We start from the raw sequence: 144179 nt of genomic DNA on the forward strand, positions 1-144179 counted from the left end.
TTTGGTGGCTGATTCAGCAAGATGGAATCCAAGATGACTTCAGGTGGAAGGTGGAACGCAGCCTCTGAATCTGTAGTCACAGTGTTTTCCACTCCCTTAAACCAAAGGCAGGAAGAGCAGTAATTCCCCTCCTTGCGTCCATCAACATGAGCAGGGTGGGCATGGCACTCTGCTGCATTTGGAATTCCTGGTTTAGCATTCTATCTTCCCTCTCAGGATGCAAGGAGGAGATATGCATTAAGGTTCATTAAACCAGGTAGCCCTTCCCTCCCTCCCTCCCTCCCAACCTCCCTCCCTCCCTCTCTCCCTCTCTCCCTTCTTTTCTTCCTTGGTTCCTCCCTCCCTCCCTCCCTTCTGTCCCTCCCTCCCTCCCTCCCCTCTGTCCCTCCCTCTGTCCCTCCCTCCCTCCCTCCCTCCCTTCCTTACTTCCTTCCTTCCCTCCCTCCCTCCCTTCCTCCCTCCTTTCTTTCTTGTGCTAGTACTGGGGCTTGAACTCAGGGCCTAGATGCTGTCCCTTAACTTTTTCACTCAAGGCTGTTTCCCTACCACGTGAGCCACAGCTCCACTCCCAACTTTTTAGGTGATTCATTGGAAATGTCTTTCTCACAGACTTTCCTGCCCTGGTTGGCATTGAACCATCACCCTCAGATTGAAGCCTCCTGAGTAGCTAGGATTATGAGACACCCGTGCCTGACTACAAGCAGTTCTTGTTCACAACTTCCCATGTGGTCTGAAATGTGGAACACCTTTAAAAAAATCTTGTTCAAAGAATAAGTAAAGGAGCTAAGCGACTAAAGGAAAATCTGGCTTAAACAACCATTTTGATATTGCATTGTATAATCAAGAGATTAACTGTTCCTTGGAAGGTCTGTGAGTTCTTTGTCTTCATAATGTTTTCATGATCTAATGTCCAATAGAATTAGTGGATTCAATGCACTTACCCTTGTTCAGGGGCTCTGTTAACAAGGTGCCAAAGGCCAATGCAATGGCATAGGAAATAGCACCCAGGTCTGACATATGGTTAGAGAAATAGCCCACTCCGTCCAGAGTGCCTTGATCACACTCATAAGACAAGCCACTGCTAGAAAATTCCTTTAAGAATATAACCTAAGTGATTTATTTGTGGAATTTACAAGTGCACTGGACATTAGCTAACATGCCAGGCTCACTGAAGCCTCCCCCAAACTACTTCCCCAGAATCCCCTGGGGCCACATCTGGGACCTCACTGAGAAATCACCATCTTTCTGTTTGCTATCTAAATAAGCTTTACTCTATAAGGATGAGGTGGTGAGACACAGGCCCCTGTGCCCGAGGGCTGAGCCCCCTAACCCCCAGCCCACCCTTCCACATTTTCTTTTTATACTTGCTCTCTTATTTATTTTTTCATTTAACTCTGTTTTTGCTGGCACCTGGGTCTCAACTCAGGACCTTGCACTCACTTGGCTCATGTGCTCAGCTGGTGCCTTACCACTTGAGCCACGCCTCCAGTTAGACTGTTTTTGCTGATTATGGTGGAGATGAAATCTCTCGAGCTTTTCTGCCCAGGCTGACCTCTATTCACCATCCTCCTACTCTTAGCTAGTATTTCAGGTGTGAGCCACAGGCACCCAGTTTGTTCTTTGACTTGCGGCCTACATTTCTCAATGATTGGATCCTTCCTTGGAGCATACAGATGGCATTCTCAGCTCTAGCAAGCTCCAGCACTGAGGGCTGGGAAGGGTGAACCCTCCAGGGACCTGGCCAAGCTCTTACCCCTCTCTTGCCTGCCTGCATTCCCTTCCTTCCTTCCTTCTTTCTTTCTCCTTCCTTCCTTCCTTCCTTCCTTCCTTCCTTCCTTCCTTCCTTCCTTTCTTTCTTTCTTTTTTTCTTTCTCTCTTTCTCTCTTTCGTCAGCCATAGGGCTTGAATACAGAGCCTGTGCATTGTCCTTGATCTCTTTTGCTCAAAGCTAGTGCTCTACCACTCTGGGTCACAGCGTACTTCCAGTTTTCTGGTGGTTAATTGGACCTAAGAGTCTCACAGGCCTTTTCTGCCTGGGCTGGCTTTGAATCTCGATGCTCAGATCTTGGCCTTCTGAGAACCTTGGATTATAGGCATGAGCCACCAGTTCCAGGCTGGTTCTTACCCTTCTTGAACTTACCATTTCCACCATGCACAAATATGAATAGCAATAACCTTACAGAGGTCCCTGAAGGTCACACCAGGTATCAAGAGATACCTAGTGCATAGTAGATGCTCAGTAATTATGATTCTTGTTATTCTAACAAGTGTGAGTACATATATCTCAATTTCCTGTTCAAACACTTATACCACTGCTTTGTAAAGAGCTACAGGCTGCTTTTAGGGAATTGACTTGAAACTGCAAAGCAGGTTAAGTGATTTGGCTTAGACCCTGTGCTTTCTTTTGTGTCGTTTGAAGGGGACCTGATTGGGACTAAAAGCCACTCTTGCTCTTGTCACCCCTGAGAACCACCGTGGGTTCCTGTCATCAGAGTTGGGTCACTGAAGTCTCTCCCTTGCCTTGAATCCCAACAGGCTAAGGAGAGTGCCTCGTGGAATTCCCTTTCTTTGGTGTGAAGATGGTTGGGGCCCATTCATTATTCATTCATTCATTTAAGCAATCACAGAGCTCCTGCATTGCAAGGAATAGAGATGAGATTTGGGACTCACCCCTGGATCCCAGAACCCACGTCCCAGATCCTTTCCACTACCCTAGACAGTGTGACTGAACCCTTCAAGCAGTATGTGGAAGTGTGTGGTGAAGGCACTGTAGGTGGCTACACCTGGAGTCTTAGCTACTCAGGAGGCTGCGATCCGAGGATCATGGCTCCAAGGCAGCCCAAGTAGGAAAGGTCATGAGACTCTTATCTACAATTAACCACCAATAAGCAGTCCTGAAGTGACACGGGGTGAGCTGCACACTCCAGGCCCTCCCCTTTCCCGGTGTGGGTTGGACTGGGTTTCCCTTTATTTCTAATTCCAAGCAGCCCTGCCTTTCCCCGTCCATCCCATTCCCACTTTGGTCCATCCCGACGTCCGTCCATCGAATGTGTCAGTCCATGCAGCACTACCTGTCGGTCGTCACGCACATTCCAGATGATGGCTAAGTGTCTCCACCCGCGGCCCCTTGTCGTGGGAAGAAATACTGCCTGACAGATCGTTTGGGGTCAGCGGGAGAAGGGCCTGGATCCCTCTTGACTTGAGGTGACAGCTGTCAATCAGTGTGACAGACGCGCGGCGCGCCCCTGCCCCCGCGATGCCCTCGGATGCCGCTGGGGGGAGCCCGAGACCGCGGCGCCGCCGTGGCCCGCGCCTGCGCAGTGCGGTCCTGCCCCCGCATCGCCCAGTCCGGTGCTCAGAATAGACTAAAAAAAATAAATGCGCTGGAAAACGAAGTTAGATCACAGAGAGAACGGCCAGCCACGACGCGGGAGAGCAGACCACAGCGCGGCAGAGGAGCAATGCGTTCTGACCCGGACACGTGCATTCGTTTTCCCCTGAAAATTAGTATCTAAGTGAAACTCCAGGTGGGAGCGCAGCGTGTGTCTATTCGGGACTCTGCAACCCGGCCCCCGGGCACCCGGAGCCTGGAGAGGGCGGGGCCTGAGAGGGCGGGGCGTAGATAGGGCGGGGCCTGAGAGGGCGGGGCGAGAGGGTAGGGCTTGAGAGGGCGGGGCCTTGGAGGGCGGGGCCGGAGAGGACGGACAAGGATAGGACCAGGCCGGGGAGGGCGGGGCCTGGGAAGGCGGGGCCGGAGAGGACGGACAAGGAGAGGACCAGGCCGGGGAGGGCGGGGCCTGGGAGGGCGGGGCCGGAGGGGCGGGGCGGAGCGCTGTCAGGACAGGTACAGTTTGCACCCTGTGGACTGGACGGGGAGGCGAGCACTCCGCTCAGCGGACCCCGGTGGTGCCCGGTGAGCGCGGTAGGCCTACCACCTGGCCCGCCCGCGTTGTCTCCCAGGCTGGCTGCTGCACTGTGGCTAGGACGAGCTGATGGGAATCTGCTTTGTTCTACTAACCCCACGTGACGCCCTTCTCAGCCCAGTTCTGTTTATGCACCCGCAGACCCTATATGCAGGACTTGCCTCCCCCCGTTTGCCCCATCGTTTCCGCATCTGAAGATGGAATGTGGCGGACTGACCCCCACCCGATCGTCCCAGGCCACACAGGCGCTGGGCACACTGGTTGGAAGTGCAGGCAGGGCAATCCACCCGAGCCCCGCTGTGAACACCCCACTGCGGGCCCCACTGAAGGCGCACCTCCCCTGACCTGGTGGCTGTTCATTCACCTCTGCCTCCCAGCTCACACCTCATAAAAACCCAGCTCCTGCCCAGCCCTCGGGCACACCCTCCAAACCCGCGTTTGTGCCTGTCCTCCCCTGTCCATGATAGTGTCCAGCCTATTCCTTTTCCGGTTTCTACTGTGCTCCCACGGGCTATAGACACGAGTGATGTCAATCTACCCGCCGTCCTCACTGAACACAGCACTGGGAAGAGACGTTGAGCATCTCCATTGTGTGGCATTTCCACAATAGCCATGCAGGGGAAGAAAATTATCCCTAGAAGAAAATATAGCCAGGTGCTAGTGGCTCACGCTTGTCATCCTAGCTACTCAGGAGGCTGAGATCTGAGGATTGCAGTTCAAAGCCAGCCGGGGGCAGGAAAGTCTGTGAGACTCTTATCTCCAATAAACCACCAGAAAACCATCTCCATAGTCTAGCTTGGTCTCAGCCACACATTTCCTGTCCCTCTGTGCTTTGTTTCTTGTATATCCCTTTGTTCCCTTTCTTCATAGTGGGTACCTTTGAGGTCCTATTTCCTACCAGACCCATGATAACAATTACACGTCCATTCCATCCCACCCAATTTGCCCCCCCTTTTTTTTGTTCCAGTACTGGGGCCTGAATTCAGGGCCTGGTGCTCTTGATTGGCTCTAACACTTGAGCCACACCTCCACATCCAGCTTTTTGCTGGTTAATTGGTGATAAGTTTCTCTCAGATTTGGTTTTGTACTACAGACTCCAGCCTCAGAACTCACACTCCTGAGCAGCATGAGCCACTGGTATCTGTCTTCATGTGAATTATTTGGGGGGTGTAGAACCAAGCATGTGAATGACAGCAAAAGATTCCTCAATCGTACAGTATAATTCCTCCTCTCTTTCTCTGTGTGTGTGTGTGTGTGTGTGTGTGTGTGTGTGTGTGTGTGTGTGTGTGCATGCACGCACCAGTACTGGGGCTTGAACTCAGAACTGTGAGCTCTCACATGGCTATTTTGCTCAAGGCTGGCACTCTACCACCTGAACCACAACTCCACTTCTGGCTTTTTGCTAGTCAACCGGAGATGTGAATCTTACAGACTTCCCTGCCCATGATGGGTGGCCCTCAGATTTCACTCCTGAGTGGGTAGGATTACAGGCTTGAGCTGCTGTGCTGGACTTTGGCTTCATTTGAAGGGTGATGCTTTCAGATGTCTGCCATGGTGCCCCTGTGGCAGCCCTGGGTGGCACTTGGTAACTGATCCACAAATCTGGCCAAGACACGTTGTCAAAACCTGCAATCACTCTTTCCTCTAAGTAATACATGCATGCTTTGGAAACAACTCCAGCTGTTTAGTGCCTGTGGCGAACGGAAAAGCTATCTCAGTAGACTTAGCCTTGGAAGCAGAGGCAGCCACTGGACTTCATTTCTAAAGGTTAAGCTCAGCACCAGTCTTTGCTTTGGAATTACTCATGGTGGAAGCGCTCTGTCACTGTTTCCAGTGAATGTAAACAACAGTTACATTCCTCTCCATTCTCTGCATTTGCTTACATTTACAAGCACATTTCCCCCCCCCCCCCCCCCCCGTCTCCCCCCCTCCTCTCTTGTCCTGAGGCTTGAATTCAGGGCCTGGGTGCTGTTGCTGAGCCTCTTTGTGCTCAAGGCTGGTGCTTTATATATGAGCCACAGTGCCACTTCTAGCTTTTTCTGAGTAGTTTTATTGGAGTTAAGAGTCTCACAGACATATTTAACCTGGGCTAGGTTTGAACTGCAATCCTCAGACCTCAGTTTCCTGAGTAGCTATGATTATAGGTATGAGCCTGTATCTGAGTGGAATGGTACACACCTGTGGAAAACTGAGATTGAGAGGATCAATCTTTGGGCAGAAAAGTCCTCAAGAACTTATCTGCACAGAGGGAAGCTGGATGTAGAAGCATACACCTGCAATCCCAGAGAGGACAGGATGCCTTAATGCAGGGCTGAATGCTGCTCAGGTGCTCACCTGATGGGGAAATGAGACACTCTCCTAAACATGACCAGCAAAAAACAGGGCTGGCCAAGTGGCTTAGTGGTAGAGTACCAGTGTAGCAAGCTCCATGCTCTGGGTTTAAACCCTTTCATCATGATCATCACGACTGAAGGGATGTGTATGGGCATGATAGTTACAAAAAGGTAAGAAGAAAGAATTATAAGTCCAACCAAAACAGGGACAGTGTTTATCTTCAATGTGTTTGGTGACAGAACTCAGTGGCAGGCCTTTTCAAGACTGTGACCCTAAAATATGTGTAGAGAAGTGTAGAGAAGTGTGGGGCAAAGGAAACACAAGTCAGCCAGGCTGACTCCAATTGACTATGGGGGGAAAAAAAGCCCGAAGTGGAGCAGTGGCTCAAATGGTACTGTGCTAGCCTTGAGCAAAACAAGCCCAGGGGCAGCACCCAGGCTCTGAGTTCAAGCTCCAAGTCAGGTAACCCCCCAAAAAGAAAAAATTAAGCCAAGACGGGTGGCAACGTGCTGGGTGAACAGAAGGAAGGGTCAGGCTGTCCCGACCCTGCTTCCTAGGCCAGCAGGAAAGATGGGGCTGGGGCTGAGTGGTGCGGACCCCCTGGCCTGTGGGAGGGGAGCCGGCACGGGAAGCATGGCTGGCGGGGGTGGCTGGAGAGGAACCCGGTGCTCCCCGACGCCAAGCATGCGGCCAGGACGGGGGAGCGCCCGCCCCGGCCCGGACCAGTCCGTCTCAGCTCCATTTACCCCGCCCCCAATGGGATCGGAAGTGGGGAGCTGGGGACCCTGCGCCCCTGCGGACTAGTTGCCCTCTGGGGAGGGGCTGAGCACAGATGCGGGGCTCACCGGGTCACCCTTCCCGGGCAGCCTCCGCAGGGTTTGCCTCCGATGGGGATGAAAGTTGATCAAACTGTGCAGTGGCTTCTCAGGAAATGTCTCCTTTGTTCCCAGACCTCATCCTATCCAGAAAGAAAAGCGACTTTATTACCAAAGTCATGCATGCTGCAAAACTCTCTCTCCAGTACATACGGGTACATAGTAAACCGATGTAGACATGTAGATACATCTCCTTTTAAATCATCTTAGAAATTATGTATGTTTTCATATCTATGCATAGATGTCCCTTTGAATATATATATATTATTTTTAAATCATTTACCTGACACATTTCTCTCTTTTCATTCTTCCTAAGGCTCGCATGATCTATGTCTCATTTATGTACTTATTTATGTATTTAGGCCAGGACTGGGGCTTGAACTTGGAGCCTCATGCTGTTGCTTGTTATTTCTTGCTCAAGACTGGTGCTTTACCGCTTAAGCCACATTCCCACTCCTGGCCCTTTGCTGGTTCATCAGAGAGAAAGGTCGAATGGATTTGACTTTCCCGGCTGGCTTTGAACCATCGCCCTCAGCTCTCAGCTTCCAGTCTAGCTGGTATTGCAGGCGTGAGCCACCGGCGTCCAGCCCATGCTCCCCCATGCTCTCCCCTCGGGAGGCCGGGTTCTCTCCACAGAAACCACAGAAGCCATGAATCTGGTTCTTTCTGGTTCTGCAGCAGACTTGACCAGAACTTGCATTTCACTCAGATTTTGGAAAGCTTGAAGAAACAGTCATTCTTTGACAGCCCTAGGGAGACTGAGGAAGGAAGATTGTGAGTTCAAGGCCAGCCTGAGTGTATAGTGAGAATCCATCTCAAAATACCAACAAAAAAGGTTTATTTGTGATAACAAATGATACAAAAATATAGCTTTTGAATGTAAAAACAAGTGTGAATATTTTCTAGATTTGCATTTTATAAAAATCAGAAGTAATGCTAGATTTTTACTATGCAATATGTCTATAGGAAATTTAGAAAATTCAAAATTCAATATAATACTGAGAAAAGAAAAATGATCTTTAATGTTATAGCTGAGATGTACAATTTCAAATGTTATAGGATTCTCTTCTCAATATATTTGCAGGGGTTTTATATGTTTGCTTGTTGTTTGGGAGGTTAAAGGTAGAGTTATGTTCATGCTAGCTCTCTACCACTGGGCTACATCTTCAGCCATTCATTTCTTTTTTTGGGGGGGGGGTCCAGTCATGGGGCCTGAACTCTGGGTCTGGGCGCTGTCCCTCAGCTCTTCAGCTCAAGGCTAGCACTCTACCACTTGAGCCACAGCGCCACTTCCAGCTTTTTTTTCTTTTTGCTTATGTGTTGCTGAGGAATCGAACCCAGGGCCTCATGCATGCAAGGCAAGCGCTCTACCACTGAGCCACCCTCCCAGCCCTCAGCCATTATTTTCAATATTTATATACAATTAAAATTATAATCTTATGATACACATACTGTAATTTTCATTGTACAGTATTATATTACATGTTCTGCACAAACAGGAATGTTCATAGTTATGTAATAATCCTTCATGTGTTTTATTTATTTTTGAATACTCTCCTACTGATATTTCCAAAGAAGAGCTAGAATATATTATGTTTATGTATCACATCCTGAGAAAAAGTTTTGTGCAATGATGTGGGTAGAAATGTAGGGACATATTAATACTAGAGATATTTATTTCTTACAATAGTATCACAAAAGCTATATCTGGGAAATTTCTTTGTGCAAACATATTACATGAACATTTTATAATATGCAAAGATTTGTTCTATGTACTTTCACACATACCAGTTTTACTGTGAACTGGTGTGTTTTTTGTGTGTGTTCTGGTCCTTGAACTTGAACTCAGGGCACTGTCCCTGAGCTTCTTTGTTCAAGGCTAGCACTCTACCACTGGAGCCATGATTCTACCTGTTTCTTTTTGGTAGTTCACTGGAGATGAGTCTCATGGACTTTCCTGCCTGGCTGGCTTAGAACCTCAATCCTCAGATCTCAGCCTCCTGAGTAGCTAGGATTACAGGTATGAGCCAGTAGCATCTGAATTTGGTTTTTATTATCTGCAGTCCTCATATTCTTCAAAGTCCCCCCTAACTCTTTGTGGTAAACACTCAACTTTGTTCCTCGGGGAAATACAGGATTAAGTTCCTAAATGTCTCTGGCCCTATTTTTTCCCAAGTAAATAGTGGATTCCTTTCTTTTATGTGTGTTTCTGCTAAATAACAACTTACAGCTTATTGCTGGTTTGTTACCTTTGAAATCATAGCCAGCAGGACTAGAGTTCCTGCCCAATGACGCTCAGCTCACACATACTTTCTTCATTAGCCATATCACTGCCTTCTTATTGTAGCAGTTTAGGACAGCACCTTAGAATTGGGGACATTTTAAACATTTAAATTACCAACGATATGGGGGGGAAACTAAATAGACTGGGAATTTTTTCTCATTTACATAGTAAGAATGGGAAGGCAGAATATTGCCTTGTTTAACTTTTACCTCTGTGAACACTCGAATAACCAGGAAAGCTCTAGAAGTACTGATTGTAGGTTTACAAATAAATGTTATTGAGTAGGCAGATTCACAAACATGAAATCTGGGGAAAACAAGGATCAGCTGCTCCAGGAAAAGTAAGTTCCCAGTAGTGAAAGAAAACAGCATGGTAAAATTCTCTGTTATCTGATCAGGCCCATCATTTCTGATACCCTCATAATACAGAGCACACACTTAAAGTTTGCATATTTTCAAATCTCTTTGGTTCAAAGTAGAGAGAAATCTACTCTCCCCTTGTGGGCCAACATTATCAATCTTTATCTTACAGGTGGCCAATAACATCAATTGAACTTGTCTGGCAGGAAGCTTGAGATAGAATCTGGAAGGGGAATTCACTATTCTGGCCAAAATAACCAGAGAAAGCAGCGGTATTTAACTCCAGTGCCTGTTTGTGACTATGTATATTACTTGCAAATCATTTTTCTCATAGTAATATGACAGCCTCAAGGAGAAACAAAGGAGAAGAGCAGCTCCTTTGCTGCAGCTAAAGCAGCGCTGGTGGAAGGTCTGTGCTGGGCCCCGAGCATTGCTCCAGGCAGTGATCATCTCCAGACCCCACCCTCAGTGCAACCAGCAAACAGCCTGGAAAAGCACATTGAGTGACATCTGGAAAATAAACGATAAGCACAGTGTTACTTGGGGAAGGGTGCTGAAGTTATTGATATTATTACTGAAATCATAAGTACTTTACCTCGTAAGAAGTAATCTGAAAATGAAGAAAATGAAATTTTCTTCTTTGGAATGTTAAGAAAGGGATACTTTTAGAAGAAATATTTTCCCCATTATTCCAGAATAAGCACTCATCTTTATTTTATTTATTTCTTTTTGTGTGGAGCTTGAACTCATGGCTCACGACCTGGGCACTGTCTTGAGCTGTTTTCTGCTCAAGGCTAGCCCTCTTCCACTTTGAGCCACAGCTCCACTTCCAATTTTTTTGGTGGTTCATTGGAAATGACAGTCTTACAGACTTTCCTACTAGGACTGGCTTTGAGCCATGATGCTTAGATCTCAGCCTTCTGAGGAGCTAGGTTGACAGGCGTGAGCCATCAGTGTTGCTATTCACACAATGAGACCTGGGAACGCAGTGTCTGGTAGGCAGAGTGGATTACACCATGCAGGTAGAGAGAAAGCTTATTAGGAACACTAAGGACTTATATATGGCATACACACAAAGAAAGTAAATCTTATGGTGAACATGTGGCAGTTTCCCAAGGCCACAGGTTTACAGGAGATATATGTGGCCAAAAGGTTACAGGGGATATGTAAGACCAAAAGGTTACAAGAGACATACAAGGCACAAACGTTTACCTAGGGGAAGTCTAGAGGGATGGCTGATGTGTTTCTGTGTATATGGTGCCACTGAAAGGTGGCGGCAGGGGTAGGGGGTATGAAGAGCACATCTGGTGCCTTCCTCCAAGGTTGTGGCCAGGACTTCCTGACCAGTGCCCAGACTTGGAAGGAGTTTTCTCCTTCCCTGGAGGCAGCAGCTGGGTATCCCGAGCACTGCCAGGACTATGGAGGCGCTTTCTCCTTGTTCACCAGCGCACATAAACCTTACACAGCACATGAATCCTCAGGCGGGGGTCATGCGAGTCTGCATTTCAGACACACCAATGCCTGGATGCATTAATCATTAAAAAAATGATTTGAAGGGCTACTTTTCCCAATGTATTTGTGTGTCTTCACCTTGACTTGAATGAATGTATGACAGTCCCAAAAGTGTGTGTCTCTCTTGGCAAAACCCATTGTCTTCCTCCAAGCCACAACAACATGCGAACTCAGGGTAGATAGCGGCGCTGTCACCAGCCCCAAGACTCTGAAAGAATGATTGCTTTCCACGGTCAGCTTCCCAACTGCACTTGATATGCTGGTACTTACAACAAGAAATAAAAGATGCTGGAGTTCTTTTCACATTGTAACGTACGTGCACACGTTTAACATCATATTTTCCAATAAGGCTCTTACTAAGTTTTCTACTACAAGAAGAAAAGAGTAGGTGCAGGAAACCAGCAGTGTCCTGGGAGCAGGAACACCGTGCAAATACTTACTTGTTGCTGGTGGACAGGGAAGGAGAAGGCTCAGAGGAGGGGCAGCCCTTGGGACCAGTCAGACTTTTCAGCCCAAGACAGAAAACCTATTTCTGACTGGGGCTGGTCCACAGGACAAACCAAAACTCAGGAGCTGGCTTCAAACACGGGTGGCATTGGCATGCCATCCCTCCATCCCCAACAGGCTTATTAGCAGCTCCAGTTTTGTTCCATCTCTTAGTTTTCCTGCTCAGTGATGACTCACATCTATGGTGCAGCCCAAGCAGCTTCTAGGCATGAGCTGACTGCTGGTTTCATAGTGGAAATGCGCCTGCTATCTCTCCCTTACCTGGCCTTGCAAAGATGTTTGTGGGTGTGTCTTCCTGGTGCCCTTGGGTTTGCTGCTGCAACCTGGGAACAGCTCAGGTCAGAAAGGGTTGCACAGGCATCAGGAGACCAAAGCTGCAAGACAGGACATCGGGCCAGATGGAGGGAAAGACAGACATCGGGCCGGATGGAGGGAAGGACAAGCTCCGGCCATGCCACCTGGAACAAAGCTGTGTAAAATCTTAGGATTCCTCTCTCAGCCTTCTCTCTTCATGGACAAAAATGCCCAGTTCATAGTGCTGTGATGATTAAAGAAGATAGCACATATGCAATTCTGATCAGAATGGTAGATTGCTTCTTCGTTCTTTCTCTTTCCTTTTTTTTCTTTTTTCTTTCTTCCTTCCCTCCCTCCATTCCTTCCTCCCTCCCTCTCTTTTTTCTTTTTTTTTCTGACAGTCCTGGGGCTAGAGGTTTTTTCTTTTCTTTTCTTTTCTTTTCTTTTGCTCTAGGCTAGCACTCTACCACTTAGCCACAGTGCTACTTTCGACTTTTTCTGCGTATGTGGTATTGAGGAACAGAGCCCAGAGCTTCATACATGCAAGGCAAGCACTCTAACCACTCAGCCACATTCCTACCCTGGGATAGATTCTTAATGAGTTTTAAAGAGAAATTAATTCTGAGGTTTTTCCCATTCTGGCCTTTCTGCATAAACAGCAGTGACCACCAGGAACCACGAGGTGGCAGTGGTGTCCCGGCAGGTAATGGACAGAGGAAATGAAAAACTACTGGACAGACACATCTGGCAGTGGCAGGAAAGCATGGGGGACCAGGAGTCCAATTCCTGCTGTACAGAAACCAGGCCTTGGGACCTTGATCAAGGTCTGCATTGATCTGTGGCCTTAATTTTTTTAAGCAATCCTGGAGGCAGATTCCCCATTTGGCCTTTTCTTTTCTATAAAAATGAGAATCTTCTGTATTCTAGTCACTGTGACTATAATCTCACAAACCAAAGACTACCCAACAGCCTTGGTTGTTAATATATACTGTTTTAAAACAAGGTTTTATGAGGCATAATTCATTCATTTATTCCTAAATGGTAGGGGGAGGGGGCTGAAAGAGTTCATGTCATTTTGTCAGGTGACTGATGGGCTATTCAGTTACACACAGCTCAAAAAATCATCCTTTGAAGCATGCAATTTTGGAAACCTCACTATTAAAGAAAAGTCCTACTGAGCAAGCTTTAACAGTATATCTCCATCATGTAATTATATTTTAATGTCAAGTTCTTAAAATGACTTAAAAGCAGCAGTTCAGGAGGAAAAAAAATCTCAGGTGTGAAATGAGTTAGAATATTTGGGGTAGGAAGAAGACTGGACAGGAAGTGGTGGTATTTAATTGGGTTTAAGGATAAACAGGATGGCTCTCCACTTTTGCAAGAGACCCATTGAAGTTCTAAGGGGTCATCACAAATTTCTTCATTCTGTGATGATGTCTGAATCCTTGACCTTTAATTCTCAGCATGCTTTCTGTCTGTCTGTCTGTCTCTGTATCTTTTTGTCATCCCAGGGTGAAGCCTACTGAATTCTTAAACCTGGAATGTGGACCGGAGGATTTTCTGGGAGCTGTAGAGCAGATGAGTTTCTCAGGTTTCCTTCATCTTTCCTAAATCCATACTGTGCTCTCAACAGTACCCGATGAAAGGGAAGAATAATTCACCAAGGCATTTTACTTTCATTTCTTCTGGAGAGGGACTGAATAATAATAATGAACAGTTTTGGTTTTTCCTCTGTATTATCCTTCCCTCATTTCAAAGAGGCAGCCAGGTGAACGAGGGAGCTCCTTTACCTCTGGGTCTGGGCAGTTGGTCGTGAAGTGACAGCAGAAAGCCCACATTCCATGAAGAGCCTTGGAGGGCTGAGCCACAGGACTGCTCTCCCCACCCCAGCCCCACCCCCAGGAGTGGAGTCAGACTCACATCCCGTTGCTGTGAGTGATGCCACAGGGCCCAGGAGCCGCCCGCCACAGGGCAGCTGTTCCCGACACCTGGAAACCTCCCTGGTCTTCAGGGAGCCTCAAAGCCAGTGTGTGGGAAGGAGAGCGGGTGCATTTGTTTATGGAATGGGGAAGCTGTTGAAATGGAAGAAGTTCCCACAGTGAGAATGGATGTGACCAGAAGTGCTGGGCCCACAGCTCCCTCCTCAGATCACACCTGTAGGCCTGCACGCCTGACACCTGCACACCTGACACCTACACACCTGCACACCTGACACCTGCACGCCTGCAGCCTGACACCTGCACACCTGACACCTGCATGCCTGCACACCTGACATCTGAACACCTGACACCTGCACACCTGACATCTGAACACCTGACACTCTGCACACATGACACCTGAACACCTGACACTCTGCACACCTGACACCTGCACACCTGACACCTGCACGCCTGACACCTGCACACATGCTTACCTGACACCTGACATCTGCACACCTGACACCTGCACACCTGACATCTGCACACCTGCACACCTGCCACCTGCACACCTGCCACCTGCACACCTGACACCTGCATGCCTGCACACCTGACACCTGAACGCCTGACACCTGCACACCTGACACCTGCACGCCTGACACCTGAACGCCTGACACCTGCACACCTGACACCTGAACGCCTGACACCTGCACACCTGCATACCTGACACCTGCACACCTGCCACCTGCCACCTGCACACCTGCATGCCTGCACACCTGACACCTGCACACCTGACACCTGCACACCTGACACCTGAACGCCTGACACCTGCACACCTGACACCTGAACGCCTGACACCTGCACACCTGACACCTGCACACCTGCACACCTGACACCTGCACACCTGACACCTGCACACCTGACACCTGCATGCCTGACACCTGCACACCTGCATGTCTGCACACCTGACACCTGCACACCTGACACCTGCATGCCTGCACACCTGACACCTGCACACCTGCACACCTGCATGCCTGCACACATGCTTACCTGACACCTGCACACCTGCATGCCTGCACACCTGACACCTGCATACCTGCATGCCTGCACACCTGATACTTGCTGGCCTTTGGCTCACTGCAGGATGTGCTTATCTCTAGGCCCAATATGGCCAATCTTCCAGATTTTGTTCCTAATAAATGACAAGAACACCATTTAATCGATGTCAAGCAATATGTTTTAATTGGAGGTTTGATTGGGTACGCCTTATCAACTAGCCATAAGATTAATTAATAAGCATTTAAAGAAATGCAGATAAAATACCAACTCTTGCCCCTCATCAGAATATATGATTGGCATCAGAAATCCAACCATGAGCAAAAACAGCCAGTTCAAATAGCTTCTCTTAGTATTCTAAAGTTCCAACCTCTAGGCTTTCCTTCTTCTGGACAAGTGCTGTCACTTTTCATTCAACAGTGCTTACTTGTTGGCTGGTGGGCCCAGTATTGCTTCTTCAAGACCAGCCATATCCCACACATTCCTTTGCAGCTGAACAGTGAACTAAAAATAGCTGAAAGGAAACCAGGGCATTTCAACAGAAAATTATCTGCCTTACCCAGTAGGGCAGAATCCCCAAGTCTCAAACACTTCGATCAAAGGCTACTTGAACCCTGGTCCTGAAAGTCTCTCTGGTATGGGGATAAGTTCAAATCTTAAAAGAACTTGTTAAAATTTCCAAAGTATGCTGTTACCTTGGAAACATAATAGGGTTGAAAAATCTTTCTCTACTGAGATGCAATTTCTTCAATGGCTTGTCATCTGGTATGAAGCCTTAACACTCAACCACTGAGATACTAAAAATGTATTAGAGTAAGGACAGGAATCACACAGGAGTCGCAGCAAGGGGACAATCCACACAAACAAAAAGGCATCTGAGACCAGCCTGAGGTGCTCGCAGTGCTGCAGGTGAGCAGCTTCAGAGATGAGATTGAGAGTGAGTGGTGTGAACTGTGGGTACTTGCAGAGGAATGAGTCACCACTGTCATTCCTGAGCAGCTCAGCCTTGCCTCCCAGGACAGGGACTGCGTCCTAGTCCATAAAGTAAGGGTCCAGACTCCCCACCACAGATTTGCTCCGTTCAATTCCACTGGACAGTCAATGAGAAAAGAACAGTTAGCTCAGTGAAAATCTGAACAATAATCAATAGGGGTAAAAGTAGAAAATGAAAGTGACTTTCAGGGAAGTTAAACTGCCCATAGAGCTGGTATAAGAGGTAAATTCACAAATGCAAAACCATGTTAGAGATATCTCTATTTTTGGTTTCATTCAAAAGAGCCCCTGGTATTCTCTCAAACTAGCGATGTGGGTCAATATGATCTACTTTTTAATTGTACTGTAACTTAGCTACAAAAATCATTCCACAATAAGAAAGTTTTAATAGTAAAAGTCTAGAGGTTTATAATACTGTATTAAAATACTTTAATATTTACAATTGAAACAAATATATAATTCGTCATCTCAGTGTTACTTCTTCAATTTCATCTTCTACATAATCAAATGCTTTCAGCGTTGTCTTATTATTTGCATGTTTCAATCGGTGTCTATTTCTATTAAAATTTCTTCCTTCACCAAGGAGGAAGTCTTCATCTTCATCCTGTTCTCTAACCCTGCTGTTTTTCTCCCCTGGGCAAAAATTCAGAGGGTCACAGTCACCTCTGCTGGTAGGCAGAGAGCCTGGGTTGCTGCCCCTTGCAGAAATGGAGCTGCTGAGAGTAGTGCCAAATAGTTGCTCCATCAGGTTAGCTTTTCTCTCCTTTCTTGTGATTAAGTCCACACTGCCTTTACTGGAGTTATCTATATTGGTTTCTGGCAAATCTACAAAGCTACTTTTTTGGCTATATGGGGTGCCAAATAGTTGCTCCATCAAGTTAGTTTTTCTTTCCTTTCTTGCGATTAAGTCCACATCACCTTTACTGGAGTTATCTGTGTTGTCTTTTGGGAAATCTACAAGGCTACTTTTTTGGTTACACGGGGCGCCAAATAGTTGCTCCATCAGATGAGCTTTTCTCTCTTTTCTTGTGATTAAGTCCATACTGCCTTTACTGGAGTTATCCATACTGTCTTTTGGCAAATCTACAAGGCTACTTTTTTGGCTACACAGATTGGACTTCCCTGACATTTTTACAAATGAAGGCACGTAACTCCCAAATGAAAAGTCATTTGGAGATGCTGGACTTCTAATGTTTCCTGAATTCAGAGCATCTCCTTTTGGTGTTGCAAAGCCGATGTCCTGCAACTGATATCCATTGAACGATCTCTCAGAGGGTTCAGGGGACATGTTTGTTTTAGTGCTTCTCACCAGGGCGAGCAGTTTTGTTTCCAACTCAGGGAACAAGGGTGCAGAATGATGTCTCCGGGGGGTCTGAGAATATTGGAGTTCTTTGTTGATTTGGTTCATCTTAGCAAGGAACATTTCCCTCTTGACTTCTTCTTCCTTTTCTTCCAATTTGTCAACCTGTTGAAGCTGATATATTTCCATTTGGCACTGTCCAGTTTTCAACTCTGGCTTTTCTTCTGTTTCTAGTAAAGGCATCTTTTCATCTTGTTCTTTGTCAACCTCTTCTCTCTCCCATTCTATATGAAATAAAATTTCAAAGTTGGGATTTTTATAGAACTATTGCCAAAAAGGAAAACTCAATTCCTATCTTTCACAAAGTAATACTTTGAAATGTAACTTGGGTATTATAAGTACAGTGAGGATGTATACTTAATATTTCATTTTTGTACCTCATACTCTGGGATTAGGGAGTAATAGTTAATACATCTTGCATTTAAGAGTCACTTTTACAGGGAAAAACTTATTCTTCAATGGTAGATCGAGTCTCTTATTTTTATTTACTTATTTATTTTTACTGGTCATGGGGCCTAAACTCTGGGCCTAGGCATTGTCCCTCAGCTCAAGGCTAGCTCTCTACCACTTGAACCATAGCACCACTTCCAGCTTTTTCTGCTTATGTAGTGCTGAGGAATCGAACCCAGGGCTTCATGCATGCAAAGCAAGCATTCTACCACTGAGCCACCTTCTTCTCAGCCTCCCCAGGTCTCTTTTTTTTTTTTTTGTTCCTTGTGGTACTTGAACTCAGGGTCTGGGTACTGTCCCTGATCCACTTTCTAGCACTCTACCACTTGAGCCACAGCCCCACATCTGTGCTGTTTTTTTGTTGTTGGTGGTCATGGAGCCTGAACTCTGGGTCTGGGTGCTATCTCTCAGCTCTTCAGCTTAAGGCTAGTGCTCTACCACTTGAGCCATTGCGCCACTGCTAGCTTTTTCTGCTTATGTGGTGCTGAAGAATTGAACCCAGGGCCTCATGCTTGTAAGCAAGCACTCTACCACTGAGCCACATTCTCAGTTCTCTTTTTTTTAACAACAAATATAACACTGGTACATATTCTGATGGGTTGTGAGAGGGATGGATGGATGCATGAATGGATGGATGGCTAAAGACTTTTATACTTAACTCTCTAGATGCTAAATCCTGAGAAAGACATGACATTCTTTATGTAATATTCTGACAGCAGATACAGTAACTAAAATCTAACAGAAAACTTCAAACTCTAAATGCAGAACATATAAATCTCCTAATGTCAGAAACTTGCAAACATTCTCACTGATGTCAGATCATTCTAGACAGTCTCCAAAAACAAAAACAAAAACAAAAAGGTCGGGCCAGGCATTAGTGGTTCATGCCTATGATCCTAGCTACTCAGGAGGCTGAGATCTGAGGGTCATGTTAGAGTGCTAGCCTTGAGCAAAGAAGCCCTGAGGTTAAGCACCAGGACTGGTATGCATGAGCACACACACAGACACACACACACACACACACACACAGATACACAGACACACACACACAGACACACACACACACACACACACACACACACCACAAAAAGTCACTAAGCACAAAGATAAGTGATGGTCTTCTGCTGTTTTATTCCTTTTCCTGTTGCCTAGAAGGAATTGAACATTAATACCAAATTTTATTTATTGTAGTAGTGTAACACATGAAACCATCCTGCTTCACACATTAGCCAAGTGTGATAATGTAAATACATAGCTTCTATTTAAGTTATAATGTATTTAAATATACATGGCCACACACACATACATCTATAAAACAATGGGTCATAATTTTATGTTCCATGAACTTCAGCTCAAAACCATAATAAGCTGGGCGCTGGTGGCTCACACCTGTAATCTTAGCTACCCTGGAGGCTGAGATCTGAGGATGGCAGTTCAAAGCCAGACTGGGAAGGAAAAAAAGTCCATGAGACTCTTTTTTTTGGGGGGGGGCATCTGGCTGTGGGGCCTGAACTCTGGGCCTGGGTGCTGTCCCTCAGCTCTGCAGCTCAAGGCTAGCATGCTATCACTTGAGGATTAGCACCACTTCTGGCTTTTTTCCCCCCTGCTTATGTGGTGCTGAGGAATCGAACCCAGGGCCTCATGCATGCAAGGCAAACGCTCTACCACTGAGCCACCTTCCTAGCCCCATGAAACTCATCTTCAATAAACCACCAGAAAACCGGAAGTGGTATTGTGGTTCAAGTAGTAGAGTGCTTGCATTGAGCTGAAGAGCTCAGGGACTACGCCCGAGTTCAAGCCCCATGACCCACAAAAAGAAACAAATAACAACAAAAGATTTTTCTTTGAGCTGGATGTAGCATAGTTCTATACTACATACATTATATCTTCATACTATATACATTAATTGTACACATGATAACTAACAGTCCTACTCTACTCCCTGGGTAACTAATACAGCGTAGAGTCTGGGATCCTTTGCTCATGCCTATCAGGCATTTTATCCAGACAGAAATGAACTTAGTCCTGAACTTCATTTCCATTATCTACAAACTCTGTGAATTGGCTCACTGAATTTACATTAACTCTGAGCATATTAAAGACTTAGTTTATAAAGTAAAATCAAAGAACAATGATATGAATGTATACAGGACAACATAACTCTCTGATGTTTCAGCTTAAGCTGGTCTGTGGACCACAGCTTCAAGGCCAAGCTCCAAACAGCAGCCGTCCTCCAATTATTTCTTCAAGTTTTACTTAAAACCAAAGCATGTTTTTCCTTTTTATCTAAGTTGTGTCTTTGTGGAATTTATCCGCCTGAACTTGTAATTTTTCTTCTTTCCTTAAAAACTTTGTTCAAATGTTTGTGACTCTTGATACACTGCTTCCTACAACTGCACTTGCCTTTTCTTGTTCTGCACAAACAATTTGCAGTTTAGTGGGAAGACATCAAGGGGCCCTGACCCTTCCTTTATCCAGGGACTCACAGCCCGTGTAAACCAACTCTATTACGTACCACTCTCCAGCTTTTCCTCCTCCTGCTCTACGATGGGCTCTCCTTGATCTTCACCGGACTCTTCTTCCTCTACCGGTGAAGGCAGAACGGTGGGTTCCTTGTGTTCCTCTTGCTCTGGGGACTCCAGATTCTATGGTGAATTTTTAAATGCAAATCCACACATAGGGGAAGAGGAAATATCAAATTAGAAATTAAAGCCAATTTTCAGTGAATAAAGCAACGAATCACATGTTCTGCTGCGAATTGCGCTTCTAGCTAAAAATTTAAGCATTTATGAACTACATCAGAACCACAATAGTGGAATAAAACCAAGAACCTACACAAAATTCTGAAGATAAGTTGCAGAAGAGCTGTTTCTTTAGGCAAAAAAACCCAAATCTGGTTATTAATCAAGTTAACTAGAAATGGCTGAAGAAGAGAAGCTGAAGAAACATGTAACACAGCTGGTGACAGCTGACCTGAGCTGTTCTACATTATGTCCAAAGTCTCCTAATGAGTTTCTATAATATTTAAATCAATAAGAATGCTACATACTTAAAATTCCAGAAGGAATAGCAATTTTACCCTTATTATGGCTCCTTGCAATTATCTCTGTGTGTGATTTTCCTTAATAAAAATAAAGCATGGATTGTTAGTAAAGACTGGATAGTATGTAACTGTCCCCTGGTATCCATTTTCATTTTCTTCCTTTTAGAAACAATCCCCTGTGTGTTAAGCAGGGCAAAAAGCTACTCAGATGGAGACACTGTCGGCCATCTCTGCAGCTAGACAGGACCAGGGTGAGGTGGGTGGAAGTGCAGGTGCAACTCCAGATCACATTTCTAAGCACAGCTTGCCCGCTGCTTCCTCATTCCCTTTGTTCACTGGGAGATGAGACCACTCCAACCACAAACATGAGGGCTACAGTCCCAAATGGAGGATCAGCAAAACAGCTCGCCAGCCCTGGGACTACACACTGATTTTATCCACTACAAGAAGAAGAAGCGTCTTCTCTTATCTCAGCCCCCATATTGGGTGTCTTTCTCATTGCAGCATGAACTGGACTCTGGGCTGCCACTGGCTGAGGACTTTTTCATGCAGGTTTCTGAAGAGCTTTAGAAACATCAAGGTTACTTACCATCCTTTATATGGCACATGAGGAAATTGAGGCTGCAAAAATTAACACCACTGAATGTTAGCACCTGGATTCAATGAAAAAGCAGAGCCAACTCTAAGACCACACTCTTTCCACCTGGGTGCTGGCTCTGAATCTTCTAGTACAAAAACCAAATATTGTTAGCCTTTTAGAGTTAAGAATTACTCTCTGTTATTCTACATGATATCCTTTCAAAGACACAAATCAGCATGATTGGTTTGTTTTACACTGTGTGTGTGTGTGTGTGTGTGTGTGTGTGTGTGTGTGTGCGCACGCGCGCGCATGTGCGCTGGTACTGGGGCTTGAAATCAGAGCTCAGATGCTGTCACTTAGCTTTTTCTGCTCAAGTCTGGTACAATACAACTTGAACCACACATCTAATTCTGGGTTTTTGCTGGTTAATTGTAGATAAGAGTCTCACGGATTTGTCCCTCAGGCTGACTTTGAACCATGATCCTCAGATTTCAGCCTCCTAATAGGCATGAGCCTCTGTACCCACCTGATGATTAAGTTTTAATAACGGTACAGGCAGAAACACAGAAGATAGAACTAATACATCTAAATTATAAAACATAAATTAAATAATAAAAAAGAACCAAATTGTTTCTTTTTATACCATGGGATGGTCACTGAGACACTTGTAAGGTATAAAAATATTAAGCTGGATGCCCAGTGGTTCATGCCTATAATCCTAATACTCAGTAGGCTCAGATCTGAGGATCATGGTTCAAAGCCAGCCCAGACAGGAAAGCCTGCACAACTCTTCTCCAATTAATTACCAAAAATAGTTAGATGTAGAGCCATGGCTCAAGTAGCAGAGTACTACCCTTGAACAAAAATGATCAGGAACAGAATCAAGGCCCTGAGTTCAAAGCCCCAGGACTGACACATAAATATATATGTATATATATATATATATATATATATATATATATATATATATACTTATACTTATGTATATATATACACATATATATATACATATATATATATGAGATGCATTAGGCCCTTGAAATGTTTTCTTTGGAAATTTAAACAGTAAATATTAAAGATAAAACCCTCTTTAGATAACATGAGCTTACAGTGATATGGTATTGAAACTTTTTTCAATAAAGGTACAATACACACCCCTCTGAGTTTTACTCTACTTGAAATGGTACAAATTCAGATTAGCATTCATTTAATCTACAAAATTTAGCATTTATTTAATCAATAAAATTTTTCCTATGTAGAAGGCCAAAAATCTAAATCTGGGCAAATTCTTAAAAAATGATTTGAAAATGATCAGAGTTTCCTATTAAACATAAAACTTTGAGCAATATGTAAGATTTGTCTAGGTGAATAAAAGGTAACCTTTTAAGCAATTCCTGTCTTTTACCTCCAGCCTAGTAGAAAGCATAACCAGTCTCTGAAACATATGAAAAATGCAACATGAACCAAAAGAGTAAATCCCAAAGAATTTAATAAAATACACAGGATATCTGCATACTCAAAGATAAAGCACTACCTCCACTGCTGAAACTATACCAAGTCTGAGACCATTTTAACTTTAAACCTAGAGTTGGGTAGAAGTCATACTGCTGCACTCACCAAAGAAAGATGTTCTGATTCCTCCTCTTTGCTTTTGAAATCCATAATTGCCTGTGTTATAATGGAAAATTCTTCCTGTCCAAAATCTTCACTGGTTTGTACTCCCTTTGTACACAGGTCTGTAAAATCACTCTGGCATGCGGCTACCATGATAATTGAAAAAGAAGTTTTCTAATCTCATTCAACACTTCTAACATTTATTCAACTGGCATATACTTATCATCTAAATGAGATGACAGACATTTGACTCAGCTCAGTAAACTCATTTTTGTGTCTGGGATTTACTAACAGGTATATGATTTGGGAGCAATTCTTCCTGTAAATGGCCCTAAACTTTTACAAAGTTTATGTTTAAAAATTGTGCAATTCCTAGAAGGATTGTACTGTGCTAAAAATAGAGCAAGACTATCTGCATAATATAAAATATTGATGAATGAAATAATACACTCAATTTCCTCAAAAACATACTACCAAAACAAAGAAAAATAGATAAAATTGGCAAAAGAGTATCTGTTAAATCTAGGTAATGTATAAATGGAAGTTCATTACATCCTTCACTCTACTGAGTATGTTTATATATTTTCATAGGGATTTTCAAAATCATAGTAAGCAATTTTTTTAAGTTTTATAAAACATGGTTCTAGTAACCTTTCCTCATGTGTTAAAACTTACAAAAATTGAAAAACATCTAAAAATTATGAAAACTAAAATTAAAAAAGTAATTTATATATTTCTATGAGATTCTGCATTCTACTTTGAAATATTAATAAATAATAGCTATAATAGTTATATTATAACAAAAACTATACTATAGTTATAATATTGGTGTTTTAATAATAGTAGCTACCATACCATTCTTTCTTGGAACAAGTTCTTTTTCTTTCTTTAGAGAGGACTTGGGTGGACGATTAGAATATATATTTTTTATATCCAATTCTGTCTCCTTTTCCTAAAAATAAATCCAATACAATGAAAGCAAGTAAATTCTTGGCTTAAAATAAATCACCTTCATTTAGTCAACTGACTGACAACTTCCTTGCCAAATGGAAATATACTGAGTTCAACTTCCCTATGTAACTACCAAACCCAATACCCTTGGGTTAGGAGAGAGCAATGACTTCTCACTAAAGAAAAGCTACAAGTCCTGCCATTTTGGCAAGGGGGGAAGGAGGGGTGTTTAGAGGAGAGAGAGCAAATAAGAATAGATTTTAGTTTTCCCCACTCCTATCTGATAAAGCTAGGAACTCTGTCACTATCACCCAGGCTTAGAGACAAAGAATGAGTTAGGCTTAATGAGAGTTCTCAGTGATTGAGGATTTAAAAATGAGAGGCTGGGTGAGGTGAGTCACATCTGATTCCAGCCAGTTACAAGAGAAGGCATAGTTGGACTGTAGTCTGAGGCTGGCTTCAGGCACAAAACTGAGACCGTTACTGGAAAAATACCTTAAGCAAAAAGTGATAGATCACTTACTTAAACAAGTATGCCTAACAAGTCTAAGGCCAAACCATAGTTCTATATACACCTCACCCCCAAGGAAAATGGCCATGCCATAAAACATTGGTGTACTTTAGCATTTGGGGGTTATGGCTTTTTCTTTTTTTTTCTTTTTTTTTGGGGTCCGTTCATGGGGCCTGAACTCTGGGCTTGGGCGCTGTCACTCAGCTCTTCAGCTCAAGGCTAGCGCTCTACCACTTGAGCCACAACACCACTTCTGGCTTTTTTTTCATTTTGCTTATGTGGTGGTGAGGAATTGAACCCAGGGCCTCCTGCATGCAAGGCAAGCACTCTACCATTGAGCCACCTTCCCAGCCCCGGTTATGGCTTTTTCTGAGAATTGGATTAACAGAAAGAAATCTATGGAAGACATTGGCCAGGTATAGTGGCATATATCTGTAATCCCAGCTACTGAGGAGATAGAGGATTATAGTTTGTGGGGCATCATAGTTGGCTAGACCCTATCTCATGTCTATAATTGCAACTAGATGGGAGGCTGAAGAAAATGGTTAAAAGCAAAAGTGTGAGACTCTGTCTAAAAAGTTTTTTTTCTTTAAATTTTTTTGGGGGGTCTGGTCGTGGGGCCTGAACTCTGGGCCTGGGCGCTGTACTTCAGCAATTTAGCTCAAGGCTAGCGCTCTACCACTTGAGCCACAGCACCACTTCCGGCTTTTTTTCTTTTTGCTTATGTGGTGCTGGGTAATTGAACCCAGGGCCTCATGCATGCAAGGCAAGCACCCTACCACTGAGCCACCTTCCCAGCCCCTGTCTAAAATGTTTAAAACAAGAAGCTGAGGTATGATTCAAGTATTAAAGTGTTTGCCTAGCCAGATACCAGTGGCTCAGGCCCATAATCCTAGTTATTCAGGAGGCTGAGATCTGAGGATCACAGTTTTGAAGCCAGCCCAGGCAGAAAAAGTCCCCATGAGACTTTTATCTCCAGTAAACTACTCAGAAAAAGCAGAGTCCTAGCCTTGAGCACTGAGTCTCAGGGACAGCCCCAAGACCTGCAAAACAGAGAAAAATGTGCTTGTCTAGAAAGCACATGACCCTGAGTTCAAAATCCCATTCTGCCAAAAAGAAAACTACATAAAGTAGTGTATAACTTTGTATTAATTCTGTATGAAATTTCAACCATCAATGACCTCTAGATAAAATTAAGAATACCTGCCTTAACATAATTAGCTGATATGAATACTTTCTCTAGCAACAATGAAAATGAAGGACATTCTTAAAACAACTTTAAAAATAATCACATCTGAGGAAGAACATCAGATTATTCATTCATCCAATATAAACTCCAGTTCCTTTGAGGTTTTTTTCGGTTTATTTGTTTGCTAGTGCTTGGGCCTGAGTGTGTCTCTGAACTCTTTTGCTCAACCCTAGTGCACTATCATTTCAGCCACACTTCTGCTTCTAGCTATTTGCTGGAAATAAGACTAAGATAGATATAAGAAATAAGAATAAGATGAAAATTTTATGGACTTTCTCACAGAAGCTGGCTTTGAACCATAGTCCTCGGATCTCAGCCTTCTAAGCAGCTAGGATTATAGGTGTGAGCCACTGCCCCCAGATAATTCCTATAATTTCCTGCAGAATTTTCCCTTACATTTGTCTTATTGCTACACTATTACTTTGTAATAGTGATTATATTAACAAATCTTTTCTTCTAAGTACCAAAGATAACATTAGAATTCTGAAAATTGTATTATATAAACTTTTCAAACGTGAATAGCGTTTTAGAATACTGGATTTCTGTGTAACTTACACGGTGGGAAAGCTATGCAATTCATCAAAAGTTTACCTTCAGTTTGTGGTGCAGCCTTTGCAGCTCCTTTTGTAGAACTTTGTTTTCATCGTGAGCCACATACGCCCTTTTCCTCTCAGCAAGCAGCTGACGTTGAAAACTGTTTGTACTCAGCTCAAGGCTTTTTGAAAGTTCCTATATGTACAAAAGACAGAAAAAAGTTAAGCCAATATAAAATATATTAAACAGTGCTAGAAAGATATTTTGGATGATGGTGCACAAGAATTACAATAAAGGCTGAACTTTGTGGTCATGAACTTAAAGCCAGCCAGTAAATATGTTTACCAACCATCTAATAAGACACCAGTTTTTCATATTAGAAATACATTTTTAGGCATTTGTCTGAAACACATCTGTAGCTATTTAAATTGGGCGTCAAAGACAGCAAAAAGAAGAGTACAGACTTTTGGAAATCATGATGTGGGTATAACTTAACAACATGACAGTTAATACTATATAAGCATTCAAGGTACAGATTACATTGAAAAGAACTGCCAGAAAACAATAGCAGAAATTTCCATGGTCCAAGAGGTTTATCAAAGAATTTTAAATACTTTCTTCTAAAATCAGTTGTCAAAGTGCCATTCTTAACTTGTGAACTTACTTGCCTCTTACTTATGAAATATTATCAAATCACAAAGAAAAAATAAAAATAAAAGACAGTTGCAATTTCAGTACTATATGCTCATGACTGCCAACAAGGCCGTGGGTAATTTGAGACTTTCCCATATTTTCTTCAGTCAGCATCATAAATGCCTAAGAAGGTCCAGAGAGAAATGTCACCCAGAACTGGCCTCGTTCTCACACTTGCTTCTCTCCACGGCCTCCCTCCTCCAGCCCAATGATGTCCAAGCACATGCTGCTGAGAAGAATAGGAGGGAGCACTACACTGCGGGTGCTGATTCCTACCCCACTCCTGCTGGGCAGCACCTGGCCCACGCCACCGTCTGCTCACAGGACAAGTGCCCAGGCCTCTCCTGACCTCTCCTGCGGTAGCCAGTGATGGAACCATTACTGGTGAAAGGCTGGTCTCAACAGTGCTGGAAGAAGGCCTCATGACCCCGCAGAAGCCACCACTCCCACTGTACATGTAGTAGTTACTCAAGGTGCACTCCACACGCTCTGCAGTCTACCTCACACCACTTTGAAACACCATGTCCACAACAACACTGGGTCACTTCAACAACAGCACAGTATGCTGTGTCCAGATCTCATTTATCACAGGCAAAGAACCCACAAGGGGATTATACAGTGAAACATACTCAACATGGAAAACAAACCAATATTCCAAGACACATCTTCAGGAGAAATCCACTTACTATAAAGAAATATAGATTCTAGATGATCAAATCTCGACATAGGAGCACAAGAAATATGAGGAAACCATTACTATAGTGCTTCCTAAATATCATAACTCTTCAGTAAAAGGTTCCAAAGACACTGAAGTGGACAAAATGCCTGATAAAGAATTCAACTAAATTAAGTTTATGTTTGTGCCGGTCCTGGGACTTCAAGTTAGGGCCTAAGCACTGTCCCTGAGCTGTTTTTCTCAAGGCTAGCACTCTACCAATCGAACTACAGCTCTACTTCTAGCTTTTTGGTGGTTAATTGGAGATAAGAGTCTCCTGCCTGAGCTGGCTTCAAACTGTGATCCTCAGATCTCAGCCTCCTGAATAGGTGGTGTGTGCTACCGCCACCAACTCAAATAAATTATTTTTAAAATAAGATAAATAGTTGAATTCAGAAGGTAATGCTGGATATGAGTGAGAAAGTTATCAGAGATAGACAAATTTACAAAAAAAATAATCAGATCTCAGAAACTCAGGAAAAAATTATATCAAGTGAAGTAAGCCAGGCCCAAAGAAACATAGGTCCCATGGTTTCCCTTATTTGCAATATCTAGTGTATGTCTGAGTCAAGCAGAAAAAGGTCAGATAAGGTGATGTTAGGGAAATGAACCCTCAGATATGTATTCAAATGCTTTTTATCTTTCATGCAATTGTTTCTAACACATTTATAAGATTATTTCTTTGTTGCTTGTATGTCCCTCCCCATAGTATAACCCCTGCTTTCACTGTATTTGATGTCGGTATAATTTGTGGAGGGGAAGGGAAAAACAAATTGTTTAAATAGGGATACAGGTGGACCCATTGCAACAATGAGATGTACAAGTCGTTATGTTGAAAACGAACCTGACAACTTTTGTGGGGGGGCGGGGAAGAATGGATGTGGGGAGGGAGGAAGGATGGGAAGGGATGGGAAGGGGAAACAAAGGAGGAGGCTACAATGCTTGATAAGAAATGTACTCATTATCTTGCCCATGTAATTGTAACCCCTCTGTACAGTTTTTTCACAATAAAAAAAATCACAAAAAAAGAAATGTACTCATTATCTTGCCCATGTAATTGTAACTCCTCTGTACAGTATTTTCACAATAAAAAAAGAAACTCAGTTGAAAGCCTCAACAATAAACTAGACTATATAGAGGAATGTCTAATAGAGCTTGAGATATATCACACTTTTTTTTTGGGGGGGGGGTCCGGTCGTGGGGCCTGAACTCTGGGCCTGGGCGCTGTCCCTCAGCTCTTCAGCTCAAGGCTAGCGCTCTACCAATTGAGCCACAGCGCCACTTCCTGCTTTTTTTCTTTTTGCTTATGTGGTGCTGGGGAATTGAACCCAGGGCCTCATGCATGCAAGGCAAGCACTCTACCACTGAGCCATCTTCCCAGCCCCATATCACACTTTTGAAATATCACAGATATAGAAAAAAAGAAAAAAAAGGAAGAGTTTACTTATGATTGTTGAGACATTACTAGATGATCCAGTATCCATATAGCTAAAGAGGCGAACAATGAAGTTCAAATGTTACCAATATAATAAACCATCTGTGTATAAATAGATTAAATAAATAGACAAACTATATGTATATAAACAAACTGCTTCAATGAATTAAAAATAGGACACAAAAATACATTGTCCCTGGGCGCGAGTGGCTCACAGCTGTAATTCTTGTTATTCAGGAGGCTGAGATCTGAGGATTGTGGTTCAAAACCAGCCCTGATAGGAAAGTCCATGAGGCTTTTTTTTAGTATATATATTTTTATTGTAAATATACTCTACAGAGGGGTTATAGTTACATGAGTAAGTTAATGAGTGTATTTCCTATTGAGCATTGTTACTTCCTCCATCCCTTCCCTCCGCACCTCCCCAACTACTCCCTTCCCACCTCGAAGTTGTAAAGTTCGTTTTCAACATAGTGTCTTGTACATCTCATTGTTACAATGGGTCAACCTGTATCCTAATTTCAGCTTTTTGTTATTTCCCTTCCCCTCTCCAAATTAGGAAAGTATATAATGTTTCCCTGATTTGCAATAACTAGTATATGTCTAGGACAAGCAGAAAAGGTCAAAAGCCATGTACATATGACCATATAAGCTGATGCTAAGTGAAATGTATCCCAAGATAGGGACACAAGGGTTAATTTGTTCAGTTTTGTTAACAATAAGCAACTTAGCACAATGAAGCAAGAAAAGGAAATACAAGGGACAGCAAAGGAGGACATCAGATTATCCACTTATAGCTGACATGAGTCTATAGCTACAAAAACATGATGATTCCAAAAGCAGACCATTAGAACTGAAAGCAATCAAAACAGAAGCAGTTCTAGCACACTCCTGGTTCTGGGTCAATCCAGTGACTAAATAATAAATATGGAAAGTTGTTTCTAATTCACAGCAACATCAGTTAGATTATAAGGAACAATAGGAAAAAAAGAAAAGAAGAAAACAAAAACATATAAAACTCATGTATAGTTTTCTATAAACACCAATGATTTTGCCAAGAAAGAAATAATAAAAGTATTCACAAGAAACACAGATGGACACACTACCAAGGAACACACTTAACTAGGGAAGTGAAAGGCTGATATAATGAAAATTGCAAAATGTTGATGAAAGAAACTGAAGACACTAAAGGTACGTCTCCTATTCATGTGGACTGGAATGACTGGTTTACTGTTCTATGCCCATAATGCTCAAAGTGATCTAAAGAGTGAATGTAATCTCCATAGAAATTTCAATGACATTCTACACAGAAGCAGAAGGCAACATTAAATTCATATGAAAGCATAAAGGAGTCCAAATAGCCAAAATGACTATAACCAAAAAGAGCAAAACCAGAGCGATCACTAGTTCTGATTTCAAACCATATTAGAATCATAGTAACAAAAATACGATAGTAGACATGAATACAAACCCATAAACCAGTGAGTCAGAAGAGAGAATGTAGAAAAGCCCAGGCATCTACACCTACAGCCAGCTGATTTGTCTCAAAGGTGCTAAAATGTACATGAGGAAAAAGGCAGCCTCATCTACATATGGTGCCAGGAACACTGGATATGCAAATGTGGAAGACTGAAACTTGACCTGTATCTTTCATTCTGTCCAAAAGAAATCAACTCTAAATGACCCAAAACCTTATTATTAGAGATGAAAGTCAAAAATTTCAGAAAATTAGTAGGGAAACACTTCCAGATAGGCAAAGGGAATGATTTTCTTGGTTGGAGGCCAAAGCATAGGAAACAAAAGTAAACACTGACAAATGGAGTGCAAGCATTCTCTTTTCGTTTCCTGGCCGTCACAGTGAGCTGCCATGCTTGCTCTGTTCTGCCCTTCCTACCATGATGGATGAAACTGTGGCCCAGATAAATCCTTCCTCCTTTTAAGGTGCTCCATTTGGTTATTTTGACACAGGGACAAAAAGCTGACATAGAATATTGGGATTAAAGAAGTAAGCAATTGCTTCGAGTAAACCTTGTTGTCTTTAAACCTTTGGAAACTGGTGTTGAGAAAAGTTTGGAGAAGCATGCTGAAAAAGAAAGCCTACCTGTCCATGGAGCTAGCTGGGGGGGGGGGGCTGCCTAGGAGCTCAGAATGCCAGCAGAAACACAATGAAGTGTGTCCATGCAGTGTCAGATGGCAAAGAGGACTGTGTTGGGAATTGTGCTGGGAGCCATTAATGCCACAATAGTAAGTTACTAAACTTATGGAGGCTCTTGGAGAGACTGAATGCATTTTGCCTTGTGAGATGGACATACACCTATTGGGAGCCAGTGGTGAAATTTCCTGGTTGGATTGAGAAATGCCCAGAGAGTCATAAAGCACACACCATGGTGTGTCCGCGAGGACATTCCAGAGAGGATGAACTAAGGGGGAGACCTCCCCTCAAGGTGGGTAGCACCACCCTATTGACTAGGAGCTAAATGGATTAAAGGGGAAAGAAGAAGAAACCCAGCTCAGGTAAGCAATCTCTCTCTGCTGACCTCCAGAGGTGAGCGGCTATGCTTTGCCAAGCCCTCCCTGCTCTGATGGACTGAAGCTCTGAGGAAAATCAATCCTTCCTCTTTTAAAAATATTGACAGATGGGATTTCATCAAACAAAAGTTTCTGCACAGCAAGGAAAAAGAATAAAGAGAGTAAAGAGACCACCAAAGACAGTAAGCCACTCATCTTGGCAGATGATTAAAATCCAAAATATACTTTTTAAAATTCAGAAAACTGTAAACACCAAATAGTTCAGGTAAAAATGGATATGTGATCTGAGTAAGAAGACAACTTCTCAGAAGAAGAAATAGAAATAGCTAACAAATGTAAAAAATATTATCATTATGCACCAAGGAAATGAAAATCAAAACCAAGTATCAGGGCTGGAAATGTGACTTAGTGGTAGAGTGCTTGCCTAGCATGCATGAAGCCCTGGGTTTGATTCCTCAGTACCACATAAACAGAAAAAGCTGGAAGTGGCACTGTGGCTCAAGTGGTAGTGCTTGCCTTGAGCAAAAGAAGCTCAAGGACAGTGCCCAGGCCCTGAGTTCAAGCCCCAGGACTGGCAAAAACAACAACAACCAAAAAAACCCAAATATCATCTTACCCACTTAAAATGATTATTATCAAAGAATCAAAAAGCAATACCTGGGCCCCAGTGGCTTGCGCCTGTAATCCTAGGAACACAAAAGGCGAGGTACACAAGAGGACTATAGTCCAAAGCCAGCCCAGGCAGAAAATCCTGCTAGACTCTTACCTCCAATTAACAAGCTAAATGCCAGACAGAGGGCCATGGCTCATGTGGCAAAGTGCTGTCTGGCCCAGAGTTCAAACCCCAATATCAGCACCCAAAACAAAAATGAATAAACACATCCAGTAACAAACATTGGTAAGTATATGAATAAAAAAATGAACCCCCATGGATACTGTGAAGTGAAATATAAATGCACTCAGCCACTATGAGAAACATACAGAAGATCCTTGAAAAACTAAAATTAGAACAGATGAACCACATATCTGACTCCTGGCTGTATATAAAGTTAGATTACAAGAGTGACACGTATGCTCATGTTTACTGTGCCAATGCTGACAACAGCTGAGACAGGGACTCAGCCTAGCTACCCATGGACAAGTGAGCCGATGAAGGCATTAAGGTACACATACACAATGCAGTGTTACGTAACCCTAAAGAACAACAAAGTCCTACCATTTTCAGGAAATAGAACTGGAGTCCATTATGGCAAGAAAAATAAGCCAGATTCAGAAAGGCAAGGATCACATGTTCTTTCTAATATGTGGAAAGAATAACAACAACAACAACTCTAGCAACCTGAAAGTAGAGAGTAAAACAGTGATTACTAGAGACTGAAAAGCATCTAAAGGAGGGGAGGAGTGGAAGAAGGGTGGATGGATATAATCAATTCATAGTGTAGGCATATACAAAAATATCACAAAGTACAACTAATACGTTAACAAAGTACATTTTCAAAAACTTAATGACAACACATACAAAAATCAGAGGTAACATCAAGCATAAATTACTTCAAGTAACTATAATGAAATGTAAGAATAAGTGTATTTATAACTAGTACATGAAATAAATAAGTAGGATAAACAAAGCCACAACAGCAAAAATCCAAATAAGTATTAAATCCAGGAGTCAGGAGTAAAAATATGACAAATGCTTAGAAAAGAACTCAAAGAATTGACCTTACTGTTATTTATTCTTTATTAACAAAGTAACATTTGACATTTGTTAAAGTTATGTCTATATACCTCAGTCATAGCAATCCCAGCTCAGTGTTGTAACTCAATTCTGAAAACTTGGAGCGGACAGAAATGCGAGGCCTGGACACTATCTCTTACCCGTTATAAGAATGCTTCCCATGGTATTACTAGAAGGTGATGGTTCAGCCTCTATACAAATACTTCTAGGGGCAGGAAGCTTAATTATTCAAAATGTACTTACTGCACTGACAATTTCAGTTACTAGGAAATTCTTCCTTATAAAGGACTAGAAATCAGTTTCTCAGTAATAGTCATTAGGTTTGTATTGCCTCAGAACAACGAAAGCAAATGTATTTCTCCATCAAATAAATGGAGTTAAATTTTCCTTTGAAAATGTCCTGGGCTCCATGTCTATTTAGTTGTTTCTTACATGCCCGTCTATATGACATCCCAGTTGTCCTGTTGGCTAAATGACACTTCATTGCCTGAAATTTTAACCTGTCCATAGATGAGATCTAACCAGTACAATTAGTTGTTATTACGACTGAGGACCAGGGCATGACCCTATTCCATAAACTGTTTTTCCTTCTCTGACTTTTTGAAGCAGCAATATGATTTTAGTATATAAAATTTTATACTTTTTATAACTTTATACTTTTTCAAGCCAAGACTTGAAAATAATTGCTACCCATTAAATACTTTTTTCTTTTAAAGTGAGGACTTAATTTGATTAAATATCTTTTTGCTTGTCTGGGGCCAGATTTTGAGTCTGGGAGATCAATTAAATCTTGCTCTTGTTATCTGTCCATCAAGTTAAGTTGTCCTTCCTATCTTTGAACCTGTCACAAATGCCCCAATTTCACCAATCCGGCCATCCATTCATTCTTCTAAGAAACACTAATTCTGCCAGACACTGATGGTTCACACCTTTAATCCTAGCTACTCATGAGGCTGAGATCTGAGGATCACAGTTCAAAGGCAGGCCCAGCAGGAAGGCTGTAAAACTTTTGCTTTCGATTAACTACTAAAAAAGCTGAAAGTGGAGCAGTGGCTCAAGTGGCAGAGTGCTAGCTCTGAGCTCAGAAGCTCAAGGACAGCACCCAGGCCCAACACACTGAAAAATAAAAATACTGAAAGAAACATTATTTCTATGTCAGATACACTGTCTAGTGTGTTCCTATGAAACATTATTTCTATGTCAGATACACTGTCTAGTGTGTACCTATGTATACAGATACATAGACATATACACATATTTATACATGTATGCATGTTTAGGACATTAATCTTTTATATGACCCTAAATCCCTACCTACATTAAAAAAGGTAAGACTCATCATATTATGTGATGTACTTACACAATATTAGTTGTTTTTTGTTTTTGTTTTTTTTTGGCTTGAACTCAGGACCTGGGTATTGTCACTAAGCTTCTTTGTGCTTGAGGCTAGCACTCTACCACTTGAGCTATAGTGCCATTTCCAGCTTTTTCTAAGTAGTTGGAGATAAAGGTCTCATGGACTTTTCTGCCCAGACTGGCTTCAAACTATGATTCTCAGATCTCAGCTTCCCGAGTAGCTAGGATTACAGATGTGAGCCACTGGCACCCAGCTAATATGCAGGTTTTTAAAAAGCACAAAACTGATTTTGTTTGTTTATAGTGTTTTAGAATGCTATGCACAAAGTGCTGAAACACACTTTTTGGTGAACAAGCAGTGTTTCTAGCAATGTGCACAGTACACTAGCTAACAAATGTTAACTTGCACAGGTAATGGTAATTTCTCACAGTGATGGTCTTCTGGGAAGGGGTCTACAATAGGGAGGGACACTGATATTTCATCACCAGCCCCTCTGTGTTATTTGAATTTCTTTCTTTTTTTTTTTTTTGGGTCTGGTCGTGGGGCCTGAACTCTGGGCCTAGGCGCTGTCCCTCAGCTCTTTTAGCTCAAGGCTAGTGCTCTACCACTTGAGCCACAGCGCCACTTCCGGCTTTTTTTCTTTTTTCTTATGTGGTGCTGGGGAATCGAACCAAGGGCCTCATGCATGCAAGGCAAGCACTCTACCACTGAGCCACCTCCCCAGCCCCTGTTATTTGAATTTCTAAGCTCCTCTTTAGTGCCTGTATTACTTCTTCAACAGAAAAATTACCTGAACGATATTAACACAAAATTGCTTTAACAATTGTTCTGAGTGAGTAGTTTCCAACGTCTCTCCAAATTTAATTTCTAAAATTATTTTAAACTTTCTTATATCACTGATCTCATGATTTTACATGATAGATATACACAGAATAAAAAAAAACAGAGTCAATGCTTGCAATGATAACAATTAGGATATAAGTAAATGATGTTATTTACGAAAACTTTATTTTTTAACACTAGAAAATTTTCATCTCTCTAACATTAGACTAATTTTCTTGTTAGGAAAGGAAATGCAGGTTTACCACTCTAAAAATATTCTGTGTATGTAAAAGGCTTAAAGATGTGTCTTTAGACCTCAGATTTCAGAATGAAAACACATCTCATAAACTATACCATTTACTTCTGCAGAAGAAGCACATGAAACTTGGAGGTTAAAAGACAGGCAGGTTAAAAGTAAGGGCAGGACAGGAGCAGAGCCAGCCTGCTAGTCTAACCTCATTATTCTGTCCTAATTAGCTCTCTAGTTAGAAATAGCACCAAAGTGGCAGATGTAGACCAATACCCTCCTCTAGAGGGAAGCATGGCAGGGAAAGGTGAAAGGAAACTGACTGCCATGCCCATGTGAAAAGGGAGGACAGTGCTCACGGGCATCTTACTTTTGGAAATGTTTACACTGAGGAGAAATGTGATTTTGCTAATAATAAGCACTAAGCACAAACTTGGAAGAAGCTCGTGGAGAATCTGGTTGCTTATAGGGGATCTATAAGAAAAGAAAATTCCACTCAAAATGACTTTCACTGCCCTGATACTGAGTTCTGATAGGTGAACCATTTCCTAAAGTCCTTAAATATTTCTAAAAAAAGGTGAGTCTAAATAATTCATGCGTTTCTGACAAGGTGATTTTGCTGTGTCAATTTAATGTTTAAAAATAGTTGGACACTTTTTTTGGGGGGGTCCGGTCGTGGGGCCTGAACTCTGGGCCTGGGCGCTGTCCCTCAGCTCTTCAGCTCAAGGCTAGCGCTCTACCACTTGAGCCACAGCACCACTTCCGGCTTTTTTTTTTTTTTGCTTATGTGGTACTGAGGAATCGAACACAGGGCCTCATGCATGCAAGGCAAGCATTCTACCACTGACCACTGAGCCACCTTCCCAGCCCAGTTGGACACTTTTATGTACTAAATGTATACTCTATATTTTACTAGAGTTTTTAAAAATAATTATGTAATTATAAAATTCTATTTTTGATCTTTTGCTTGGAGTTTGCAAGGTAATTCCTTTCAATGATTATGAATTCTTATAATTATGATTCATTGCTTTAGGACCCACAGCTGGTCATAGCTCTGATGAACCTGCCACTCTCTCTACAGCAGGAAGACGGCTCCAGTCAGTTCCAAGGTTCACACAGAAATGAAGCCTTTTCCTGGAGCTCTGTTTAAGATGAGCACCAGGCCCAGGCAGAAATGGTGCAGGGGGTGTAGTCACTAAAAGAAGCTGCATATTGCAGCAAAAGCTAATGAAGCTCTAATTTACAGCAAAACAGGAGTTCCCAAAGAACAGTGGGAGGAACAGTAAATATCTCCAGAACACTCTGGGGTGTGTCTGGGTGAGAACTATTTTAGAAGCACACTATCTGCTGTTTTCACTACTGTGCTGTCTGTCTGGATACAGTCTGAATCACAGGTGATATGCTACAGGGACACCAACATTTGGGAAATTTGCACAGTTTAATTGGTATTTTCCAAATGAAGAATGCATGATGTTACAAAATCATGCTTAGAACATTCATTCAAAGGAGATGAAAGCACTGCCTTGTTACTGAATATATAAAGTTAATTTATGTGATTTGATTCCATTTTGTAACTTAACTGTTGAGATATATAACTCAAGTGTTAACATAATAGCAATGAACACTCAGTTCTTTGAAAAGACTATTTAAAAACTCCGCTATTTTTAAACTACTGTATGCATCTGTGAGGTTCAATTTCTAGCCTGTTTATCAACCACAACAGGCTGCAGCACATGACATAGAAGCAGATCCCAGGCTCTCACTGTCCTCCATTAACCCAGGCACCAAGGAAAGTTACAAGTGTATTAATTAGCCATTCCTGTCTGGATCTATTTTTGGTTTGGAAAATGCAGGTATTTTTCTTTCATGAAGGGTTTTATAACTTTTAATGAGTTGTTTGTAAACAAATATTTGTTAAATATTTTCAGATGTTCTGAATCTTAATTTCTAGTGTGATAAACATATAAACCCACAAGCAAAATCTTTGTATGAGGAGGGTTCTCAATAATTTTTTTTATTGTGAAAATACCATACAGAGGGGTTACAATTACATGGAGAAAGTAATGAGTACATTTCTTATCAAGCATTGATGCCTCCTCCTTTGTTTCCCCTTCCTATTCCCCCCCCCCCCGCCCCAGCCAAAGTTGTAAACTTTGTACATCTCATTGTTGCAATGGGTCAACCTGTATCCCTATTTAAATGATTTGTTTTTTCCCTTCTCCACAAATTATACCAACATCAAATACAATGAAAGCAGGTTATACCGTGGGGGAGGGACATACAAAGCAACAAAGAAATCATCTTATAAATATGTTAGAAACAATCGCAAGAAAGAAAAAACTTATCTTGGGGTTCATTCACCTAACATCAACTTATCTGACCTTTTCTGCTTGTCTCAGACATATACTTTAAGGATATAAATGAATCTTGAAACCCCCAATGCATTATATATAACTAAAAAAAAAAACCAGCTCATGTCTGTAATCCCAGCTACTTGGCATGTGGAAATCAGAAAGATTTTAGTTTGATGCCAACCAAGGAAAAAAGTAAACAAGCCCATATAAATGGATAGTCCTAGCTCAATAGGTAATGTGAGTAGAGGATCACATCCAGGCTGCCTGAGCAAAAACCATAAAGCTCTATCTGATAGACAGCGAAAAGGGAAAAGGGCTGAGTGAATGGCTCAAGTTCCTAACAAGTACAAGAGCCTGAGTTAAACTCTAGTACTCCTTTTACAGTTAGTTTGTCCCATTTTGAGGTTTTAAGTACTAAATACTGAGCTAATAACACATGAAATACTAATATTAAAATAAATATATTAAAATGGGACTCCTTTGACAGAACTCAAATTTGTTGAAGTGTACTATTATGCAATAGGGTAACCATAGCTAATAATAATATACTGTGTATTTCAAACCACATGAAGACTTTCAGACTTTTCACCATAAAAATATTTGAAAAAAATATTTGTTTAATCTCATTTAAATATCAAGCAATATATGCATGTACTGAAATGTATGATCATACCTCATTAACATATATACTTTTATGTTATATATATCCCTTAATAAATTTTTAGAAATAAAAACTAAAATAAATAAAGCACCATTTTATTAGGAAAAATAATAAAGTTGTTGGGGGTAAAAGCCAAAATGAAGGTATAACATCAACTCTTAAAAGGAAACATGTAATCTGACAGCTGCCTGCCCTTCCTACAGAGCCCAGCAAGTCTGACCTTGTCAGGCAGCGCTCTATTCCCAGTACACATCTGGGATCTAGGTGAGCCCTGTCACACGGGCAGCGTCAGGATGGGCAGGTCCTGAAGAAGGACATTGCTGTCAGGGTGCTTGTCTCATTCATAGCTAGGGTTGTTTATGTCTTTTACACTACATCCATTTCTAAGGCATCATTACCCTAAATTGCTAAAATCCTTTGCATCCTGTCATTTGCATAAAGTAACAAAATGGGTTGGTACCCTACCTCTTATATGTGAGTGTTGACAGGATAAGTTTTTTTACCACACAACTAATGAAAGATAGCCTTGAAGAACACCTCCCTCAAACCTCCTAGGAAAGAAATGCAACTTACAGGAAGAAGGAGGCTTGCTGCAATATTTCATAAACAAAACTGCCTGCCCCAAGTTCTAGCATAAGGAGCAACTCTTAATATATAACAAAATTTTCTCCAAGGGAAACAAGTGAAAAGACCCCCAAAGCCCAACATGCACACAGCATCCTGAGAAAACACAGTAGGAAACTAAAGAAAGAACTAATAGAATGTTCTTGAAAGTCAAGGAAATAATCGAGACTTTCATTTGAAGTAAAACACTACCATCAACTGCCTTTCTCCCTCAACCAAATAGTGCTATTGGCTCTGACCTCCTGAATTAGAAGAAAAAAAGTAAAAATTTGGATGAAATAAAATTTGAAAAATGGCACAAGTCACAAAACACAAAAGCTAAATTTCTCAGTAAAATAACAAATTCAATAGTAAATATTTCCAATTTTGGATTGATTACAGAGCTTGTGAAGGATACAATTTCATGTAGTAGTTACAAACATCTTTTGCTTAGGAAGAATGAGAGGAAGGCTAAAGAGCCCAGAATACTTAGCCTAAATTGGGGAACACAGCTCTCCATTGGAGGGCACTAGCAGGGTGTGGCATGGCATCACTGATGTAAGAAAAGCGGGTTCATAACTGCACATTTATGTTGATTCCAATACAATTTCAATTACAGCAGCAAGGAAGCAGTTTAGATCTATAAATAAAATTTTGAGGCATGGAGTCTATGATATCCAATATTCTTCATTTTTAAAAATCAGTACTTATTATAATTTGCCTTGTGAAGGTTAAAATGCACTTGTGACTTCAACTAAGTATCACTATTCCACAATCCTGTGAAATTTATGTAATCACCTATCTCAACTCAAAAAAAAAGTGGGAGAAGGGAAGGGTTAGGAGGGATGGGTGGCAACGTTGTCAGACACCTTGTATTCATATACTGTTTTGTAGAATGGGAACTTCTTTGTACAACTACTTAAATAATAAAAAAAAATGTTAAAAAATCAGCACATATTAATTGTACAGAGGTTTCACTGTGATAGTTCTATATGCGCATATAACGGATTTTGATGACATTTGTTGGCCTCTGTTACTATCTTATCCCCTCTCCTTCTGTAATAATTTTAAGAACCTAGATGGCAATTCATTCTCAAAATAAAATAGCTTTCATGGCCTTCAATCTTCCACCTTCACATATGCATATAATAAGTTCTGATTACATTCACTACCCTCCACATTATTGCCTTCATATAAACCCAGTGTTCTTAAAACCTGAGAGTAAATGTCTAAAACTAATTCTAAAACTAATTTTAGAAGTAAAAAAAATTGAAAACAAAAGTTTAAAAGTAATCCTTTTTTTTTTTTTAAAGTAATCCTTTAGCCTAGAAAGAAGTGAGATCATTTTGAAATCAAAGAAGATGTAAGCAAATGGGAAACTACATACTGGGTATGAGCACTGTTGGCTCATACCTTTAATTCATCTACTTAGGAGGCTGACATCTGACAATCATGACTGGAAGCCAGGCCAGGCAGGAAAGTCAATGAGATTCGTATCTCCAACAAAATGCCAGAAATGGAGCTGTGGCTCAAGTGGTAGAATGCTAACCCTGAGTTTAAAAGCTAAGTAAGAGTATGAGACCTTGAATTCAGGCCCAAGTACCACCTTTAAAAAAATAAAAGGTCAGATAATGTGATGTTAGGAAAATGAACCCTTAGATATGTATTTAAATGTTTTTTTTCTTAATGTTTTTTTTCATGCATTTGTTTTTAATGCATTTATAAGATTATTTCTTTGTTGCTTTGTATGTCCGTCCCCCACAGTATAACCCCTGCTTTCACTATATTTGATGTCGGTATGATTTGTGGAGAAGGGGAAAAACAAGTCGTTTAAGGATACAGGTGGACCCGTTGCAACAATGAGAAGTACAAGTTGTCATGTCGAAAACAAACTTTACAACTTTGGTGGGGGGTGGGGAGGCTTGGGTGGAGGGGTGGGGGGAGGCTGGGAAGAGATGTGAAGGGTAAACAAAGGAGGAGGCTGCAATGCTTGATAAGAAATGTACTCATTATCTTGCCCATGTAATTGTAACCCCTCTGTACAGTATGTTCACAATAAAAAAATAAAAATAAAAAAGTAAGAAAGAGAAGGGGAGAGGGAGATAGGGAAGGGAAGGAAGTGAGGGGGAGGGGAGAAAGGAAGGTAGGAAGAAAAGAAAGAAGGAAGGAACAAACTAGAAAACCACACTGTGAAGAACTGGAACTTTAACATCATAAAAATGTCAATTCTCTATGATTTAGTTTTAAGGTAATCTCTATAAAAATTCCAGGAAGGAAAGTGGTGCTGTGGCTCAAGTGGTAGAGTGCTAGCCTTGAGCTGAAGAGCTGAGGGACAGCACCCAGGCCCAGAGTTCAAGTCCCATGACCGACAAAAAAAAAATTCCAGGAAGTTGTTTGTATAAATGGACAAGCTTATTCTAAAATTTATACAGCAAAGTAGAGGACACAAAGTAGCTCAAATTTACCTAGTGTTAAGTTCTATCTGTGGAGCCTAGAATCAAGAGTGCATAGTTATGATGGGGAGACAGATCACCCGGCCAGAACAGACTCCAGAAATCTGATCACAAACATTCCTAATATTGGCTTTGCATGTGGACATAGATGAAAATGAACTAAGCAACCCAAAGTCAGTGAAGGGGAAGGAGGAATGAGAGGGAAAGAGGGAACAGCTTACACTAAGCAAAAGGATAGACATGTAAATATCACCTGATATGGAAGAAATAATTGTATTGTCAAAGTTCATAGAATTCACAAACTTTATAGACCATGATAATGACAATTTACCTTGTGAAGGTTCAAATGTGTTTGTGACTTTTAACTAAGTATCACTATTTCACAATACTGTGAAATATGTGAAATTTATGTAATCACCTACTTTCAATTAAAAAGTGAGAGAAGGGTTGGATTAGGAGCGATGGGTGGCAGTGCTGTCAGACACTTTGTATTCACATACTGTTTTGTAAAATGGGAACTTCTTTGTACAATTATTTAAAGATGATAAAAAATTAAAAAATGGAAAAAAATGGCTTTGCACTTAAAAGTTGATCAGTAGCAGAACCTCTATAACATGATTGTCTTTGTGCTGAAATAAAGGACAATGATAGAAAATTGCAGAGAATAAACCAGGCAGTTTTTCTGACCACTGGTATATAGTGTGTTTAATAAAGTCACAGCCCCTGAGCATGGGTTAGTTACTCTACAGAGTAAACACTTATTTACACTTCTGAACTTCCTTTGGGCCGAGTCTTAGAGCAGGCATTATTTCCACAATTTTTGGCTACTTTTGCTTTCCAAACTACTCATCAATTCTGAAGCACTAGAACCAAACTCAAGCTTATGTTTAATACCAAGTATCACCTAGGGCTCCTTTCCTTTCTTTCTCTATAGAAACAAGTAATTTTTCAATTGTACTGTTCTCAGACAAGTTACTAGTCTTAACCACTCTCCTATCAGCTTTTATTTTAGGAGGAGGAACACTCTCCAAAACCAAAGCACAGATGCTAACATCTATAATCCTAGCTATTCAGGAGACTGAGATCTGAGAATCAAGATTTAAAACCTGCTAGACTCTTATCTCCAATTAACCAGAAAAAAGATGAAAGTGGAGGTATGGCTCAAGTGGTAAAGCACCAGCCATGAGTGAACAAGAGAAATGACAGGAAATGGTCCAGAATACAAGCCCCAGTTCTTGTGCATATCACATGCACACACAGCATTATTCACAAGGAGTTTTTTACACAGGCCCCCAAAAGTCAATGTTATGGGTTATGACAGCTTCATTTTCAATTTTGGAGGAAGAAAAAACCAGGTAAAGTAATTCCCAAATGCCTAAAATCTGGAATTAAACAATCATCAGTCAACATGTGGCTTATCAGTGTATACATTCCTTGGCATCTTGCTCTCATATGTGCAACTTTAAATTTTTCCTACTTTCTCTCTCAGGAAAATAGTAATGCCAAATGCCAAACTGCAACATGTTATTTAATTAGAGCACATGACATGCCCACAAAAACAAAATTAGAAGCCATGGTCTTTACCTTAATTCTTCTCTCGGTGTCATCTAGTTTTAACTCAGCTGACACTAGCTTCTTCGCCAAATCATCTCGTTCAGGCAGGTGTCTGGCTTCTGAGATCTTTTTCAGTTTTTGTAAAGAAAACTTTGTCCTAAACAGTTCACCTTCAGTGTCCTTCACTTTCTTTTCTGTGTCCCGTTCTTTCTCTTGAGATTTTCTTAAGCATTCCTTGAGCACTGTAATCTCATTGTTATGACGAAGTATAAGTTGAGCAATTTCATTTTCATCTTCAAACTTATTCAGGGCTTTCTCCTGTCTATACTGAAGCCTTTTCAACGCCTTATTTTCTTTTAGCAGCTCAGCTATCTTGACCTGGAGTTGACATACTTCATTCTGCAACGCACTGATTTTTAGCAGACTTGCAGAGAGAATGCGTTTTGTAACAAGATCAGGATCTTTCCGCAGTGGCTCTCTATTGAGATTCTGGGAGCAAAATCCCATTCGGCAGCCCTTTTTGTTTGGTACAGCTTTAGGGCTTAGTTTCCTAGGAGCTAAAACAGAAACACTAATAGTGCAAAATGAGAGATATACTAAATGTAATAAGAAAACAATAATGATGCAAAATAATAGCTACATCAAGAATACTCAGTTATTCATCTAACACACTTGGGTTCATAACATTTTTTAGTTATTTTTGCTCTGAAAAGACAACATTTAAATAATGGCTGTTATTTAATGTCTTTCTATTAAGAATAACCTGGTACCTTCTAAGAAAAGATGAGAATATTCTGGCACCTCAAGGATGGCATCCCAATAGTTTATATAGAATTATTCTACCCTGTCCTAGAATATGACAGTATCATACTCTAGGATGGCAAGTCAGATTCAAATATGAGCATCATCAGTATTAGTGCAGTGTAAGATAAACACTAGATCAAATGCAGTATCTAAGTCTTCTGTGCCCAGACAATTGGGATTGTTGTTTGGTTAAATGTGAAAATGTTTCCTCTAAATCAACTAGAATTGCTTTTCCTTATTTGGGGAAATAGGAAAACAGCATATCAATTAGTAAGAAGATCTGATAATCTGATTTGCCACTTCATAATTATCAGTACAATTCAATTAAACCATTCCACGTCATTTTCTTGACCCATAGAATGAAGACATCATCACCTCAATAGGAAGCCATGGGAGTAAATGAAGTATGCACAGAAAAAAAAGAAATCTCTGCAGCGCATTCTGTAGAATACTTATTCACTGCACACTATGTGGAAAATGAACTACACAACCTTTGGGTGTGGACAGAAAGGAATAAGGCAAGGGATAACATTGAATACAGAATACAGAAATGTATTCTTTACCTGACTTATGTAACTCTAACCTCTCTGCATATCACCTTTATAATAATAATTTAAAATTAAAAATATTTATTATATAATTAAGAACTTATATCTTATTATCAGTCCTGAAAACCAGGAGTACAAGTATGCTTCTAAATACCTCCTTGGGGAATTTTTGTGTGATGTTCAAATTAAAACATATGACATAGTTTGAAAGAAAAAAATTGCATTCTAAATAATAAGTATATAAAATCTCTAAAGAGTACATATGAACTTGTAAGATTTCTTACAAATTTAGAAGAATTTGAAGCTTCAAAATACAACCATCAGTTCTTTAATACAGTGATCTGAATGTGCCCAAGGTAAGAACAATGAACTGTAATCACCAAGGTGACTTGAGGATTATTTGGGTTTCCAGGAGGAAATTCATTCAGAATAAAAATGAAATGAAGGAAAACTAGAAAATCTAACTTTCCCTCCAGGTGGCACCAACCATGGATACCTGATTCATTATGTAACCAAGAAATAGTAAAAACCCATTTCTACAATTTAACACCTTATGTTTCATTAAAAAGAAAATTTTACAGAGCTGTTATGAAAAACAGACTAGAAATTTCAGTTCTCAATCTTATTTCTACGCATGCTAACAAATCTGTGATGTATAAGATTACACTACTCAGACAAGAATTCATACAAATAGGAACTTATGTCATTAAAACCTCTCATTAAAACAAGACTTGAGATAAAAATTCCTAATATGAGATCCAAAAGTATTATTTAACATAAAATTTTCAAAATATAGCCTACTGAAAAATCAGCCTACTTTCATGTATTTTACCAAAAAACCCACTAATGGAATAGTTTCATTTCTATGAGTCTTACTTAAGTCCTCCTAAATGTCTTGTACACCCAAAGGACTCTTACATAATACTTACCTCGCTGATGCATTTGGTTATCTGATACTTGTTTTTTAGTAGTTGTTTCCCTAGAATCTGTTCGTAAAGTACTGGCAAGAGAGGTCTGGCCAGAAGACTGTGGTGTAGTGCCAAAATCAGATGAATAGCTAGAGTGATGGTGTTTGCCACTTTTTATTTCTTGCTCAGTATCTGAACTTTTGTCTCTTTGCTCCATTGTTTGGAAAAATGGTCTTGTTTCATGTAACTTTACAGATTCGTGATAATACTGAAGAACAGATTCATGGTATGCATATCTTGACAATAATATCTACATCTGTACAATTTTTCCCCACAATATATCTGCAATTCCACAATTCACATCACTAACCAACTGAGGAAGGAAAAGGAAAATTCATCAAGAAATTATAGAACTCTGTAATTAATTACAGTGAAAAATATGAAAAGCAACATAATATACAGATTATTATTCACTGATTTATTTGCTGGTACCAGGACTTAAACCCATGGCCTCACCCTCTCACAGGGCTTGCTTGCTCCCGGCTGGCACTCTACCATTGGGTCATACCTACAGTCACAGCCTTAAAGGCAGCAGGACTAAACTGAGATTTGTTCTTGCACACTTTTACCTTCTCTTGGTTTCACTCACCAGTGCTGTTGTGGACTAAATTAAGGAAAAAACAAATGTGGTTAAAGCAATGTTACTAGTACTTAATAGCTTCTTCCCTCCACCTCCTTTTTTTTCCGGGGGGGGGGGAAGTCTGGTCCTGGGGCCTGAACTCTGGGCCTGGGCGCTGTCCCTCAGCTCTTCAGCTCAAGGCTAGCGCTCTACCGCTTGAGCCACAGCGCCACTTCCGGCTTTTTTCTTTTGCTTATGTGGTGCTGAGGAATCAAACCCAGGGCCTCAGGCATGCAAGGCAAGCGCTCTACCACTGAGCCACCTTCCCAGCCCTCCACCTCCTTTTTTACTACCAGAATTATTTTTAAAATAAAGTTGGCATTCTGCCAGAATTGATATTAGTAAAATTTGATAATCATTTGATTATACATGTTTATATGGTATATTCCTTGTTTTCTGGTAACATGAACATACCTTGATTTTTCTGAGGGAGTATATACCTAATTTACCTTTCTACATTTTAAAAATGGAATCATATTTCATTTTAAATAGTGTGATTAAGAATCTTTTCACTCACTTTTATGTGGACCCAATAAGGAATAGCTGAAAATAGTATTACAATAGCCAACTACCTTTCTTTTATTAGTCCTACATTTCATCTTAATAATTTTAAAACATGAAAGTGAAAATGCTAAGTGAAATCTAGGAGTTCAGGTTAATGATCAATACTAATGGAATGTGCTAAAAATGTTCAGACTTTAGAAGTAAAAAGTATGATTGTGAAAAACATTTTGATATAATAAAAACAACAAAGAAAAGCCTCGTATCCACATCTTGGGGTTCATTTCACTTAGCATCATCTTATATGGTCATATGTACATAGCTTTTCAGTTTTTCTTTTTCATCTGATAACATTAACATTAGATGTATACTAATTACATCAAATAAGGGAAACCATGGGACCTATATTTCTTTGGGTCTGGCTTACTTCACTTAATACGATTTTTTCCCAAGTCTTTCCATTTCCTTAACAAATGTCATTCTTTCTGATGGAAGCATAGAATTCCATTGTGTGTGTGTGTGTGTGTGTGTGTGTGTGTGTGTGTGTGTGTGTGTGTGTGTGTGTGTGTGTGTGTGTGTGTGTGTGTGTGTGTGTGTGTGTGTGTGTGTGTGTGTGTACCACAATTTCTTGGTACATTCATCTACTGAGGGTATCTGGTTTGGTTACATATCTTAGCTATGGTGAATAATGCTGTGATAACATAATTGTGCTGGTAGCCTTAATATGGCCTTGTTTGTGATCTCTGGTGCAAATGCCCAGAAGTGGGATTGCTGGGTCACAGGGAAGCACTATACTATGTAATTTTTTGTTTCTTTTGTATTTTCTTCCTCCTATGGTATATCCCCTGTTATCAAATATGATTTTGGTACCCTGCATCTTGTACATACATTTATCTAATTTGGGGAGGGGAAGGGGAAAAACAAAATGCTAAAGCAAGGACACAGGATGACCCACTGCAACAATAATACTCACAAGACACTATGTTGGAAATGAACTTTACAACTTTGGGTGTGGGGGGGGTGGATGGGAGGTAGAGAGGGAAGGGAAAGTAGGAGAAAAACAGAGGGGGTAACAATGCTCAACAAGAAATGTACTCATTACCTTACTCATCTAACTTTAACCCCTCTGTACAGCATCTTTACAAGAAAATAAAATTTAAAAAAAATTTTTGGTGAAATAAGGTATTCGGAATTTTTATCTTGAGTCTTGTTTTAATGAGGCTTTACAATCAGATCAAACAAGTTTCTATTTATATGAAATTTTGTCTGAGCAGTGTAATCTTATACAAAGATTTCTCAGCATGCTTAGTACCCTAGGTTCAAACTCCACATAAAATAGAACAAGATTTAGAATGACTGTCTGAAAACAAAAAGGCAACACCAGTAAGACACGTATCCTATACCAATTGTACCACATATTCTATTCATCTCAGATACCACTATGGCCATCACATTATCAAAGAATTTTCAGCACTAACACTTAATGCTGCCAGAACTACCCTGAGGAGACGATTCATGGAGTTTCTAGAACAAGGGCTGGCAAAATGGATTAAGACGTCATGCTTGTAATCTTTGACTACTAACTCCATTCCTGGACTTCAAGAAGTACCTCTATGGGCTGGGAAGGTGGCTCAGTGGTAGAGTGCTTGCCTTGCATTCATAAGGCTCTGCATTCGATTTCCCAGCACCACATAAACAAAAATGGCGGAAGTGGTGTTGTGGCTCAAGTGGTAGAGTGCTAGCATTGAGCTGAAGAGCTGAGGGACCAAGCCCAGACCCAGAGTTAAGGCCCCACAACCAGCAAAAAAAAAAAAAAAAAAAAGGAAGCATCTCTAAAAATTGGGCAAAGTTGTATGCAAATGTCCGAGGCAGTAAAATGCAATTTTTAACAAACAGAAGCAACTTAAGTATCTAATCATCACAGATTAAGAAATGTACTGGAGGCTGGGCACTAGTGGTTCACACAATCCTTGCTACTCTGGAAGCTGGAGGCTGAGATCTGAAGTTTGAAATTAAGCCAGCTAAGGCAGACAAATTAACCACTAAAAACCTGGAAGAAGAGGTTTGACTTAAGTGGCAGAGCAATGAGCAAAAAGGGCAAGCAAGAGTACAAGGCCCTGAATTCAAGAGTCAATACTTGCAAAAAAAAAAAAAAAAGGAGAAGAGGAGGAAGAGGAGAAGTAGAAGAGAAAGGTGAGGAGGAAGAAAGAAGGAAGGAGGAAGGATGCAGTTTAGATATGTAAAAAGAAGCTATGCTTCATCTAATAGAAAAAAATGAAAGTTCTTGACTTAATGAAGAAAGAAAAATATCTTATATAGAGGTTCATACCTAAAAGACATTTTGAGAAGGGTACATTTGTTTTGTTTTATTACAGTATACTGTAATTATCATACTTTAATTTTACCAGTATAATCTCTTACTGTGTCTGACTTGCTGTAGGTAGGTATGTGCAAAAAAACAGAGCAGTTGTGGGACTCCCTGCTGCCTACAATTTCTGGGGTCTACAGAGGCCCTAGAACATTCCCCAGCAGATAAAAGAGAACTACTGTTTGAATCTTGGACAATGAAAGATTGGTATTTAGATTTTATTTTAGATGACTGCAGCAAGCAACTATATTTTGGTTACACAGGTTTTCTTCTTTAAAAATTTTCAATCATCTTTTTTTTTTGCCTTTTAATCCCTGAACTGGGGCTTAAAAACTTGACTAAGGCATTGTACCTGAGATATTGTGCTCAAGGCTAGCACTCTATCACTTGAGCCACAACTCCACTTCCAGCTTTTTGGTGGTTAGAGATAAGAATCTCATGGACTGAGATCCTCAGATCTCAGCTTCCAGAGTAGCTAGGATTACAGGTCTAAACCTCATTTCTTCCTCTTATGATATCAATACTTACCAGGTTCTTTCTTGTATCAATGGTTTGAAACCTATTATATTCCTCTTAAAGACACTGTTCCTAATTTTCCTATTGGGGTAATTTCCAATTACTTTCTAGGCCTATTGTGTTATTCTGGACTTACTAGGCCCAACTGGTGTATCATTTCTTTTCAGCTATGTCATACTCTTTCTTAGTTTTCATGATCACATCCTTAAATAATTTTTTCCATAAAGGACACATGATTCAGGAAGCAAATGCTCTTAATTCCTTGCATTTTGGTGTTCCACTTGACAGTTTCTCTCAGAACTTTGAAGACACTACTCCATTGTCTTTTAAACTCTCAATATTTTTTTCTCAGACATTTCTCATAGTCATTTTTTATTAAAATGTTTTTGAGCTCTTAGTATATAATAGTTCTGAATAAGAAAATATGAATGCGTGAAAATAACATAATAAAACCTGTTAACACTATTCTTTTAAAGGAGGAGGAAAATAAGAAAGGACAATTGAGAGAACAGGATCATAGAACATTACATCCACATACCACACTGAAGCCACTCTATGCAAGTAATACATGCTAGTAAAAAATGTGTGGAGAGGGGTAATGTATTTCATTTAGCTCTCAACTCAATGGTGATCAAAACATTAACTAGCTAAGAGGAAAAAGAAAAGTTAAGTCTTGCCAATTTCAATCCCTAAAAATTGTTTCTTTTTCTAAAATGACCAAGAGTACCAATGGATCAACACTAGAAAACTATCATGTCTGATACTTAACATTTTTCATCCAAAAATAAATGCTGAATAAAATCCCAAACAGTATAAGTGATGTATAACAGGTCAGAAAAAGAGGCTACCATTGTGCTACAGTTTCCTTGATATTCAGTAGCAAATGAGTTAGAAAGTAAGTGGTCAGTGATGGAGTCCACAATCATAGTCTAATTCATGTGAATGTAAGAAAGGCTTTTAGTTTTAACACTATTTTCTTTTCTTGTTTTGCCAGTCATGGGGCCTTAACTCTGGGCCTGGGTGCTGTCCCTCAGCTCTTCAGCTCAAGGCTAGCGCTCTACCACTTGAGCCACAGCACCACTTCCGGCTTTCTGCTTATGTGGTGCTGAGGAATTGAACCCAGGGCCATATTCATGAAAGGCAAGCACTCTTCCACTGAGCCACCATCCCAGCCCCCTAAATATGGAAACCATCTCCCCAGAAAGGAAATGAAACATTTAAGGTAAGCTCAACATTAAAAACAAAAGGATCCTATACTGCTGCAATATGACTACAACTGTTACTTCAACAATGACCAAAGATTAATAAAAATAAAAACCAAGCTGTTACATGTTTCTGCACAATCCTAAGCATTTCAAATATGATTACTGCTTTTATTTGCACCACACCTACTCTTTTTTTAAATCAAGCCACATTTGTTTTTGTTTTTTTAAATTACACCTATGCCTGGATTTTAGGCTTGGATTTCAAATATGATCAGTCAGATCACTGTAAATGTTATCTTAAAACATGATTAACTTCTTTTAAACAGCATATTGAAACAATGGCCTCAATAAAAGCTATTTAAGAAAAGCAGTATGTACTCTCAAAGTTAGTCAAATGCAGCACAGAAAGTTCCCTCTTTCACTCAAAAGACATTTACTGAACAACTATTAAGTGTCAGACATGGAACCATGATTAGAGCTGAAAATATAATAAGCTGGGTGCCTGTGATCATGCTTACAAACCCTAGCTACTCAGGAGGATGAAATCTGAGGATTCTGATTTGAAACCAGTCCATGCAGGAAAGTCTGTGTGACTACTTATCTCCAAAGAACTGGCAAAAAAAAACAAAACAAAACAAAAGTTAAGTTGTGATTCAAGTGGTAGAATGCCAGCCTTGAGAGAGAAAAAAAAGGACAGCACCCAGACCTTGAGTTCAAGTCCAGTATTGGTACTCGTGCACATGTGCACATATACACTATGCACAAGGGGAGCCTTCAGATGGAATAGTTGGCAGGGAAGATGATTAAGTACATTATCAGACATAATGGGTTTGCCATATCTAAGGGGAATCCACGAATAAATACCAAAACCTAGCTACTTTAATACTTCAAAAGTTTGGGGATGTTAATAAAATAAAGTCAGTGCAAACCAAGGGAAAGAATGAACTCAGCTCGGAAAAGTTCACAGAATACTTGTTTTGAAGAAAAGCAATAAATGTTGGGCAGGGGCAAAGGATCCCACAAAGGAGTTACTGACAGCAAGAAAACTCAGAGAGTTTTGAGTTTTGAGTGAATTACAGTTTCCCATGTTGAAGAGAAAAGATGTGACTTTGGCCAAAGAGAAATCTCTTTTCCAAGGGCACATATGGCCTTTTGTATTTGAATGACACTTGATCATCTTAAGAGAACCAAAACAAGCTACAACTTCCTTTTAGACCCTTGGATAATATATGTACTATTCAACAGGCAATAGATCTCAAAGTGAAATGTGTAAAACAATAATGTAAAATCTGAATGTAGAACTACAAATGGGAAAAACACTGACTGAAGTAACAACCATAAAAAGACAGGAAATTTTCATCTATTTACCTTTTCCACAATGCAAGAACCCCTTCTCTGCAAAAGGAATCAAATGATGATCTTTGCGCTGAAGAGATCTAACCCTAAGGGTAATGGTTGGGCATAAATGCACATATGACTAAGTATACTTTTCTACAGAGAGAAGATTAGGAGGAGAAGGGTTTGCCCATATCAAATCACTTAAATATATTTTTCCACTTACTCACGTGCAGGTACATGACAAATCTACTTTTCCTATTCTCAAAATAGCAACTTGTTAGTGACTAACATCAGTGCTTTGTTCAAGGCAACCCAGGGATGAAGAGGATTTCTAAATTCAAAGGAACTGCTATGCACCCAACAAGAATCACTGGGTAGCCCCAATACCCACTTTCCCAACTCTCTTGGGCCAATAGGACAGATTTTTGTTGTCAGAACCTTTATTCCTCATTTGATCCCTACAGAATGTGTAATAAAAGAGGGTGACCAAAAGTTTCTCTTCTGCTCTAACCACAATCCAGTCGTAATAAATGCCTAATTATCCTTCCTCTCCCCCTCTCAGAATTCCCGCCTAGGCTGCTGTGCCGAGCACGCATATAGCATCACGCTTAGACTAATAGGTTTCATTCAATTTATTCAAACCCTTCAAATATAATCCACACCAATAACTAATTCGTATGCCTCATTCTACTAAACGTGTCCCACACCCAGGGAGCTCACGTGGCATGTCACTTGGTCCAGAGGTCCAGGGGAGTCCACAGAGGGTGTCCTCCCAGCTGCTCTGAGTCACTGGAGTGTGGTGGCCGCATTGCGGGGCTGAGTGCTCCAGTGGAGGGCCGGTCTGGTCAAACGTGGAGTCACCTCGCTTTGGGAGGCCCTTTCACTGAGTCTCTGCTGCTCTGGGTTTTTATATGTTTTCGGCTGGGCGGCTTCACTTCTGCCACTGTCTGGTTATTGTTCCGGCTGGGGATGCCTTGCTTTGGCCGAGCCACCTTCTCCTTGGGGGCTGGTTGCCTTGGTGACGGTTCTGTAGGCTCCCTGGGTGTGTTCTTATCTCTATATTCCATAGTTCGAACTTCTAACTCCTAATTTTATAGCTTAATATTCCATACTATTTCACAGCACACATACAGTCAATACATTCCTATTCAGTAACTTACCAAGTTAGTATTCGATAACACGCCATATCAGTATTCAATTAACACACTACGTCAGTATTCCATAATATTCACTAGAGGTGACAAGGTCCCGTTGGTTCTGGGCGACTTCCATCGCTGCTCCCCTGCACCCTAGATCTGCCCCCATCTCCCGACCCTCGCCCCCAACAGCCCAGCCCCGACTTGCTCTCCGGTGACCCTCATCCCGAGCCCCAGGTCCTTCCTCCTCCCTAATCCGCTCCCGCCCCAGTCCACCCGCAAGCACCAGGCGGTGCCACCGGCCTCCCGCCCCGCATCCTCCACGCCCACCCGACGCCCCAAGGCCCGCCCCCGGGCCGCCCCGGGCCGCCCCGGCCCACCGAGCCAGCGCGGCGCCGCCTTCTTGCCTTCGCTGCCTGTGCTCGACGTCCAGCCGCCGGGTCGATGCCGCGCGGGAGAATGCGGTTGGGCGCGGAGCGACTGAGGTGGGCGCGCACAGCCTGGACGCGGGAAGCAAGGCGGGGGCGGGGGGGCGGGAGTCGGCGCACAGAGTCTAGACCTGGGGATGGCACGGGGGCGGGACCGGACGGCGACGGCTGCGACCAGGACTCCAGGGTAACGGGTAGAGGCCCACACTGCACCGCGGATCCCGTGGCCAATCATGTCTCTCCCCGCCTTCCTATTGGCCGGTCTCTCCAAGTCGCCCTTGCTATTGGCGTTGGTGGAACCGGAAGGCGGGACGATGGGTACGAGGGAAGGCGGCCATTGGCCTGTTGTGTGGGCTGCGGGCCATAGCGGAAAGGACCAGGCCAATGGCCGGAGCTGCGGGCGAGGTGGGAACGCCTGAACCACGGGGCGGCAATCGGACTGTGAGAATGACCAGTGTCTGAGACACCGATCCTGGCCTCGGGTCTGGTCCGACTGCTCAGTTTAAACGCCGCACCGGGGTGCCCCGCCTCGGCGCCCTCCCCGTCCGCAGCGCAGCGCAGAGCGGCCCGCACGCGGCCTGAGGCGGTCGGAGGTCGGGGAGCCGTCCGGGCACGCGAAGCTGTTTAAAGGCGCCCGCGCGCCGCGCTCCCCTGGAACGGTGGCGAGAGCCTGGCTGGGGACTCGCACCTGCTACCCGGCTACTCAGGAGGCTGAGATCTGAGGCTCCGGGTTCGAAGCAGCCCTGACAGGAAAGTCCCTGAGACTCTACGTCTAACGCACACCAGAAGGCCGGAAGTGGAGCCCTGGCCTTGAGTGAGAAAGCTCGGGGCAGCGGCCAGGCCCCGAGTTCAAGCCCCCGTCCTGGCACTCCCACACGAAAAAGGCGATGGTTTAGGAACAGCGCTTACCAGAATCAGGGACTTCTTTCTGGCTGGCGAGGAGCGGACAGCCACGACTGTCCGTCAGCACCCAGGAGGCTCCGCAGTGCCATCCACCTTCGCGTAAGACCGTGGGCGACAGCTGACAGCCATTGGTTACACCTGAGGACACAAATTCGGAGCGCAGAGAATTTGCCAGGTGATTCCATAGTAGCCAACGGTAATTCCAAGACACAAGCTAAGCCTTATTCTAGTCCTGCGGGGGCAGGGTCGGCTTTAGCCCCTTCAGTACATAGTTCACCCACAGGTGGATAGTTACTGTTAAGCAAGAAAATGAAACAGCAGCAGTCTCCAAAAATTGTCTAATTGCATACCCTATTTTCAAGGTCCTCAGAATGTGCAGTTTTATTCATCCTGTCATATTTAAAATTACAGTCACTATTTGACTTTTTTTTTCTTCCGGTCCTAGGGCTTGAACTCCTCGAGGTCTGGGTACTGTGCTCAAGACGAGCATTCTACCACTTGAGCCACAGCGCCACTTTAGGCTTTTTCTGAGTAATTTATTGGAGATAACAGTTTCACGGACTTTTCTGCTAGGGTTGGCTTCAAACCGTGATCCTCAGATCTCAGCCTCCTGAGAAGCTAGGATTACAGGTGTGAGCCACTGGCACCTGCCAGTATTTGACTTTAAAAAAAATCAAAAGAATTTATAAACTACTAGAAGTAAAGACAAATTTATTGAATTAACGTTTTGAAAGTTGGTGCACTGTACGTGATAATTTCAGAAGGTTTGCACAATATTGTCTGGTTTTGATAGAAGTCATTTTTGTTAGGGCTAGAATTTTCTCAGATTAAAACATTTGCCATTTCATTTCATAGTATACTACCAAACAGTCATCCTTTCTGAAAAAAAAAAAAATGAAGCTACATTTTTGTTGTTGTTGGTGGTGGTTGGTCATGGGACCTGAACTCGGCCTGGGTGCTGTCCCTCAGCTCTTCAGCTCATGGCTAGCGCTCTACCACCTGAGCCACAGAGCCATTTCCTGCTTATGTGGTGCTGAGAAATTGAACCCAGGGCTTCATGCATGCAAGGCAAGCACTCTACCACTGAGCCACCTTCCCAGCCTGAAGCTACATTTTTTTTATATTTCTACCAATTGAAAGGTTTTTTTTAACAGTTACTGGTTTTTAAAGTTCACACTAATACAATATTCTAGTAATGACAAGTAATTTGGAGTTTTATTTCTAATGACCTGGGCTTCTATTGCAATTGCAACAACTCTAGATTTGCTATGTTGCTAACTGAATTCATTTTCTGCCTTCCCAGTGTTGTCTTTATGCCAATGAGAGAATATTAAAATTCTTCTATAAATGTTTATTAAAAGGATTATTCTCATTTTCCTCATGAAGAACTAAAGAAACCGATTTGTTTAGAAATTTCCCAACATTAACATAGGCAGGGTGATAAATACTCTTCCACCAATTTCTAGATTGGCTAATCTAGAAATTACAATGACCTTAGATCAAAGCCTCTTGAGTAGCTAGGATTATAGGCGTGAACCACTAGCACTTTGCAACATTAACTGTTGAACTTTAATAGTATTTGTTTTATATTGTTGGTGCTGGTCCTGGGACTTGAACTCAAGGCCTAGGTGCTGTCCCTGAGCTTTTCTGCTCAAAGGTAGTCCTTTACCACTTGAGCCCCAGCTCCACTTCAAGCTTTGTTTTGGTGGTAACTGGAGGTAAGAGTTTCATAGACTTTCCTGCTCAGGCTGGCTTTGAACTACAATTCTCAGATCTCAACCTCCTGATTAACTAGGATTAAAGACATGAATCATGTGTGCCTGATTCTAATAGGTAAAAAGCAAGTGAGTACCTTAGGAAAATTTGGGTTGGCTATAAGATGTAGTACAATGAAAATTTGTGGCTCTTATGCAAACTTAGTCTATTCTAATTATTGTTGCTTGCCTTTGAAGTACAGAAAGCTAGAATTTTTTCATTATTGCTCTGTATAAAGGATGGTATTTTGTAGGCTTGGTGGAATTAGTTAATTATTTTGGTAGTGAAAAGAGAAGTTATACCATTGAGCTTTTTACTAGTAATTTTCGTATATTTTTTAAATTGCGGATGAGTCATTAACAGGAGCTGAATTTCATGGAATGGATTTTAATTTCTAGTACTTCTGCTTTTGTGTCACATCCAAAGAATTGAACTTGAAACTGGTTTAAGTTATTTTTAAATACAAGTTATCAGATTTCATTACTGTACAATTACATCTTTAACTTTTTTTTCCCAAGGGTCAATGGGACAGAAACAGCATTAAGGAATATAAACTATAGCATGTCTGTATGAAGTTGTTTTAGGCCTGAAAGGGAGAATGTCAATATGATTTTCTTAGGACACAACTGCTTATTCTCAAATAGAAATAATCCACAGAAAATTGTTAAATTGACAACAAACATGCTACATAAAGGAAAGAGAGATTTTAATTATTTTGGTTTTGGCATGCTAAAATTGCCAGCATTTCCTTTTATAACAGGAAGATAGCATAAAAAATTTGCAAAGGAAAATTACTACATTAGAGACTTTCGCTCACTCATTAAAAACATACTGAGCAGCTATTTAGCATCCTTTGTAGACTAGAAAGATGAAAAGTAGAGACTTTCATCTCCTTATCCTCCGACTGTTGACTAAAGAACAAGGAAGAGAAATGAAGCTCTGACTGTAAGAACTGTGTAATAATAAGAGTGATTATTAAGGTGTCCTTAAGTTGCCAAGGGACTTGGAAGAGAAAGACAGCTTACCCAGGTAGTCCAGGTAAGTTTTCTCAGAAGAAAACTTTGGGGGGATGTATGCTATGGGAGAGCTAGTCAGAAAGAGATGAAATATATGAGCTAGGTAGAGAAAATCACTTAGTCAGACATAATGGGGAAAGACAGTGGGTGGAACAGGATCCCAGAAGTGAGCAGTTTATGGCTTTCAGAGAGCCAGATGCTGGATATCTGCCTTTTTATGAAACTTGTTTAATCCCCGATACCATAGCATAGATAAGACTAATGAGTTTCTTTAAATAGAGTCCTGATAAAGATTGGGTCTGCAATTTAGAAAGATGATCTCAGTGGTGCCATGCAAAGACCAGAGGCACAAAGAACCTCCCGAAGCTTTAGAAAGGGCTCTGCACCATGGGAAGGACCTGGGGAGGACCTGGATGGACACATGGGGGCTGAGCATGACCTGCTCCTGGCCCACAGTTCCTCATCTTCCGAACTCATTTCAGTCCTTACTACAGCTCCTTGTCTTAGTACAACTCAGGATGTTGTGTTTTTGTTACAAGTGAAGCCTGGGGCTGTGCACATTTACAGTTAGGAAACTAAAAAAGTGGAGGACTTAAATTCTTGTCCAAATCCAAGACCTGAGGTTGTAAATCATTATGAATCATCAAATCAATTTGCAGTCAATGACCATGTGGATATAGAACAAAATTTCAGAGTATATTGCATACATTAAGGATAACTAAATTTTCTGAAACTTCTTCGTCTTGGTAGTATTGGTGTTTGAACTTGGGGCCTCACACTTGCTAAGGCAAGTTCTGTCACTTGAGCCATGCACAATGCCTTTTATTTTTCAGATATAGTCTAATGCTTTTCCTTGCACTAGGATCCTCTTATCTCTACACTCTCTGCAGCTGGGATTATAGGCATATGCCACCAGGCCTATCTCTATTATTTTTATGTTCATTTGATATGCAGTTCTCGAAAGTTTTAAAAGCATTTGAAAATGACCACACTATGTTATCCAGCTGTCCTGGTGTGGAGAGAAAGTGGATGTCCACTACCTGTGTTATAAGACTAGGTAGATGACAGGAGGTATATGTGAGAGGGTGATTGGAGAAGAAGGAGCCTAGGTTGGTATTAAATGTCTAAGAAACTTGACAGTGTCCCCCAAGGTAGTGAGTACAGAAAACATGTAAAGTAAGTGACAGTAATGAGCAGTTAGGAGTCCAAGTTTGAGATACTTATGAGACTGGCAGATGAAACACAGATGGCAAGATTCTTAGGAAGTCAAACATACATTTCTAGTATGACTTAGTAACGTACACAGAATAAAAGCATGTATTAATACTTTATCAATGATGATCATAGCAGCTTTATATTATGCAAAATAGGAAGCACAGTGAGAATGCATTGTTAAAATAATACCATTACAATACAGTTAGGCATCCATGCCTCACACCTGTAAATCCTAACAACTCAGGAAGCTGAGATCTGAGGATCAAGGGTCAAAGCCAGCCTGGGCAGTTAAGTCCTAGAGACACTTATCTCCAATTAACTACTAAAAAGTTGGAAATGTCACTGTGGCTCAGAGTGGTAGATCACTAGCCTTGAGCACAGTGTGTAGGCCCTAAATTCAAGCCCCAGGAACAGCACACGCGCGCACTCGCGCGCACACACTCACACACACATACATACAAACCCTTACAATGTAATGCTGATTGTCAGTATATACTGATAAACATGGATAAATTTCAAAGCTATGATAAAATCAGACAGCAAAATGCAGTCCATATAAAATATTATACTCTGTCCCAGATATATGTGCAATCGTGATGTTGTAATTTTTAGAGTATGCTTCATTATGTTACTACATGGTTTAAAAAGTGGCAAAATTGCCAGGCACTGGTGGCTCAAGCCTGTAATCCTACCTACTCAGGAGGCTGAGAGCTGAGGTTTATGGATTAAAGCCAGTCCTGGAAGAAAAGTCCATGAGACTTTTATGTCCAATTAACTACCAGAAAAGCAAAAGTGGCACTGTGGCTCAAGTGTTAGAGCACTAGCGCTGAGCTGAGGAGCTCAGGGACAGTGCTCAGGCCCAGAGTTCAAGCCCTATGATGGACCAAAAAAAAAAAAAAAAGTGGACAACATTTATCTAGACTAATAAAACTCACAACTGCCAGTAGGATTGAAAGTTACTTTTGTGGGTGTTATCACTATGCCATAATGTAAGTTAATCTTTATCAAAATATTCATATTTTGCCACAAGTGAACTTTTGCAGTTTTTAATATATTTATATGTATATAATAAAAATATGTAGAAACAAACAAGATCCATGAATAATCAAGTTAATCTAACTGCCTTATATCATTAAAATTTTCGTATTCTCTTTATCACTTAGACGTGCTTCCCTATTTCTTTTTAGTAGTATGGCCACTAAAGTTCCAAACTTAAATTCTTTTCACCTAAGGATATAAATGGACAACAAATAGATTGGTCCTGTGGTAATTTTGACATTAACCCAGTCCATATCTAAACATGAATTATTGTAGCCAAGTGGTTTCCTGGTCTGGAGAAGTGGTTTTCCAAAGGAATGCTCTTACTAGAAGTAATACTGAACCAAACTAAATGTATGTCTCAAAAAAGGGGGGATAATAATTTTATTCTAACATATGCATAGTCCAGTTTTGTGTGCTTGTCTTTAATACATGTAATTTGAAGACCGTCTCCTCAATCTGTGAGTATAAGCCAGCCAAATCTTGTCATCTTCTGACTGCCTTTGCTTATTAATACTCTTCCCGCAAAAGTTTCTACATCCATCATTTCTACAACTTCTCAGAAAATGTCTCAGACTTATGGACAAGTCTGCCTTCTCCATGAACAGCAAGGCTCTGTCAGGCAAGTCTTTCTCTCTCCCTCTTCCTTCTAGAAGCCAATAGTTTACACTGATGGCTGTCACTGAGTGCCACCACTTAGATCAGTTCCAAGACAGCTGGAATTGTACCTCCAGTTTCTCAGACCCTAGCACTTTTCTATATTCTGTTTCATGATACTGGAGCTAAGATTGAGCAAACCACAGTTCCCAGACTTTCTTGCTAGTTGGCTCATAGTTGGGGCTGCCAAAAGCAAGCACTAAAGGAGGGAATGGAAGAGAAGTTTCTTGAGGGATCTGCTGTATCCAGCAGCAGCTGGTAGTAGTCTAACATTTCTTTTGCTCATAGTATATTTAAATGAGATCAAACTTCATGCTCCTTACATCAAAAACATAGATATAAATATAATATGTACATATTCAGATATATAGATATAGATATAGCTATTCACACACCCAAAAGCAAAACCTCACAAATTTTATACTACCATGTAGGAACAGCTATCACAGTGGGTGAGCAAGTGAGCATTAAGCAAATGTGATCTCACATTTGTATAACACTCTGCAGAGCGCTTTCACAAAGATGGTATCATATGATTGTTAACAACCCAGAGAAATGGGAAGGTCAGGTATCTTCCATTGTTAATCAATAAAGATACTGATCTGAGGTTAAAGCAGACTTATCTAATGGAAATAGAATGTGAACCACATGTCAAATTGCATATTTTGTGATAGTCACACCAAATTTTTCAAAAGTTAGCTATTCTATTCTATTTTAAATATCTAGAGTATTGTTTTAAGTTGTAATCAGTATTTTTTGATGACCAAGGAGAAATACTTCACATTGTTTTTAATAAAAATATCAACACCCAGTATTTCTTTGACAGTTACAGCACCTGTCAGTTCAGATCAGCCACATCTGAAGTGTTCACTGGTCACAAGTGGGTCATAGTGCCTCATGGGACAGCTCAAGTGTGTACCCAGGGGTACAGAGCAGGTTGCCAGCCTCTGCAAAGAAAAATAATGTTGAGTTGGAAATCTACAGCCTTAATTCCACACACAATTTTGTCTCTTACTACTTGTGAGACAGTTGGATAAGGCATTCTTTAAAGCTTCATTTCTGCTTCTCTTTAAAAGAAAAATGAGATCAATTAGTGCCCCTCCATTCTTGCATAATCCCTTTTTTGAAACAAAATCTTTATTAAAAGAGATCTACAAGCCAGGCATCAGTGCCTCACACCTGTAATCCTAGCTTCTCAGGAGACTGAGATCTGAGAATCATAGTTTGAAGCCACCCTAGGAAGAAAAGTCCTCATGAGACTCTTCAATTAACCACTCAAAAACCAAAAGTGGCAATATTGCTAAAAGTGGTAGAATTCTAGCCTTGAGCAAAAGTGCTTAGGGACAGTGTCCAGGCTCAGAGTTCAAACCCTATGACCAGGAGAGAGAGACAGAGAAAGACAGAGAGAGAGACAGACAGACAGACAGAGACCGACCTACATTCAAAGAAGAGGAGGCTGATTTCAAAGGAACTTCTTGGTTGACCGAGTATGAGGGATAAACTGGCTGTAAACTACTTACACACACACACACACACACACACACACACACACACACACACACACACACACACACACACACACACACACACACACACACCAAGTATGAGGGACAAACTGGCTGTAAACTACTTACACACACACACACATATACACACAAGTGATCTTTGGAGGAATTTCTGATGAATCCTTTGAGCATATCTGACATCCTCTGATGAAATCTCTTAACACTCTTCCCATTGTAAACAGTTCATGATTCTGGGAATACAATTTGACCTAGATGTAGTTGTCTCTTTTAGCCTGTATTTAAGATTCAATCAAGAATGTGAAAGCATTATAGTAAGTGCACAGAAATCAGAACATTGGTATTGGATCAGTAATTTTAGTTTCACAGCATCAGTTTATAAATGCAAGTGGACACTTTAGATAAACTACCCAAGCAGTTTTCTAATGTTACTGTTTTCTGTTTTTAATTTTATTTTATTGTAACAATGCTGTACAGAGGGGTTACAGTTACATGAGTAAGGTAACATCTTCTCAAGATGTTACTGTTTTCTTTTTTTTTTCTTTTTTTTTTTTTTTTTTTTTTTTCCGGTCATGGGGCCTGAATTCTGGGTCTGGGCGCTGTCCCTCAGCTCTTCAGCTCAAGGCTAGCACTCTACCACTGGAGCCACAGCGCCACTTCCGGCTTTTTCTGTTTATGTGGTGCTGAGGAATCGAACCCAGGGCCTCATGCTTGCAAGGCATGCACTCTACCACTGAGCTACCTTCCCAGCCCCGTTACTGTTTTCTTAGTACTAGACCTTTCACTTCAATCAATACCTGCATAGATATAAGGTGCCCTGAGTTAGAAATCAGGAGTGCCCTTCATTGAAATGGATGTGAGGATGTAAAACCCCAACAATTTAGCTTCTTTCAAAAATCCATTTCCATAAGTGGTCCCCAACAATCATCTCTTGCTTTTCTTAGAGAAAAGCAAATGCACCATTTTGCAACTAAAGTTATGCCCAGCTCCCAACCTCCTTCCTCAGAAGAGGGAATTCAAACTCAGAATTCCACCTTTAGTTGGTGCCAGTACTGTACTTTGACATTTGCTGAAATTTTGGAAGCCAACTGGTGTTACACTAGCCTAACTAAGGGGGAGAGTATGAGTACAAGAATCATCTTCTCCCAGAGGCAGTTGTTAAACCATGTTTGTGCCAACAAGTCAAAGAAAGGCTGGATACATGGGCTTGTATTGAACTGCAGAGCTTCTGCATGGTAAAGGACATAGATAGCAAGGTAAGTAGAAAGTCCACAGATTGGGAGAAGATGCTATGCAACAGACCTCATATCAAAAATACACTTAGAACAAAAAAAAATAAACCCTCACAAAACAAATCCTCAAAGAAATAACCATCTCATTAATAAGTGGGCTAAAGTATCAAAAAGGAGACTTCTCTGGAGGGGAAATAAGAATGACCAATAGACACATGAAGCAATGTTTGATATCTCTTGCCATTGAAAAATGCAAATCACAACTACATTGGGATCCCACTGCGCCCCAGTTAGAATGCCTATTATCAAGAAAACCAGTAATAACAGATGCTGTTAGAGATGTGGCCAAAAGGTAACACTACTACACTGTTGGTGGTAATGTAAACTGCTTCAACCACTCTGGAAAGCAGTATGGAGGTTCCTTAAAAGACTAAACATAGAGCTCCCCTCTGATCCAGCAATCCTACTCCTGGGCATTTACCCAAATGATCACAAACAAGGCCACAATAAAACTACCAGCAGAATTATATTCATTACAACATTATTTACCATAGCTAAGATATAGAATGAAACCAGATGTCCTTCAGTAGATGAATGGATTAAGAAAATGTGATATATGCCGGGTGCCCGTGGCTCACGCCTGTAATCCTAACTACTCAGGAGGCTGAGATCTGAGGATCATGTTCAAAGCCAGCCCAGGCAGGAAAGTCTGTAAGACTCTTATCTCCAATAAACCAAAAGAAAACCAGAAGTGGTGCTGTGGCTCAAGCAGTAGAGTGCTCGCCTTGAGCTGATGAGCTGAGGGACAGTGCCCAAGCCCAGATTCAAGCCCCACAAACGACTAAAAAAAAGGCGATGTATGTGTGTGTGTGTGTGTGTGTGTGTGTGTGTGTGTGTGTGTGTATATATATATATATATATATATATATATGTTATATGCTTTCATCAGAAAGAATGATATTGCCCAGTTCAAAAGGAAATGGGAAGACTTGGAAAAAATAGTAAGTCAGACCCAAAGAAACATAGGCTCCATGGTTTCCCTCATTTGTAATCATTAGTGTATATCTAATGTCCTAGCTGAGGATCACAGCAACCCAATAGCTATGTATGGATGAACACATAAAATGATGCTAATTGAAATGATTTCCACAACATGGAAACGAGGTTGTTTTTTTTTAAATTGTTTTAATGTGCTGTTTGCAGTTATTTCTTTTGCCTTTCATTTTTTTCTCCTCTGGTTTATTCCCTGTGGTCACTTTCAGTATCCTTCCTCTTGTCTCATTTGGGGAAGGGAAGGAGAATCACAGAAATGGTGGGATAAGGGGTGAATCTATGTAACAAATACTTTCGGCTACTGTGTTGGAAATGAACTTTACAACTTGGGGGGAGGGGAATAGGAGGGAGGGAAAGTGGTAGAAAATGAGGGAGGGGCTACCACTGTTCAAAAAGAAATATACTCATTGCTCATGCAACTGTAACCCCTTTGTGCATCACTTTTACAATAAAAATAAAATTTTTTAAAAAGTGTGTGTGTGTGTGTGTGTGTGTGTGTGTGTGCTGATTCTGAGGCTTGAACTCAGGGCCAGGGTGCTGTCCCTGGGCTTTTGTTCTCTAGGCTAGAGCCTTTACCACTTGAGCCACAGGTCCACCTCTGGCTTTTTTTGGGTGCTTAACTGGAGCTAAGGGTCTCATGGACTTTCCTGCCAGGGCCGGCTTCCAACTGTCATGCTCAGATCTCAGCCTTCTGAGTAGCCAGGGATTACAGGTGAGAGCCACCAGCGTCCACAGGCTGCTGGCTCTTATCCCTGCACCTGGCGATGCAGGCTCCTGACTTTTCACAGTGCACTTGGTACCCTGAGGATGCGCTGCCTTGTGACAGACAAAACCAAGGTGAACACAAATAAACCCACGTGGACATTGTGTGTGTGTGTGTGTGAATTAGAGCCTGAAGTAGCTTTCCTCAGCACATTCCACCTCTGCGGGGTGGGTGGGTGGGTGACTCGGGCGTTATCTGGAAGGTTCCAGTACATGGGGGGGGGGGGGCTGCTTTTTAACACACGAGCCCGGCACGTAAAAGCTCGTTGTCTTTGTGCTTGGGTCTATGTGTGATTGCACCTCGATCGCTAGTGTCCTGCGGTCGTTTTCTAACGGTCTGCCAGTGCAGCCGTTTCCGGTCATTCACACGGAATCCGAGCCTACGACCGGGAACCGTCCGCGCTGCCGCGGGAGCGGCCCACGGCCTCTACCTTCTCTCCGCCTCGCCTTGCTCTAATTCCGGGTGAGGTCACGGAGGGTGGCGGGAGGGCCACCCGCTGAAGCCTCTCCGCGGCGTCGCGTCTCGCGTCGCCCGTCTTCAACCTCCAGTGAACGGCCGGCCGCGCCGCAGGACGGCGGGGCCCATCCGGGCTCCTCTGCCACTATGGCGGCTCTGGGGGAGGCTGCGCCGCAGGCCAGGCCTGCGGGGCGTGCCTGTGACGTCACCGGCCTGCGCCTGCATCCGCGTAGTCATGGTGACGGGTGGGCGGGGCCCCTGGTCGCCATGGTGACGGGCCTGCGGCGAGCTGCTTAGCAGGCATCTCCACTTTAATCTGCTCAAGGATGCCAGCCCAGTTCTTAGGTGATTTCCTGCCAAGCTGACAGAAATCTTCGACTGATGAGGAAGAATTAACCTATTTTCTTCCCTTTGCTTTTCTTCTTTTTAAAACCCATTATTTTGCCTTGTTTAATCTTTAGTGTCCTAAACTATCTTAATAACTAATTCAGTAGGAAAACACATTTCAGAAGTAGGATTCCAAAGGAAAATTAACTATAAAAGGTCCTGTTGGCCAGACATCCGTGGCTCATGCCTGTAATTCTAGCTACTCAGGAGGCTGAGACCAGAGGATCGTAGTTCAAAGCCAGCCCGAGCAGACTAATCCAAGACACTCCCATCTCTAATTAGCTAGCAAAAAGCTAGAAGTGGAGTCGTGCCTCAAGTGGTAGAGCACTAGCCTGAGCACAAAAGTTCTGGGGCAGCTCCCAAGACCCTTGAGTTGAAGCCCCAGGATGGACACCAAAAAACTAAAGCCCCCTCTTGGTACATATACATAACTGTGAAACTAAGTAAAACTCAGAGGATCTACTTAATACAAGGCAAAATAGGACCAGAGATGTTTACAGGGTAGTATTGCCCAAGATGTTGGTTTCTTACCAATAGAAGTACTTGATGCTGTTTTGGTTCAAAAGGCTGCAAATACAATATTAAGTAACTCTGGCTTCAGATCTTTCTGTATTTAGGAGACAGAAAATCTGGGCCTGGTGGTAGCAACTTGTTCATATGTACTAATCACTATTTTAAAAATGGAAAACGGGCAAGCTTTTTGCAGATGATGTCATATATCATTACATTTAAAAATCATGTAATACATAGCAGAAAGAAAAGGTGGAGCTGGAGATATGGCTCCTGGAACAAGTACCTGGGCAAGAAGAAAAGACTGGCAATTGTACATGCCTTGATACAACTCATAGCAGTATTATAATTGGTAATAGAAGCGAGGTAGAGCTTGATTCTGACACTACCCAAGATACTGAGAAAACTCTATAAAAGCTGGATGAATTAAGAACTTTCTCCCATCACAGATACCAATTAAATAATATAGATGGTTAAAATTAATTTTCCTTGTTGTTCTTATTAGTGTATATTAATTGCAAAAATTATTTTACTCTTTTTAGCTATACATGTATGCAATAAACCCCATCGAATCCTCTTTCTTATCCTTGCCACACTTTAAAGCAATTTTAACTGGTTTAATCATTCTATTTTATACATGCATCTGAAAATCTTAGTTACCTTTTTCCCCACTCTCCTCTTTTGCTCTCACATCTTTCATTGGCTCCTACTCCCCAAACTGCCCCCTTCATCTTGTACCCAGTGTCATTGAGTGAGGTATTTTTTTGTTTTTTGTTTTGAGGTCTCAATCCCTCATATGACAGAGAAGATGAATCATTTTGTTTTTCTCCTTCTGTTTGTTTTTTTTTTTTACTTAGCATGAGGTTTTGCCTGCTCCATCTATCTCCCTGCAAAGAACATAATTTCAATCTTCTAAATGGCCGAATAAAACTTTTCCATATATTCATCAATTGTTGCTCATTTAGGCTTAATCAATAGTTTGACTATTGTGAAGAATGCTGCTGTAAACATCTCAATTGTATGTAGGCTTATTCTTCAGACTGAGACTCAGGAGGAGTTTAGCTGAGTCATGAGCCAGTTGTACCTTCAGTTTATCAAGGAACCTCCAGACTGATATCCATAGTGTCTGCATAACTTTACATTGTAGTGTGGTAAAAGTTACTAAGATCGAAAGTGCTCCATTCTTTGCCTTCTACTTGCTGGGATGATGGAAAGCTGAGTCATTAATCAGTAAGATTCAATACTTCCTACAAGGTTTAGTTTACAATCCATCTTAGTAGCATCGACTATCTCCTAAGGATATCCTCTTCAGAAAGAAACATTTCTGGAGAGGGTTTTTTTCCTTTTCTAAAGCCTAGTTTGTCAATGAGAAGAGAAAAACCAAGAGAATGATTCAAGGTATAGGTAGGTAGGGCTTCTTGAAGACAGGGCGGTTGGCATCTCACTCCAGGATGGCTGCTATTTATCACTGCAGCTTTGTTGTTTAGTAGCTTCATGTGGCTATTGGAAAGAAGCACCTAAGGGAGCTCTTGGGAGAGTTTCCCAAGGTGCCCAGGGCATCCCTAGAGACTCATGTACATTTCTAGTCTGCAGACTTCTTAAGGTGGGTGTGGAAAAGCACAGTGAGTAAGGTGGAAGATACAGTGTCCCTCAGAAGATGGGAGCTTTGCCCCCAGTTTAATTCTCCTCAATGGTGAAGGTGGCAATGCCCCTAGCAAGTTTCATGATTCTATGGGGGGGGGGAAGGGTCTTCCCCTGGGGGGCTTGTGATAGCAGCTGTACAACCCAGAGAAGAATCTGGAAGGGTGGGGGAAATGTCACTACCTCACAGTGGGAGAAGGTACCTTGGTAATGCTGGATGTAGCATCCAGGAATCCTGGTGGTTCTGCTTGGAGGCCATTGCAGCCCAGAGGACTCCACGGGACCAGACCCAGTGACGCCTCCTCATACTCCCACCCCCACCCCCCGAGGGTCACTCATGTGGGAAACCCAGACCTTCCCTCCCCACCAGGGCCAGCAGCATCTCCTCCCACAGTGGCAGGAGTCTTCAAGCTTCTTGGCTCTGCCTGCAGGGAGAGGAAAAGAGACTGGATGTAAAATGAGACTAATGTTTCAATATTGGACTGTGTCTCAGAAGCTGAAAGAACCAGAATATTACTGAATTTGTCCAAAATATTATGATAGGAATTGAAATGCAATAAAGCATCACTGAGAGTAGAAATGGGAGGGAGGATGATTCAACTTTTATCAAACCCACCTGAAAATTCTCAGTTAATGCATGTATAGATCCCCACCATGTGCATAATTTTATATTATGAATCATCATTTAATATATAACCAGTTTGTCGTCACCTTAAAAATCAGTATACCCTTTGTAATAGTTTCACATTTCCATTTTATTATATTGCCAGTTTTTTAAACCATTAATAAGTTGAAAGGGAACTGGTGTTGTTTTTAAATGTTATGTTTTCAATTTTAATAATAAAAACCAATATTATTAGTACCAACTGATCTTTGGATAAAGATTCTATTTGATATTCCATTAAATGAGAGTTTGGGGAGGTCAGATGCTGGTGGCTCATGCCTGTAATCTAGCTACCGGAGAAGCAGAAGTCAGGAGGATTGCAATTACAGACCAGACCAGGCAAAAAAAAAAAAAAGTTGGCAACACCCTATCCCAGCAGAAAAATCTGGGCATAGTAGGCCTTGCCTGTTATCCAAGCAACAGTAGGAAGCATAAACAGGAGGATCTTGGTCCAGGCCAACTCAGGCAAAAAGTGAGACTCTTATCTTAAAAATAAGTATAGTAAAAAGGGCTGAGAGTATGGTTCAAGTGGTAGAATGCCTGACCAACAAGTATGAAGGCCTGAGTTCAAACCTCAGTAGCACAAACACCAAATAGTCCATTTGAGTAAGAGATTGGAATAGAGATCATCAAGCTGGGATTTTGATGATGTTTAGTGGGTTGGGTCATTTATCACTTTAGTCTTTGCTGGTTTATGAGAGCTGATAGCTGTGGTTCAGTAGGAAATAACCTGCTCCTACTTTCTAGAGTACAGGCACCATGAGGACAGCAGTTTCCCCTTTCACTGTTTGCAGTAGGCTTATTGCCTAGAAAAGGGCCTTGAACAAGGAAGAAAGTAAACAAACCAATGCCATTGCCATATTGGGATTGAACTTGGGCCCTCCTGCTGGCTAGGCAAGGGCTCTCTGATTCGAGTCACATTTTTAGTACTTTAGCTTTTAATTTGTTTTTCAGAAAGGGTCTCACATTTTTCTGAGTTGGCCTCAGACCATAGTCCCCTTTGCCTTCTGAATATCTGACACATCACACCACACTAGACTGGTTTTGTTGAGATGAGTTCTCTCCAACATTTTGGGCCAGGCTAGCCTTGTCATATGACACGTTTCTCAGTCATTACTAGACTATTCCTATGGAAAAATTGCATCATCTACATAATCTGAGGTTGAGAGGAAAGACAGCATTCTTGGTTGATGTGAGTCAAAGAACAGCTCTGGATTTACAAGTCATCTCACCTGTCATGGCCTCTCAGTCCCCAGGTTACCATGACTCAAAGAGCAGAATGTAAAGGTACTAGAAGAATGTTTTGTCACACGTGGAAATACTTGGCAAGGCTGGATTTCAATGAACCTCTTCAAATCCACAACAAAGATACACAGTTGTGCAAAGAAGCTGAATGCAGGAGAACACATCACCTTGTGAAGCTCATCCATGCTGTGCCCATGAAGAAGAGAGACCCAGCTTCAGCATGTGTTTGGTTTGGGTCTATTTATTTTATTTCCATACATGAGCATGCAAGCATGATGCAGTACTATAAGAAAAATGATTCTTGCAGCCACCAGAACACTCAGATCCTCAGTTGCCTTGTATGACATCCATTTTCATCTTTTTCCTGCAAAGTATAATTGTTAAGCTAAAGTTTCCTGAGAAAATTATATGGTCCAATCTGTTTTTCAGAGGACTCTTCATCTTAAAATAGTACTACATGTATTACATTTATTACACATAACATCATAGTGTAAGATAGGGTATAGCATCCTATCATATCATATGTCATATGTCATGTCTCTACCCACTACTTGATTATGTTTTCAGTTACACAGTCAATGATATTGATTCCATATTGTGCTTTTGTGTAGCCATATCATGTTCCATAGCCATGACACTGAGGAGCTCAAGCTCAATTCATAATGGCCATGGGAATGCAAAAGACCCATCTTTCATTCTAAAAATCCTGTTGTGACATACTTTAATACCATAGCATTATGATGATGGTCTAATGTATAACAAAAGATTAAGTTGGAATTTGTAGAAGTTTCTGGAAACTTTTTATTAGAATAAATTGGAGAGGGAGACAATTTCTAAGTCACTAAGTTGGTGCTACAGGACATAATGTATGGAAAATATTAATAGAGCTTTTCTAATCTTCTCTTGACAAATTTGAGAGTCATTTGAGAGTTCTTGTTTCTGAAGAAGTCTTTGAAATTCAATAGAAGATTTACTGAGAAGTCTGCAAGAGGAAATAAAGAATGCTGACTTGAAATTTGTAATTCAAATGTGCTTTTCTCTAAATCCTAAAGTTCAGTCAAAAATATAAGTCAAAAATATAAAATTCAATAGTTCTCACATTTTGGATTGGTGTGGCTGAGGGCATAGAATTCAGATATAAGTCAGAGAAAACAGGTCTTTAACTCACAAGCTGCAAATTGGTGGAAGTTTCTAGTTCTCTAAGTTTTACTTCTTCTCTTTGTAAAATGGAAAACATAGTATCTCCTTCTTCAGACTATTTTGAACATTAAGTAATTTGCTTAGTAAATTCCAAGGCTAATGAATGTTGGTATTATCTCCTTAGAGAGCATTCAATAAAGATATTAGAGTGTGGACAAATATTATTACTACTGATATTGTTCCTTATATCTAGCACTATCTATGTAGGTAATGTAAAATAAAAGGTATTTCTTTGGTTATAGTCATAATTTATGACCTACATAATCTAAAAATATCTCACATTCCTAGAAGGGAAAACTGAATAATTTGAAGGTGTCAAGTCTTCTGAAATTGATTTACAGTCTAATTAACATTACAAAAAACTCAATAAATTTTTCAAAATCATTTTTAGAGTATTTTGAATTTAATTATATATCATAAAATATTTAACTATATTACTATTCATGGTCTTTACTTTTTTGCTTTACACATTATTTTAATTGTAACTTTTCAAAAAGAATTCTAAAAGTGGAATTGCTGGGCAATACACAATACCCTTAAGACTCTGTGACCTATTAGTAACAAATATTGATTTCAAACCAATATCCCAAAGACTATGAGAATTATTGTCTTAGTATGTCTTTACCAGCACTCAGTATTTTATCCTGGAAATTTAAAGTGGGGAAATAAAAGATAAATCCATTTGTATCTAATAATTTAATTTTGCTTTTTTACCTATCTGAAAATCATGCAAAGTAACAACTGTCAACCTGTGTTTCTTCTCTGATCACAGGCACAAATAACAGATGGCCAAATATAATAATGCTACACACATTTCAATGTAAAACCTTTTGAGATATAACAACAGGTTAAAGAATATTTAACTTTTGTTGTTGTTCCAGTACTGGAACTCAAGACCTCTCCCTCTGGTTATCATTTTAGCTCACAGCTGGCCATCTACCACTTGCATCAAACCTCCTGTTCTAGCTTTTTGCTAATCACTTGTGGATAAGAGTCACAGATTTGTCTGTCCAGCATCTTTCTGTCCAAAATAATTTTTGATTAGAGTCTGGAACTTGTCTGTCCAAGATCCTGAGATGCCAACCATTTGAGCAACAGGTGTTATAGACCTAAGCCACTGGTGACAAGCTTAAGGCTCCTCCCACCCCCTCCCACTCTTCTTCTGAAATAGGGGCTTCAACTCAGGGCCTTATTCTTTCACTCAAGGCTAATGCTTTTCCACTTAAACCACCCCTCCAGACCTTTCATTTCTAATTTTTATAGCACTTCGTAGATCATATGAAAAACATGATAAATACGAATGATTGGAGAAAACATAGAATTACAATTATGGGTTGCATTGTAATTTGTATGAAAATCATTACCTATCTGTAATATTACCTTTATTTTTTTGGCCTGTTTTGAGGCTTGATCTCTGGGCCTGGGTACTGTCCTTTAGCTCTTTTGCTCAAAGCTAGCACTCTATCACTTTGGGCCATAGTACCACTTCTTATTTTCTGGTGGTTAATTGGAAATGAGAGTCTCACAGTGTTTCCTGCCCATTCTGGCTTTGAATTGAGACCCCTCAGATCTCAGTCTCTTGAGTAGCTAGGATTACAGGTGTGAGCCACCAGCACCTAGTTCTTTTTACCTTTTTATTTTATGATAACATGAATGGTTTATAACATGAAAAAGTAATTTGTGGGGCTGGGAAGGTGGCTCAGTGGTAGAGTGTTTGCCTTGCATGCATGAGGCCCTGGGTTCAATTCTTCAGCCCCACATAAGCAGAAAAAGCTGGAAGTGGTGCTGTGGCTCAAGTGGTAGAGCTCTAGCCTTGAGCTGAAGAGCACAGGGACAGTGCCACACCCAGAGTTCACAACCAACAACAAAAAAAAAAAAAAAAGAAAAAGAAAAAGAAAAAGTAATTTGTGGCTGTGAACATGTTGGGTTTTTTTTCCCAGATTATTAAAATATAAAAGAATTTAATTCTTATAGAACAATGAAAAATATCCAACATAACTATTTAAAGAACATTTATAATGTGAAAAAATTGTGGGGCACTATTATTAGAGGAATGGGAAGACTGGAGCTACTCCACTGGGAATGGTATGGATCACAGCAGCCATTAACAAGGAGTGGCCTTCAGGGATAATTATATTTGGGATATTTGCATTTGGACCTCACATGAGCCTTAAAAGAAAGTGCACTATATTTAGTAGTGGCTAAGCTTGCGAGGACACAATCTTACTTCAGCCAGCAAGCATTAACATGTCCAAAGAATGTCCTTTCCTTAAGTAAATTTTTTAATATTTTACAAGACAGTTATGGGTTTGTGTGTCTCATTTAGCATGCAAAACTTATCTCAGCATGCTTTTCCAGGAGAAAAGTTACTCTAATTCAAGCAAGTTTGGAATTAATCAGACTGGAAGAGACAAGCTATTATGGTTTATTATTTTGAACCTTGCTGATTTAATGACTTATGATCACTCAAATCTGACTGGGCTATTGTTTCCCTTGGAACTGTCAAGGAAGAAAATGTTTACTATGCAAATTAATGTCATAAATGAGAATCTCCTAAGAGAGAAGACCAATTTGAACATTTCAGCACATTGTGTTGCTGTCAGAGTCAAGTAAGTTTCACTGGAACAAGCAATACACACAGGGAGGAGAGGAGGACATAGCCATGGGGAATGAATGGCAGGTTGGGTAAGATGGTATATGCACAGAATCCACTGCTAGAACTCAACTACTCAACTGCACATGTGTAGTGTGGGATGGCACAGAGTGGGCACAAGTCATCTATACCCAGAAAAGCAAGCTACCATAAAACAAATGTGCTTAACATGTTGCATACATGAGGATAGCCACTAGACCTTGGTATTAAAACCAGCTTTGCTTGCTTACTTCATAGACATGTATCTTGTACAATCCTCTTTCAAAGGCAGGATTTTTTTGTTTTGTTTTGTTTTGTTTTTGGTTGTGGGCTTGAACTCTAGGCCTGAGCACTGTCCCTCATCTCTTCAGCTCAAAGCTAGCACTCTACCACTTGAGCCACAGCACCATTTCCAGTTTCCTGAGTAGTTTATTGGAGATAAGAGTCTCACGGACTTTTCCTGCCCAGGCTGGCTTTGAACTCTGATTCTCAGATCTCAGCCTCCTGAGTAGCTAGGATTACAGGTGTGAGTCACTGGCACCTGGATTGAAAGGCAGGTTTTTAAATCACAGGGTCCATTCACTAAATATTGTCATGTCTTTATTCAGAACAAATAAAGTCTCCACATGAATTCGCTGTGAAATATGTACCACAAGACTGGCCCTAATTGGCCTTCAAGCCACTGGTGAGACAGCTAGTGTTCATGAATATATTCTGGAGATAAACTGAAGTGAACCTATGGGGTGCATTTTTTGACATTTAAGGTTTTAGGAGAAGTTAGGGCAAAAATCATAGGTGGTCTGAATTAGGATTCTGCAGCTTTCAGTGAAGACCAGATTCTGTCAATGGCAGATCATAGACAGTAGATCATAGGAAGCAGAAGATGTGAGAAGGAAAAAGGAAGGTATTACAGAAATCGAGCAGAGGTTAAAGAAAAGCTAGACAACACTCTCTTGTTTCTTGGTCACTTCCTGTGAATCCTGTCAGTAGTTTTAGTCTCTATTTTACACAGTCCTAATGCAGTAAAGATTTTACAATAAGATTCTGTGCCTTGTCACAGACTCTTAGGTGAGAAAATTGTATATGTTTTAGAAATACTTGTAAAAACAGGGTGCAGCCATTTTAATATAATCATCCATAAAATGTATTATATGCCCTAATCCTGTAGTAATGTTTAAGTATCTGAAATCACTGTGAAATGATCAGAGGTACAGGTTAGGTAAAATTCTTTAGCTCTCTGGGCACTGGTAAAATGAAAAATTGAACTGGATTTTCAGTCTCCAATTCAATTCTGATATTTTAACATTAGCCTTTTCCATGCCCCTGCCAAAAAGAAAATATTAATTGTTATTTTGCAGGCCTTCAGATAGGAGAGATTATTAATTCATTATTTTTTAAATCAGTACTGGAGCTTGAGCTAGGAGCCTTGCATGCTCTCTTAGCATTTTCCTCAAGATTGGTGCTCTACTGCTTCAGTCACATCTCTGCTTCTATTTTGCTGGTTACCTCAGAAATTTTTCTGTCCAGGGGCTGGCTTCAGTTCTTAATCCTCATATCTCAGCCTGTGAGTCACTCATGCCTGGTTTAATCTGCTTTCAAGTGTATGGTACTCAGAATTTTTTCATTGTAAAAATTTTCTCTGTCCACTTCTCAGATAGTCCCATCCCCCACAGACTCTCCACTAAGCCAAGTAATTCATTTGAAAAAAGAAAATATGTACATATACATACATACATACACATATAAATAGAAACTAAAAATGGTCACATATTTAAACTTTCTCTTGCTGCTTTTGAATCTCAGCAACTGCCAGTAGATACAACAATGAAAAAAAGATTGCTGGAGACACATATGCATTGTCACGAGACACAAGGGAGAAGACTGGGCAGATCCCAAAAGAGAACTCCCAAGCTTCTACCATTCCCTGCTTCTAATTGATGGGAGAATACTTGGTGGCTTGGGGCTATTTGGGCTCACAGGTCAAAGGGCACCCTCCAGACCAAGCAGATAACAGGAAATCTGCATGTAACAAAGACCAGACACACAAAGGAGCAGACACACATCAGGTCTTTGGATAACTGCATAATGTGAAGCACTCAGAATCCTGTGTCTTTGCAGAGAAGAGATGGCAAACACAAGCCAGCAGTTTCCAGCAGCATCAGGTTTTCTCTACACACTTCCTGCATCTAGTCATAGCCCTAACCAAGGCCCTAGGATCCCCATGAGAAACCACATGAAGATGTCCAGGCCATTGTTCAGTAAAGTCATCTAGTAATGAATTGCGGATTCTCCTTACTAGCTATGTGAGGGAGGCCATTCCTAAACAATCATGCCCCAGGGCCATGCTGCTGAATGAGTGTACATAAGACCAAGAGAAGAGTTTGTGCCTGTCTAACCAAAATTGTCAGTCTACAGAATTGTGACCTTTGCAGAGATTGGCATTAGCATAGCTTGTTGTAAACAAAACTAGCAGTTATGAAATATGTATCTCTACAGAGGGATGTTACCACAAGAAATAATCCATGATGTGCAACACTGGCTTTAAGACAAGATAGTCAGAACTAAAGCTGGCCAAGCTGGGAACTGAGGTTGTTAACCAAAGACAAGAAGAACAGCAAGAAAACTGTCAGCAAAGACTGGAGACAATGTTGAGCCAGCTCTTAGTGCAGGTGCTGGCTACAGAAAGAGAATTACTAAAGCAGCTATGGAAAAGGTAAGACATTATATAATAGTGAAACAATTGGTAAAGCTTGTCCCCTGGGGTACCTTAGAAAATAGAAAATGCAGCTAATAAGATTGTAGAGCTTAGTAAAGAATTTATAGGTAATGTTAACTGTTTTCTGCTAGCAGTGTAACTAGGTACTTGCAAGACACATATGAGCTTTAAAAAGGAATTATTCCATTTGCAAATAGAATTTCAGAGGAATGACCTTCATGTCTGGCAGAAGAATTCCAAGAACAGAAGATGCCTACAGGTTTTTATTCAATGTTTCTATGTTTTGGATTCAATATTGTCTGTATTTTACTGGGAATTTGCAAATGCTATGTCTAATACTCTTCCTACCTCTGGCTTTTTGGTGATTAGAGATAAGAGTCTCATGAATTTTTCTGCCCAAGTTGGCTTTGAACTTTGATCCTCAGATCTCAGCCTCCTGAATAGCTAGGATTGCACACATGAGCCATGGGCACTAAGCTTGTCATGATATTTTATTAGGAAAAAAATCAATGCTAATCTCGGAGACCACCAATGAGGCATGCAAACCTAAGAAATCTGCCTAGTCACACAAGCTGTGAAAACCAAATTCTATCCTGAGCTTTGTGGCTTCCAAGTTAGCATTCTTAACAGAATGCCTTTTTCTTTCCTCTATTCCAAATTCTTTCAACAAGAGCTTTCTAATTTACAATAAATGATTTAAAGTGTATGCTATGCATTCATTTTCACACAGTGTAACATTCAAGAGGGATAGTAGAATGGTAGATCATATGAGAGGTCTAGAATTTGGTTGTGTGTGTGTGTGTGTGTGTGTGTGTGTGTGTGAGAGAGAGAGAGAGAGAGAGAGAGAGAGAGAGAGAGAGAGAGAGAGAGAGAGAGAGAGAGAGTTAGATTGAATTCACTGGAGCCCAGGCACTGTGCCTGAGCTCTTTTGCTCAAGGCTAGTGTGCTACCAATGAAAGCCGCAGCATCACTTCCAGTTTTCTGGTGGTTAATTATAGGTAAGAGTTTCACAGACTTTCTTGCCCAGGATGGGTTTGAAATGCAGTCCTAGGGTCTCAGCCTCCTTAGTAGCTAGGATTATAGGTGTGAGCCACCAGCACCTGGCTAGAATTTGTTTTCTGTGAAATTGAAACAGAATAGAGAGCTGGGAGGGCTGTAGTGTGTGCAGAGGGCATGAAACAGGAAGACTGGAAAGATACCATGAAAAGAGAGCTACAGAGCCAACCACACATGTACAAACACACACACACACACACACACACACACACACACACACACACACACACACACACACGAGTAAATAGCATTCAAAGTATGAACATTCCACTTCCTTCAGCTAAGCTGGCCTGACAGGAAAAATTTTTAAGTGGAAGCTGAAGAGACAGGAGTTCTTTTTCAGAGACATTTTCAGTGAGCTGACTTTGCATGCAAATGAGAAAGGGGCAGCTCTCAGGACATCTGGGCAAGTAGGGGAAGTCAGCCACAGAACTATGCTAAAACTCAGTGAAGACAGCTCTCAACTACTCTTCTCCAGGCTGGCAATCCTAACACCCAACACTCCCCAGTGAGAAATGGAGGCCCATTAGCATATCAGCCCACAGGTGTCAAAGAATGCGGATCTACAGAAAGCAGGCATGGTGTTCCACAAGGATGGGACCAGAGTGGCAAAGAGGCAGTCTTCTGAGGACCAAGCATGGTCCCCAGGAGGAACTACAGCATGGGACGTGACATCAGCAGGGCTCTGGCATTGACATCTGTCACCCTCTTCTCAATGTATCTTCCCCACTCCACCCCAAGGAGCAGACAGCTTCTTCTCTGTGTAAATGCTCTTTTTTTATTGTGAAAATACTGTACAGAGGGGTTACAATTACATGGGCAAGATAATGAGTACATTTCTTACCAAGCATTGTAGCCTCCTCCTTTGTTTCCCCTTCCTGTCCCTTCGCATCATCCCCCTCCCCATCTTCTCGCATCATCCCCCTCCCTGTCCCCCCCACCAAAGTTGTAAAGTTCGTTTTTCCACATAAGGACTTGTACATCTCATTGTTGCAATGGGTCCTCCTGTATCCCTGTTTTAACGATTTGTTTTTTCCCTTCCCCTCTACATATACCAGCATCATATATAGTGAAAGCAGGGGTTATACCATGGGGGAGAGACATACAAAGCAACAAAGACATAATCTTATAAATATGTTAGAAACAATCGCATGAAAGATCTCTCTCTCTCTTTTGTTTTTTGGGTTTTTTTTGGCAGTCGTGGGGCTTGAGCTCTAGGCCTGGGAACTGTCCCTGAGCAATTCAGCTCAAGGCTCATGCTCTACCACTTGAGCCATAGCGCAACTTCTAGTTTTCTGGTGTTTGTTTGTTTTTTATTGTGATTAAGTGATTACATAAAATTTCCCAAATTTCACAGTATTTTTGGATAGTGATGCTCATTTAAAGTCACAAAGTCATTCTAACTTTCCTGGAGCAAATTGTCTATCACGGTTTATAACATGTAATGGTGTACACATATACACCATACATGTGATCAGCAGCATGGGGTTATTTAGTAGTGATTTGACCAGATGAGTGGAAGTTCTTTGTTTCTTAAATCCTGTTAATTTTGTCCTATCACCTAAAATTTTGGATTTAACATCCACTTATCAGGGAGACCATGTACCGTTTGTCTCTTTGTTCTTGGCTTACCTCGCTCGACATGATTTCTTCTAGCTCCATCCATTTCCCTGCAAATGCCATTATTTTGTCATTTCTAATGGCTGCATAATATTCCATTGTGTATAGATACCACAATTTTTGGATCCATTCATCTGTGATGGGGCATCTGGGTTTGTTTCAATATCCTAGCTATTGTGAACAGTGCTGCAATAAACATGGAGGTGCACGTGTCCTTGTATATTGGTTCCTGTTGTTCAGGGTAGATGCCTAGAAGTGGTATGACTGGGTCATAAGGGAGGTCAATGTTTAGCTTTCTAAGGACCCTCCAGACTGCTTTCCAAAGTGGTTGTATAAGTGTACATTCCCACCAGCAGTGTAATAGGGTTCCTCTTTCTCCACATCCCCTCCAGCATTTGTCGTTGACTGACTTGTGGATGTGGGACATTCTGACTGGGGTAAGGTGGTATCTCAGGGTTGTCTTTATTTACATTTCTTTCACAACCAGGGATGGTGAACATTTCTTCATGTGTTTCTTTGCCATTTTTATTTCTTCATCTGAGAAGTCTCTCTTTAGTTTCCTTGCCCATTTAGTAATTGGTTTGTTAGGTTTGGGAGGGATTAGTTTCTTGAGGTCCCTGTATATACTGGATATTAACCCCTTGTCTGATATATTGCTGGTAAATATTTTTTCCCAATTAGTTGGTTGTCTTTCTAGCTTGGTTGCGATAGCTTTAGCTGTGCAGAAGTTTTTTATTTTAAGGTGGTCCCATTTGTCGAGTCTCTCTCCAATTTGTTATGACCCTGGGACTGTTCAGGAAATTCTTTCCTGTGCCTATAAGTTCAAGTGTCTCTCCTACTCTGTCCTGCAGTAGTTTCAGAGATTCAGGTTTAATGTCAAGGTCTTTAATCCATTTTGAGTTCATGTTGGTACATGGTGATAAGTTGGGGTCCACTTTTAGTCTTCTGCATGTGGCTGCCCAGTTTTCCCAGCACCAGTGGTTAAAGAGGCTGTATTTCTTCCATTGTATGTCTTTGGCTCCTTTGTCAAATATCAGCTGACTGTAGGCCTGTGGATTTATTTCTGGATCTTCTATTCTGTTCCATTGGTCTTCGGGTCTGTTTTTGTGCCAGTACCATGCTGTCTTTGTTATTATAGCTCTGTAGTAGAGTTTGAAGTTCAGCATGGATATCCCTCCCATGTTGTCTTTATTCCCTAGAATTGTTTTGGCTATTCTAGTCTTTTGTTGTTCCATATGAATTTTTGGACTGTTTTCTGTATTTCAGTGATGAACGTTATTGGGATTTTAATTGGAATTGCATTGAATTTGTATATTAATTTTGGCAGTATTGCCATTTTCACTATATTGTCTGCCTATCCAAGAGCATGGGAGGTCTTTCCATTTCCTAGTGTCTTCTGCAATTTCTTTAACTTTTTATAGTTTTCATTAAAGAGTTCTTTTACATCTTTGGTTAGGTTAATTCCTAAATATTTTATTTTTGGGGAGGTTATTGTGAATGGGGTTGCTCCCTTTATTTCCCTTTCTGCTTGTACATTGTCAGTGTACAGGAAGGCAACTGATTTTTGTGAGTTGATTTTGTATCCTGCTACTTTGCCGAAGTGATTTATGATTTCTAAGAGTTTGGGGATGGAGGTTTTGGGATTGTGAAGGTATAGTATCATGTCATCTGCAAAAAGGGATAGTTTAACTTCCTCTTTCCCTATGCGGATCCCTTTAATGTCTTTTTCTAGCCTTATTACCCTGGCTAAGGGTTCCAGGACTATATTGAAGAGGAGTGGAGACAGTGGGCATCCTTGCCTTGTTCCTGATTTTAGGAGAATTGGTTGTAGCTTTTCCCCATTAAGTATAATATTGGCTATTGGTCTGTCGTAAATTGCTTTTATTGTTTTAAGAAATGTTCCTTCTATTCCTATTTTCTCCAGAGCTTTCAGCATGAATGAATGTTGAATTTTATCAAAGGCCTTTTCTGCATCTGTGGAGATAATCATGTGATTCTTGACCGTGGCTCTGTTGATGTGTTGGATTACATTTATTGACTTATGTATGTTAAACCATCCCTGCATCTCTGGGATGAAGCCTACCTAGTCATAATGTATGATTTTTTTATGTGTTTCTGGATTCTGTTAGCTAGAATCTTGTTAAGGATCTTTGCATCTGTGTTCATCAAGGAAATTGGCCTGTAATTCTCTTTTTTGGTTGGGTCTTTGCCTGGTTTGGGGATGAGTGTGATATTGGCTTCGTAGAATGAGTTTGGGATAGCTCTCTTCTTCTCTGTTTCTCTGAAGAGCTTGAGGAGTATGGGTATTAGTTCTTCTTTAAAGGTCTTATAGAATTTTGTTGTGAATCCATCTGGTCCTGGGCTTTTTTTGTTGGAAAACTTCAGATTGCTTCCTGTATCGCATTGTAGGATATTGGCTTATTTAATTGACTTACTTCTTCTTTGCTCAGTTTGGGCAACTTGTATTTCTCTAAAAATGCATCCATTTCTGCCAGGTTTCCTTCCTTTAGAGAGTATAACTTTTGAAAGTAGTCCGTTAAGATTGTTTGGATATCTTGGGTACGTGTTGTGATTTTTCCTGTGGCATCCCTAATCCTGTTAATATGGGTTTCCTCTCTTCTTTTTTAAATTAATCTTGCTAATGGTCCATCAATTTTATTTTTTCAAAGAACCAGCTTTTTGTTTGGTTAATTTTGGCTATGGTTCTCCGATTCTCTAACTGATTAATCTCTGCTCTTAGTTTGGTTATCTGGCTCCATCTAGTAACTTTAGGTTCCATTTTTTCATGTTTTTCTAGCTGTTTTAATTGCAAAATGAGATTATTTATTTGGTCTGTCTCTATTTTCTTGATGTGGGCACTGAGGGCAATAAATTTGCCCCTTAGGACTGCTTTTGCTGTGTCCCACAAGTTTCTTTGCGAGGTGTTTTCATTTTCATTGAGTTGTAGGAAATGTTTTATTTCTTCTCTGATCTCTTCCATTAACCAGGCATTGCTAAGAAGTGTGCTGTTCAATTTCCATGTATTAGAGTAATTTCTGTGGTATGCTTTGTTATTGAGAACTAGCTTGATTCCACTGTGGTCAGATAGGATACAGGGAATTATGTCAATCCCTTTGTATTTGCTTAAGTTCCTTGCATGAACTATGATATGGTCTATTTTGGAGAACGTTCCATGAACTGCTGAGAAGAATGTGTACTATGTTGTTTTAGGGTTAAATACTTGGTAGATGTCATTTAACTTGTTTGAAGTATGACCTCAATTCCATAGCTTCTTTGCCAATCCTCTGGTTGGTAGATCTGTCCTTTGGTGAGAGTGGGGTGTTAAAGTCTCCTAGTATTATCATTGTAAATGCTCTTTCTATATGATCCCATCCCTCACTCTAAGGTAGGTTAATTCACCCATCACAGCCTATCATCCTGACTGGAGATTGTGAATGTATCTGATGTCATGAACACATCAGATCCAAATTGGACAAACAAGACTGAAACAGATCTTGTTAAGATGATGGGAAAAGCCATTTCTTCTCTTTTCTATAGAGACAACCAGAGAAGAAGTCTCCACTCTAGGATCTGGTTCTCTCTACATCTCTGGGTCTGTTAAAAAAAAAAGAATTTCAGGATTCCTCTGGCACCTACCACAACTGAAATAGGAGGGCTTTCTTGGGGTGGGTGGGGTGTCCGGTCATGGGGCCTGAACTCTGGGCCTGGGCACTGTCCCTCAGTTCTTCAGCCTAAGGCTAGCGCTCTACCACTTGAGCCATAGCACCACTTCTGGCTTTTTTTCTGCTTATGTGGTGCTGAGGAATCGAACCCAGGGCCTCATGCATGCAAGGCAAGCACTCTACCACTGAGCCATCTTCCCAGCCCCTAGGAGGGCTTTCTTTAGGCAGAGGTTAAGAGCTCTTATAGACCAGACCACAGCTATTCCTCAGGAGAGATGCACGTGGGCAGGATATGCCCCCTTTGCCTGGGCTCTGCCAATACAGAACCCCTGAACCTAGGGAGGCTGCAAGGAACAATGCCCCAGGAAAAAGATGTCGCCCCTATTCACTCATTCAGCACATCACAGAATGCTAGCAATGGAGCAATAATCATATTTTACAGATGGAGAAAGAAAGGCTCAGAGACAGAGATACATACACAGCAAATTAATGGCAGAGCTGAGCATAGAGCCCTGGCCTCCTGAACCTGATGCTGGGGACAGGATAGGAACACAGGACAGAGATTCCCTGAGAGAAAAGTACACACAAGACAGTAAATTTGTGGGAGAAAAGAGAACATTGGCTATGAGGGATTAAATTCAGGGTTTAGGAAACTTTTCTCAGTTTCTGAACAGTAACAATCTACCATAGAGGTGAAGCTGACTCTTCTTGAATGGTTTGCAATAACAAACTAGAGTAATTGTTAAGCTCCAATTGATGAATTCTGTGGCAAAGAGCCCTCTGTGCTCAGGATACCAGAATGCCCAGACAGCATCCAGAAACTGGGAGGAGAATGCAAAACCATCCACCTCAAACAGTCAGATCCACAGGCAGAAGCTTTTGACAAGAGTCTCAGGGGCACAGCAGATAGAAAGGGACTTGACAAATGGGACTACATCAAACTAAGAAGTTTCTGCACAGCAAAGAACATTTTTACTAAACTAGAAAGTCAGCCAGCAGACCGGGAGACGATCTTTGCCAGAATTATAGCTGACAAAGGTCTAATATCCAAAATATACAAAAGCAGCTCAGGAAACTACCCCTCCCCACAAAAAGCTAATAAACCAATCATTAAATGGGCAAGGAAACTATGTACAGAAAAAGAGGTAAGAATGGCAAAGAAGCACATAAGGAAATTCTCATCATGCCTGGCCATAAAGAAATGCAAATCAAAACAACTCTGAGATTCTCACTGCCAACACTGGCCAACATTTTTTATTATGGTCAGTTGTGGGGCCTGAACTCTGGGCGTGGGCACTGTCCCTCAGCTCTTCAGCTCAAGGCTAGTACTCTACCACTTGAGCCACAGTGCCACTTCAGGCTTTTTCTGCTTATGTGGTACTGAGGAATTGAACCCAGGGCCTCATGCATGCAAGGCAAGCACTCTACCGCTGAGCCACCTTCCAAGCCTCCCAACATTGTTAATATGAACAACAAGAAATTTTGGCAGGGGTGTGGGCAAAAAGCAACCCGACTGCACTGTGTCTGGGATGGTAAACTAGTACAACCACTCTGGAGAGCAATCTGGAGATAAACTAAAAAAAACCATGTGTGTTGCATAATAGACAATGCAATATATGAAAGGGTCAGGGAATCACAGAAACAACCCAACAATGGATGAACCACAGCAACATTGATACTCACTTGACACTATGTTGGATATGAACATTACAACTTGGGGGGAGAAGAAGGGGCAAGTGGGAGATAAAGAGGGGTAGGATAATACTGATTACAAACAAATGTACTTATTGCCTTACCTATGTAAATGTAGCCCCCAGCTACAGAGACTCTTCCATGATCCAGCCATACTACTACTGGTTATCTACCCTGAACATCATGGGCCAGGATACGATAAAGACACCTGCACATCCATGTTCATTGTCACACTATTCAAAGAGGCCAAGATATGGAAACAGCCGAGATGCACCACAATGGAGGAGCAGATCCAAAAAATGCCAAAAAATATATTGTCATATTAAGCATATATTGGCCTGATTTAAAAAAAAATACCAAACGGCACATGCCTTTTTGTGTGTATGATATTGGAGACTGCACTCAGGGAACTGTGCTCTCAACTGGTGTCCTTCCATTTGAGGAAGTCTTTCAACTCTGCTGAGGTTTCAGATGGAGTCTTGCAAACTTTTCTGCCCAGGCTGTCCTCAAACCATGATCCTTCCACTCAGCCTCCCAGTAGCTAGAATTCTAGGTATGAGCCACCGGAATTCAGATAAAAATGCCTTTTTATAGCAATGGGTTTGTTTTTTTTGGGGGGGTCAGTCGTGGGGCTTGAACTCTGGGCCTGGATGCTGTCCCTCAGCTCTTCAGCTCAAGCTAACTCTCTCCTGAGGAATATCTGTGGCCTGGTTTATAAGAGCTCTTAACCTCTGCCTAAAGAAATCCCTCCTATTTCAGTTGTGGCAGGTGCCAGAGGAATCCTGAAATTCTTTTTTGTAAAATAGATCCAGAGATGTAGAGAGAACCAGATCCTAGAGTGGAGACTTCATCTCTGGTTGTCTCTATAGAAAAGAGAAGAAATGGCCTTTCCCATCATCTTCACAAGATCTGTTTCAGTCCTGTTTGTCCAATTTGGATCTGATGTGTTCATGACATCAGATACATTAGCAATCACCAGTCAGGATGATGGGCTGTGATGGGTGAATTAACCGACCTTAGAGTGAGGGGTGGGATCCTATAGAAAGAGCATTTACACAGAGAAGAAGCTGTCTGCTCCTTGGGGTGGGGTAGGGAAGATACATTGAGAAGAGGGTGACAGATGTCAATGCCAGAGCCCTGCTGACGTCACGTCCCATGCTGTAGTTCCTCCTGGGGACCATGCTTGGTCCTCAGAAGACTGCCTCTTTGCCACTCTGGCCCCATCCTTGTGGAACACCAAGCCTGCTTTCAGCACCCTTTGACACCTGTGGGATGATATGCTAATGGGCCTCAGTTTCTCACTGGGGAGTGCTGGGTGTTAGTATTGCCAGCCTGGAGAAGAGTAGTTGAGAGCTGTCTTCAGTGAGTATTAGCATAGTTCTGTGGCTGCCTTCCCCTACCTGCCCAGATGTCCTGAGAGCTGCCCCTTTCTCATCTGCATCTGCATGCAAAGTCAGCTCACTGAAAATGTCTCTGAAAAAGAACTCCTGTCTCTTCAGCTTCCACTTAAAAATTTTTCCTGTCAGGCCAGCTTAGCTGGAGGAGGTGGAATGTTCATACTTTGGAAGCTAGAAGAGCTTGCCCATAGGAGCACTGTCCTCTGGGATCCAGAACCCTTCATATGATTCCATCATGCAGCACACAATGATTTCTAATCTTCCCAGAGTCCACTTCTTTTGTGCCAGTACTGGAGTTGAACTCAGGACTTGATTGCTGTCCTTTAGCTTTTTTTTTTTTTTTGCTCAAGGGTAGCACTTTGACAATTGAGTCAGAGGTGCACTTCCAACTTTTTTGTTGTTAGACTTGGGGCTTGAACTTGGGGCCTGGATGTTGTCCCTTAGCTCTTTTGCTAAGGCTAGTGCTCTACCAGTTTGAGCCACAGCATTACTTTCAGTTTTCTTTTGGTTAATTGGAGAAAACAATCTCATGGCCTTTTCCTGCCTAGGCTGGTGTTGAACTGCAGTCCTCAGATCTCAGCGTCCTGTGTAGCTAGGATGACAGGCATGAACTACCAGCACCTTGTCTGCATGTGTTCTTTTGTTTCATTTTGTTTTGTTTTGTCAGTCATAGGCCTGAACTCTGGGCCTGGGTGCTGTCCCTCAGCTCTTCAGCTCAAGGCTTGTGCTCTACCACTTGAGCCACAGCGCCACTTCCAGCTTTTTCTGCTTATGTGGCGCTGAGGAATGGAACACAGGGCCTCATGCATGCAATGCAAGCACTCTACCACTGAGCCACCTTCCCAGCCCCTGCATGTGTTCTCTAACTAAAGCCACTCTTCTGATGGAAGAATCTGCACCAGTAACCTTGAATATCAATGCATGGACACCGGGTACATGTCATCTATTACCTGACTGCAGTGTCTCATTTTGATCTGAGTTCCAACTATACTGACTTCAACAATTTTGTTCTGGATCCAAACTAAATCTGGGGGAGTACTGGGTGGTAGGTACAAAAAAAAAACCTTCCAGTCTCGTGGGAAACACAGATAAGTGCACAGTGCTGTAGCATGCAAGGTAGGATATAGAGTAATTCTCACTGGGAGAGGAGACCAGCCATGTGTTATAACAAGAAGAGATCTACTGTGGAGATCTGAAAGGGCTTCTGCATGTGATGAGGTCCCTTTTTGTTTGTTTTGTTTTTGTTGCCAATACTGAGGCTTGAACTCAAGGCCTCGATGCTGTTCCCTAGATTTTTGCTTAAGACTGGTGTTCTACTACTTGAGCCAGCTCCACTTCTAGCTCTTTGGTGATTCGGTGGAGATAAGAACCTCACAGACTTTCCTTCCCCAACTTGCTTCAAAATGCAATCCTCAGATCTCAGCCTCCTGAGTAGGTAGGATTACAGGCATGAGCCACTGTTGCCTGAATAAAATGGTAAGTTTTGAGGTGGTCCTGAGGAAGATCAGAGTTGCAGCCATGTGTATGCAGTTCACTGTAAGTCCTGTTAATGTCTGCTAGAGGGTAATTGTACCATTTGCTGAGGGTCTGGTCATGGTGCTCTGATGGCTGGGCTGTAGAGGCTGGACTTCAGGAGGCAGGGAGGCTGTGGGTAGTTATAAGCAGAGGATGACCAAAGCACAGCTGCGTTTCAGGACATAACTGTGGCCATGAAGGAGGCACTGGAACCAGGGAGACTGGCTGCTGATATGGAAGGAGAATGGATCTTTTCATTCAGCCACTGTGGCTACCTGCAGGGGTCCAGATGCTATATAATCTGCAACTTCTGACCTCAGGACATTGAGAACCATCTGGACTGCTGCCGTTCAGATAATTCCAGGCATGACCTTAAGAGCTCAGTATAGGTCATGGGAGTACTTTTTAGACTGCCTTCCTTACTCTGCCTCTCTCCTTGCCTCATCCTGCCTTAATCCCAACCTTTTAAGACTTCAGTTTTGTCTGGAGTTTGATGCAGGCTTTGCTCTCTCCTAGCTATGTGAGTTTAGGGTTCTGGTTTTGTTTTGGTACTAGTTCTAGGTTTGAACTAAGGGCCTGGACACTCTTCCTAAACTGTGTGATCAAGTCTAGTGTGTTTCCACTTGAGTCATGGCTCTACTTCTGGCTCTTCTAGTGATTAATTGGAGATAAGAGTTTCACGGACTTTCCTGCCCTGATGCTCAGCTCTGCCCCTCCTCAATAAAGTGGACATGATTATAGTATTTATGACTTCATGGGATGATTTTTATATTACATGAGGAGTTCACACACATGCACGTGCATACACACACACACAGCACTTGGGAATAGTGTCTGGCACTTAATAAGTGTGACAGACATGCCATTGCTATGCCCAGTGTTGGCTCTCTTAACTCAGACCCTCTGCAGTGGACACAGTTTAAGATTCAGTGAGTTAGGGCTCAGCCAGGTTAACATAGAGGATTAACTACACAACAGATTACACTAATGAATGATTTGTAAATTAGGAGTACAAGGAGCCTGTGGCTTGTGTCTAATCCTAGCTACTTAGTGGGCTGAGATCTGCAGATGGCATTTGCTTTGTTTTGTTTTGTTTTTGGGTCCAGTCGTGGGACCTGAACTCTGGGCCTGGGTGCTGTCCCTCAGCTCTTTAGCTCAAGGCTAGCGCTCTACCACTTGAGCCACAGCACCACTTCCGGCTTTTTTCTTTTTGCTTATGTGGTGCTGAGGAATCGAACCCAGGGCCTCAGGCATGCAAGGCAAGCGCTCTACCACTGAGCCACCTTCCCAGCCCTGCAGATGGCATTTGGTAGCCAGTCTGAGCAGGAAAGGCTGTGAGACTCTTACATCCAATGAATCAACAAAAAGCTCAATGTAGAGATGTGGCTCAAGTGGTAGAGTGCCAGCCTTGAGTGAAAGACCTAAAGGATAGTGCCCAGACCAGCAAAAATTAAATGTGTGTGTGTGTGTGTGTGTGTGTGTGTGTGTGTGTGTGTGTGTGTGTGCAAGACATAAGAATATCAGATGTAGTGGCAGCCAATACCTAAAGGGTGTGCTTAGTGGCTAGGGTGCACCCCATTCCAGGGCTGAGGAAGTGGTTCCAAACACCTTGTGTTCAGGGCTGAATAGAGTTGCCAAGAAAGTGGCCCAGTGGGCCTTGGAGAGGGCAGAGCCATGCTATTAACCCAGTGGCACAGAAATTACTGGAAGCACTGCTAGGGTGTAGGGATGGACCCTGGTGATGAAATGTCTCAGTGAATGCAGAGGACCAGGTGCTGGTACTAGATATGTGTTGATTGCTGCCCTGTGCACAGCTAGACAGAGAGATAGTATGTCCTGCCAGGAGCTGGACCTGGGGTAGGGAGTGCCTGGCTGTCACTCTCCTCCTACAGGGTCTCGCCAGCACCTGATTCCTACAGCTGTGTTAGGCAGAAGTGAAACAGCTGAAATGGCTGGATTTCATTCTGTATGGTGGGCAGTGACGGTTCTTTGGGAGCTGAGTAATGGGTGGTCCTTGTCAGTGTGGACTGCTAGACCAGAATACCATAGAACAAGGGATGTAATCCTTTATTTCTCATGTGGTGGAATATGAATGTCTGAGCTCAGGGCCAGCAGGGCCAAGGCCATGGACAAGTTGCTAATTTACAGCTAGTTGATTTCTTACTGGGTCTTCATGGAGTAGTGACTGTACTGAGGGAGAGCTCCTGTGTTTCTTCTTATAAGTGCACTGATTCCTTTTTAGGGGCTCTACATCATGACCTAATCACCTCCAGCACTAGCACATTGGTGCTTAGGTTTTTACCCTCTGAGTTTGGAAGCAGGCACCCACGCATTCGGTCTTTTTAAACCTAGGAGTGTTAGTGATGTGCATAGACTCTGTATTAAGGAATAGCCCTGGTGGGATCTACAGTAGTTCCCTGTAAACAAACACATCCTCCCCCCCCATCTCATGCCCCATGACAACAAATGTACTCTGACAACACACTAAGTGGATAAAGACTATTAATAGACTCGTGTCTCTTTAGGTCAGGCTTTCTCACTAAGAATTATTTTAAAGGCTTACTAGTGTGGCTAGAGGATGGCTGTGGCTAAAGGATGGTTGACATAGGCTATTTTCATGACTTTCTCTACTCTGCAGTCACAGGAATCTCTGGAAATGTAAATAATGCTCCTGGCTCTCCTGGAGGAAATGACACCTAGTCCCTCCTTTCACTGTGTTCCCCTGCCTCTGGCCCCAGCCACACTGACCACGTGAAAGCCACCTGCCTTTTAATGCAAAGAATGCTTGATCTCTTGGTGTCTGTGTTTCTCTCTCTCAGTGTCTCTGTGTGTCTCTCTTTCACCTACACACAAACTTATAATTTGTGTCTTCAACTTTCAAGAGGTTCAAAAAATTAAATGGAGATAGATGGAGGGGAAAATGATAGAATGAACGTGGAGAATGGTCACCACAGTGTATAGGAAGGATATGAAATTATTTCCCAATACAAGATTAAAAATGCATTGCATAGAACAAATAAAAGGGAAAATGGATGCTAGAAGGAGGAAGAGAACCTCTCCATGCCCCCCTTCTCCATCCCCCCCCACACTGAAATAAAAAAAGACAAGGCAAAGAGGGCAGGAAGGGCTTAGTCCCTGGAGGGCTGTGTGGTTCCAAGGAGCTTTGGGGCTGGGAAAGGAAGAGCAAGAGGTGAATCCAGAGCCTCTGGCGGCGTTGGCTGGAGCAGAGCAGAGTGTGACGGTGCTGGTTCAATCGGTGGAGGTCTCCATTTTTCTTTTGCGATCTAGTGACTTTGATGGCATGAACCCAAATCTTCATTCTGGTTTTACCCTCATGAGTTTGTTAATCTTCCTGCCCTAACACCATGATTTCCCTGTTGTCTGCTTGCTATAAAACACACCATATGTTCCCTATTTTTTTTTAATCCAGCACTGTGGCTTGAATTCAGGTTTTTTTGCTCAAGGCTGATGCTCTACTACTTAAGGCATACCTCCACTTATTGCTACTTGCTGGTTAATTCAAATAAAAGTCTCACAGATTTCTTCCTGGGCTGCTTTCAAATCTTGATTTTCAGATCTCAGACTTGCAAGCAGCTAGGATTGTATGTGTGGATTGCTATGACCCAGGAGCAATACAATCCACGGAGGCACAGTTAAAGACGACAAAAAGAATTTTATTTACACTAGAAAGGGCCCAGTGATTACCTTGTCCTGGGATAGCTACCCAGAACCAAGAGCAGGCTTGACCTCCAAACCTCCCAAGGACAGCCCTGACCTCTATTTGTGAACCTGCTATTAGTCGGTGTGCAAACCTCCAAACCTCCAAAGGGGCAACCTTGATCTTTATTCCTCCCTTTCTCCTGTGTAGGCCTCCAGGCTTCTCACCTTCCTGCAGGCCTCTCTGTAGGTCTCAGGCCTCTCTGAAGGCTTCTCGCCTTCCTGCAGGTCTCTTACTGCTTCTCTCTCTTCTATCTTAGCCCAAGTCTGTCTTCTGCAGTCTTACCCACTACCACCACCACCCCTTTTCTTTGGAGCAGGCAGCCTATAGATAGGCTGTGCCCCTGCCCCCACTCCAATGGCTATTCCTCCCATTGTTCCTGCCCCATGCTGCCCACTGCCCAACCGCTCTTCTCATTGGTCCTGCTTCAAGCTGCCCCAAGCCCGACCACTCCTAGATCAGGGGCAGCCTGGCCCGCAGGGCAATGATGTCACCCTGATGCTTAATTCTTTACTATCTCATTTACTTCTTTGAATTGCCTTATGGAGTCACTATCATTCCCCCATTATACAGATAGTGAAAGAAAGGCTAGAGAAATTAAGAAACATATGCAAGATGGCACAGATAGTTGGGACCACAGCACCCTCTCTCAACAGACCTGTTGATTTAAATTCCAGCTCTTCTACTTCAGAGTTTAGAGCTGTAGGCCATCTGTATCTCAGTTTCCTCATCTGTAATGTACACATAAAACTGTGATGGTTCTGGGCATGGGGCCTGGCGTATAGTGAGCATAAGCCATATTGTTGCTGTCAGTTTAGTCAGACAGCCCTGTTGGCATCAAGTTCTTCACATTAATTTGTTATATGAGAGAAGCTGATGCTAAGTGCAGCCCTTCCTGTGCAGGGATTATGAATTGGAAGGGGAGTACTATGTGCCTAGCCCATACATTTCAATAATAAATGACTCAATCTGCCATCCACAGTTTGTGCTTTCTTTTTGTGATGGGCTTGTGTTGAGGGAGGACTGCCTATTCCCTCCTCTGTAGAGGCCCAGAGTGTGGTCCTTCTGAGTGTTAAGAAGCCAAACTTGAGTTGACCTCTTTCTTTGGAAATCCTTTCCCTACTGACAAGCGAGGAGTACTGGCTACATAATTATATGTAAGTCTGTGGTGCATGTGCTTTTCAGCCAATTACCAAACCTTTCTGGGCTTGACAGGCTACATTTGCTAGATGTTTGACAACTCTTCCTCAAAGTTTTCCATCAGAAAGACAACAAAGGATGTGTTTTGGAGGACATACATCTGTAAGGCAGGGTGTTCAGACTTATATTTTTCTCTAGCACTATGAGATGCTTCTTCAAGCCATTGGATCCCTGAGGGGTGTTTGATGAGGGCCAAATTGCTACCCATGCTCTTTCTTTGTTGTTGCTGGCACTGGGGTTGAACTTGGGGACCCTGGGCACTCTCTCTTAGCTTTTTGGCTCAAGGCTGGTGTTCCAATGCTTCAACAACAGCTTTACTTCTGGCTTTTTTGTTTTGGTGGTAAATTAAGAGTTTGGTGGTTGAGTTTCAATGGACTTTCCTTTCTGGGCTGGCTTTGAACCTAGATCCTCAGATCTTAGTCTACTGATTAGCTAGGATGACTGGTGTGAGCCACCAGCAGTTTTAATCTGTATTCTGAAGGTCAAACCACCCCTTCAAACAAACTCAAGAATGAGATGCTTCTTGTTTTGAACATTCAAACCTGATCACCAAGGTAGGGAGCTTATCTCTTTTCTTGTTTGATGAGCTGACATTGTGGCTATGTGCCTATTTGTTATGGAATCTTGTTTGGTGTTTCCCAGTGAGCCTCAGCCCTTGTGGGAATCATAGAGCCTGCTTTGAAACACACAAAACCTGCACCTATTCACACTAAAACACTCACGCATGTGTGTGTGTGTGTGTGTGTGTGTGTGTGTGTGTGTGTGTGTGTGCGTGTGTACGTGTATGTTACTTTCACTGTTCCTGGGTTTGAAGTTAGGGCCCAGGTGCTGTCAGTGAGCTGCTTTTGCTCAAGGCTAGCACTCTACCACATGAGGTATGGATCTACTCCCAGCTTTTTTCATGGTTAATTGGAGAAAAGGATTTTGTGGACGTTTTGTAATGGCTGTGGGGACATTAAGATAATAATGATTTCTTTTGTCATGGTTGCTGGGCTTGAACTCAAGGCCTGAGCACTGCCTCTCAGGTTTTCTGCTCAAGACTAGTACTCTACCACTTGAGCCTCAGCTCCAGTTCTGGTTTCAGGTGATTTGTTAGGGATGAGTATTACAGACTTTACTGCCTAGGCTGACTTTGAACTGTGATCCTCAGATCTCAGCCTCTTGAGTAGCTAGGGTTAAAAGTATTGACCACCAGCACTCTGCTGTCCTTGAGCTTTTGTTCTCAAGGCTAGCACGCTATCATTGGAGCTATAGCTCCACTTTCAGCTATTTTGGAAGTTAATTGGAGTTGAAGCTGTCACTGCCAGTCCTCCTTTGATTGGCATCGAACTGCCATTCTCTGGTCTCACAATCTCCTAAGTAGCTATGATTACAGGCATGAGCTATTGGTACCCAGCAAAATATTGACCTTTTGTTTTGTTGCTGGTCCTGGAGCTTGAACTTTGAGTCTGGGCATTGTCTCTAAGCTTTTATGGAAAAAGCTAATACTTGACCACTTGAGCCACAGCTCTACTTCTGACTTTTTGTGGTTAATTGGAGATACGAGTCTCACAGACTCTCCTGCCTGGGCTGGCTTTGAACTGCGACCCTCAGATCTCAGCCTCCTGAATAGCTAAGATAACTGATGCTCAGCAAAATAAAGTTTTTAAAGCCTCAGTTTCTTCCTTTGTAAAATGGAGATAATCATTGCCAGCTTCACAGATTCATGCTGATGAAGGTGAATTGGGAGACTATATAGACAGCCGTAAGCCGCAGGTGCCCAGCATGCCCTTCTCCTTTGAGAAGGACTGGTGATGTAATGTATTATTGGCAGCTTGCTGTGGAACTGGAATAGAGTTTAGTAGCAGGGCTATGAAGACTTGCAAGACATGGTCTCTATCCAGGTATCCCAATTCTGGACTGCATCCCAGCTATGTGCACCAAATGTGTGCATCAGCACACTCAGTGCTCTGGGGACTGTGAAGAGAGGCCACAGGGGCTCAAAGGAAGTTGGTTACCTGACCAGGCTTTCTGATTTTCTGATTTTGTGTTTCAAGTGAATTTCTCTAATTCTCTTCCATTTTCTTCAATTATAACATCTTTTTTTTTTTTTGGTTGGTCATGGGGCCTGAACTCTGGGCCTGGGCGCTGTCCCTCAGCTCTTCAGCTCAAAGTGAGTGCTCTACCACTTGAGCCACAGCACCACTCCTGGTTTTCTGGTGGTTAATTGGAAATAAGAGCCTCATGGTCTTTCCTGCCTGGGCTGACTTTGAACTACAATCCTCAGGTCTCAGCCTCCTGAGTATCTAGGATTACAGGCATGAGCCACCAGCACCCAGTCAACTATAACATTTTAAGTGTTACAAAGAGAGAGAGAGAGAGAGAGAGAGAGAGAGAGAGAGAGAGAGAGAGAGAGAGAGAGAGAGAGAGAGAGAGAGAGATTAAAGATGCTAGTATATTTCTAGACATCCTCAGAGAGTCTGTTATTATTTTTAAGCATTCACCTAGCATTTTTTATGTTGAAAGCACTTTTTAGTCATTAATTGGTAAACCGTATTAATATGCAGCCAGATTAATCTATTTCAGGCAAAAGCTTGTCTTGAGGAAACAATATAGCTTAAATGTTATTCCTCTCATCTTTTCCCCCCTCACCCCCTTTACTTTTCCACCCTGATCATTATTCGGATAATTGCTGTAAACTTAAACCCTGATTGATCACCACAGGTGTCTGTGGAGATTCTAAGAACATTGGGAGAGGGCTGTGTTCCCAGTCATTGGACTCCAGGCTGGTAGGGATTCATTAACACTCAAAACTGAACTTGGTGTCATAAATACTCATCTTCAGGAAACAATTGACTCTTCTACTATTTTTTTCTACCTGGTCTTAAACTCAGGGCCTGGGTCTGAGTTTGTTTTCAAGTTTTTTTTTTCTTTTTCCTCAAGTAGAGCCACAGATCCCCTTTTGGCTTTAAAATTTTTTTAAATCTTATTGTTGAGGTGTGATGTACAGAGGGGTTACACTTACATATATAAGATAGTGAGCAAACTTGTTATCCCTCCCTCAATTTTTCTCCCATTTTCTTTACCCTAATACCCCCACCATGTTGTACAGATCATTTCCAACATCGTGTCTTGTGAGTATCACTGTCACATTGGTTCTCCCTTTGTCCTTTGTCTCACCATGTTCCCTTCCCTAATTAATATAAACATATATATATATATATATATAAAATACCCAGGGTACCAAAATCAAATACAGTGACAACAGGGGATTAGCCATAGAGGGGGGAAACATAAAAGAAAAAAGAAATCATGTAGTACATTAGAAACAACAGGAAAACTCTCTTATGTCCATGTCTTATAGTTCATTTCATTGGTAACATCTTTGTATGGTCATATGTACATAGCTATTGAGCTTTTCTGCTTATCTGATAAAATTATCCTAGATGTATACTAATTATTACAAACCATGGGACCTATGTTTCTTTGGGTCCAGCTTACTTTGCTTAGTGTAATTTTTTCAAGTCTTTCCATTTCCGTATGAATGGGCAATGTCATTCTTTCTGATGGAAGCACAGAATTCTTTTATGTATATATACTATATTTTCTTGATCCATTCATCTACTGAGGGCATCTGGGTTGGTTCCATGTCTTAGCTATGGTTAATAATGCTGCAATAAACATAGTTGTGTTGGTAACTTTAGTGTGGCCTTGTTTGTGGTAATTTGAGTAAATGCCCAGAAGTGGGATTGCTGGTCATAGGAGAACTCTATGTGGAGTCTTTTGAGGAACCTCCATACTACTTTCCAAAGTGGTTGAACAAGTTTACACTCCCACCAACAGTGTAATAACATTCCTTTTGACCACATCCCCTCCAACATCTGTTGTTAGATTTCTTGATTATAGTCATTCTAACTGGGATGAGGTGGAATCTCCATGTTGTTTTGATTTGCATTTCTTTTATGGCCAGAGATATTGAGCATTTCTTCATGTATCTATTGGGATTCTTATTTCCTCTTCAGAGAAGTCTCTTTAAGTCTTAGGCCATTTATGAAAATGGAGGTTGTTTCTTTGAGGATTTGTTTTCGGGGAATTTAATTTTTTGAGTTCTAAGTATATCTTAGATATGAAGCCCTTGTCTGTTGTATGTCTAGTGAAGATCTTCTCCCAATCTGTGGACTTTCTACTGATCGTGTTAGCTATGTCCTTTGCCATGCAGAAGCTCTACAGTTTAATGCAATCCTTATTTATCCAACCTTTCTTTGGTTTGTTGTGTTTCTGGGTCTTTATTAAAGTATTAGGTAAATTAAATAGGTAGGTTTAATTAGGTAGCTAATAAAGAGAACACCACGTGGTATTCAGGCAGTAAGAGAAGTTAATTTACTGAACTGATCCCCTGTTATGCATGGTGGAGAAGCCCAAGGCCAAAGGGGAGGGCTGAGGTCCTGCCTGGGTTTAAGTAGGGAAGGGGCAGGGAGAAGGTGCTGGGACAGGGAAGGGAAGGTGTGGCACCACTGGATGCAGATGTGACTTCAGGGCCTGGGACCCTCCCTCTGTCCAATGGGAGGCAAGACTGTGGGTGGCCTGGGGTGTGGCCTTGGAGGAGGGGGCGGTGACTGTCTTTAGGTGTGCCAGTTACCTAGGTGACACAGGAGTCTTAGCCAAGAGGAGGGAAGAAGGTGCCTCGCCTTCCCAGGGCAGACCTTACATTAAGAAAACATTGGCCTGTGCCAAGGAGCCCTTGAGTTTCTCCTCTTCCTTCCTGTAATGTTTTCAGGGTGTTTTTTTGTTTTTTGTTTTAACCTCGAGGTCTTTGATCCATTCGGAGTTGATTCTGGTGCAAAGTGACATAGAGGCTCTAACTTTAGTTATCTACAGATGTTTAACCAATTCTGCCAGCACCATTCACTGCAGAGGCTGGTTTTTGATGGTTAATTGGAGTTAGGGTGTCATAGACTTCCCTTTCTGAGCTAGCTTAGCACCTAGAATATCCAGGGAGGCATGGATAAAGGTAACAAAGGAGTTTTATTTACATTAGAAAGTGGCCTGCAACTATCTTGTCCTGGGCTAGCTGCCCGGAACCAAAAGCAGCCTTGACTTCCACATCTCCAAGCCTCCAATGGGCAGTCCTGACCGTTATTAGTTGGTGTGCAAACCTCCAACCCCAGACCTCTAAAACTCCAAAGCTCCAAAGGGGAAGGCTTTTCCTTTCCCTTCCTTCCTCCTCCTCTGCAGGCCTCTCCACAGGCCTGCCCTGCTCTACTCCAGTAAGCACCTCTTGCTGTCTTTCTCCTCCTGCTGTCTCTCCACACACACACACACACACACACACACACACACACACACACAGCCTATATACAGACTGCGCCCCTCCCCAACCCCAACAGCTCCATTGGTTTCAACTGCCACTCATGCCAGAGGACTGGCCAGAAGACTGTGGTGTAGCCCCAAGGTCTGAAGAATAGCTAGAGTGATGATGTTCACCACTTTATATTTCCTGATCAGTAAGTAAACTTTCTCCTCTTTGCTCCATTGTTTGTAAAAAATGGTCTCATTCATGTAACTTTACAGATTCTTTTATGACTTCCAAAGAGCAAGACAATCCATGGAGACATGGTTAAAGGTAACAAAAGAAGTTAATTTACACTATTTACACCGGAAAAGGGGCCTGTGGCTACCTTGTCCTGGGCTAGCTACCCAAAACAAAGAGCAGCCTCGACCACCAAACCTCCAAGCCTCCAGTGGTCAGCCCTGACTTTTATTAGTTGGTCTGAAAACCTCAGTCTGCAAACCTCCAACCCCAGACCTCCAAACCTCCGTAGGGGAAGGCTTTTCCTTTTCCTTCCTTCTTCCTTCTTTGCAGGCCTCTTCACACTCCACCAGCCTGCCCTACTCTGTTCCAGTAGGTGCCTCTCCCACAGGCCTCTTTGCGGGCCTCTCCACAGGCTTGCCCTGCTCTGTTCCATTAGGGGTCTCTTGCTGTCTTTCTCCTCCGGCTGTCTCTCTCTCCATCCCCCCTGCTTGGAACACGCAGCCTATATATAAGCTACATCCCCCACCTCCACTCCAACAGGTCTAATGGTTTCAACCTCTATTCAAACCCCTCCCCCAAGCCGCCCACTGTCCAACCACTTCTTGACAGCTTGACAGCATGTGATGATGTCAGCCTCTCCATGCCCCACCCCCTCCAGCAGGTCAGGCCACTGGGGCTATGATGGGATTATTACATCCCCCACTTGTTTTCATGTCCAATCAAACCATTGATTTTTACATCCTTCTTTTAAGCCAAATCCTAAACTTTCCCCTCGCCCCTGTCTCCCCCCCCCCATCAGACAGGCTTAAAATGCAAATTTAACAGATAACAAGGAGGGGTAACCATAGAAACACACTAATTGACACTAACACTTGGTAAGTCTTATCCTTAAGGCATCCTCTGAGTGTCTCTGAACAGTTCATCTTGCAGCCTTCTCTGGACATTGTTCCACTGCCTGTTTCACTTGAGATTGATAGATCCAGTGCTGTTTTCCCGCAACTTTAATAGCCAATGGTGTAGTTAGCACTACCAAGTAAGGTCCTTGTCACTTGGGTTCCAATTCAGGAGCATGATGTCTTTTTACCCACACCAGCTGTCCAGGTGAGAAAGAGTGGATGTAGTTTTTCTCAGGAGGCCGATAGGCCTTGGCTACCAAAAGATAGGCATGGAAAAGAACATGCTGCAAAGCCTGCAGGGACTGTACAAGATTGTGGTTAGACATTTCTGTTAATATGCTTTCCCCAAGTTTAGGAACCAAAGGGGGCAGTCTGCCATAAATTATTTCAAAGAGAGGGAATCCTCTAACATAAGGGTTGCATCTTGCTCAGAGGAGAGCAAAGGGGAGGAGGCTTACCCAGTCATGGCCAGTCTCTGTAATTAATTTAGTTAAAGTTTCCCTTAAGGTCCTATTCATTCTTTCCACCTTCCCTGAACTCTAAGGTCTATAAATACAATGTAATTTCCAATTTATTCCTAGGGCCTTAGATAATATTTGAGTAACTTGGGCCGAGAAGGCTGGGCCATTGTTGGACCCCACTGCTAAGGGTAAGCCCAAGGAATTACCTGTTACATGAATGGTTTCAGTTTTTGTCGGGAATGCCTCAGCCCAGCCTGAATAAGTGTCCACTTGTACCAATGGTTATGGATACTCATATTTTCCAGGCTTTATTTCCTTGAATTCCACTTCCTCAAATTACCAGGTGAGGTTCTCACACGCATGCCCTCTCCACATGTTCCTGCCTTCCAGCATTTACCTGTTGGCAACTTTCTACAGGCAGGCTGAGGCTCCACTGGTTTACAAGGCAGTTTTAGGCAGTGGCCTAGGGCAATTTACCAGGGTGATAGATAACCAGATGTAAACAGACAGAAGGCTTGAGCCTGTACTCATGTTTTGCAAGTGCACACATGTCACATTTGTACACTTGTTACCACTGTTTTTTATGCCTCTTCCTTTCATCTTAATGACTAGCAGCTCAAGAGGCCCCACTGGTTTTAGGGCAGCCTCCTGAGCTACCTGATCAGGTTGGTTATTTCCCTGAACCTCAGGGGTCTCCAATTTCTTTAATGCCTGTTTAGTCCTCTGAAGCTCAGTCTGGAGCTTGGAGACTTCTTCCATTTTATTTTGGCTTTCCTCCTCCTTGTCTCTCAGGCTCATTTTCATGATCTCAATCTCCTTCTCAAAGGCCTCCTTAACTTGCAAGTGTTCTGCCAGGGGCACAGAAGAGTTGCTTTGACCATCCATCTGCTGCTGTGGCCTGCTCACAGCCCACTGCGCCTCACAGCACCTTTGCTTGCTCTTCATCTCCTCCTTTAAGTTCTCAGTGGTGCTATTGACAGACTTTTTCAGCATCTTCACCTGATCGGTTGGGACATGCTCCTTCTGCGTTCAACTCTGTGTAGCAAGGGTCTCTGCAGTCTGTTTGGCCTTTTCCTCTAGAGCTTCTCTTTTGTTGTTTTTCCTTCAGTGTATTTTTGTGACAAATCTTTCCACTGCTTGTTTAGCTCTTCTGTTTTTATGCCTAATGCTCTTTCCATTTCCCGGGCATTCCCAATCTGAGCACGTGTGTCCTTTAACTGTTTCTGAAGAATGAGATCTCCTTCTTGAGCCTGATGTTTTCCTGCTCACTTTTCTTGGTCTCTTCTTCTCTGACACAGCACTTCTGTGTCTGCTCTGCTAGCTGCTCTTTCAGTTCTTTCTCTGTTGCTTTGAATTTCTGCTCACACTCTTCAAAGCTGATAATGGGTGTGTACTTCAGCCTAATACATTCTTGTATCATATCTAGCTCCTTCTTCTGGGCCTTGATTTCTGTGTGCAGTGTCAGGATCTCCTCCTGGCCTCGCTTGTAGTCAGCAAGGATGGCAGTGTTGGCGTCCTGTGCCTCCTTCAGCCTCTGACCTGTGGCCCCCAGCTTGGCCTCATGCTCACCCAGGCTGATGTACTTGGATTCCATTTGATTCTGAGTGTTTTCTGGGTTCCTCTGAGGATTTCGTTCTCATCTTTGACTTTTATAAGTTCCTGATTTATGTCTTCAAATCTTTTCTTCACTTCTGATAATTCTCTCTTAGTTTTCTCGAGCATGCTGGTTCAATGTGTTTTTAACCTCTTTGTGGGTTTTGACTGGCACATACTGGAGATTCAAGCCAGTATTTTCAGACAGGAGTGTGTGAATTTTTTCTTGGCCACATTTTTTGTTGTTGTTGTTAAGTTCAGGGGGCTCATTTAAGTTGAACAAGGCTGGATTTCAGAGTCCTGAGCTCCTTTCCATGTTTCTCAGGAGATAGGAACACAGTTTCCAGGTGGCTAACGTGCTTACTTAACCTGTCATTTTCCATCGTTCTCCTCCTTGGACATTCCTCTTTCCAATGTCCCTTTCGATGCAATAAGACCACTGATCTAGTCATAGTGATTCCCTACTTCCAGTTGCAAAAGAATTATACTGTCTTCGCCAAGGGTTTCTTGATCCCTGTCTTGGTGCTGCTACCAAAACTCGAACCCCCTTCTTTGACTGTTTTTCTTCCAGGGTATATCTGTTATCAAACACCCACTGGGCAAACACTACCAACTCAGATAACACCTTTCCCTCAAAACCTTATAACTTTCAAAGCTTTCTTCTAATAATATCTGGGGGTGACTGAGTAATCAAGGCCGTATTTAGGACTCTTCAATTCTCTGGGGCTTCAGGATCTATAGGCATATAGGTCCTATAGGCCTCAAAGAAACATTCTAGAAAAGCAGTGGCAGACTCACTGGGGAGTTGCACAGTCTCACTCACCTTAGATAAATTAGTTGGCTTCCTAGCCACTGCCCATATCCCTTCCAACAGTCTGGCGATAATTGATAAGCACCTCTTTACCTCAATGGCTGTTGTAGTCTGAGCTTGGGCAAGTCTGGGGAAAGACTTGCTCCAAATAGACTGGGTCATCAGTGGAGGAACTGACTTCAAGCCACCATATATGATGGGTTCCCTTTCCTCCCAGGTGAACAGCACCTGTAGAAGTTGCTGACAGGGGCTGGGAAGGTGGCTCAGTGGTAGAGCACTTGCCTTGCATGCATGATGCCATGGGTTTGATTCCTCAGCACCACATAAGCAAAAAGAAAAAAGCCAGAAGTGGCGCTGTGGCTCAAGTGGTGGAGCGCTAGCCTTGAGCTGAAGAGCTGAGGGACAGCAGAGTCCAGGCCCCACAACCAGACCCCCTCCCCCCCAAAAAGAAGTTTCTGACAATCATCCCAAGTGAGCTGGTGTGTGAAAAATACTGTCTCCAAAGAGGAACCCTATTGCATTGCTAGTGGGAATGTACACTAATACAACCACTCTGGAAAGCAGTCTGGAGGTACCTCAGAAAGCTAAATATAAACCTCCCCTATGATCCAGCCATACTACCCCTAGGCATCTACCTCAAGCAACAGGAACCCAGGATACAAGGACACATGCACCTCCATGTTCATTGCTGCACTGTTCACAAATAGCCAATATGGAAACAACCCAGATGTTCCACTACTGATGAATGGATCCAAAAATTGTGGTACCTATAGACAATGGAAGATTATGTAGCCATTAGAAAGGACAAAATATCTGGGTGCTGATGGCTCACACTTGTAATCTGAACTACTCAGGAGGCTGAGATCTGAGCAGTTCAAAGCCAACCCAGGCAGGAAAGGCCATGAGATTCTTATCTCTAATAAACCACTCAGAAAACTGGAAGTGGTGCTATGGCTCAAATGGTAGAATGCTAGCCTTGAGCCCAGGTCTAGAATTCAAGCCCCACAACCAACAACAACAACAAGAAAAAGAACAAAATAATGTCATTTCCAGGGAAATGGATGGAACTAGAACAAATCATGTTGAGTGAGGTAAGCCAAGATCAGAGAGACAAATGACACATGGTCTCCCTGATATGTGGATGTTAAATTCAAAATTCAAGGAAATATGACAAAGTAAACAGGACTCAAGAAACAAAGGGCCCCCACTCAATTTGTCGTACCATTTCTAAGTGACTCCATGTTCTTAACCACATACATAGTGTACACACACACACACACACACACACACACACACACACACACACACACATATGAGGGAAGCTAGAAGGAGGGCATAGAGTCAGAGGGAAACAGGGGAAAAAATACAACAGTGGAGCCCATCAGCTGCACTGGACATGGATGAAAATGCACCAAGCAACTCAAGGGCAGTGATGGAAGGGAGAGAATTAGAGGGAAAGAGGGAACAGCTAACACTAATCAAAAGGAAAGAAACGTACCTATCACCGGATGTGGAAGAAATAGTTGTATGGTCAAAGCTTGTAGAATTCACAAACATTATAGACCATGATCATGACAAGTTGCTTGTGAAGGTTAAACTGTGTTTGTGACTTTAAGTATCACTATCCCACAATATTGTGAAATTTGTGAAACTTATGTAATCACAATTTCAATAAAAATGATTTAAAAATTAAAAAACCAGAAATCTCAACCAAAAAAAACAAAACAAAAAAGAAAAGAATATATTGTTTCAAATAATGAGATTGAGCCCCTGGGGTTTTTCAGAAAAGGACGGATTTCGCTGTTTCCAGTTATACAGGTCACTGGTTGCAAAGGGAGCATAAACTAGAAGGGGGTTTGCCCACTGTTTCCCCCAGGCACCTGGCTCAAGGGTAGTCAGGGGACTCTACCACCTTTTGCCTCCTCAGGCGGGTACAAGGCACCACTTCTGGTATGGAGGGACTTAACATGGGATGCACTGATGACACAGAATAAGAGGGAGAATATACCAGTGGGTCTTTCTCTGGGGGGTTCTGTAACACTGAGGGAGATTTTTCAGTTACAGTTTCACTTACAAGAACTTTAGGACATTGTTTTCCCATCCTGGTAAAAAGGAGTAAGCAGAGGTATATACAGAACACAGATAGACCTAGTAAGAAACATACACAGACAAGTAGCCACAGACACTGAACCCCCATGTCTCATATGGCCCAGATGACCTCTTGTGGAGGTCCCAGATGACTTCTGAAAGAAGCCCTAGATCACTGCTCGAGGAGATTCCAGAGTGAGCATACTCAACCTCAAGATCACAATTAGAAATGGGCAGCTTAGCCAGGTGCTGATAGCTCACACCTGTAATCTTAGCTCCTCAGGAAGCTGAAACATAATGATTGAGGTTTGAAGCCAGTCCATGTGACGCTTATCTTCATTTAACCAGCAGAAGGCCGGAACTGGAACTGTGGCTAAAGCGATAAATCACCAGCTTTGAGTAAAATGGTAAAGGACAACATTCAGGCTCTGAATTCAAGCCCTAGGACTGGCACAGGGAGTAGGGGGGGAAGGAGAGAGAACAGGATGGAAAAGGAAGGGAGAGTAGGGACAGAAGAAGAAAAGGAGACAGGAAGAGGGAGGGAGGGAGGAAGGGGAGAAGGGAAAAGGAAGAGGAAGAAAGGAAAGAAATGTGAGGGGTTTTATCATAATTTCCTACCTTCATGTCATGTTCTGATCATATTCACCCCTCTGTTACTCTTTCTTATTTCTCTCCCTTCTTCTGTATCTTTCTCCTTCCATCTCTTTAGCAATAGTCCCCTTTTTACTTCAGTGACCTTGAAAACCACGGTCTTTTTAATGGCTAGCATTAGTTGTCATCTGTAACTGTCAATTCTCTGCAATTAATGTGAGAAAATTATGATGCGTTAGATAAGAAGATTTCAATGAAAACAACCACGACTAAGCCAAGTGCAGGTGCTCATGCCTGTAATCCTAGCTCTTCACAAGGCAAAGATCTAAGAATAGCTATTTGAAGAAAGCCCAGACAGAAAAGTCTGTGAGACCTACTTCCAGGTAATCTGAAAAGAGCAAAAGTGGAGGTGTGGCTCAAATGATAGAGTACCAGCCTTGATCGAAACAGCCAAGTGGGAGTTTCAAAACTCTTCAGTTGCCCAAGATGATTGCTCTCTCTCTCTCTCTCTCTCTCTCTCTCTCTCTCTCTCTCTCTCTCTCTCTCTCTCTCTCTCTCTCTCTCTCTCTCTCTCACACACACACACACACACACACACACACACAAAACTAAATGACTGAGTAGTTCACATGCCATTTCTCCACTATAGCTTATAATTCCCAGTTTTAAAGGAAAATCTGCAGAATGGTAAGAACTAGTCACTGTGGTGTAAATTTGACATGTAAGCATTCATTTTGTTTAAATAACAGGTTTCTTAAATTGTTAGGGTTTTGTAAGTTGGATGAAAAAAAGTGTGTGTGCATGCACAGGCATGTGCATGGGTGGGTATGCATGAATTCTCTGTGCAAGATTCTGTGCTTAATTAAGGTTTAAGAAATATTGAAGTTACCTAAAAGAAATTAATCTATGTATAGGGAATAGTCTAATATGGGTAATTGAGTTGCATATTTGGATTTCTTCTGTGTTTGCTTTCAACATCTGTAAAGCCAGATGCATATAAACACAATTTACACATACATCTCAAAGAAGTGTTTATTGATGAACAAAATCTGTAATGTTTTCATGAGCTTGGGTTTTGTCTGCAGTAGAGGTCTCCATCTGTCTTTCTTTGGCTTCATGAACTTTTCTGAGTATTGGAAAATCAATCACACAAACAAAAAACACTTCATCTTGAACAGACCTGTTTCTCTAGAATCTATTTATCTGGTGCATGAGTATGTGAAATAGTGATGTTTAGTGGTAATCATGTAAATAGCTGTGTGACCAAATATGTACATGAGCATATTTCTGCAGTATGCAAGTTCTAGACAACACATTGCCCCTAGAAAAATGTACATTTGTGGGCCAAGAAAAATGTATTAGAGACCAAGTTTTGCATATATCTATAAAACTGTGATTGCTCCACCATAATTTTGGCCTGGGGACTAGCAATCTCTTAAAGTAATTAATATAGCAAGGTGCTGTTGGATCATGCCTGTAATCCTAGCTACTCAGGAGGCTGAGATCTGAGGATCATGGTTTGAAGCCAGCCCAAACAGGAAAGCACTAAACTAAAACAAAACAGAAGTAGATCTGTGGCTCAAGTGGTAGAGCAGGAGCCTTGAATATAAAGAAACTAAGAGACAGCATCCAAGCCCTGAGTTCAAGCCCAAGGATAGGCACAAAAAATTAATATAGTAGTTCAAATGCCTAGCCCAGAATCACACCTTTATCAATTATTCTTCTCACTCGAACAAACATTCTGTAATAAGTCCTCATTTAGTTATGAAAATTTCACCTCTCTGCTCAATTCCATCTTCAGCTGTGGCTGAATTTTTGTTTCTGTTTTTAAATGTCGTTTTGATTATCTGTAAGGTTTGCTGGAGTCCAGCAGAATAATTAAATCCATGTACCTTGTCAGTTGGGTTTTTCCTTTACTGCTGAGAGGTTGCTAGGATACCCCTAAAGATACAATTCTCTTGATTAACTGCACAAGCCAGATTGCCCAAGACACATTTTTATTCATTCATAGAAATACAGGTCAGGCTTGCATTTAAATTTATAACAAGATGAGTGCCATATATCTCCGGATGCTTTTAGCATTACAGAAATGTATTTAGGTAAGCTTACAAAGAATGTGTTTTGAATGATAATTTAGTGCATAAGAATTAACCATCATTATTTTAAGCAGAGTTTCCCTTTGGGTTGTTCAATGAATGTGGATTTGAGGCTTAAAATTTTTTTGAATTTGAAATCACTATGGGAAGATAGATGTAACTGTGTCCGTAGCTCTGTAGAAATTCTGTTGTGGTTATTAGGATTTATTTTTTATTGGTGTGTCTGATTTCAAAATCTCATGTATATATTGTAGCCATTGTTTCTGGGTTATTGACTCAAAAACAGGAAACTTACAAGTGAAAATAGAACTAACAGAGAAAAACAGAACATCTATAATGGTTTGATTTGATGGAGACAGTTGTTTCAGAGGTTAAGGACTTACCCTAGTGGTGTTTTCCTTAACAATGATTTTATGGCTAATAAGTTGCTGTGTTTGATTCTTATCACTGCCCGTGCTATCCATTTGTTCATTTATCAAGTGTGTACAGAGCTCTTTTTTTATTGTGAAAATACTGTACAGAGGAGTTACAATTACATGGGCAAGATAATGAGCACATTTCTTACCAAGCATTGCAGCCTCCTCCTTTGTTTACCCTTCACATCCCTTCCCATCCTCTCCCCACCTCTCCACCCAACCCTCCTCCCCCACTACCAAAGTTGTAAAGTTCATTTTCAACATATGACTCATCGTTGCAATGCGTTCACCTGTATCCCTGTTTAAACAATTTGCTTTTTCCCTTCCCCTCCACAAATTATAACATCAAATACAGTGAAAGCAGGGGTTATACCGTGGGGGAGGGACAGACAAAGCAACAAAGAAATAATCTTATAAATATGTTAGAAACAATCACATGAAAGAAAAAAACATTTGAATACATATCTTAGGGTTCATTTCCCTAGCATCAACTTATCTGACCTTTCCTGCTTGACTCAGACATATACTAGTTATTGCAAATAAGGGAAACCATGGGACCCATGTTTCTTTGGGCCTGGCTTACTTCATTTAATATAATTTTTTCCACGCCTTTCCATTTCCTAACAAATGGGGCAATGTCATTCTTTCTGATGGAGGCATAGAATTCCATTGTGTATATATACCACATTTTCTTGATCCATTCATCTACTGAGGGGCATCTGGGTTGATTCCATATTTTAGCTATGGTAAATAAGGCTGCAATAAACATAGTCGTGCTGGTAACTTTAGTGTGGTCTTGTTTGTGAACATTTGGGTAAATGCCCAAAAGTGGGATTGCTGGGTCATAGGGGAGCTCTATGTGGAGTCTTTTGAGGAACCTCCATACTACTTTCCAAAGTGGTTGAACAAGTTTACACTCCCACCAACAATGCAGTACGGTTCCCTCCTGTCCACATCCCCTCCAGCATCCGTTGTTATTAGAGTTCTTGATTATAGCCATTCTAACTGGGGTGAGGTGGTGTCTCAATGTTGTTTTGATTTGCATTTCTTTTATGGCTAGGGAGGTTGAACATTTCTTCGTGTGTCTATTGGCCATCCTTCTTTCTTCTTCAGAGAAGTTTCTCTTTAAGTCTTTAGCCCACTTATTATTGGGCAGTTGTTTCTTTGAAGATTTGCCTTTGGGAGATTTAATTTTTTGAGTTCCAGGTATATTTTAGATATGAGACCCTTGTCTGTTGTATGGCTAGTGAAGATCTTCTCCCAATCTGTGGGCTTTCTATTGATCTTGCTAGCTATGTCTTTGCCTGCAGAAGCTCTGCAATTTCATGCAATCCCATCTGTGTTTCTGGGTTTCTATTAAGAAAATTTTGGCTAGTGTCAAGGAGACCTAGAGTTTCTCCTATTCCATCCTGTAATGTTTTCAGAGTGTCTGCTTTGACTCCGAGGTCTTTGATCTATTTGGAGTTGATTCTGGTGCAGGGTGATATATAAGGATCTAGCTTTAGTTTTCTACAAGTAGTTAACCAATTTTGCCAGCACCATTTACTGAAGAAGCTGTCTTTCTTCCATTCTATTTTTTTAGCTCCCTTATCGAAGATTAGATGGCTATAGGTCTGTAGGTTCATTTCTGGGTTTTCAATTCTATTCCTTTGGTCCTGAGGTCTGTTCTTGTGCCAGTACCAAGCTGTTTTGATTACTATGGCTTTGTAGTAGAGTTTGAAATTTGGTCTTGATATTCCTCCATCACTGTTCTTTCTGTTGAGGATCGTTTTTGCTATTCAGGGTCTTTTATTGTTCCATATAAATTTTTGGATTGCCTCTTCTATTTCCTTGACGAATGAGGTTGGAATATTTATAGGTATCACATTGAATTTGTAGATAGCCTTGGGAAGTATTGCCATTTTCACAATGTTCATCTTTCCAATCCAGGAGCATAGGAGTTTTTGCCCCTTTCTAAGTTCTGTTTTGATTTCCTTTTTCAAGTTTTTAAAGTTTTCATCAGAGGTCCTTCACTTCTTTGGTTAATTTAATTCCTAGGTATCTTATTTTTTGTGGGAGTATTACAAATGGAGTTGCTTTCCTAATTTCAGCCACACTTTTCTCATTGTTGGCATACAGAAAAGCCATTGATTTTTGAAGTTTAATTTTATAACTTGCTACTTTGCCAAAGTTTTGAATCAGCTTGAGTAATTTGGGAGTGGAGTCTATGGGATTTTTAAATACAAGATCATGTCATCTGCAAAGATGGAGAGTTTTACTTCTTCTTTCCCTATTTGGATCCCCTTTATGTTTGCATCTTGTCTTATTGCTATAGCTAGAAATTCTAATACTAGATTGAAGAGAAATGGAGAGAGTGGACATCCTTGTCTGTCTTGTTCCTGAGTTAAGAGGAAATGGCTTTAGTTTTTCGCCATTAAGTATAATGCTGGCTGTAGGTTTGTCATATACAGCCTTTATTGTATTGAGGAATGTTCCATGGATTCCTAATTTTTCCAGAACCTTCATCATAAAGGGGTGTTGGATCTTGTCAAATGCTTGTTCTGCATCGATTGAGATAACCATGTGGTTCTTAATCTTGCTCCTGTTGATGTGATGAATCATATTAATTGATTTGTGTGTATTGAACCAACTTTGCATCCCTGAAATGAATCCTGTTTGATCATGGTGTATGATTTTTTGGATGAATTGTTGAGGTTGATTGGCCAGAATTTTGTTGAGAAGTTTTGCATCAATGTTCATCAAAGAAATAGGTCTATAGTTCTCTTTCATTGATGAGTCCCTCCTGGTTTTGGGATGAGGGTTATGATGGCTTCATAGAATGAGTTCGGTAGTGAACTTTCTCTTTCAATTTCATTGAAGAGTGGGAGGAGTATTGGTGTGAGCTCTGCTTTGAAGGCCTTGTAGAATTCCACTGTAAAGCCATCTGGTCCTGGCCTTTTCTTATATGGGAGGTCTCTTATTGCTGTTTCTATTTCAATGCTTGATATGGGCCTGTTAAGATGGTTTAACTCATCTTGGTTTAGTTTCAGCATGTCAATATTTGCTAGCAAAAGGTCCATTTCTGCCAAGTTCCCAAACTTATTAGCATAAAGTTTTGAGATGTATTCCCTTATAATGTTCTGAATCTTGGTTGTTTCTGTGGTGATGTTTCCATTCTCATCTCTGAGTTTATTTATTTGGGTGTGTTCTTTTCTTTTTCTGATAAGATTTGCTAAGGGTCTGTCAATTTAGTTTATTTTTTTGAAGAACCAACTCTTGGTTTTGTTGATTCTTTCTATGGTTTTTTTGGATTCTAATTCATTTAATTTTGATTTAATTTTAATTATTTCTTTCCATCTACTGGATTGGGGTTTATCTTGCTGCTCTTTTTCATGGAGGCTCAGATGTCTCATTAAATTGTTGGTTTCAGATCTCTCCAATTTGTTGAGGTAGGAACTCAGAGCTATAAACTTGCCCCTGAGTACTGCCTTTGCTGTGTCCCAGAGGAGCTGGTAGTTTGTGTGTTCATTTTTGTTGAATAGCATGAACATTTGAATTTCCTTTCTAATCTCTTCCATGACCCACTCATGATTCAGCAGTGTGTTGTTCAGCCTCCATGTGTTACAGGATTTTCTTTGGTGGCTTTGGTGTTGAGTTGTAATTTTATTCCCTTGTGGTGTGAGAGAATGCAAGGTATAACTTAAATGTTTCTGAATTTGGACAAGTTTGCTTTGTGGCCTAAAATGTGGTCTATTTTGGAAAATGTTCCATGTGCTGCTGAGAATAACGTGTATTCTGATGCTACTGGGTGAAATATTCGGTAGATGTCTGTTAAATCTTGTTGATCTATGCAGTTGTTTAGATCTGTGGTTTCTCTGTTGAGTTTTTGCTGAGTTGATCTATCTAGTGGGGAATGTGGTGTGTTAAAGTCCCCAACAATTAATGTGTTTGGATCTATGTAGGATTTGAGAGAAATTAGTGCTTCTTGGATAAATTTGGGTGCTCCGTTGTTTGGTGAATAGATATTTAAAATTGTAATATCCTCCTGAAGGAGAGATCCCTTAATTTGTATGTAGTGACCTTCTTTATCTCTTCTCACTAATTTTAATTTGAAGTCTATTTTATCTGATGTTAGGATTGCAACTCCTGCCTGTGTATGGGGGCCATTTGCTTGGTAAATTTTGTTCCAGCCTTTCACATTGAAAATGTGTTTGTTTTTATGGGAAAGATGTGACTCCTGAAGGCAGCAGATAGAAGCATCTTGCTTTTTAATCCAACTAGGCAGTCTATGTCCCTTAATAGGAGTTAAGTCCGTTAATGTTGAGAGATAGGACTGAGAGGTATTTGGGGGTTCCTGCCATTTTATCCACCTTCTTGGAGGCTGCGGCAACTGGGTTCTTCCTATGGTTCTTGGATTTTCAGTTTGGGTGCAGTTTCTTGGCCTTTATTGTGGTCTTGTTGGTTTTCTATGTGTAGGACATCTTTAAGAAACTTTCGTAGGGCTGGTTTGGTGGAGATATATTGTTTGAATTTTTCTTTGCTATGGAAGGTTTATATTTGACCTTCGGTTATGAAAGAGAGTTTAGCTGGGTACAGAATTCTTGGTTACAATTTCGGTGTGGGGGGGGAGGGGGGTATAATTGGGTGGGGGGAGGGGGGTAAAATTGGGTGGGGGGAGGGGGGAGGCGGGGAAGGGAAGTGAAGGGTAAACAAAGGAGGAGGCTGCAATGCTTGGTAAGAAATGTATGCATTATCCTGCCCATGTAATTGTTGCCCCTCTGTACAGTATGTTCTCAAATAAAATAAAATACAATTAAAAAAAAAAAAAAAAAAAAAGAATTCTTGGTTGATAGTTGTTTGTTTTTAGGGCATGGCATACATCATTCCAGGCTCTTCTTGCTTTGATTGTCTCCGCTGAGAAGTCTGAGGTGATTCTAATTGGTTTCCCTCTATAGGTGATTGATCTTTTCTCCTTGACAGCTTTAAGGATCTTTTCCTTGGTCTGAATTGATCCTGTGTGGATTATAATGTGATGGTGGGATGTCCTATTCTGGTCTGGTCTATTTGGAGTTCTAAAAGCTTCTTGTATCTGAATAGGTCTATCTTTTTGCATGTTTGGGAAGTTCTCTGCGGATCCTGTTAAACAAATTTCCTAGACCATTAACTTCTGTGTCTAGGTGCTCCTCTATACCCATTATCCTCAGATTAGGCCTTCTGATGGTGTCTTCCAAGTGTTGAATATATCTATCATATTTCTTGGATTTGTCTGGGATGGTTGTATGTTCTTTATAATATTTAGGCTGTCTTTAACCCCCGAAATTCGATCTTCTGCATGGTCTAACCTACTATCAAGACTTTCTACTTTGTTTTTTATTTCTTTTTCTTATAGTTGGTCGGGTTTGATGGCTTCACATTCTTTGTTGGAGCTTTGTTTTAGGTGTTGTATCAACTTCTTTACTTCCTTAATTTGGTGTTCAGTGTTTGTTCTCAAATCACTTAGTTGATTGGTTATGGTTTCCTTGGACTACCATTCCTTCTGTTGGGTTCCGTTCAGCATTCCCTTTATGGTCTCCCTGACTTCTTTCAGCTCTCTGTTTATGGATTCCATGAATGCCTTTAGTAATTTTTCTGTATTCTCATCCCGCTCTCTCAATTCCTGTATTACTCTTTGATTAGTTTCTTCATGTTCATGTAGTTCCTGTACTTCTCTGTGAGTATTCTCAGCCTGCTCACGCCATTCCTGACTTTCTCTTTGACTGATCTCAGCCTGATCATACCATTCCTTTATTTCTCTTTGAGTGTTCTCAAGCTGCTCATGCAATTCCTGTATCAATCTTTGAGTAGCTTCCTCACACTCATAATATTCCTGAATTAACCTTTGTTTTGCCTCCTCTCTCTCCCTATCACGCTCATACAGAGTACTTTGCAGGTTTTCAATCTTTTCATTTACCATGTTTACCAGTAGTGTTTGTAGAGCTTTTTGGGAACTCTCCTCTGGATTATTCATTATCTTTTCTGTCCCCTGATTATCATGAGTGGGAATTGAGATACCCGGACTTGCCATTTTTCTTGTATTTTTCTGGGTTGCTCTGCCCATTTGGGGTGAAAGTAACACCAGTTTTGTGCTAGCACACTATTTTAAGGCAAGCATCAACCAAAGTCTGTAGTTGCATAGTCAAAAGTCTGCAGATACAATCTAGTTCAACAGCTATACCTATTCAACATCAAACAACTATGTATTCATGGGCTACAAACTGCAAAGAAGAATTTGACAAACAGAAATTATTAGATTTAGGGAGAGATGTGGGTAAAAATAGGCATAGAGGGATGTGGAAAGGCAGTGGGAGAGTTAACTAAATCCTAATCTCAAAGCGGGAAATAGGTTAGATATAATGATAGTAGAGAGAGAGAATAAAAGAAGAAAGAGAAAGAAAAAAAGACAAGAAAAAATAGAAAAACAAAAATTAAAAATTAAGAAGTGCAACACTTAAAAATTATGCAAATTTGAAAACGTGATATTCAGAGAAGAACATGGATAGAATAAGAGAAGGGGAGGGATAGAAAGGAAATGTGAAAAACTTAAAAATAAAAATGCTTAAAATATATAAGTATAAAGAGTTAGTACTGCTATTAAGAAATTTAAGTTTATGTGGTTTTAAATTGAGTAATAAATTTCTGGATTAAGTGTGTACACAATGGGGCTAAGGTCTAATAATCGACTACGGGTATATCTGAGGATAAGCAGAACAGCAATTAAGTCACACAAAGAAGGATGAAAGAGAAGAAAAAGTGAAAATAATGAGAAGGAAGGGGAAAAAAGGATCAAATGGTCAGTAGAGCTAAACAAAAAAAAATTTTTTTAAGAAAAAAAGAAAAAAAAGTACACACATATATACCACTAAAATAAAAATATAAGAGGAAGAAAAAAGTTAATAGAAAACAAAAACATTTTTAAAGTTAAAAATTAAAAATTAAAAAAAGTTTTAGAAATTTTTTTTTTTTATAAAAGGTACAAAAAAAGTTCTTTGATTTTTTTTTGGGGGGGGGGGAATGGGAAGATCCTGTATCTCCCTTGTGTCCGTAACTGAGGAACCTCCATTTCACTTAAGACCCCCATCTCAGTTCTGCAACTTAACCCTTTACCCACTTCAGTCCCAATTCTAGGAATTAGGACAGAAAACCTTGCACAAACAATTCTTGCAACCACAGATGGTGTTTTCTCAAGGTATCTGAACTTCCAGAGCTGCCCCTCCTGGGGTCTGGTGACCATTATCTAAGCCAGACACCCTGCAGTTTAGCACCTCTTGAGACTCCTCTGTGGTACAAGCCAACCAGTTTAAAGTACGTCAGCCCCCTTGATCTAACCAACAACTTGTTTCTGGTCCTTTCCCGCTTTGTAGTGCGCCAATCATACTATAGAGTTGTTTTATGATTTTCCCGCGGTTTGTAGTCATTTGTTACAAGAAGTTATGATGTATGCAAAGCCCCTGCCTTCCCTAAAAATGTATAAAAAGTGCTGTAACCCTGGGCTCGGGGCCTCTCAGCGTCATGGGATGCTGCCATGTACAAGGGGGACCAAGCTCCAGCTTGCAATAAAGACTCCTTTGCTTTTACATTGGTGATGGTCTCTGGTGGTCTTTTGGATAAGGATTTCCGAATTCGGCTTTACATAACCAGTCTCTTGTTGTAGTCTCTGGTCTGCTTGTGGTGTTTGATTTTCCTGTGGCTTGGTTGGTTTCTTAAGTCAGTTTGTTTGAGCAGGCAGAAAAATGCTCTGCTTTACCCATGATTTTGTTATCCTCCTCCCAAGCTAGTTCAATGGGAGGGAGATCTGCTTTGAGTATCAGAAAAGAGGGAGATGGCTGTTTCCTCTAGTTTGGAGATGCTGTGATGAGGCTAGGTTCTGGGTAGAGTTGAGGCCTTTCAGCAAACAGCAGCTTTTCTCTGAGGAGCTAGCTTCTGAGAAACTCACAGAGCCCAGCCTGGAGTCTTTCTCAGAGTTTATGTTTACTGAATTTCAATTGATTGTCTAGGCTGCTGTAGGGTGGGGCAGCCTCTGGCTTACAAAGCTTTTATTACAGACAGTTGCAATCACTAGAGTCATAAGCAGATTTTTCAATGGCAGTATGACATAGATTCTCATATTGGAATAGTCACCTCCTTACATGGAAGGGGACTGATCCACTCAGGAATGGCAGGTGAGAGATAACGAAAGAGTCAGTGGGATCAAACTATTAGTCTAGCAATGCACATGATGGGATCTCAATGGATAGCAGAGTTATTTATGAGAGAATTGACAGCCCTGGGTAATCAATTCGATGTGGAATTGGTCAGGGAGAGAGCAGAGCTGTTTTAGGGAATAAACACATGGCACAGGCCTGGTGCCGGAGGGCTGAGCCCCCAGCCCTCATCCCACCTTTCCACATTTTCTTTTTATACTTGCTCTCTTATTTATTTTTTCATTTAACTCTATTCTATTTATTTTTGCTGGCACCTGGGTCTCAACTCAGGACCTTGCGCTTACTTGGTTTGTGTGTTCACATATGGTGCCCTACTACTTGAGCCACACCTCCAGTTAGACTCTTTTGCTAACTATTGTAGAGATGAAATCTCTTGAGCTTTTCTGCCCAGGCTGACCTCTATTCACCATCCTCCTACTCTTAGCTAGTATTTTAGGTGTGAGCCACAGGCACCTAGTTTGTTCTTTTTTTTTTTTTTTTTTTTTTTTTTGGCGGTTGTGGGGCTTGAACTCTGGGTCTGGGCGCTTGTCCCTCAGCTCTTCAGCTCAAGGCGAGCGCTCTACCACTTGAGCTACAGCGCCACTTCCGGTTTTCTGGTAGTTTATTGGAGATAGGAGTCTCACGGTCTCTCCTGCCTGGGCTGGCTTTGAACCGAGATCCTCAGATCTCAGCCTCCTGAGTAGCTAGGATTACAGGCGTGAGCCACCGGCGCCCGGCAACAAATTATCTTTTTTTTTTTTTTTTTTGGTTGGTTGTAGGGTTTGAACTCTGGGTCTGGGCACTGTGCGGCCTACATTTCTCAATGATTGGATCCTCTCTTGGAGCATATAGATGGCGTTCTCAGCTCTAGCAAGCTCCAGCACTGAGGGCTGGAAAGGGTGAACCCTCCAGGGACCTGGCCAAGCTCTTACCCCTCTCTTGTCTTGTCTTCCTTCCTTCCTTCCTTCCTTCCTTCCTTCCTTCCTTCCTTCCTTCCTTCCTTCCTTTCTTCCTTCCTTCCTTCCTTTTTCTCTCTTTTTCAATCCTGTCCTTTCCTTTCTTCTTTTGTCTGCCATACAGCTTGAACTCAGGGCCTGTTCATTGTCCTTGATCACTTTTGCTCAAGGCTACTGCTCTACCACTTTGAGCCACAGTGCACTCCCAGTTTTCTGGTGGTTAATTGGACCTAAGAGTCTCACAGGACTTTTCTGCCTGGGCTGGCTTCAAATCTCAATGATCAGATCTCAGCCTTCTGAGAAGCTAGGATTACAGACAAGCGTGAGCCACCAATGCCAGGCTGGTTCTTACCCTACCAGTTTCACCTGTGTACAAATCCAAATAGTAATAACCTTACAGAGGTGCCTGAAGATCATACTAGATGCTCAGTAATTATGATTCTTAGCCTCATGAGTTATTGTAATAATTTTCTGTTTAATTCTCAATTTCCTGTTCAAACATTTGTACCTCTGCTTTGTAAAGAGCTACAAGCTGTTTGTAGGGGATTTGACTTGAAACTGCAAAGCAGGACAAGTGATTTGACTTAGACTCTGTGCTTTCTTTTTTGTGGTTTGAAGGGGACCTGATCGGGACTAAAAGCCAATCTTGTTCTTGTCACCCCTGAGAACCACCGTGGGTTCCTGTCATCAGAGTTGGGTCACTGAAGTCTCTCCCTTGCCTTGAATCCCAACAGGCTAAGGAGAGTGCCTCGTGGAATTCCCTTTCTTTGGTGTGAAGATGGTTGGGGCCCATTCATTCATTCATTATTCATTCATTCATTTAAGCAATCACAGAGCTCCTGCATTGCAAGGAGTAGAGATGAGATTTGGGACTCACCCCTGGATCCCAGAACCCACGTCCCAGATCCTTTCCACTACCCTAGACAGTGTGACTGAACCCTTCAAGCAGTGTGTGGAAGTGTGTGGTGAAGGCACTGTAGGTGGCTACACCTGGAGTCTTAGCTACTCAGGAGGCTGCGATCCGAGGATCATGGCTCCAAGGCAGCCCAAGTAGGAAAGGTCATGAGACTCTTCTCTGCAATTAACCACCAACAAGCAGTCCTGAAGTGACACGGGGTGGGCTGCACACTCCAGGCCCTCCCCTTTCCGGGTGTGGGGTGGACTGGGTTTCCCTTTATTTCTAATTCCAAGCAGCTCTGCCTTTCCCCGTCCATCCCATTCCCACTTTGGTCCATCCCGACGTCTGTCCATCGAATGTGTCAGTCCATTCAGTACGACCTGTCGGTCGTCACGCACATTCCAGATGATGGCTAAGTGTCTCCACCCGCGGCCCCTTGTCGTGGGAAGAAATACTGCCTGACAGATCGTTTGGGGTCAGCGGGAGAAGGGCCTGGATCCCTCTTGACTTGAGGTGACAGCTGTCAATCAGTTTGAGGACGTGCTGAGACGGCGTGCAGGGAGGTCCAGCCCCCGCATCGCCAGGTCCGGGCTCAGAATGGACTCAAAATATTATGGAGCCGGGCACCCGTGGCTCACGCCTGTCATCCTAGCTTCTCAGGAGGCTGAGATCTGAGGATCATGGTTTAAAGCCAGTCTGGGCAGGAAAGTCCGTGAGACTCATCTCCAATAAACCACTAGAAAACTAGAAATGGCGTTGTGGCTCAAGTGGTAGAGCGCTTGCCTTGAGCTGAAGAGCGCAGGGACAGCGCCCAGGCCCAGAGTTCAAGACCCCGTGACCACCACCACCACAACAACAAATATCCTGGAGAACGAAGTCAGATCACAGAGAGAACTGCTAGGAAGAAGCGGGCGAGCAGACCTGAGCATCTATTAGCGCTGTAGCAACCAGAGTCCTGGGCGCCCTGAGCCTGGAGAAGGCTGGGCCTGGAGAGGGCGGGGCCTGGAAAGGGCGGGGCCTGAGAGGATGGGGCGCGGAGTGGGCGGAGCCCGAGAGCAAGGGGCGTTGAGGGGGCGGGGCCTGGAGAGAACGGGGTCTGGAGAGGGCGAGGCCTGAGAGAGGGAGGGGCCTGTGAGGATTAGGTCTGGAGAAGGCGGGGCCTGATAGGACGGGGCTTGGAGAGGGCGGAGCTCGGGTTCGTGGGGCTGGAAGAGGGCCGGGGGCGGAGCGCTGTGTCCTGGGGCTCGTGTTTGCACACCTGTCATAGGAAGGGCACAGTTCGCCCTCAGTGGACGGGACGGGGAGGGGAATCCCCCTGCCGGCGCCGCTGGGTCGCGGCCCAAAGGGTTTTCCTCTCGGAGCCGCTCCAGCGGCCGCGTCGGGAGCCGTTCGCGGGTTTGCGGCGCCCCCAGGCCCTGGCCCTTTGGAGGGGGCCGTTCAACGCCCGACCTTCCAGCCGCCTCCCCTGGGCTCGGCCGACGCAGGTAGTGTGGAATTACATCAGCAGGAGGCACCGTTTCACCGCCGCATTTTGCTGCTTTTTTGATTAGGAAGGGAAACACCTAAGCCATTTCTTTGTTATTGCAAATCATTGTTATTCGCGAATCTAAAGATCACCGAATGACATACAGATTTATCTCCCCCCTCCCACATGGGGGGGGGCTGGGGAATATATTGCCAGCGCCTGGCTGGTTATGTCAGTCTGGCATTGATGCTCCTTTGCTTTTTTTTTGTTTGTTTGTTTGTTTTAATGTTTAAATGAACAGCCATAGGGCGGTGTGTTCAGGATTATAAATCCACGCAGTATGTTAAAAACGATGCCCATATTCATTTAGAGTTTCTCTCTAGAAACTTCCTGTCTGATAATACCTCTCATTTTCTGGGCATCTAGGAACATCATAGAAAGATTTCATTTATTGCTTTGATTATTATAGCAGATACAGATATATCTATATAATATACATTATATGTAGATATATCTATATCATATATAAATATATCTATATTTATAGATATATACTATATATAGAGCCATCTATCTATCTATCTATCTATCTATCTATCTATCTATCTATCTATCTATCTATCTATCTATCTATCTATCTATCTATCTATTTGTATATAGTTACTTAGGAGGCTGAGATCTGAGGATTGCAGTTTGAAGCCAGTCCAGGCAGAAAAGTCCGTAAGGTTCTTATCTTCAATGAACCACCAGAAAACTGGGAGTAGAGCTGTGGCTCAAAGTGGTAGAGCACTAGCCTTGAGCAAAAGTGCTCAGGGCCAGTGCCCAGGTTCAAGCCCCATGACAGACAAAAAAAAAAATCTCTTGGTTTGTTGAGTTCACTCTCTGCCCTTTCTTTATTCTGATACTGTCAATTCTCATTGTACTTACAATAAAAACCCAGTCTACAATAGCCCTGGAGACTTCCACAGAAAGCCATGCCTTAAGACCCTACCTGCAGGTGATGGTGTTTGTAGAAGAGGCTTTCAGCAGTCATTGGATTTAATGAGATTGGGAGGGTGGGGTACAGGCGGGGACCTGGGCCTTGGCCTTCCACCCTCGGCCTCCATTGTGAGCACCAAAAGCCTATTGTCTAGCAGTAGTCTATGGCCTTCTGTCACATGAGCCTGAGCTGGCCAAGAGACGGCTCTCCTGTGATTGTCTCATCAGGATCCAGAAGGAAGGACTCAGATTCTCTCTACCACAGATGTCTCCATCAAAGCACTGTAGCTGAGTCAGTTTTTAATTTGTGCATTGAGATTTTCAATTAGAAAGATGTCAGAAGTCAGTGAGGAGAAATGCCCCTTCATTATTATGTATATTTGTTACCCTTAAAGAAGGCTCAGAAAGGCCTACAGTAGAGTCGTAGAAAAAGCCTTGTTCTGGGCTTTCCATGATTCTTTTCAAAATAAAGAAATGTAGGTACAAAACACATCTAGACTGGGATGTCATTCATTCCAGGTTTGCTTTAGAAGTTTTACAGACTAAAACTTGTTGCTACTGATGACAAAGAATTTGTTGTGTTTCATTATTTTAAATTTTGTGCCAGCACTAAGGCTTGAACTCAGGGAGTTGGGCTCTTACACAGTTTTTCCTGCTCATGGCTGGTGCTCTACCACTTGAGCAACACCTCCAGTTCTAGCTCTTATATGGTAGGCAAGCACTCTACCATTAAGCCACCTTCCCAGCCATCCAGTTCTATCTCTTTACTGGTTAACTGGAGATGAGTCTCTCAGACTTTCCTGCCCAGACTGGCTTCAAACCATGATCCTCAGATCTCAGCCTCCTGGGTAGCTGGGATTATAGGTATGAGCCGCTGGTGCCTGGCTTGGTATAGACTGGAAAACCAGAAGAAATGTAGCTTAGACCACTTTCTAACCTTGCAACACCACATAATTACAACCCCTATCAATTGTATCTGTGTTTAAAGAAGAGTGTTTTAGCCAGGTGTAACAGCATGTAATCCAGCACTGAGGAGATAGAAGTACAAGGATGGTGAATTTGAGACCAGCCTAAGCAGCATGGGAGATCCTGTCTCAAACCTGATGGAGGTAAGTGTCATTATCACCGGATGGGGCCAGTTAATGCAGGAATTGGCTTCTAATGGAAGGACCAGTTCCTTGATCACCTTCCCTTGGGCACATCTACCCTTTTACCTTCTACCATGGGATGAAGCAGTCATGAATTTGCCAGGTGCTGGTGGACTTGCCAGCCTCTGGGATCAGGAGTCAAATCAGTTTCTGTTCTTTATAAGTGTGTGTGTGTGTGTGTGTGTGTGTGTGTGTGTGTGTGTGTGTGTGTGTGTGTGTGTGTGTGTGTGTGTGTGTATACGTGTTTTATGATGTTCCTGGGGCTTGAATTCAGATCCTAGGCACAGTTCCTGAGCCTTAGCTCAAAGCTAGGCTCTACCTCTTGAGCCACACGTCCACTTCTGGCTCTTTGTTGGTTAATTGGAGATAAAAATCTTACAGACTTTCCTGCCTAGGCTGGCTTCAAACCAGAATCCTCAGATCTCCTGCCTAGGCTGGTTTCAAACCAGAATCCTCAGATCTCAGGCTCTTGAGCAACAAGCATTACATATGTGAGCCACCAGCACCTGGCTTATAAACTTCTTTAATATTTTGAAAAGATAAAAAAATTAAGAAATGCTTATTTACCTATTAGAGGGGAAGAAACTTTTATGCAAAATATACACTCTTCATTACAGGCTAGAAAGCAAATCAAAATAGTTACAAGCCAAAATGTTTGCTTAAAATAATAAGAGACATTATCTTTTTGAAATGATAAAAAGCAAACAAAGTGTTAGGGTAAGTCAACTTAAGATCTGTAACAGTTTCTTCTTTTATCTTTAAAGAAATACAACACATGATTACATCAAGTGGGCAGTTTATAATAGTTTTAGTATAAAATAAAGGCAGTTGAGGGAGGCAGAGGAAGAGAGGGAGATTTTAATTGAATCATTGCAAAATTGCATTGCTGTTTCCTCTTCTGTTATCTGCAAGGGCAGTTCATCATTTTTCTACTCTGAATATCGGGTTTTTTTTCTTTTCTTTCTGTAAATTAAAAAAAAGTATTTCAGGGCATACAGGATAAGCTGTGATAACACATTTGATAGCTCTACATAATTCTCTTCTATCAATGTATGCAGTGAGTATTATGTATAGGAAATTCTTTTCATGGGCCCCGAAAGTAACCAATAACTCTAGCTGTCAGCCTTGGATAACTGCACATTTCAATTCACCATGAAGAAATATAGGACTCACGTTAGCAGTTCCAAAAGCAATGAATACAGATGATGAACTCCCTGCTTTCAGGATATAAGACTGCAAATTATAATACAGACATACTTACCTCTAATAATGTCATTTCAATTTACTTCTCTGTTGCCTGATACTAGAAGTATTTGTCCAAGAATTAGAGAATTTAATAATCAGCATCTCAGCACTCTGAGCCAATCTCAGAAAGCATCAGAAAATCTTACTGGCTGCTGGTGCAATATTTCTCATTCCTCCCACTTTCTCTTCCCTCCCTCCCTCTCTCCCTCCCTCCCTCCCTCCCTCCCTTCCTTCCTTCCTTCCTTCCTTCCTTCCTTCCTTCCTTCCTTCCTTCCTTCCTTCCTTCCTTCCTTCCTTCCTTCCTTCCGTTTTGAGACAGATTCTCCCTATCAACACCAAACTGGCTTTGAACTCAGAATCCTCCTGCCTCTGCCCCCGGAGTGCTGGAATTACACATACATATAACCGTGTTCAGCTGTGTTTCCAGATTGCTTGTATTGATGCTCTGATGGGAGTGTGTTGGCCTCTGGGAGTAGCTCTGATATACAGAGTAGAGCAGCCGTTGGAGCCGCTGCTGCTGTATTCTGGCTGAGGCCAGCCATGTGCTCCATGCGTTCCTATACTCAAACGATGTCAATCAACCCAGTGCCCTCACTGAACACAGCACTGGGAAGGGATGTCTACCATCTCCATTGTGTGGAATTTTCACAGTAGAGATACAAGGGAAGAAAATTATCTCCAGAAGAAAATATAGCCAGGTACTAGTGGCTCACGCCTGTCATCCTAGCTACTCAAGAGGCTGAGATCTGAGGATCATGGTTGGAAACCAGCCCAGGCAGGAAAGTCCATGAGACTTTTATCTCCAATTAAGCTCCAGAAAACTGGAAGTGGAGCTGTGGCTCAAGTGGTAGAGCTCTAATGTTGTGTGAAAAAAACAAAAACCAAAACCTCAGGAATAGTGTCTAGGCCCTGAGTTCAAGCCCCAGGACCTGCACCGAAACAAAAATAAAAGCAAACAAAAAACCTTGGAAACAAAAAACCAGTATAGCAACTAGTAAACTGTAGCAACCTATTTTAAGAAGTGGAAGGATTTGAGTATTCATTGCTTCTGTTTTTTGTTTTTTGTTTTTTATGTCGGTCGTGGGGCTTGAACTCTGGGCCTGGGCGCTGTCCCTCAGCTCTTCAGCTCAAGGCGAGCGCTCTACCACTTGAGCCACAGCGCCACTTCCTCATTGCTTCTGTTTTAATACGTAATATATTTGTGGTGATGCCTCTTGGTAACAAGCACTCCCTCTGACTATCCTGGAGGAGTGGCTTCCCCACACCACTGGGGGGGGGCCTTTCCCTTCCAGCCTCTGTTCCAGGCTGGCCTGGAGCCCTGCAGCTGATTCCTCACTAGCATGATAGTGGGGTTTTATGAAAAAAATTATTTTTTCTTGTTATTGTAAAGCTGATGGACAGAGGGGTTACAGTTACCTAAGTCAGGTCATGAGTGCATTTTTTTGAAGTGTCACCCCTTCCCTCACTTTCTCCCAGTTTTTCCCTCCTGCCCCACCCCAAGTTGTGTAGTTCATTTTGAACATAGTGTCTAGTGAGTATCACTGCTGCGCTTGTTTACCCTTTGTCCTCCATTACTGTGCTCCCCCTCCTACCTTCCGCCAAACAGATAAACTAACAAACAAGACCAAAGGTACAGAAAACAAAAACAGCAACAAAGGAGAAAAAAAGAACTATAAAAACAAAAATCTCATTTCTATTTTTTAGAGTTCATTTTGATAAAGATCACTTTATATGATCACATGCACATAGCTATTGAGCCTTTGTGATCCTCTCCTAAGAATATCCTCCTTTGTTCTCATTGTGTGAATGTCTAGAGTTCTGTGTAATTTATCATGACCCAGTGTAATTTTTTGTCATTTACCATCCAGTGTGTTTATTTGTATATTTATGGGTACATTCTAGTTACTGCAAATGAGGAAAACCATGCAAACTACATTTCTTTGGTTCTGGCTTACTTTGCTTAATATAATTTTTCAACATAGTGAGTTGATGAAACACATATGTGTTTTGGTTAGGTGTTGAAAGTTGTGTAAGATAGCAGAGAGAGAGAGAGAGAGAGAGAGAGAGAGAGAGAGAGAGAGAGAGAGGGAGGGAGGGAGGGAGGGAGGGAGGGAGGGAGGGAGGAAGAGGGAAAGAGAGAGAGAGAGAGGGAATGAGAGCGAGCAGAAAAGACCAGCGCACTGTCCAGCTCAGAGCTGTGGTGAAGTCTGGCATCAATCCGATGGTTTGTGTTTGGTAGCCCAGGCCATTTCTGGGCCTCCTGCCTGAATAGTCCAGCCTGGTCTCAGCCATGCATTTTCTGTGCCTCTGTGCTTTGTACCTTGTATGTCCCCTTGTTCCCTTGCTTGATCGTAGGCACCTTTGAGGTCCTGTTTCATACCAGACCCATGATAACAATTTCACATCCATCGCATTCCACTAAACTTGCCCTCCTCTTTTTTTATTGTTGGTTGTGGGGCTTGAACTCTGGGCCTGGGCGCTGTCCCTCAGCTCTTCAGCTCAAGGCTAGTGCTCCACCACTTGAGCTACAAGCCACTTTCAGTTTTCTGGTGGTTTATTGGAGATAAGAGTTTCAGGGACTTTCCTCCCCGGGCTTGCTTTGAACCATGATCCTCAGATCTTAGCCTCCAAGTAGCTAGGATTACAGGTGTGAGCCACTGGCGCCTGGCATTTTTCCTTTTTCTTTTTCAGGACTGGAGCCTGAATTCAGGGCCTGGTTCTCTTGCTTGGCTTTTTTGCTCAAAGCTGGTTCTCTACCACTTGAGCCACACCTCCACGGCCACCTTATTGCTAGTTAATTGGTGATCAATGTCTCTCAGATTTGGCTGCCCAGGCCAACTTTGAACTACAAACTCCATCCTCCGAACAGCCTCCTGAGCAGCGAGGATCACAAGGGTGAGTAACTGGTATCTGTCTTCATATGAATTATTTGGTGGGTGTAGACCAAGCATTTGAGTAGCAACAAGAGATAGGATTCCTGTATCTTAAAGTACAACTCTTCTGTGTGTGTGTGTGTGTGTGTGTGTGTGTGTGTGTATGCATGTGCTCCAGTACTGGGGCTTGAACTCAGAACCTTGAGCTCTCACTTGGCTTTTTGCTCAAGGCTGACACTCTACTACTTGAACCACAACTCCACTTCTGGCTTTTTGCTAGTCAACTGGAGATGTGAATCTTACAGACTTCCCTGCCCACGATGGCTTCAGCCCTCAGATTCCACTCCTGAATAGCTAGGATTACAGGCTTTGGCTTCATTTGAAGGGTGATGCTTTCAGATGTCTGCCATGGTGCCCCGGTGGCAGCCCTGGGTGGCACTTGGTAACTGATCCACAAATCTGGCCAAGACACGTTGTCAAAGCCTGCAATCACTCCTCTTTCCTCTAAGTGATACATGCATGCTATGGAAACAACTCCAGCTGTTTAGTGCCTGTGGCACACGGAAACGCTATCTTGTTAGACTTAACCTTGGAAGCAGAGACAGCCACTGGACTTCTTTTCTAAAGGTTAAGCTCAGCGCCAGTTGTTGCTTTGGAATTCCTCATGGTGGAAGCGCTCTGTCACTGTTTCCAGTGAATGTAAACAATATTTACATTCCTCTCTGTTTTCTGCATTTGCCTACATTTACAAGCATCTCCCCTCTCCCCCTCTCATTTTTTACTGGTCCTGAGGCTTGAACTCAGGGCCTGCTCACTGTTCCTGAGCCTCTTTGTTCTCAAGGCTAGCACTCCACTACTTGAGCCACAGCTCCATTTCTGACTTTCTGGTGGTTAACTGGAGATGAAAGACTCACAGACTTTCCTTCCCTGGCCTGGCCTCAAACCAGGATTTTCAAATCTCAGCCTACTGAGTAGCTAGGATTATAGGTGTGAGTCACTGGTGCCTGGTTTCCCATCATCTTTAGAGCTGAAGACCATGAATCTCAAGCTATGTATAATGGATTGCATAGATTCATCTTCATACTATGCAAGTCGGGGTCATTTCCCTGGCTCTGCTCCTTTGCTGCTTTTCTGTTGGTATGATGATTTATCTGTGAAGAAGGTCATCCACTTCACACATGATGCCAGCATTCCTCTGCTCCCTGGTGCCTGGTGGCTTCAGGCGTCACCACCGCGGGTGCCTTGGGGAGACAGAATCATCGAGATGTTTATCTGCATCAAAATTCCATCTCACTTTAGAACCAAAGAGACATTTTGTGTTACTGCACAGTGTTATGTAGGCTGCTACACATTCTCAGAAGAAAGCAGACTGGACCAGAGCATGCATTTCACCCGGATTTTGGAAAGCTTGAAGAAACAATCATTCTTTGATAGTCCTAGGGAGATTGAGGAAGGAAGGTTGTGAGTTCAAGGCCAGCCTGGGGTGTATAGTGAGACTCCATCTCAAAATAGCAACAATAAAAGGTTAATTATTTGTGATAACAAATGATGCAAAAATGTAGCTTTTGAATGTAAAAGCAAGTGTGAATACTTTCTAGATTTGCATTTTATAAAAATCAGAAGTAAGCTGGGTACCGTGGCTCACACCTGTAATCCTAGCTACTTAGGAAGCTGAGATCTGAGGATCACAGTTCAAAGCCAGCCCAGGCAGGAAAGTCCATGAGACTCTTATTTCCAATAAACCACTAGAAAACCGGAAGTGGTGCTGTAGCTCAAGCAGTAGAGCGCTGGCCTTGAGCTAAAGAGCTGAGGGACAGTGCTCAGGCCCAGAGTTCAAGCCCCACAACCAACAACAACAACAACAAAAAACAGAAGTAATGCTAGATTTTTACCATGCAATATGGTTGTAGGAATTAGAGAAAATTCAATACAAAACAGATGAAATAAACATCTTTAATTTATAGCTGAAATGTACAATTTCAAATGTTATAAGATACTCTTCTCAATATATTTGCAGGGGTTTTATATGTTTGCTTGTTTGGGAGGTTAAAGGTAGAGTTGTGTTCATGCTAGCTCTCTACTATGGGGCTACATCTTCAGCCATTATTTTCAATTTTTATATACAATTAAGATTATAATCTTATGATTCACATACCATAATTTTCATTGTACAGTATTATATTACATGTTCTTCAGAAACATGAATGTTCATAGCTATGTAATAATCCATCATGTGTTTTATTTATTTTTCATTACTCTCCTACTGATATTTCTAAGGAAGAGCTAGAACATATTACATTTGTATATCACATCCTGAGAAAATGTTTTCTGCAATGATGTGGGTAGAAATGTAGGGACATATTATTACTAAAGATATTTCTTTCTTACAATAGTATCACAAAAACTATGTCTGGGAAATTTCTTTGTGCAAACGTATTACCTGAACATTTTATAATATGCCAGGATTTGTTCTATGTACTTTCACACATACCAGTTTTACTGTGAACTAATGTGTTTTTTGTGTGTTCTGGTCCTTGGACTTGAACTCAGGGCCTGGGCGCTGTCCCTGAGCTTGTTTTGTTCAAAGCTAGCACTCTACCACTCAAGCCATGACTCCACTTCTGGCTTTTTGGTGGTTAATTGGAGATAAGAGTCTCATGAACTTTCCTGCCAGGGCTGGCTTAGAACCTCAATCCTCAGATTTCAGCCTCCTGAGTAGCAAGGATTACAGGTGTGAGCCACTGGCATCCAACTTCGATTTTTATTATTTGCAGTCCTGGTGTTCTTTAAAGTCCCTCCAACTCATTGTGGTAAATACTCAACCTTGTTCCTCTGGGAAATACAGGATTAAGTTCCTAAGTTTCTCTGGCCCTATTTTTTCCCAAGTAAATAATGGATTTCATGTGTGTTTCTGCTTAAAGACAATTTACAGCTTATTGCTGGTTTGTTAACTTTGAAATCATAGCCAGCAGGACTAGAGTTCCTGCCCAATGACGCTCAGCTCACACTCACATTCTCTCCATTAGCCATATCCCTGCTTTCTTGTTGTAAAAGTTTAGGACAGCACCATAGAATTGGGGACATTTTAAACACTAAAATTCCCAAAGATATGAGAGAGAGAGAGAGAGAGAGAGAGAGAGAGAGAGAGAGAGAGAGAGAGAGAGAGAGAGAGAGAGAGAGAGAGAGAGAGAGAGAAAGGGAAAACTAAATAGACTGGGAATTTTTTCTCATTTACATAGTAAGAACAGGAAGGCAGAATATTGCCTTGTTTAACTTTTACCTCTGTGAACACTCGAATAACCAGGAAAGCTCTAGAAGTACTGATTGTAGGTTTACAAATAAATGTTATTGAGTAGGCAGATTCACAAACATGAAATCTGGGGAAAACAAGAATCAGCGGCTCCAGGAAAAGTTAAGTTCCCAGTAGTGAAAGAAAACAGCGTGGTAAAATTCTCTGTTATCTGATCAGGTCGATCATTTCTGATACCCTCATAATACAGAGCACACACTTAAAGTTTGCATATTTTCAAATCTCTTTGGCTCAAAGTAGAGAGAAATCTCCTCTCCCCTTGTGGGCCAACATTATCGATCTTTATCTTACAGGTGGCCAATAACATCCATTGAACTTGTCTGGCAGGAAGTTTGAGAGAGAATCTGGAAGGGGAATTCACTATTCTGGCCAAAATAACCAGAGAAAGCAGCGGTATTTAACTCCAGTGCCCGTTTGTGACTGTGTATATTACTTGCAAATCATCTTTTTCCTAGTAATATGACAGCCTCAAGGAGAAACAGAACAGCAGCTCCTTTGCTACAGCGCTGGTGGAAGGTTTGTGCTGGGCCCTGAGCATTGCTCCAGGCAGTGATCATCTCCAGACCCCACCCTCAGTGCAACCAGCAAACAGCCTGGAAAAGCACATTGAGTGACATCTGGAAAATAAACAACAAGCACAGTGTTACTTGGGGAAGGGTGCTGAAGTTACTGATAATATTATTGAAATCCTAAGTACTTTACCTCCTAAGAAGTAATCTGAAAATGTCACAACAACTTTCTTCTTAGGAATGTTAAGAAAGGGATACTTTTAGAAGAAACACATTTTTCCCATCATTCCAGAATAAGCACTCATCTTTATTTTATTTATTTATTTTTGTGTGGAGCTTGAACTCATGGGTCACGACCTGGGCACTGTCTCGAGCTGTTTTCTGCTCAAGGCTAGCACTCTTCTGCTTTGACCCACAGCTCCACTTCCAGTTTCTTTGGTGGTTCATTGGAAATGACAGTCTTATAGACTTTCCTAGTAGGACTGGCTTTGAACCGTGATGCTCAGATCGCAGCCTCCTGGGTAGGTAGGATGACAAGTGTGAGCCACCACCACACTAATAATTTAAAATCAAGATTTGTAGGGCTACTTTACCCAACATATTGATGTGTCTTGACCTTGTCTTGAGTGAATGTATTATATTCCCAAAGGAGTGTGTCTCTTGGCAAAACCCACTGTCTTCCTCCAAGCCATAACAACATGCGAACTGGGGGTAGATAACACCGCAGTCACCAGCCCCAACGCTCTGAAAGAATGATTGCTTTCGATGGTCAGCTTCCCAACTGCACTTGAGAAGCTGGTACTTAACAAAAAGAAATAAAAGATGCTGGAGTTGTCTTCACATTGTATCTTACGTGCACACTTGATTTTAACATCATAAATATTTTCCAATGAGGCTCTTACTAAGTCTTTCACTACAAGAAGAAAAGAGTGGGGCTGGGAAGGTGGCTCAGTGGTAGAGCGCTTGCCTCGTATGCCTGAGGCCCTGGGTTCGATTCCTCAGCACCACATAAGCAGAAAAAAAAAAAGCCAGAAGTGGGGCTGTGGCTCAAATGGTAGAGTGCTAGCCTTGAGCTGAAGAGCTGAGGGACAGCACCCAGGCCCAGAGTTCAGGCCCCACGACCGGACCCCCCCCCCCCCGCCAAAAAAAATAGAAGAAAAGTAGGTGCAGGAAACCCAACTGTGTCTTGGGAGCAAGAACACCGTGCAAATACTTGTTGCTGGTGAACAGGGAAGGAGAAGGCTCAGAGGAGGGGCAGCCCTTGGGACCAGTCAGACTTTTCAGCCCAAGACAGAAAACCTATCTCTGACTGGGGCTGGTCCACAGGACAAACCAAAACTCAGGAGCTGGCTTCAAACACGGGTGGCATTGGCATGCCATCCCTCCATTCCCAACAGGCTTATCAGCAGCTCCAGTTTTGTTCCATCTTTTAGTTTTCCTGCTCAGTGATGACTCACATCTATGGTGCAGCCCAAGCAGCTTCTAGGCATGAGCTGACTGCTGGTTTCATAGTGGAAATGCGCCTGCTGTCTCTCCCTTACCTGGCCTTGCAAAGATGTTTGTGGGTGTGTCTTCCTGGTGCCCTTGGGTTTGCTGCTGCAACCTGGGAACAGCTCAGGTCAGAAAGGGTTGCACAGGCATCAGGAGACCAAAGCTGCAAGACAGGACATCGGGCCGGATGGAGGGAAAGACAGACATCGGGCCGGATGGAGGGAAGGACAGACATCGGGCCGGATGGAGGGAAAGACAGACATCGGGCCGGATGGAGGGAAGGACAGGCTCTGACCATGCCACCTGCAGCAAAGCTGTGTGAATTCCTATGATTTCTCTCTCTCTTTGATCCTCCTTTCTTCATGGGCAAAAATGCCCAGTTCATAGTGCTGTGATGATTAAAGAAGATAGCACAAATGCAATTCCAAGCAGAATGGTAGATTGCTTTTTTTCCTTTTTTCCTTTCCCTCCCTCCCTCCCTCCCTCCCTCTTTCTCTTTCTCTTTCTTTCTTTCTTTCGTTTTCTTTCTTTCTTTTCTTTCTTTCTTTCTTTCTTTCTTTCTTTCTTTCTTTCTTTCTTTCTTTCTTTCTTTCTCTTTCTTTCTTTCTTTCTTTCTTTCTTTCTTTCTTTCTTTCTTTCTTTCTTTCTTTCTTTCTTTCTTTCCTTCTTTCTTTCCTTCTTTCTTTCCTTTCTTTCTTTTTCTGCCAGCCCTGGGGTGTGACCTTCTTTTATCCTCTAGGCTAGCTCTCTACCACTTAGCCATTACCACTTTCGACTTTTTCTGCGTATGTGGTATTGAGGAACGGAGCCCAGAGCTTCATACATGCAAGGCAAGCACTCTAACCACTCAGCCACATTCCTACCCTGGGATAGATTCTTAATGAGTTTTAAAGAGAAATTAATTCTGAGGTTTTTCCCATTCTGGCCTTTCTGCATAAACAGCAGTGACCACCAGGAACCACGAGGTGGCAGTGGTGTCCCGGCAGGTAATGGACAGAGGAAATGAAAAACTACTGGACAGACACATCTGGCAGTGGCAGGAAAGCATGGGGGACCAGGAGTCCAATTCCTGCTGTACAGAAACCAGGCCTTGGGACCTTGATCAAGGTCTGCATTGATCTGTGGCCTTAATTTTTTTAAGCAATCCTGGAGGCAGATTCCCCATTTGGCCTTTTCTTTTCTATAAAAATGAGAATCTTCTGTATTCTAGTCACTGTGACTATAATCTCACAAACCAAAGACTACCCAACAGCCTTGGTTGTTAATATATACTGTTTTAAAATATGGTTGTATGAGGCATAATCCATTCATTTATTCCTAAATGGTAGCTACCCAGGGGAGGGGGATGAAAGAGTTCATGTCATTTTATCAGGTGACTGATGGGCCTGTGGAGATGCTATTCACAGTTACACACAGCTCAGAAAATCATCCTTTGAAGTGTGCAATTTTGGAAACCTCACTATTAAAAAAAATTCCTACTGAGCAAGCTTTAAAAGTATTTCTCCATCATGTAATTATATTTTAATGTCAAGTTCTTAAAATGACTTAGAAGCAGCAGCTCAGGAGGAAAAAACAAATCTCAGGTATGAAATGAGTTAGAATATCTGGGATAGGAAGAAGACTGGACAGGAAGTGGTGGTATTTAATTGGGTTTAAGGACAAACAGGATGGCTCTCCACTTTTGCATGAATCCAACTGGAGAGCAAAGTTGAAACAAGGTGATGTGATAAAAGTGAGCACTTATCTAGGTGTGTGTGTGTGTCTTTGCACAAAATGTTTTAGTGCAACCGAGTCACATGCTGGTTATAGACTACAAAAATCCTCGTACTAAGAGACCCATTGAAATTCTAAGGGGCCATCACACATTTCTTCATTCTGTGGAGATGTCTGAATCCTTGACCTTTAATTCTCAGCATGCTTTCTCTCTCTTTCATGTTCTCTCTCTCTCCCTCTTCTCTCCCTCCTCCCCCCACCCCCTGTCTTTTTCTCACCCCTACTGAATTCTTAAACCTGGAAGGCGGACCGGAGGATTTTCTGGGAGCTGTAGAGCAGATGAGTTTCTCAGGTTTCCTTCATCTTTCCTAAATCCATACTGTGCTCTCAACAGTACCCGATGAAAGGGAAGAATAATTCACCAAGGCATTTTACTTTCATTTCTTCTGGAGAGGAACTGAATAATAATAATGAACAGTTTTGGTTTTTCCTCTGTATTATCCTTCCCTCATTTCAAAGAGGCAGCCAGGTGAACGAGGGAGCTCCTTTACCTCTGGGTCTGGGCAGTTGGTCGTGAAGTGACAGCAGAAAGCCCACATTCCATGAAGAGCCTTGGAGGGCTGAGCCACAGGACTGCTCTCCCCACCCCAGCCCCACCCCCAGGAGTGGAGTCAGACTCACATCCCGTTGCTGTGAGTGATGCCACAGGGCCCAGGAGCCGCCCGCCACAGGGCAGCTGTTCCCGACACCTGGAAACCTCCCTGGTCTTCAGGGAGCCTCAAAGCCAGTGTGTGGGAAGGAGAGCGGGTGCATTTGTTTATGGAATGGGGAAGCTGTTGAAATGGACGGAGAAGTCCCCACAGTGAGAATGGATGTGACCAGAAGTGCTGGGCCCACATCTCCCTCCTCAGATCACACCTGTAGGCCTGCACGCCTGACACCTGCACACCTGACACCTGCACATTTGCACACCTGACACCTGCACGCCTGCAGCCTGACACCTGCACACCTGACACCTGCACACATGCTTACCTGACACCTGCACACATGCTTACCTGACACCTGACATCTGCACACCTGACACCTGCACACCTGACACCTGCACACCTGACACCTGCACACCTGACACCTACACACCTGCACACCTGACACCTGCACACATCACACCTGACACCTGCACACCTGACACCTACACACCTGCACACCTGACACCTGCACACCTGCATACCTACACACCTAACACCTGCACACCTGCACGCCTGCACCCCTGACACATGCACACCTGGCACATGCACACCTGACACCTGCACGCCTGCACATCTGACACCTGCATGCCTGACACTTGCACACCTGAACACTTGTACACTTTCCACCTACATGCCTGCATACCTGACAACTGTATACCTGACACCTGCACACCTGATATCTGCACACCTAACACCTGCACACCTTCATGCCTGACACCTGCACGCCTGACACCTGCATGTCTGACACCTGCACACTTACATGCCTGACACCAGCACATCTGAACACTTGCACGCTTGCCACCTACATGCCTGCACACCTGACAACTGCATACCTGACACCTGCACACCTGACATCTGCATACCTGACACCTGCACACCTGACACCTGCACACCTGCATGCCTGACACTTGCGCGCCTGACACCTACACACCTGCACACCTGCACATCTGACACCTGCACACCTGAACACTTGCATGCCTGACACCTGCATGCCTGACATCTGCATGTCTGATCCCTGCACCCCTGCACCCCTGCACACCTGTCACCTGCACACCTGACACCTGCACACCTGCATGCCTGACACCTGCACACCTGCACACCTGACACCTGCACACCTGCACACCTGACACCTGCACACCTGCACACCTGACACCTGCACACCTGTCACCTGCACACCTGCATGCCTGACATCTGCACACCTGACACCTGCACGCCTGACACCAGCACACCTGAACATTTGCACACTTGCTACCTACACATCTGTACACCTGCACACCTGACAACTGCATACCTGACAGCTGCATACCTGCATGCCTGACACCTGCATACCTGCACACCTGACACTTGCACACCTGCACACCTGTGTGCTTGACCCCTGCTCACCTGCACACCTGCATTCCTGCATGCCTGACACCTGCACTGCCTTTCCTCCTCATTCTTGGGCACCAGGGAGGAGAACATACAGACAATCAAATTGAATTTCTGGCCCATTTAATGCTGTGGAGGATGGTGCTTAACTTGAATAGTATTTGGAGAAAATTAGATATTTCTTGCCTAATTCAGCTGTGAGTGAATGCCGCACCCTTTTCACAATTTCTGGCTAATCAAATGTGAGCCAGTTAACATTTGTGACCACAAAGCAAGTTTCCACCTCCGATGCCCCCTGGGACGGCTTGGCAGGGAAGGTAGCACTTGCAACTGCCCAGTGCCAACCTACCCTGCCCAGCAGTGCTCTGCTGAGGGGCACACCAGGACCAAAAGCAGTCAGCCTGTCATGAGAGCAAGACTTTTTCTCCAGGTTTTGTAATGGTTACACGTGATGTATTTTCTAATGGCTATGTATGGTATGACAGCATAGCAACTCGCTATCTAGGCATTTTCCTGCTGACCTTTATGTGGTTTCTGCTTTTCACTGCCCGAATTCAGAGCCTCATACATTTCTCTTGTAAGTATAGTTTTCCTCACAGAACATTCTGTCAGTTGACTTTGCATGTTACCAACAGTTTCTTGTTCTTTTATAATAAGCAAATACGCCAGGCTCTGGTGGCTCATGCCTGTAATCTTAGCTATTCAGGAGGCTGAGATCTGAGGATCACTGTTTGAAGACAGCAGGAAAGTCTATAAGACTCTGATTTCCAATTAAGCCACAAAAAAAGCCAGAAGTGAAGCTGTGGCTCAAGTGGTAGAGTGCTAGCCTTGGGCAAAAAGTTCAGGGTCAGCACCCAGGCCCCAACTTCAAGCCCCACGACTGGCACCAAAAAGAAAAACAGACTGAAACTGGATAGTGTATTCCACCTCTTTATCCCCAGTAAAACAAAGTAAGGCCTCAGGGCAGCTCTTCTGAAAGCTCAGGAGATACAGTCAGCAACCCTCATCCACCCTGGGTGGTCGATACTAAAGGAAGGGGCACCAGGGCCTGTTATAGGGAACTGTGAAATTCCTGTCCCAGATTTTTTTTTTAGTACTAGAGAAAGCAGGACACAAAATACTAGCTCACCTAGTTCAGGAAGGCCGCCTTTCTCTTTTCATTTCCTTTCAGCCCCATTTGTTTGAGCAGCAGGTGAGACGTCTTTCAAAAGCCTGTCATCGCTGAAGGACGTCCTGTGTTTTCCATTCATTGTCCATTGGACTCCTCAGCCATTCATTCCCGACATTGTGCCAGTGTTCTCCACAGCCTAGAGACGTAGAGCTGTTTTACGACATCTGACTTAATTGCTCTCAGTGCCTGTTCCTTACCTTAAACCAATTCATGCTAACTGGCTTTCCTCCCAAGTCGGACAGCCCAGCCCAGGGGGTCAGCCTGTCTGCTATTCGCTCTCGTTTATTAGGGACCCCTTTGCCTCAAGCTCACCCTGTGAGAACTTCGTATCTCTGTGGTTATGTTCAGGAGAGAACCTGTACACACAATATGCTTTGAATAGACTTAGATTTCCGATCGTGAACATGCTCCGTAATTCACAATTCACTCAGGGAGTGACCATGAGGGGTTTGAATCCCATTTGCTTCTGATGAGTTTAAACACGTAATTTTTAAAATGCATGTGGCACTCTCAACAACAGCTTGGGGACAAATGACTTTGTTGATGGAAAAATTAGGCTCCCGTCCCTGTGAATTACAGCTTGAGGGGTGGCAATCCAATCGTTTAATTAGCACCATAGCTGCCTCAATATAACCCATTTTACCTACCTTTAGCCCCACTGCTGTTGTTCTGGAAACACACACACACACACACACACACACACACACACACACACACACACACACACACACACTCAAATGAAACAGGAAAAAAATCATTAAGAGAACCAATCTTAGAATAGCTTCAAGAAATGTTGTATAAGAACACAGGCAAATGAAGCTACTCTCTGTGACTCCCAAAAGTAGATATCATCAATGCTGTATAAAAGAATTAGAAAAACAATAATTATATTTCTGTTCAAATTGCTACCCTGCTCCTATTTGTCAATAGTCAATTTTAGGTTATATTAATATTAAAATTGATAGAAATTCTTTCACAGTATCATATATTTCTTAGTTCAGATTCTGAATAATGACTATTGGCATTCATTGAATCTATTACATGCCTTAAAATATTTTCTATAGTTCCATTGCAGTGCATATGTATGTATATGTGTGTACATGCGCACACACATGTGTGTGTGCTGGTATTGAGGCTTACGCTCAAGGCCTGGGCACTGTCCTTCAGCTCTTTCACTCACAGTTGGTGCTCTACCACTTGAGTCACAGCTCCACTTCTATGTTTTTACTCATTAATTGGAGATAAGAGTCTCACAGACTTTTCTTCCTGGACTGGCTTGGAACTGTGATCCTCAGATCTCAGCCTCCTGAATTGCTAGGGTTACAGATGGAGATACTGGCATCCAGCCAGTTCTACCCTGACATTGAACCTGTTAATAAATGAGCATGTAATGTAATATGTAATATTACATAATATGTGAGCATCTTTCAATTGTCTCCATTAACTCTACTACTTCTTCTCACCCCTACCACCTCCAAAACACAAATACATCCAGACTAACTTAAATGATAGGATATACTAATATGTAGGGACAGATTATCTTTTTTTCTGGAGATAGGTCTCTCAAGACCCAGTTTAGCCTTGAACTCTCAATACTCTTGATTGCTGGGATTACAGGAATGTCCACCTTGCCCAGCCAAAACCCAATTTTGTGTTCTTTTATTTCCTGAGAACATTATCCTGGGGAAATATCCACTTTTGTCTTGGGCAAGCTATTTCACAACCACAATGGTAAGCTCTTGGAACAGTTGTGGTCTGTCTCCCAGGCCCTCTGCCTCCTTTCCATACCCTTCCTACTCCAGCAGAAGCTGTCCCCAGCCCTCACCCCTCCCTCCCCAAGGGCACACCCCCCCCCACCTCCATCCTTGCAGCACATCCAATGGTCCAGTGGAACCAAGTGTCAGCAAAGGGCATTGCAAGTTTCATTCTCATCTTTGGTCAACATTTTTGAGATGGGACTCTATAGAACTTGGGCTGCCTAATGGGGTGATCCCTCCTTTTCAAATGACAACCCATCTTTTTTTTTGCCAGTCCTGGGGCTTGAACTCAGGGCCTGGGCACTGTCCCTGAGCCTCTTTGTGCTCAAGACTAACACTCTACCACTTGAGCCACAGCACAACATCCAGCTTTTTCTGAGTAGTTTATTGAAGATAAGAGTCTTACTGACTTTCTTGCCTGGGCTGGCTTTGAACCATGATCCTCAGATCTCAGCCTCTTGGGTAGCTAGGATTACAGGTGTGAGCCACTGGCGCCTGACTGGTCTGGCCCTGAGCTCTCCTAATGACTCATGTGTCACAGGAAGAGTGGCCTCAAGCACCTTCCCAGAGGGAAACTCTGTGTTCTCTCTAGCTATAGACGAGTTTCTTTCTCAGAAAATTCCTTCATACTCTGCTCCATCTGTAGGACATGAAACAATTCTGCCAGTGTTTATCTCTGCAGTTTTCATAGAGATGTCTGGGTGCTGGTGGCTTATGCTAATGATCCTAGCTATTCAGGAAGCTGAGATCTGAGGATTGTGATTCAAAGCCAGGCTGGGAGGAAAAGTCAGCAAGACTCATATAAACCAACTAACCAACAAAAAGCAGGAAGTGGAGCTGTGGCTCAAGTGGTGGAACATTAGCCTTGAGCCGAAAAGCCAAAGCAAGAACACATGGATTTGTGTTCAAGCTCCAGTACAAGTACAGAAACAAAGAGAAAAAGTTTTGGGAAAGAGACCTTAAGAAAACACTAAAACACAGACTAACAAATTCAGACAGATGTTAAGGAACAGGACAGCTTCTCCCAGCACTTCCAGATGATGCTTAATTCTAGTCAGCTTTTACAGTGTGATGGCTACATTAGGGGTACCAGATTCACCAAACCAGGGTGTAGGGTTCACATTCAACTTTACTTTGATTCTGAGTCTTTTATTTAAAAAAACAACAACAACAACATCTTCTTTGTTAGCATTTCCTTCACAAAGGTTAGCAAGGCTAAGCCAGCTGGTCTCAGTGTTTTTAGTCTCTCCAAGCCTAAATCCATCCAACTGAGAGATGCTATCCTAAACTATTCGTGGCCATATTTTTTTACCCAAGCATTCTTCCCGAGTGTCCCTGGGGAATGTGCAGGAACAGCAGAAACTTAAACCCCACAGTTCTTTGTCACCAGGCCTCCCGACCCCATCCCCCTACACAGCCAGGGTGCCCAGGGAAGGCTGGCATGCCAGAACATTCCAGGACAGGGGTCATGGATGACTGCACAGGTCCAGGAATGTCAATTCCTGAGCAGGCCTTTGCCCTTCTCCACAGCTCCTTTCCTTCTGTTAGCTTTAAAATAAACATACTCTGTTTACTTTAAATGCTTTCCTGCCTTTTAATTAACTGGCAGAGAAAAAGAGCTCAGCTCCACACAGTCTCCGTGCCACTGAAAGGTGGGTAGATCACGTGCTATTGACCTGGCCAATAGATTGCCCCATTGGTAATAAGTTCATAGCTGGGTGGTCTCTGAGCAGCTGGGTCTTGGGTGGAAGAAGTCAGTCCCTGAGCTTCCCTCCCTTTCTGCTTTTTGTGTTCTCCATGAGATGAGCAGGTTATCTCCACCCTACTCCTGCCTTTCCATGTTCCTAAAAGACATGGAGCTGGGGGCCTCAGACTGAACCAAAATAAGTCTTTCCTCCTTTAAAAAAACCAAATTAGAATAAAGAAGTTTCGTCTTTTGTTTCCTCATCATCTCATCTCGGAACAGAAAAAAAAACAAACCCATGTTCTAATAAATGAATCTGAGAATACATATTAATTGGAACTTTCATTAACCAACAAATGCCAGCTCCCCAGTCTTCTCTAGCCATAGGGTGATGAATTTTACATTGAGAAAGGAAAGTCTAAGAGGCCAGTTTCACACCCCTGTGTAGAGTCTCATCCACCCTCTGTGTGGATTTGGCATGCTGTAGAAAGGGATGACTGCTTCTCTAATTAAAGCCGTGTCTGAGATAAGGTATGCTATATGACAGAAAAACAAAACAACAACAACAACAAAAGCAGAAGAAAACAATTTAACCTACCCTGGAATTACTGTAGAAGCAGTAAGACTTGGATGGATGGAGATTTGTCTGTGAGTTTCAAACACTCATCAAATAAGTCAGTAAGGGAAATGAAGGAGGCCTGTGGAAGTAACTGAGCCCTTCTGTCACCTGCATTTCCAGATTCAGCCAGTGAAGAGGTTGAGGGGAGGCATTAGAGCTCCTTCCCGAGGGAAGTCACATGACCTGCTCTCCCTCCTGATAGTGCTCCCTTGTGCATCAGAGTGCTCCACCAAAGGACCATCTGCAAACTGCTGGCTCGATCCATCCTCCAAAGATCACGCATGCAGCCTTGTGTTTAATAAGACTAAAATGCTTGTAGGGCCAGGGAGCGGTGATGCAGGAGGATTTTTTTTAAAGATGAGAAGTGGGTTAGTTCAGAAAAGTTATTACCGAAGAAGTAAACTTCTTAAATGGATTAGATTGGGTATGGCGCTGACTTGGAAAACAGATATCTATGATATCTGATAAAGGTCCCTAAATAGACCCTTGAAAGAAAACGTATGTATAAGCCAGAATTCACCAGCTCTCCACTACCCAGCATGCATCTCCCTCACTGATTTCAGCAATGGATGCCAGGATGTGACGTTTGAACATCTCCAGAGATGAGAGACAAGACTTGCTTTCCACTCTCACTGCTCAACCAATGGGATTTTTCTTTCCAATTGGTGTGGTCCTCCATCTGAGTGTCAGGAGTCACTGCCCCAGCAGGAAGGACGAAGCAGGGTGTGAGGTGCTACCGTCTGCCACCCTTGGGCTGTGAGATGAGGGTTGTGGCTGGAGAATGCCCTCTTCCTAATCCTCAAAGCCTCAGTCACTCTTTGGTTACTTGGTGAATTCTAGAAATTATGCAAAATGGCAGCCAAGATATCATGAAGCCTCTCTTTCTTATGTTTGTATTGGCTGTAAATATAAATAGCATAATTCCTTGGTGATGAAGCCATTTTGTTTCTAGAGCTCATTAAAACTAATGTGCCTAGTTGGGTGCTGGTAGCTCACACCTGTATTCCTAGCTACTCTGGGGGCTGAGATCACAGTTCAAAACCATCCCAGGCAGGAAAGTCCTTGAGATTCTTATCTCTAATTAAGCACCAGAAAACCAGAAGTGACGTTGTGGCTCAAGTGGTAGAACGCTAGCCTTGAGCTGAAGAGCACAGGGACAGTGCCCAGGCCCAGAGTTCAAGCCCCACAATTGACAAAAAAAAAAAAAAAGAATATTATTCATTACCTGATTTGTGAAATGGTCACTCATCTGTATATCACCTTTATAACAATAAAAAATAGTAAAAATAAAATTATATATATATATAAATCATATATATATATATATAATCATATATATATGAACTAACATGCTTAAGTTCCCCACAGCCTGTGGGCAGAGGATAGCAGTGTTGGATTGCTTCTGTCTGGCATGGCTTTTTCTTTTCAGGGAAATCTACATAGATGCTTCCGGACTACTTCCTGGGTGCATATAAGTGGACCAGCTTCCTCTGGGGCCTACTGAATACCAGAGGCCTTGTGGGCAGGATGCTGGTGTTAATGGAAGGACCATGCTGCTCTGCACCAAGCATGTGCTGGGCTGCTTTGGTGTCACCAGATGCCGTGGCACTGTGACTTTCTCCAAAGAGTTAGGACACAATGTCACATGGCCAAGGCCTTCTGTTACTGTCCAGTGAGAGGTTTTCCCTTCCTATTCTGCAAGCCAAGTGATATTGTATTGACAATTATTTATCCAATTGACAGCTGTTCAAGTCAAAATGACTTCCTATGTTTTTCTCTTGCTCCATTATAAAATAAAAATTTCCATTTCTTCTAACTGAATCTGAGACCAATAATATGTCTCTTACACTCTGCTTAGTTAGTAAATAGGGCAAATGTGCTACTAGATAATTGAGAGAACTCATTGTTTTATAAAGCACAGTGTTTACTATTAAAGGTTAAATACTAATGGATTCATACTTTGGGGTTAATGAGGTGCATTATAATTGCTTTGATGGAGTTACTTTTTGAGGTACAAGAAGATATACAGAGGGCTGGGAAGGTGGTTCAGTGGTAGAGCGCTTGCCTTGCATGCCTGAGGCCCTGGGTTCGATTCCTCAGTACCACATGAGCAAAAAGAAAAAAGCCGGAAGTGGCGCTGTGGCTCAAGTGGTAGAGCGCTAGCCTTGAGCTGAAGAGCTGAGGGACAGTGCCCAGGCCCCATGTTCAGGCCCCATGACTGGACCCCCCCCCAAAAAGAAGATATACAGAAATTTCACATTGGCAAGATCTGAAAGTATGGGAACACATTTAATCTCAGGGGATAAGATGGACACTGGTAATAAGATGGATAGTGGTGATAAGATGGATACTGGTAGAATACCTCTAGATGTGATATGGCAGACCATTCAATATCTACAATTTACAAAGAATATGTAGACTCTGAGTGCTGTAGAGATGAACAAGCTGGTGTAAAAAGGTGTACACAGAGGTTAGTCAGACAGGTGTTGGAGCCCAAACAGAGTGAGAAGGGAGGGGGAGGGGAGGGGTAGCAATAAGCAACAGGGCACCGCAGGGCATCAGAGCCTGAGTGGGTGTGGAGGATGTCCTCAGGGTGCAATGGAGTGTTAGTCCAGACTGTCAAAACCCAATGGCATGCTGGGTACCAGTGGCTCATGCCTGTAACCTTAGCTACTCAGGAGGCTGAGATCTGAAGATCGCAGTTTGAAGCCAGTCTAGGCAGAGAACTTTGTGACACTTTGGCTTTCAGCAAAAAAGCCAAGGGAGAGCACAAGGTCTCAGCTCAACCCATATTGTCAGAACACGCACACCACACACACACACACACACACACACACACACACACACACACACACACAAACAGAGTGAAATAACAGAGCAGGAGAATTGCTTGAGACTAGGACTTTGTGGCCAACCTAAGCAATATAGCTAGATTTTGTCTCAAACAAAACCAGACACACAAACCATCAGAAGTTTAGAGGGTTTCACAGACCTAAGGATGGAGTCCAAACATCAAGCATGGAGAGAGGTTTAGCCGCAGGGTGTGGAGAGCAGCAGCACGCTGGAGATTTCTTCCAACTGGTAAGTGGATCAGGGGATGGTGGGAGACAAATTCTTCCTGCTGATGAACTGAGTTAGAAACAAGGAGAGGGACAGGCCTAAAATAAACCTTGTGGTATTCAAAGAAAATCAGGGGTTTGGGCACAAACTTATAGTTTTTAGGATGCATAGAGAGTTGTAGAAACAAGTAGATGCAAGCTCTTGTTGTGTGTGTGTGTGTGTGCACGTGTGTGTGTGCATGTGTGTGTGTGTGCACACATGCGTGCACGCACACGCACAGATTAACTAGCTCTATCCATTGAGAAGTCCTAGAAACAGTGACATACTCACTCATAGCAACAAACACACCTAGATATTCTACACTAAAGGCACCAAAGATTCTTGGGCCAAAGTTAATACAAGGGCTTGTGCAGGGGAGTGAACGCTTTCTGGACATCCCAGACATCAAGAGCACACCCCGTGAATGATGGTGAAGTGTATAAAACACCAAGCTCTCCCGAAGGGCCTCTAGCGAACCAAGTTCCAGTGAATCTAAGCTCCAACATCAGGCATGATGTTTATGAATTATAAGCTAGAAATCCATGAGTTTGGAATGACATGAATGAATGAGGGAATCAATTGGAAATCCGAAGAAGAAAAGAATAAATATCTGGCTTCAAAATACCTTTCTATAAAATTCTTATTTGTTATAAGGGGTTCAAGAGTGATCGTGTAGGAACTTGGCAAGCAGCCCCTCGTTTGGAAAACTTACAAATATCTCTGGTGGGACTGAGATTATCACACGTGGCAGCATGTGAGGAAGAGGCTACAGGGGAGAGGTGCGAGGCTTCACACTTGAATCTTTTGTTGTTGTTGTTTTTGTTTTTGCCAGTCCTGGGGCTTGAACTCCCAGCCTGAGCACTGTCCGTGAGGTTTTATGTTCAAAGCTAATGTTCTACCACTTGAGCCACAGCCCCAGTTTCAGCTTTTTGTGGTTAATTGGAGACAGAGTCTCATAGACTTTCTTGCCAGGGCTGGCTGTGAACTTTGATCCTCAGATCTCAGCTTCCTGAGTAGCTAGGATCACAGGCATGAGCCACCAATGCCTGGCCATCTTCATGAAAACTATTTTGGAAAACACTGGCAGAATTGTTTGAATTTCATCAGTCAGAAACACAAGACAAGCCCCAACTGAGAGTCATTCTGCCCCCAAACTTGCATGCAGTCTTCAAAGGTGTTACAGTGCCAAGAGCACACAATTCGGAGGTGAACGTGCAACACAACACGTGACTCGTACTGAATCCATTTGCTCCTGGAGACATTGGGAACAGTTGGTGAAATCTAAAAGGACGCTGAGCTGAACAAATCTATCAGTTCCTTTCCCGATTTGCGGGGGTGTGGGTGATTATACAGGAGAAGTTCCTTGTTTGTGGGACCGTGATAATAAAATGTTTGGGGTAGCCGCACTGTGTCAGCAAAGTATGTGGTTCAGGAAAAACATTGTTTCCGTCATTCTTGCAACTTCATTTTTAAAAATTTGAGGTGGTCGCAGAATAGATTGTCCTTAAAATGTACACATGAAGTGTGTTTTCAGAAGAAGTTACAAACAAGTGGGTTTAGTCCTGAAGACATATTATTCTGAACGTGCAAAATGTTGTGCATGGAATTGATGTATTCCAGCAAAAGGTAATATGGAGAACTCCATATGATGTTATTGTCATCATTGCCGCCTCCTCCTCCTCCTCCTCCTCTTTCTTTTCCTCCTCTTCTTTTTCCTTCTCCTTCCTCCTCCTTCCTCTTCTTCCATTTCCTTTTCCTCCTCTTCTTCCTCCATCTCCTTCCCCCTCCTCCTCTTTCTTCTCTCCTCCTCTTCTTCCCCCTCCTGTGTTTAGAGCAAACAGCAAGTTTATTTGAGGCAAAGGGAAAGCAGACACGCAGGCTCTTCACTGAGTAGGGAGTCCTCCTGGAGGGTGGATGCTAGCCCATGGTCCTCCCTCCTCCCACACCTCCTCCCCAGGCTTGTTCTGCTCCATTCCTCGCATCCCAGCTTCCAGAGAGATTCTAGAGTACACGTGGCATGAGGACACCTGTTGTCCTCCGGGAAGGGCAGCAGGCCTGAGCTGGGTGCTCACGGGACACAGGAGACT

At 42.3% G+C, this 144179-nt stretch overlaps 1 protein-coding gene, 1 long non-coding RNA gene and 1 pseudogene across 6 annotated transcripts; 1 reads left to right on the forward strand and 2 right to left on the reverse strand.

Annotated features, from left to right (window-relative positions):
- Positions 1–16465: 16465 nt before the first annotated feature.
- On the reverse strand, positions 16466–65677 carry LOC138818940 (lebercilin-like). 3 transcript variants are annotated; one of them, XM_070010075.1, is made up of 10 exons: positions 65520–65677; positions 61354–61465; positions 54844–54975; positions 45785–46136; positions 43534–44060; positions 26403–26540; positions 23956–24052; positions 23104–23246; positions 20379–20508; positions 16466–17637 (listed from the first exon to the last, which is right to left on the reverse strand). In XM_070010075.1, the coding sequence occupies exons 4-10, from the start codon at positions 45978–45980 to the stop codon at positions 16517–16519; spliced, it is 2352 nt and encodes a 783-aa protein (XP_069866176.1). In that variant the 5' UTR covers positions 45981–46136; positions 54844–54975; positions 61354–61465; positions 65520–65677; the 3' UTR covers positions 16466–16516. The 3 variants fall into 3 exon arrangements, with proteins under 3 accessions (XP_069866176.1, XP_069866177.1, XP_069866178.1); XM_070010077.1 differs by lacking the exon at positions 16466–17637 and adding an exon at positions 21496–21527 and having other exon boundaries at positions 20421–20508; XM_070010076.1 differs by lacking the exon at positions 45785–46136.
- Positions 65678–98957: 33280 nt separating this feature from the next.
- On the reverse strand, positions 98958–101245 carry LOC138819016 (uveal autoantigen with coiled-coil domains and ankyrin repeats-like; annotated as a pseudogene).
- Positions 101246–118130: 16885 nt separating this feature from the next.
- On the forward strand, positions 118131–129269 carry LOC138819491 (uncharacterized). Of its 3 annotated transcripts, none has more exons than XR_011369461.1 (4): positions 118131–118400; positions 120348–120468; positions 124444–124647; positions 128229–129269. It is a non-coding gene; the product is annotated as an uncharacterized lncRNA (long non-coding RNA). The 3 variants fall into 3 exon arrangements; XR_011369462.1 differs by having other exon boundaries at positions 120361–120468; XR_011369465.1 differs by having other exon boundaries at positions 120365–120468.
- Positions 129270–144179: the final 14910 nt, after the last annotated feature.

The sequence above is a fragment of the Dipodomys merriami genome, unplaced genomic scaffold, assembly GCF_024711535.1.
Source record: "Dipodomys merriami isolate MVZ:Mamm:240054 unplaced genomic scaffold, mDipMer1.0.p SCAF_8, whole genome shotgun sequence".
NCBI classification, from domain to species: domain Eukaryota; kingdom Metazoa; phylum Chordata; class Mammalia; order Rodentia; family Heteromyidae; genus Dipodomys; species Dipodomys merriami.

Coding starts and splice junctions, on each gene's coding strand:
- LOC138818940 (XM_070010075.1), bottom strand. CDS start 45,980: ATGGAGCAAAGAGACAAAAGTTCAGATACTGAGCAAGAAATAAAAAGT. Junction 23,247..23,955: donor ACTTGTTCCAAGAAAGAATG/GTATGGTAGCTA, acceptor TTATCATGGTAG/CCGCATGCCAGAGTGATTTT. Junction 20,509..23,103: donor AATCAGAACATCTTTCTTTG/GTGAGTGCAGCA, acceptor AATTCACCATAG/AATCTGGAGTCCCCAGAGCA.